The sequence below is a fragment of the Lynx canadensis genome, chromosome E1, assembly GCF_007474595.2.
Source record: "Lynx canadensis isolate LIC74 chromosome E1, mLynCan4.pri.v2, whole genome shotgun sequence".
In the NCBI taxonomy this organism is placed as follows: Eukaryota; Metazoa; Chordata; class Mammalia; order Carnivora; family Felidae; genus Lynx; species Lynx canadensis.
The window spans coordinates 269673-402248 of NC_044316.2; the positions used below are offsets into that span (position 1 = coordinate 269673).

Genomic DNA, 132576 nt, shown 5'->3' on the forward strand with positions numbered 1-132576 from the left:
TGGAGTCCACACCGTCCCAGGGTTCGGGTTCTGAGGAAGGGGGAGGAGTTCTGGCTGAGGTCCCCAGGGGATGGAAGGGGAGAGGGCGAATGTGTCAGGGCAGTGGTATGCTCAGGGACATGATGTCCAGCTGGGGTGGGCACGTGGGCAGGGGAGAATTTGCCAGGCTACTGAGCTGCCATGGCTCAGAGCCTCCTAGTCTGTCAACAGTGGTTTAGAGGTGCCGCACGGCGGGCCACTGGGCTCATGAGTGTGGCCTGCCAAGCTCGTCTGCTTTGACGAGTGCCCTACCGATGACCTAAAAGTGCTTGGGGACTCTGCCACAGCCAGTGCCTGCTTTTGCATCAGACCACGTGTCTTTGTCCCACCAGCACCACCCTGGCATGTGACACGCAGCAGGTGCTCGGTATGTTTGAGGAGTCGTTCCCGCCACGAGCTACACCAGCAGTCAGGGGGACGGGGTTCACATCGGGCTCTGCAACTGACCTGCTGTGTTGATCAGGGCAGGACCCTGCAAGCTGCCCTCTCGGGTCCTACAGCAGTTTCTACAGGGGGACAGGACATCCGGAGGGTCACGAACCCCTGAGAACGTGATGGAAACCAGGGAGAGCAGCACACATGCAGGAAGAAACAAATCTGTGCCCTTCCTGTCTGCTTGGACTAGATGCCTGCAGCGAATGAAAGCTCCCCTAAGGGGCCTAGTCAACTCGAGGGCTTGTCTGCCTCCTTGTCATGACCATGACCTGCCCTCACCAAGCCTTCTCTCAGAGGTGAGAGCCCTCCTCCTAGAGATGCTGGTCCCAGGACTCCATCTCTGACCTGATCTGGGCCCTTGTCTTCCAAGGGGACTCCTACTGGCTGGAAACCCCTGAGCTACAGAGCCTGTGAAACAAAGCATCAGACAACTCCAGCAGCCAACAGGATTCCCGGCAGCTCGCAAGGTCAGGCAAGATGTCTGAGCGCCTGAACATGGTTCACTTTAGATGTGACTCGGGTTTTGCTCAGATAAGGAGGAACTCGGCTGTCCGGGACGGGGAACACGAGGTGCGTGAAGGGTCGCCACAGACCGCCTAGGGCACAAGGGCACAGGCTCTTCCCGGGGAGGAGGTGCCAGGTCCTGGTAGAGAGGGGAAGGGAGGGAACCACTGGACCCGTGGGCCAGCGAATTAGGTTCCACTACGGGCCTCAACACGTGCGCCCCCGGGTGACCTTGGGAAGGAAGAACCACCTGCTAGGGAGGGAGCAAGGCCCTGGAACCGAATCCTCGCCGGAAACGTACTCGCTCTGCAGTCTTGCCACGCTGATCCGAACCCGTTTTCCTCATGAGAAACTACTACTTTGGAGGACCCTTGTGAGAATGCGCCTTGCACCAGCCTGCCATAAAGTGCAAGCTCCATCAGTAGGAATACGGTTTCTGGCGCTCCTTGGGAACAAACGAGGTGTTGCTGGGCACACGGAGCGCTCTCATGCTTCCTCCTAATGGATGCTGCCGGCAAGGGGGAAATATCAAGGGTCTTGCCTAGGATTCTCTGAGCAGCTCCTAGGTCTAAGCTGTGTCTGCTGACTTTTGTGAAAGTTTCTTCCTTCTCCTGATTTAGTCCACCTGTGTGAACAGGAAGCGGAATTCTTTCATCATTTCACTATGGCTCAGTGAGGCATGCAGACTAAATGAGACCAAAAAAGAAAAAAGTTACCCCTACCCTGGCAGTCATGTTACACACATCTGAAACGGAGCAACCAAAAGTAGCTTATCCTGGAAATAATTTGCTCTGCAAACTGAACCCTGTTGGGGCTTCCAGTCCTCCAGAAAAATTTTTATTATCAGTAAAATTAAACTCTGAAAATGACCCCGAACCTTCCCCGGACTGCTTTCAAGGAGGATTTTCTTCTTGTTTCTAACTCAGCTCTCATTAAGAGATCTGGCTTCTTGTTCTTTTCTCAGGTCGCAAGGAGGAGGCCTTGGCGGCCACCGGCAGCATTTATCAACGCAAACACTACCTCACACCGTAAATCCACGTGAACTCCACCTGAGGGCACAGGGTAGAAAGGTAGACAGGGACACCCTTTTAAGGGCGGGGAAAAGTGCTCGGTCTTGCCCCTTTTACGCTAACTTGCTAAGTGAGCCTGGTGCTACTTGGGGCCACGTTCGCCCATCCGTGTGGAGGAGGGAAGGTGGTGGGCTTGAGGTGGTGCCCGTGGGCTCTTCTGGTCCACGCTCAGGTCTGGGTTCCCTGCCTTCTAGCTTATGTCTGTGGTAGAGCCGCTTCAGGCTAAAGACAAAGTCCCCGAAACACGCTAACACATGCTCATTTCATTCAAGGCCCTTCATCAGCAGGTACCTGACTGGTGAAGGATGCTGCTTGGCCCCGTACTGGAAATCTTAAGACCATTGTAGCAGGTCAGAAGTCAACTTCCCACCCTCTGGTTCCTTCTTTAAATGAAGTTTTAAAAGTCCTTTATCAAGATTCCCTTGTGGACCTTTTGGTATCATGTGCTGTTTTGAAAGAATCCCACAACTTGCTTTTGAGACCTGCATCCTAAAACCAAAATAGCTCGTGATACAGCCTCTAAGTGATCATTTATTGATTTACACAGCATCCACCACACGATGGAGGTGCTTTACAATACAGCAAACATCACAACAGAACTCACATAGTTAAATACAATCAACAAGTTACAGAACTAAAAAAAAAAAAAGAAAAACAAAAAAAACAACAAAAAACTGGAATGACGCAACATTATGTCAGATTTCAGAGATGCTGAGAAGTGGCAGTACAAAGAAGGCAATTCCACCAACTGGAGACCAGACGGGCAAAAATAGGTCCACAAGCACCACAACCCCAAGTGTGCAGATTCGTAGAGGGTGGTGAGCATATGAAATAAAATTTCACAACCAAGAATGAAGGCCATTAAGGGTACCAGGACACCCACGTGATCACAGAACGCGTGGAATACCCTCACAGAGAGAGTGCCTCGTAATGACAAGGGAACCAATCTCTCGTGGATTTTAAACTCACAGAAGGAGGCCAGAAAGCCACTGAGATCATACATCCCGTATGAGCACAGACTGAAATCTGGAAGCCTTTACCAGAACTTGGAATCAATTTAGGAAATAGCCAACAGTCCTAAAACCCATAAGACCGTGTAGATGTTGTTGACAGTTGGCACAGAGTTAGGGAGAAGAATCCTTTTCCTAGAACAGAGAGGACTCACCTCACACTAGTGATGAGGCAAAAGCCACCTGGATCAGTGTCACCTGAGAGTGGTTTAATATCAAATATGGAGGCGCTAAGTTCACACTGTCAGATGAACACAGGGAAAGGCACAGGTGATGCCCCTGGCAGCGAAGAAGTCCCACACAACCCCCCCCACCCCCAAGCCTGTGTGTCCACATGCAGCACGCCAGGGCGCCCGGTGGAAAAGAGCGGGAAGGGAGGGGCCCTCGTTCCTGGCTCCCCCTCTGACTCCCCAGGATCTAGCCCCAAGACACACATGGTTACTCCAAGGTACCTGCATTTAAGTGGCACTTAAAGTTCAGTAAGAGTTGTCCCTGAGTTACTAGGTCATTTGCCGCTCCCTGAAGAGTCAAGTCCCAGGTTTTAACTTGACAGATCACTAGCAGAATCACAGCAACGGGAGAGCAAAGTTCAGACTCCATTCTGCCACAAGCAGCCACCATGTGGACAGTTTCTGATGTAAGAGTAAGAGGGACTGCATTCAAATCCCAGGCGCGTGTGCACTACCAGCACTTTGGGGCAACAAGTTTTAGAATTTGGCGGGGGGGGGGGGGGGGGGGGGGAGTCCCAAATGAAGTTCTCGAAGAAAACTGGCTGCAGTAAATCAAATCAAACAATTTTCACACTCAGCAATTACACATGTATGGGATTTTATAATGCTTCAGAGTGGGGAACAGATAGGTGTTTAGAAAAATCACTCTCTACTGTGTCTACATCCTCAACCATTTTACTTCTGCTTCAAAAAGGACCTGCAGAGTCCACAGAGGATGGGGCTACTCATAGGGATCCCTTCACTCTCTGCCAAAGCGTCTCTCCAAGCCCCACAGAGCAGAGACGCACCAATTCTCACAGAATTGTGTCCCATCTGGTACCGTCTCGAGTTCTGTCTCTTACAGGCCAACTACTACTTCCCAATCCCAACCTCACACCCAACATAGAGGAACCTGGGCCTGCCGTTAACACTGCACACATTCACTTCATCATTTCCTGAAGCTGTTTTAGAAAACATGATATGAAATATGCTTATGCTCAAACATTAATAAAATCCAAGTGCACTATGTCAGTGACAGAATCTATATGTCAAACAGCAAAGCATTCACACCCCTGTAGTGCTTTGAGATCCACATAAGAACCTAGATAGAGCCCAATACATCCACTGCCACGGCCATGGGATTTTCAAGTATAAGTCTGTTTGCATAAGGAATCAACCTGAGATTTTTCTAAACTGCATTTCTCTGGCATTCAGTATTATAACCTTCATTCAATACAATAAAAGCCAACAACTTGACAATTATTGGAAAAAAATTGTATTTTGGAAGAACTCACTACATAAGGTGACAGAATTCCAAAATCAAATTACATGAAAATATACATCGCAATTTCTTTGTACAATAAGTGAGAAAAAACCTGCAGTATAGAAGAGTAGAGGCAAAGAAACACGAAGGGCTCAGGAGAAGGGGACACGGGGTCAACAGCGTCAGTCCTCGCGAACCCGCAAGTGACGCAGAAAGCCTGCGCAGTGCACACCGTAATCCACCCGACCTTAACGGCAGGGAACTGGGGGGCAAAAGCAAAACCAAACCAGACTTCTGCACCATGTGGGGCAAATTTCAGTTAAGTTGGATTCTGAACTGACTCTTTTTAGTTCCCAGGGATAATGACTGAGTTCAAGAGCTCTCAACAGCCAAAACATGTTATTGCTACAACCAACCCAAGAGACGGTACAACTAGGGTACAAAAGGACAAAGCACCTGGTGATGACCACTCCTCTGAAGTCATCATTAAAAATCAAGTAGTTGCTTATTAAGTATTTCAGTATTGGAACTAAATGATTTGAAAACTTTCTGGCAGATAGAAGAGATAAAAGCAAAGGGGAGTGTGTCAAAACAAAGAAGATACAAAAGTTTAGTAAGTGAAAAGAGTTTAATGAAGCCTCAATGGTTTAAAGGAAATTAAATGGAAACTTGTAATCCTAATTGTTTTTCATCTGACATGCTTTAAGGAGTCTTTTAAAACTGATAAGAAACAATGAATAGGGAAAGAAAACCTGCTAAAATCTTTTAGAATTTACACGATTCTTATTCTACTACAAGAAAGCATTATTTGGTACAAGGTGTATCTGTGGATGTACATGAATAGTATATATATTATCCGGATCATGTTGTGCTATGTACAGGTCTTTACAATTCTTCCTGAAGGTTAAAACAGTTCATTAGAATTCAAAATGCGTAATCATCTGTAAGTTGGCACTTGTTAGGCTCTTGTGTCAGCACTGATACTGGCATGTTCTATCGCAGCCCACTTCCAGCCAGTGTCTGCCAACTTGTTACGACAGAAGTCCAGCGATAGGTGGGTAGAGTGCAGGGAAACAGTGCCGTGTTTCTCAGTTGGAGACCCTACAACAAAGCAAAGAGCGTCACATGATGAATTTACAAATCACAAAAGAATTAACTGATCAGAAATTTTTATTTGTATTCTATTTCTTTGGAAACGAATTCTTCATTTCATTTTAAGCTCACTTTTGTGCTCCTCCAACATGGCAGCCGCATATGGCCGTTTTATTTCAAGTTTAAATGACAGTAAATAAAATTTTAAATTCAGTTCAAGTGCTCAATATGGCTAGTGACTGCCATACTGGATGACAGTACAGACACAGAAGATTTCTTTCCATCAGCGTAGAAAGTCGTAGTATACTTCCCTAATTTAGATTGTTTTCAATATCCCAAATGTCTTTCAACTTATATTAATTACATCTGAAGTCAAACACTGAAGAACCACTTTCAAGCCAATTGATTTGGAAATTTGTGAATATTTAAGAATATTCAGAGAAACCACTTAAGACCATCACCCTTTTCAACCTGTTGAATTTGATCCAACCCTGCAGGTTCCATCCAAACCCATTTTGTCTGTGAAGCTGCCCCCAACGGCACATTCCTGTTACTTTGTCTCTGCCGGGCCCATGCCCTCCGTGAGCCTAGAAGAACCACATCCAAATGAAAACAACCATCTCACCCAGCACTTACGTGCCAAGCAAGTTTACAAACCTATCTCGTGCAATGTTCGTAATCACCAGATGAAGGAGTTTCCCCTATTTTATAGAGAAAAGTGAGACAAGGTCACACAGTTAATAAGGGGCAGGGCTTCCTGCTCATAAAGTTAGAAAAACAGCAGATTCAAGTTTTAAAAAAACAAGTCTAACGACTGGACTTTCCTTCAGTCGCCGTGTGCTCTGAGTACACAGGGAAGCAAGGGGAGGGAGCAGGGAGAATACCTATTCTTACTGGACCGGGTCAGCTGCTCCAGAAACCCGTGGACCTGTGCTGTCTGGCAAGCACAGTGCTGGGCACGAAGAGCCTGAATGGAAGATGACTGGAAATTCGAGGGTGTCATTTTAAACCCCTAACAAAGAAGCCAAGTGTATCGAAGTCACACCAGACATGTGTCTTCTCAAGCCCCAAGTGAATTGATCGACCTCACAATCACCCATGTTCCACGGTACCCAAGCTCTGCTGTGGGCCCACCCGCGGCCCCGCCTGTGCTCATTGCCTTAACCAAGACCACCTCCCGCAGGCCACTCCCAAAACGGGTAGATCACCCTCCCCAGCACACAGACACACAAACGGACACACGTGTTGTACTGGAAAATCTAAAGACGTCACTGAAACCAAGACTTGTGGTTACAGAACAGGTATTATAATTTTTTGGTGATGTTATCGGAATGTTTTTCCGAAGGCCAGACCACGCCCAACTTAGTCCCAGGCCAATTAATCCCTCAGAACTGGCAGAGACCTGGGTGCAGAAATTCAGTAATTGTTCCCCTAGGACGTGACCAAGAAATTTCAAGACCATGAAAGAATCCTTTAAAAATGGTTTCTGTGCAAGGTTTTAAAAAGAAAAAGGCTCCACGGGGGACCGACTGCTCTGAGTCAGTAAACACCTGAAATCAGGCAATCGGGTCATTCCCGAGAGCCCAGTTTTAACAGCACAGATTTCTTCAGCGGAAACAGAAGAATGTATTCCCCGCCCCCCTGAATAAAATGTATCCTAAAGAGACAAAAAGCCTCAGCACAGAAAAGCAAGTCTGCTGATGGCATTCCAAACAGATGGGGCCAATTCCATAAGCAAATTTCACTTCCAACTGAAACTGTATCTGCTTGTTAAAATCACACACGTTTTACATTAACTGAAATTATATCAACTGTATGTCTCTATGAAATCACTTAAGTATCTGTTTTTTACCTCAAAACTTAGTATTACTCCCGATTTTTAACCTACAAATCTGGAGACGGTTCACCTCCAAAGGACATAACTGTCTCATTCTATTTATTTCTGAAATGAGAATCAAATCAGGGCACCTGGGTGGCTCAGTTGGTTGAGCATCTGACTCTTTGTTTCAGCTCAGGTCAAGATCTCATGGTTCGTGGGTTCAAGCCCCAAGCTGGACTCTGTGCTGATGGTGCGGAGCCTGTTTGGGATTCTCTCTCTCTTCCTCTTTCTCTTCCTCTTCCTCTCTCTCTCTCTCTCTCTCTGCCCTTCCCTGCTGTAAGCACGCATGCACTCTCATTCTCTCTCCCTCTCTCAAAATAAATAAAACATTAAAAATCATTTTTTAAAAAGTCTAAGAAGTACGAATCAGACAGGCGTGCTTCCAAATAACAAACACTTCTGATGTTGAGGAAGGTAATAAAAATAATTCCTCGCTCAGGAATAAACGTTCCAATAATCTCAGCCACTCTTCACTGAAAGCAGACCATGAGGGAAATGGCCTGTGTCGGGAAGTTTCCCACTACCGTTCACACAGATGCCCCGACGTCCCCCCAGCCCCACTCTTCCTCCGGCAGCCACCCGGTGTCCTGCTAGACAGCAGCACCCCTCACAGGGCCACTTTCTTCTCGTGCTGTGGCACTGCTGACCGTCCACTTCCTTTCTGAGGATGCAGCACCTCCCACCGCCTGGCTCTCCTCCTGGGACCAACCAGCCCTCAGGCTTCTGTTTCTTCCTTCTGCCTCCCCCCCCACCCCCACCTCGTCTCTACCCTGGAGACCGCCGATCTCAGCAGGAGCCCTATGCCGACCTCTGTCCTCCACAATCAACATGAGTCATGTGTCTGACTGGCCAGATGAACAGGATAATTCACCGATGGTGCTCTACATTTATCCCAACACCTCCCAAGAGAACACCACCTTGGTAAATGGCAGGAAACTAACAAGTATTCATTAACAAGAACTGAAATGAGCTCAGGGTCACCTGTTCTTGGTGTTACCTCTCATTTCAAGATACAAATCTTAATCCTTAACAATAAGCAACTGTTAAAAAGAAAGCTGAGGGGCGCCTGGGTGGCGCAGTCGGTTAAGCGTCCGACTTCAGCCAGGTCACGATCTCGCGGTCCGGGAGTTCGAGCCCCGCGTCGGGCTCTGGGCTGATGGCTCAGAGCCTGGAGCCTGCTTCCGATTCTGTGTCTCCCTCTCTCTCTGCCCCTCCCCCGTTCATGCTCTGTCTCTCTCTGTCCCAAAAAAATAAATAAACGTTGAAAAAAAATAAATAAATAAATAAAAATAAAAATAAAAAGAAAGCTGATCTATATGATCATGTTGATAGATATAAATCACACTGAACTAACAAAATATCAAAAGGCCATGTGATTTTTAAAAAGTGCAGAACATACACCATGTGTATGCTTGTGTTATATGAGCAGACACACATCACCGTGTGCACATGGTGTGTCGGGGGCAGTCGGATTTCTGAAGATTAAGCTACTGTCAGTGGTCACCTCTGGGAACAGAACTGGGGGCCACCACCGGAAAGGGAGACAGGCTTCTGTGTTGCAGACTCTGTCCCTGACGTTTGGGGACAGGAGTGAGGAGGGAGGAGGACAGCGATAAAGAGGCAGGCAGGCAGGCAGCAGCAGGCTGAGGAGGGACGGCGACAGAGCCGTGGCACGCACGGGCGGGGAAGAAGACCCTACCAGAGGTATGACCAACGGTGTCCAACGACACAGAGATCAAGACGCAAAACTACACTAAGCCTGTGGACGTGGCTGTGTCATCGGTTTAGTTTACTGTGGGGAGGACAGAAGATGAGCCAAACGTGCCTGGAAACAGACGGTTAGGGGGAAAGGCAAGGGCTTCTGCTTCCCAGCCCCCCTTCCTTCCCAAAGTGAAGTACCACTGAGAATGTTACGACTTTTAACGTATTTCTCCAAGTCTCTGCTTTAAAAAAGCTCTCCCTCTGCCGCACAGCTGTGAACGGACAGTGTCTGTGCTAACTCCCGGGAGCAGCGCCACACGCGATGTTTCTGCAAATTGCTTTTCCTACTCAAGACCATCTCTGAGATTTCACCATGTGTCTATAGTGCAGTTAGTTGCTGGATAACGTTCCAGTGTATCAACCCTAACTGATCAATCCTTGCTGATGGGCCTTTTAAAAATCACCCACAGCGCTGTGCCTTACCTTCAGGTCTCCTTGTACACACGTCCCAGACTTTCTCCAACCCGACTAGATACTACCAACTTGTTCCCCAGTGCTGACACAACTTCACTCGTGCCGGCATTCAAGTACACCGTGTCCCCAAACCCTTACCAACACTTGCGTCTCTCGGACAGTTTGATTTTTGACAACCTGATTGATGAAACGTCATCTCCCTGTAGCTCTGTATTTCTGATTACAAATTCAGGTATGTTTCACATGCATGACAACTAGCTTGCTTCCCGCTCGTGTTTATTATTTATGCAAATCCTTTTCCTTGGTGCTGTTTTTCTTGCGGATTGCACAAGCTGGCGTAGGTGCTAGATCAAATCCTGAAGATCAGAATACAGAGCGATCTCTTTCCAGCCCACAGTTTTGTCTCACCATAATATTTAAGTTTTCAGTTTTGACATAGTCAGATTTACTGATTTTTCCTTCTCCAGGTGTGTTTTCTGTGCCTAATAAACACTTCTCTACCTTGTTCTTCTCCTTTATCTTGCTCTGTAATGGTTTTGCTTCTCATACTTCTATCTTCTGTTTTCGGACTTACTGGAGATGGCCTGGTCTCCCCCCACCGCAGTTAACAAAGGTCGCCGCAGACCGCCTGCAACAACGAGACTGCCCTGGAGCAGTGTGCCACAGCGCAACAGGGTACAGGAGCCCCCGTAGTGGATCGGGCCGCCTTACCGCACCCCAAGAGATCAGAACGGCTCACCATGGCAGAAGCCTTCATTTTCAGAAGCCCTGGGTGAGATGTGGGGGCTGGTCCTTCAATGACCTGAATGTGGTCCGCTTGGGGTGATCACTTACTCCAGATGCGGTCTCAGTAAGCAGTGGGGAGACAGAATGCATCATTCACAGAGCCGCACAGACGCCTATCGGTGAGAAAGGACTCTGGACCCGCCCGCACACGCACGCCTGCGGCCACGCAAAGGCAGCAGGGCTCCTGCATCGTGCTGGGTTGTTCAACGCCCAGAGTCGTGCGTCAGGACCCCTAGGAGATGGGTTCGGAGGCAGGGATTTATTTGTACGAGGTTTACTGAGAAGTGCTTCCAAACACAAGAGTGAAAGAAACGGGATTAAGCAGAAGGAGAAATGAACTAACAGGGCAGCACGCAGGTGGAACGAAGGCCTTAGTCAATCCCGCACCGGAACAGCCTCTTGGAGAATTCCCAAACCGGGAGAAGAGAGCCAGTGTTCCGAGCCCTCACCCCAACCTGTCACTGGACGCGGGTAACCCCAGGAAAGGGACTAACTAACTTGAGCAATTCACCTCTTTTGGTGGAGGGCAACCACCCACGTTCTACACCCAGCGCACCTGCCCCTACCCTCACCCGTTCCCTCCCACGAAGCCACCACCACAGCGCGAGCAGACCCACGGAGAGGCCCCCGTGGCAGAGAACCTGAGGGAGGGCTCCATCCGACGGCCAGTGAGGAACACAACCCTGCAGCAACCACCTGAGTGAACCCGGAGGCAGGTCCACCCGCCACAGGTGAGGTTCCGGGCGAGCGCGGTGCCACACCAGCACCTTGCCTGCAGTACCGTGAGGGACCTGGGGCCAGAAGGCCCAGCTAAGTCACACTCAGATCCCCGCGCTCTAGAAGCTAGGAGATGGCGAATGTTGTTTGAAGCCACAAAATTTGAGACGATTTGTAACAGCACCAGAGAACTACAACAATCCCACCAGCCCTAGCACGGAACACAAGGACTGGCTCTTCCTGTCTGGTGGCGCAGAACGCGGCCACGCTGCTCCTCGGGCTGGAGGACTCGCTTCTGCCCGCTGCCTCTCTCCCTCCCGTCACGCACCTGAACCGGCAGACAGGGAAGGCCACTGAGGTCTTCACAGAGGACAAGGCATAACCACCAAGGAGAAGCGACATAAAGAGACAAGTACTGGGGCGCCTGGGTGGCTCAGTCGGTGAAGCGTCCGACTTCGGCCCAGGTCACGATCTCACGGTCCGTGAGTTCGAGCCCCGCGTTGGGCTCTGGGCTGATGGCTCAGAGCCTGGAGCCTGCTTCCGATTCTGTGCCTCCCTCTCTCTCTGCCCCTCCCCCGTTCGTGCTCTGTCTCTCTCTGTCTCAAAAACAAATAAAACCTTAAAAAAAAAAAAAAAAAAAAGAGACAAGTACTCCATGGTTCCAGTAACAAGAGGGCATCACGGCAGTCAAACTCCTAGACACACACAGCAGAACAGTGGCCACCAGGGCCAGGGCCTGGGGGACCAGAGAGTTGTCCTCCAGGGAGCGCGGACCTCCAGTGACTTCCAGTGACGCAGGATGAAGAAGCCCTAGAGGGCCCGCCGTACAACGGTGCGCATACAAGGAACACTGAAACGTATGTAAAAACTGCTAACAGGGCAAACTTACATGGGTTTCACCATCATTTTTTAAAAAGTGAAATAAAGTCTGGGTCAAGTTCTTGGACAGTAATATTTCCGTTTTTAGAAAATACAAGTCATGGATTTGGATGTGACTTTTAAAAATCCAATTTTCTTTTTTTTTTTTTTTAATTTTTTTTTTCAACGTTTATTTATTTTTGGGACAGAGAGAGACAGAGCATGAACGGGGGAGGGGCAGAGAGAGAGGGAGACACAGAATCGGAAACAGGCTCCAGGCTCTGAGCCATCAGCCCAGAGCCCGACGCGGGGCTCGAACTCACGAACCGCGAGATCGTGACCTGGCTGAAGTCGGACGCTTAACCGACTGCGCCACCCAGGCGCCCCTAAAAATCCAATTTTCAAATGATGTCACTATCAGCGTAATCCAGGTGGAGGACTGGGTTCCGGTCCCGACCACCACGTACGGTAGGCGACAAGAGGAGCCAGAGAACACTCATCGGTGACGCGCTGCCAGGCTTCGGGGGGGTGGGGGTGGGCGTGGGGATGGGCCTTGTCACCAGAAGCAGCAAAGTGAACAGGAGACACGTTCCAGACCCCGGACGTGGAGACCGGCTCACTCCCGGCTGGCCCTCAGGCACCTGCTGCGTGACCGGGAAGAAGGCCTCAGAGAGCGGACACCCAGGGACAAAGAGGGAGACGGCACGACTGGGAACCCCAAACTGAGCACCTGGGACCAGGCACTTGAGTGCTGGGTTGGCAGGTCTGCCTGAAGGACACGTGCATCGGTGTCTCCCAAACAGCGTCTCTGCCCACAGCCAGCCCACGGGTCCTTCTGACGAGCTCCAAAGTGACAACAAAACACAAATCCCTTTACTCCGTTCTTATCAACGAAAGACACACACCTCAAGGGTTACAACTTTTTTACACAAAAGCCTGAGCTTAAACGGTAAGGTAAGAAGTTAGGGATCGTAACTACAATTCCTCATTCATAAAAGCAGTGTAGTAATTTTATTAAAATTCTGCTCTATCGGGGCACCTGAGAGGCTCAGACGGTTCAGAGTCTGACTCTTGACTTCAGCTCAGGATGTTATCTCCCAGGTTGTGGGATCGAGCCCCTTGTCGGGCTCCCCCCTGACAGCATAGAGCCTGCTTATTCTCTCTCTCTCCCTCTCGCTACCCCCTCCCCACTCACGTGCTCGCCCTACCAAGGGCTGCAGCTGCCCTGGCCTCTGCAACAGTGCAAAGCCATTACCACCTGCGTGGAATGCACCTGGAGGACCCGCGACATTTAACAAGGGTGTTTTGTCACCGACGTGTGAACAGTGCTGACCTGTGTTGGTCAAGATTTCCAATCATTGCTTCCTTCCTCTTTAACTCTAAACTCTCAGTTTAGTGTCATCATTCACAGGAGTTCACACTGTTTTTCAACTAACCTATTCTTTACAATGAGGCATTTTGATTCAACGTATTTTCTGCCTCCATGTTCTTGATAAATGAACTTTAGTCTTGGTACGTATACTTTAAACACATGTGTACGTTACAATCCACTATAAATTAACTCTAATCCCACCAGCGAAGAATAAGTAATCCCGTTAGAAAATTTGTGACACATCATTACTATTTACTTAACTAATTGGCAATATCCTACCAAGGTAAATATAATAAAACTCTCGGTCATTTCTTGCATTTACGGAGAACTGTTTACGAGACGAAATCATGTGTGTGCTTGGGCTTCAGTGCCTGCAATTTTTTGTCGTTGTCCAACTCTTCTGTGCCTGAGAAACAGTGCGGGTAAGCGACCCCTAAAGACACGATCACACCCACGGAAGCACCAGTCAATGAGCAGAGCCGAAGACAGACACGGTGGGGACACAAGCACACGCATGAAGTGCAAGCAGGAGAGATGCCCGATCCCGGGAGACTGAGACAGCAGGCCCTGAGCAAGAACTTGATTTAAGGCGGTGGAAATCAAAGGCCAAACAGGAGAAAAGCAGGACCCCTGAGTAGACAGGAGAGAAGGTCAGGTATAATGGTAACGAAATTAGGACAGGGTTATTAACAAAACATAAGCAACACAGAACGAGCAAACTGGAGGAAAACAGGAATAACTAACTTGAAGACTGCAAGTTCACTGCTGTTCCTGGTGGTAACGGAAAGAAGTAAGGCTGACTGTCAGCATTTCAGGTTATTACAAGGAGACCCGAAAGACAGAGGAGTCTTTTCAAAAGCTAGGGATTATCAAACATGGAACCAGAACAAGTGGTGGGTCCAGTCCGCTTCACTTCTGATTTGTACCTTTGCGTTTGATGCGTTTCATTGTGAAAATAATAAATAGAAATTAAGACAATGTGATGCTCGTTCAGGGATAAGGCAAGCCAGCCAATAAAACACAAAAAGGTCGGACACATAGCAACACATACCTGGAAGTGTCACCTCCTAGCACGACTGCCCCAGAGCGTCAGTGGTGAGAGGGCTGGCCAACAATGGATGCAGCCAGTTGGTGGGGGCGGGGGTGGGGGGCGAGCAGAGCTGAACTCCAGCCTCCCACCACACACCAATCACTTTCAGGGGATTGAACACGCGTGTCCAAGGCAAAACTATGAAAGCTTTTACAGGACAAGATACAATGGGAGCTGTCTGACTGATGGCAGAGGAGAAGCTAGACCCCAAAAAGGAAAATCCGTACAGGAATACAGGAGAGGTCGAATCCAACTGCATTAAGAGCGTCTGCTCATCCACAGACACCACGAACACAGTGCACTTTGTACGAATTGAGAACCTAACGGAACGACAGCCCAGAGACAGGAGTTTCCTCTGTGGCACCGGCCACGCGTACCAGAGCAAGGGCTCGTGCCGCACCCTTCCAGACGGAACACGTCGCAGAGGTCCGGGAAGATCAAACGTTGGGGGGGGGGATACGGAGTGAATGGAACCCTTGGTATGAACAGGTGCAGCATTTGGGGACAATCTGGCATTCTCTAGTCCAATGATGGGCACACACCGGCCAGTCAGCAAGCGCACTCCCACGCACCCGCCCCAGAGAGGCTCTCAGCAGGGACGTGCGCCGCGCTCCCTGTGACGGCCAACACAAAGTGAAACCAACAAACCAGAACCCTCTCCCCAAAGGACGACACAACTGCAAGGAGCACACAGAGCAGACAGGTCCGTTACCGAGCGAGCCCCACACAACAGACGAAAACCAGACGAGTCTAACTACACCCGACACAGACAAATTTCAAGAATATAATGCGGAGCAAGAAAAGTCACAAAAGAACGTGCATGTTGTAATCCCACGTACACAGAGCAACGTCATACAGTGCGTTGCCCAGGGTAACACAAACGTGACGAAATTACAAAGAAAAGCAACGGTACATGTGAACTGGAGGACAGGAGAGAAGGCTGGGGCAGAAGAGGGGTACGGGGAGCGTAAGAGGTTCTGACACAATCCTCGTTCGTCAAGTAGGTGGAGCGTTCCAGGTCATTCTTCACACGCCACATTTCATAAGCAACTTTACCACCCCAACATTTAATTAAAAAATAAACCGCTTAACGGGAATGTCACGCATCTGGTCAACTGTCTACATGTGGCCTCTTCTATCGTGGACCCTTACTGGATGTAAGGTAAGCCTGTGGACAGACAGCACACAATAAAAGGAAATTTTTCTGACTGGCCCTAGCAGTAACGAACAGGGAGATTCAGACTGATTAAGACAAAGAAGGTAGATGTTTAATGGTCTTGGCAGTTTCTTACAAAATACGCTCTCTCTGTAAAAAAAAAAAAAAAAATTAAGACATGAACACTTCAGTCATCCTTTAAGATACACAAACCTCAGGGCCCAGCAGTGGTCAGGATGGAAGAAAGGACCCGCAGCACATACGCACCACCAGTGGAAAGAAAGAAAGAGCTAACACAGAGCATCTAGAAAACAGCGGGGCCTGCTGAAGCAAAGCCCAAGCGGGCTACACGGTCTCTGACCACAGGGCTCCCCACTGAACACGAAGCCAATGACAACGGGCGGCTCAAATTCCCAAACCACACAATTTCCAACAGCGTATGTGCCATGTGTAACAAAGCAACAGGGGAGTAGGATTTTACGATGAACTTACCCTGAAGTAAGTGAAGTCACAGCTGTTGAATAAATGTCACTCAAAAGCAGTCTCTTGGCTTTTTCTCACACAGCGGGCAACTTTCCTTTTGAATTCTCCATTTCTGTCTTCCCTCCATTCTTTCTATAGACACAAAGTAGCATTTAGTGACTTAACGCCAGCAAGTTCTTCTTATCTCAAATGCGAGTTTTCATCTTGAATGCAACACTTTGGCAACGTGTATGCCTTTAAGATGTTAAAAAGCTGATAAGGCAGAAGAATCATCAGAAACCACTCGCGCCAGGCACTCCCTCCGTCGGAACCGCCAGTCACCTCACAGGCAGGTCTCCTGGAGGAAGGAGACATCCGGGGAGGACGGGACCGGTTTGTCCACTGGGACAGGCAGCTGCGACCTACAGGCAAGCTACTCGGGCGAGGGAAGCACTGGGAAGGCTGCCTGCCACCCCCGGAAGGTTCCGCCCCAGGTAGAGGAGCAGGGCGCTGCACGCTGGGGGGGGGAGGGAGGGCGGGGGAGGGGGGGGTGACAATGAGACACAAGTGGCACCAGCAGGGTCTCACGTGAAAATTGAGCTGCTTTTATCTAGCATGTAAATAGCAGAAAATTCTCACCAAAATGCCCAGCCTTTAGTCACGGCAAAGACGAGAAATCTTCAACCACTGCCCTCCTCACAGAGGAGAGTTGAAATTTCTGCCCTCCTCAGGAAGCCAGTTATTAGAATAACTTAGGTGACAAACCACACACAGACGTGTAGAGACCTGGATGTGTCTGAAGTACTTGTGGATAAAATGTCACAAAACCTGTCAACGCTTCGGCATCAAGTTTTAAGTAAAAGATAGAAAAGAGCAATTCCAGGCAAGAGGAAGTTCAGGCTCAAGGAACAAGAATCTCCTCCAAAGAGCAGGGAGCTGAGAGAACGGAGGCTGGGGGTAGGGGGCCTGGGTGAGGAGGTCCCAGGTGGAAAGGCCCGGAGACACTACGGTGACACACAACTGCATGAGGGTGGCTTCCCGCCAGAGGACGGGCTGGTGCGTGACGGGCCCCAAGCCACTGCGGAAGCTACGCCAGCCACGCTGAGGACGAGCACACAGGTCACCTGTGTCCTCTCTGCATTCTACTCACGGAGAGCCTGTGCATCGACCAGAGCAGGGCGCACAGCGCGCATGTCTTTCCTCTCCTGACAGCCTCCTGAAACGATCAGACTGGAATCTGTGTGAGGCACAGACTCTCCACGTCAAAGAAATGGCAAGAGAGTCATCCACGTGGGTGGGAACTTTTTCTGGAAGACCAGAAGTACACGGCAGAGTAAGAAATGTGCCGCAGAGAGAAAGCACAGCCCCGAGAAGTCTCCCTGCAACCAGAGCAGAGGAGGGGAAGGGCCGACTGAACAGAGGGCACAGGTTAGACACGTCCGGCCCGAGAAGAGTCGGTAGGACGCGGGATGAAAACAGAGATGTGGCATCTTCCTCCCACTATGCCCAAAATGCTAATACTCTCCTGAAATACGGCCAACTGCGATACCTACACTTTACGTGCTAGCATCAGGGCCCCTCACATGGGTACCAGGACTGAAAGTAACGGCCTCTTCACATTCGAGGTCGGGGTCAGGACGGTGCCCGCAGACCCGCACGCTGCCGCTCCCACCAGAGCCCGGGCTCCCAGATGCAGGAGAAACACAAGAGAAAACATGGGCCTCCAAGAAAGAGACTTCAGAATTTAACTTCACAAACACTTCTAATTAGAACTCGCACAAGACCGGACAACTATTAGTTCGTTAAACAGCGACACCGCCACAGTGAGGAAGGAGGTGGCAGAAGTCGCCATCCACAGGCACCCGGACGAAACAAGGACCGACGTAGGCGGCAGCCGCAAGCCCAAACAGGGAAGGAGTGTACTTTGTGGCTCGGCTGCACTCAAACGAAGAATTAATTAAAAAACGGAAGGAGTGCGATACGCAGGGAAGTTCTCAACGTGGTGAAAATGGGAAACTTCCCAGAACTGACATCCTACAAGCGCAAATCGACCACGGGAGCCCCTCCGCCACAGGCGACCGCGTCCGTCGCGGCGCAGATGGCCCCCCTTCTGTCGTGACATCACAGGGTCAAGAGGAGAAGCCTCTGACCGCGTCACACCCCTCCCATCCTCACGAGAAGGGCAGGTACAGGCCACTGAGACACGGGAGAGCCCACAGTCACATGACTTTTATAACTGCCCTACTTTATCATCAGCAACCACTGTAGGTCTCTCACTGAGCCTAATTCATAAATCAAACTTTATCGTGTGTGTATGTATATAGGACAAAAAAATAGTGTATATAAGGGTTCAGTACTTATCCCTGGTTTCAGGCATCCGCCGGGGGTCTTGGAACGTACCTCTCACCGACAAGGGGGACAACTGTACAGAAACAGAAAATCTTACACCTTACACAACAACGTGATATCTTAAACACCAAGAATCAGAAAAAAACCTAAAGAAACAGGGAGAAAAAGAAAGGAAAGGTCACCCGCAAGTGGTGAAGAGTCAGCCTCGCATCAACTCCCTCGTCAGCAACAATAAATGATAAAAGACAAATCCTGTAGAAGTCTGAACTTGTCCCCCAGAACTCCACAAACTGTCACTTACGAATAAGGCCCAGACGAAAACACTCGCAGGCAGGTAAGGACCAGATGTGAATTCTCACAAAGCCTTTCTGAAACACGAGTCTCAGATGAAGCACCACGGGAAGGAGTCAAGCAAGAAAAGAGGATGTCAAGCAAGAAAACAGGATGCAGAAACCGATGATCCTGCCCAGAAGAGCAGGCAGGCTGCGTGCAGCGGTCTGAGCCCACCCCTAACCCGGGAGCAAAGGTGGAGGGTCCAGGAGAGGGGTCTCCAAGAAAAGTGTGGTTTTCCTGGAACAGGTACCGTCGAGTGAGAGGTCGGAGAAGCAAACTAACGAAAAACATGAAAATGGCAAAGCAAATACGAAAGTTTGCCTGAACACGTGGACGAGAAAGTTCTGGTTGAGATACAAGACGACCAACTGCTTAAACCATAAAAAGAGGCCGTGGGTTTCAAGACGTTAACGGGACAGATGGCACACGACCTGTGGGGCTCAGATCAGAGGTCACACTGGCGTATGGAGCCCTGGGGGGAAGGCCTGCTTCCACCCTGACAGTCACACTGGCTTCGAGGCGATGACTCTCCTTCCTCAGCAGGTCCCCCAGTTTCAGGACGCAGCTGCTTTGAAGGGTTACTAATGTTTGCATATTCGTACTTTCAGGCATTTGCTCTTAATTATCAATTTTATCTTTACGAAGATTAAAATAAAATTTGTCAGTTCTCGTTTTATTCAAAAGAGTTACAGCTGAGCATGAATCAAACAATTCCCTCTCAAAATGATTCCACGGGATTTTTTAAAAACACAGCTCTCCCTTCTCCCTCACCATCTCCTGCACCGCTCAGACTGAAACTTGGCTACAGAAAAGGCTGAGACGGGGGTACACGAGTGGCTCAGTCAGTTAGCATCAGACTCTTGATTTTGGCTCAGGTCATGATCTCACGGTTTGTGAGTTTGAGCCCCACGTCGCACTCTGCACTGAATGTGGAACCTGCTTGGGATTCTCTCTGCCCCTCCCCTGCTCACACTCTCTCTTCAAATGTAAACTTAAAAAAAAAAAAAAAAAAAAAAAAAGGCCAGGACAGTTTTCTGCCAGTTTTTACTTCAATTTGTTACTAAATTCAAAAAGTCAAAGCCATACATTTGAAAGGGCTTATGGGGGCGCCTGGGTGGCGCAGTCGGTTAAGCGTCCGACTTCAGCCAGGTCACGATCTCGCGGTCGGTGAGTTCGAGCCCCGCGTCGGGCTCTGGGCTGATGGCTCGGAGCCTGGAGGCTGTTTCCGATTCTGTGTCTCCCTCTCTCTCTGCCCCTCCCCCGTTCATGCTCTGTCTCTCTCTGTCCCAAAAATAAATAAACATTGAAAAAAAAAAAAAAAGAAAGAAAGAAAGGGCTTATGGACGTGGTGTCTCCCTGCATATGCTACTACCTTGCCCAAGTTTTTCTATAGGTTTGAAGTAACCCAAGAAAAAAGGTGAATTCAATCTCCTGGCTTCAATACATACTAACAACAGTTCCAAGAACAAAAATTAGAACCAAAGGCTTTCCCAAGGACAGCAGAAGGCTGAGGAACTAGACTATTCTAGGAGACTAATAGAAACGTGAACACAAAATAAAATGTGGTCTCCCAGATTTAAAAAAAAAAAAAAGAAAAAAGAGCAGGTATAAAGAACCATGTTAGGAACCGTGCGTATGAGCTGCGTACGCATCCAACAGTCCTTATCGATGAAGACACCTGTGCTGTGCTTGCGAGAAAGCACCCTGAATTCTCAGGGGACGCCACTGAAGGGCCTACGCGTGGAGAGTTAGGGCATCTGCAAAGTGTCCCAAACAGTTCAGGAAAAAAAATGCTGTAAAATCTCCACAACTGGTGAATCCAGGCGAAGAGTGTTTACTTAACTAAGGCAACTTTTGTAGATCTGAAAAATTTAAAAATAAAAGCCCAGGAATAATAACATAGACTTTAGTAGGGACTTGATATTAAATTTTCTTAAGTATGACAGTAATATTATAGCCAAGTAAGACAGTATCCTTATTCTTAAGAGATGCAGGTTCAAGTACGTAAGAGGTAAAACTTAGCTATATCTGTAACTTAGTTTTGTACAGATTCAGAAGAAAAATAAATGTACGTGAACAGAGTGTAGAGACACACACACACACGCAGGCGGCGGTTGTGATCGAGTTTAATGAACAGGGAGGGAGGCGTGTGCGTGACCACCTTACCGCAGCATCCACGTTAGCAGGGGAGTCTCCGTTCGGGTCTGCCAGCATGGAAATGACACTAATCATGATGGTTTCCACAGTGTGAATAGGGAGCCAGCGTTCCTCTGGCTTTTCGTACCCGTATTTGTCCTCGCCGGGCTCATGAAGAATGGAGATGCATACATCACCATTTTTATCAACTGCAAAATTAGACAGTAAGAATCCTGTTTAAGGTATTTAAAACAACGTGGTTACACATAAAGTACCGATTATAGGAGTGACCCGGACCCCCACAGTCCGCTATAAACGCTGAACACATACAGACGATTTCCAAAATGGAACCCGCTAACTTGTTAGGAAGACCACAGATTTTTACCAAATAGGATCCATTTGACAAAACAACAGAAACAGAAGCAAAACGTCAAGATACCTGGCACATAGGTGGTGTCCAGCATTTATATGCAGTACATACCATCAACCTGTTCTTTTTTTGTACAAAGTATACGATTGAAATACCAGAACCGAGTCTGTATAATTTCCTAGATTCCCCACTAACTTCCTGATTGAAATCGGTGACAGTCAAACATCCAGAGACATTCCTACGAACCTCATAGTATACTTTTTAAATCACATAAAGGCAAAATCCCATCTTCAAGGAAAGGAGTGAACTCGGATTCGCAAGAGAACATGTCCTGTCACCAGTGAAAATCCATCGATACAAAATGACAGTCATGACGCCATCTCTTCTATGAAGCTGAGATTTAAAATGCAAGTCACAGAGTGATTCCCGACCAACACAAAGGTGAAGTTCTAACCCACCAGCTCACTCAGATCACACAAACACTCATTAGTAAACCTACCAAAATCATCACTCATGTTTTACAGAGTAATTTTCTCCACTGCAAAATAATAAGATAAGATAAGATAAGATAAGATAAGATAAGGTAAGGTAAGGTAAGGTAAGGTAAGGTAAGGTAAGGTAAGGTAAGGTAAGGTAAGGTAAGGTAAGGTAAAATAAATAAAATAAAATAAAATAAAATAAAATAAAATAAAATAAAATAAAATAAAAGTATACTTACTGGGAAAATGCTGGAAATCACAGAAAAATATAAGAATTCTTGGCATAACAAGTTTTTCAACCAAATTTCCAAATCCCGTAAGTAACCAATGGCAACATGTAGATCTCTTTCATTCCTAACTTCCTGCCTAAAGTCTAAGAAACGTGTGATGGGTATGATTTTAAAGCTTACTTTCCACCTCCTACCTTGGGAAGCACTTCCCATGTTGTTACAAACTCAGGGCCCTCACACTGCCACACTCGGACAAACGTGTCTGGAATGCGGCCGTGACCATGGGTACGTGCCAGGCCAGGCCGGGGCTTTCACACCTTGTCTGGGGGCTTTTCTACAGTCAGGGCTCCCCAAATAAGAATTTTTTTCCAAGTCACTGTCTTCGAACACAGAGTATTAAATGCCTCTACAAAACTCTATCAGTGACAATCAATTTAATCATTTTCCTTCTTTTGAAGATTACTGTTACGATCTAGCACCTTTACATTTTTAAACTTGGGTCACTTCATTTTAACAATAGTTTAATTTTTTTTTCTCAATGAAAAGATTTTAGGCTTCATACCTATTACCAAATTACATTTTAAAACGTGAAATACAGGTGAAATATAGCTCGGTTTTTCTAGATGATTCTGGGGGTGAAGTTTTTCCACGTGCAGAAAATACACGTCTCCTCCAGTGCAATGACCCCTCTGACCCTTTCCCCACCTAGCTTCTTCGGCCAAACTGCTTCATTCTCCCCACGCCAAGCTGTGCCGCTACTTTGCCCTCTTCCTTCAAGACCCGATGCCGACCTCGTCGCTCTCACTGGCACAGGCTTCATTTACAAGCCCCAGCCACTCGAAACTTTTTGTCCATTTGGAGTTTTGGTCCGCCTTTTTCTAAATCAACTCTCCACACAAAGCCACTACTTGAGCCCCAGCCACGTGCACCCTCCCAGCCACCCCGTCCCTTAAAGCCGTGCGTCTGGAATGAGCAAACCCTCTTGACCCTAGCCCTCCCCACCTCTCTCCCCCTCCCTCCCTCCCCCTCCCTCCTTTCCTCCCTCTCCCTCCCTGCCTCCCTTTCTCTCCCTCTCCCTCTCTCTCTCTGTCTCATCCCCTCACTGGAGAGGCAGGCTTCTGCCCCTTATCAGGATGCCATGACTGCTCACCAGGTGACCAGAACGACATTCTCCTGGATGCTTTCAAAGTCACCCATGCTGGGCCACGACTACGGACACGTTCTCCCCGCTTCGGCCTCCATGACACACTTTTTGCCACAGGCTCGTGAACTGTTCTCTCCCCCTCCAGCCTCCCTTAGCCTGACTTCTGATGCCATCCCAGTCTCCAGCACGTGCCACCTTTTTCCATGGGGACATTAACCCATTCTTTACACCACAGTGTTACCCCTCACCTTTGTCCCCACGCTTTACTGATTTGTAACTGATGGATAACTCCATGCAAGACAAGGTAACGTCACGGCGTTACTATCATCTCAATGCCGATAACTTCCAAGGCCCTACACTCACTGCTGAGCTTTGGATGGGCCGCTTTCACCCGACCCTCTAGGTGGATACGGCAAGTAGATCTCAAGAAAAACCAACCCAAATGGAATGCATCTAAGCCACACGAAGCTAATTTTTACCTCAGAATAATGCTCAGAACAGCGTTATGGAGCTAGAATTCACACAGCTGAGGTGCACAACCTAGCAGCCTCCAGCATGTTTGCAAAGTTGTACGACCATCACCCCAGAAAGAAACCGCACGCTCACCAGCAATCGCTCCCCATTTCCTCCCATCCTTCCCCCGAGCCCGCTGCAACCCCTACCCCAGCCGTCTCTCTCTCTCTGGATGTGCCGAGTCTGGACAGTCCGGCGTAAATGGAATCAAACACTCCGTGGCCTTCTGTGACGGGCTTCGTTCGCTCAGTGTTTCTAAGGCTCCTCCGTGTTGCAGCACGAGCCGGTGCGTCATCCCACAACGTGGACATGTTACATACTGCTTTTGTCCTCGTCGACCGATGGACATTGGGCTGCTTCCACCTTCTGCCCTTAATGAACAATGCGGCCATGAACACTCAAGCCTCAGTGTCTTGTGGACATACTCCCACCGTTCTTGGTTCTATATCCAGGAAGGAATCCCACGGCCACAAACGAGGTGACCACGTTGAACCTTCTGGGGAACACCAGACTAGTCTGTTTTCCAAAGCGGCTGCCCTTCGCGTTCTCGCCAGGAGTACACGAGGCTTGAAATTCTCGCTGTCCTCACTGACACTGGTTTCTCTTCTGCCTTTCTGATTCCAGCCATCCCAGCAGCTGTAAAGTACCTCTGTGTGGTTTTGATCCTGTGGTTATTCTGTATGTGGCCCATCGATTCCGAACCCTGACCTCACAATCACCACCCACCCACAACTCCATTTTCCCTCCTTGAACCACTGTCACTTCAAGCTTTCACGGTCTCTCGCGGGAAGCACTGATAAAATCATCTGCACGTCTCCCGAAGATCAGTCTGGCTCCCCTCCCAACCCTTCCTCCACAGATGCTATCCTTCCCTCTGGATCACGCAGTCACGATGAACCTACCGAACAGCTTTAAGGCACCATAATTTAAGGAGAACCCAAAGTCTAAAGAAAAAAGGTTAAGCCAGGCATGCACACACTCAAAATCCTGTTAAGAATCACATTCTCTAGGGGCGCCTGGGTGGCTCAGTCGGTTAAGCGTCCGACTTCGGCTCAGGTCATGATCTCTCGGTCCGTGAGTTCGAACCCCGCGGAGGGCTCTGGGCTGACAGCTCAGAGCCTGGGGCCTGCTTCAGATTCTGTGTCTCCCTCTCTCTCTGACCCTCCCCCGTTCGCACTCTGTCTCTGTCTCTTGAAAATAAATAAAGGTTAAAAAAAAAATTTTTTTTTTTTAAATCACATTCTCTAGTGCAGGCTTCTGGGGGGGGGCTCAGCTGCTTAAGTGTCCGATTCTTGGTTTTGGCTCAGGTCATGTTCTCGTGGTTCACGAGTTGAAGCCCCGTATCAGGCTCTGCGCTGAAAGCAGATTCTCAATCTCTCTCTCTCTCTCTCTCTGCCCCTACCCACCTTGTGCTCGCTCGTGCTCTCTCTCAAAAAAATAAATAAATAAATAAACATTAAAAAAAACAAAAAATAAAAAAAAAAAGAAGAAGAAGAAAAAAAAAGCACCACATCTCTAGGAAGCACCCCCTGACCCCTCTACCTGCAACAACACGGTCCTCTCCGTGTCTCCCTTCCCGCAGGAGGGCCCGCGGCTCACTCACCACCTCCAGCTCCGGTGCCAGCCTGGCCCCACCTGGTTCCACAGGGCTCCTCGCACCTCCCCAGCCGCTCTCTGGCACCTTCCTGGCACCTTCTGTCCCCACACCTGCCATCCCCGCCCACATCCTCAGGTGCCCTCCTTCACAAAGTCCCTCCTCTCTCCAGTCATGTTTCAATCGTCTCGCTAACTCCTCCCCCTTGTGGCCCCAAAATGAAGTCTCTTCCATCTGAAACACGCGCGTCAACGGCTGCCCTCTTAGACCACTGGGCCGTGGCTCTCCTCCGGCTCACAAGTCCCGCGTGTTGCCTGTGTGTGCTCTCACGGGGAAACCGAGGCTCAGAGAGGTTTCACCTGCGACCACACAGCTAATCCGTGGTGGAGCCGACACTCGGAGCTTGGCTACGTCTTCTCTGGAAACAGGTGCAAGGAGACTGCCCGTTACACCAAATAATCCAAGTGAAGGAAAGAGACACTGGCAGACCCAGACGCCAGGAAGGAAGCAGCGAGGCATCAACACAACAGGGGGCGGACGCTGTCGCTTCGCGCATCCACACACCAGGCGGGGCCCCCTCTGGCACATTCCACCACCGACGTGGTGACGCGTCCCCGTGCTCACCGCCTCCTCAGACGTGATGAAATACAGCGGCCCCCTCGGTTCCTGCAAGTTTTCCGTCGGCCACCCCGAGTCTCTCCCAAGAGAGACTCCCGCCCGTTTCTCAAGCCACTGGGTGTGAGTCCACACTCCAGACCCCTGGAGTAACGCCTTCGTTTATTCATTCATTTCTGCTCACGGACTTTTGCTTAGACTGACCTAGGAGTTTCTCTTCCTGGTGACGCAAAGTCCCAGGAGAAGCAGATGGGCACAGTCGTCAGAAATGAAAACCCGACAACTTAGCGAAGACACACCCGCCAGCTCCGTCACCAAAACGAGGCCAAGTTCAGGGGAGGCGGTGTACAAACATACTTTACCCAGCCCAACCTCTGGCTTGCAAAGTGGATTTTAAATGGTGACACATCTTTGGGTAAAAAAGCCAATGTCACCACATTTCAGGCACTGCAGGACTGGATGTTTTCCGAAGGTGAAAACACAGGGCACCACATCTCCTCTGACCCCACCAGTCACCTTACGAGGCAGGTAGGACACTCCCTTTTCAACAGCTAAAGAATAAAGGTAAAAGTTAAGAGCTGCCCACGGTCTAAGAGTGAAGAAGAGAAATAGAAATTTAAAATCCAGGTTTAATTACCCCTCTCTGGAACAGACAATGAGTCACCCGATACCATGGAAGTGATCTGCTCAACTGTGAGGGCTCTACTCATGCTGAATATCACCCAGTAACCGTGCCTCTGGTTCGGAACATCGGGAGTCTCGAAAAGAGCTGAAAACTAAGCAAATAAATAGATGTCCATCCCCCCTGCTGTCCTAAAGGAACTAATACAAGGCCATGTGCATAGTAAACACAGTGAGCTTAGTACAAAAATCCCAAAGTGATTTCCTTGAGAACTGTCACTCTCTTATTGACCTTGAAAACCTCAGAGGCAGGCCGTCATATTTGCAAATGTAAAAGTAAAGCTAAATGAACTTACCATTTGGGTGCCAGATTTCTGTAATGAATTTCATTTTAGGAGGCCGGAGGGGGTAATCTTTTGGGAAAGTGAGATGAGCCTTAAAAACACCACCTTCACTGGAAGAAAAACAAAAACAAGTTCTTGCCTATAAGTTCCCGCTTATCGGTAGACAATTATTACAACAAACATAAAACAAGGGTGCCAGTGCTAACACTGTAAATGAAGTGAGTTCGTAACCTGGGTCTCAAGCAGATAATTTACCTACTCCAATACTCAGTTCAATAGACCATCACGCCCACCCTCCTACTGAACTCTCAGAAGGCGAGGAAAATGAAAGAAACAGTTGGTGCACAGCAGGCATCCCGATCAGGTCCCGTTATTGCGGTGCTAACAACCCTACCACCACCACCCGCTGTACGTAAGTCCACGTCCAGAAGGGTTTGCTCTGCCTGGGGGGTCTCCAACGATCACTCTCGTCCGTGGCAGCCAGCCCTCCCGCCGTTCTTCAAGCCCCACCAGCCCCCTCCCCTCTCAGAGCTCACACACATTAACTGGGTTGTTCCCTGTGTGGAAAGACGCGCGGACCTTCCACTCATTTATTCCTCTTGTCGTTTCACGAGTATTTCTTCGCCCTTCACACATCAGACACGAACAGCTGGAACAGGGTATAAAGTCTCCCAAGGAGTCTGTATTCTGTGGCTTTTCCAAAACAGCGCTGCGCAGGACAGCTTTCTGCACACTGGCTTGGTCCACGGTCACACTGTCCACAACACCTGACATACGGCCAGTTCAACTGAGGAACTGAATTTTTAATTTTATTCAATTTTATTCAATTTGAGTAGCACACGTGGCCAGTGACTGCGGTATTAGTACGGTCCTAGGTCAACGCCATTTACTTAAAAACTGTTTCTGAAGAACCATCAAAACAGGACAACGAGCCGTATGTTCACAACAAAAACCAATGAGATCAAGTCAGCCTGATGGGGCACGTGACTAAGTTCCTCCCCGTGTCATCGGTAGCGGCCATTCCCTCTGTTTGAAACACCCTTCTCCCCTTGTCATCACTTAGAGCTCGGCTTCAACGTTCCCTCCTGACAAAGGCCTTACTTTGACTATCAGACCTCAACCACCCGTGTCCCTCTGGCACACTGGCCTCTTTGCACTTATTCCAACGGCTACTGGCACATCTGACTCTTTTACTGCTCAGTGCACACTCCAGCAGAGCAGGGTCACGTGACTATGCTTGTTTGAGATCAGTGAGAAATGGAATTGTCAGCTCCGTACACGGGACTGAACAAATACACACTGATCACCTATTTGTGTGAGGCACTGTTCTACATAAAAAACAGGGAGGAAAACGTTAGAGATCATTGTTTTCTTCCCAGCACTTACCATTTGGTGGCAGAAAAAATATCAAGCAAAATATCTGTCCTAACTACTGGAATATGAGCAATCGAAAACTAAATTTTTAAAAAAACCAAGTATCTACTATAAGCCCATTTGTCTTAAGAAGAAAAACATGGGGACATGTTTATATACAAATAGAAAACTGTATGAGAACACGACACCAATACATAGCAGTGGTCAACTCTGGAACACAGGATCACAGGATCTTTTACTCACTGCTTTGTACACGTCAATACAGACTATTTTTAACCGCAAGCAAGTATTAATCTGTATTGCCTTTTCTGATCATAAAAGATTTGGGGAAGGGCTTAACAACAGAGAGGCAGATCATTAACACCAAATACTAAAGACCCAGGGAAGGCCAATGGGCTCCCAGCAGAGAGAGCAACCGTGGTAACACAACTGTAGTAAAAGCCAACAGGAGGGGCGCCTGGGTGGCGCAGTCGGTTAAGCGTCCGACTTCAGCCAGGTCACGATCTCGCGGGCCGTGAGTTCGAGCCCCGCGTCGGGCTCTGGGCTGACGGCTCAGAGCCTGGAGCCTGCTTCCGATTCTGTGTCTCCCTCTCTCTCTGCCCCTCCCCCGTTCATGCTCTGTCTCTGTCTGTCTCAAAAATAAATAAAAACGTTGAAAAAAAAAATTTAAGAAAAAAAAAAGCCAACAGGAGGCCGCGAAGGGTGAACGAGAGAGGGGTGGTGAGGTACAAGCGTGACGAGCAGGAAGACTTGAAAAGCCCAACAGTTAAAGAACGGGGTAACTAGATGGGGAAAGAGCACAAATGAAAGGCTTTAAAAAGGAGGGAACGAAACTAATTTGTCTGCAAGGAGACGGGAAGGTGCTGGCAGAAAGACCAGGGACACTAGAGAAACAGTAACTGAGTGACCGGAAGAAAGAAGAAAATAAGGGAAAGGGGGCTTGATCAAGGAAAAAGAACATCGCTTCCCTGGCACTGGAAGAAAACCGGACTGAACGTAGTACAGACATCCAGGGTACGAAGGAAGAAAAAGGACAACTTTTATGTCTGCTGCATGACCTCCATCTGCGAAACTCCCAGAAGGACTCCTCGAAGGGGGAAAACTGCAGACCTGGGCAAACAGCAGGCTGGGACGGCTGCTGGGATGGACCCACCACCCTGACGGGCGCGGCAGCCACCTCCTCGCCCGTGCTACCCCACCTGCCAGCGCCAGCACCGGCCGTGGCACCTGGCAGCTGGATGCACTCCTTTTCAAACTGGGGCTGCAAAATCAACCGAGTGAGTTGCTAACCGGTTCTCTTCTATGACAAATCAAAATCGAACAGAAAACACAGGCGCTTATCACAAACAGTCTGTTTCACTTAAGCCATCTACATGCACGTTGCTACTCACTAAAACGGATGCACAGGAGTACACATCAGGTCACGATGTAAAATATTTCCGGTTATGGGTTGTGGCGGGGGAGGGGGGGCAGTTTGAAAGCTGCCAACACAGAAAACAGCCAGGAATCTGTGTAAAAGGGCATCAGAAGAGCTGCCCCAAAGCCCTGCACTTTGTTCCACCGACAAGGCTGCTCCTCAGAGTTAAGGCAGCTTCCCTGTGTCCCTCAAGTCTGATCGACTGGATCCACTTTATGTCAGCTCACTGGAATCCCGATCATGAAAAACTGTCTTAAGTTATTTTCATCCTTAAAGTGTCAGGTTTTATTGACAGAATTATCCCCAAAGGTTCAAAGCACACAATTTTCACTGTCTACAGATCACTCCCCATTCTGAACCAATAACCCCATGTTACGCCTTACAGGTTTCCTCCTAGAGCTGGACTCCTTAACATCTTTCACCTATAGAATCCTACCTGTTTTTTTAAAACCCGAGTTGTGTGGCCCCAGCTTGTGGGTGCAAACCTCCCATTTGAAAAGGCTGAGAACCTTTTCTCAGCCTAGATGAAGTGTCTTCCATTAGCCCCACTTACTGTTTTGTACTACGTTATAAAAATCTTACCAGGACCGGATCCCATCATTCTATTTTGTCAGATCCTTTCATTCTGCCATATTGACTTTATATAAATGATACACTTATGCTGTTGTCTTAAATTTTGCTCAACACTGTTCTTATAAAAACACTCCTGGGGAAAAGAGGTTAGAGTGGGAGAGAGCCAAAGCATAGGAGACTGTTAAAAACTGAGAACAAACTGAGGGTTGATGGGGGGTGGGAGGGAGGGGAGGGTGGGGAGGAGGCCACCTGTTGGGATGAGCACTGGGTGTTGTATGGAAACCAATTTGACAATAAATTTCATATATTGAATTAGATAGATAGATAGATAGATAGATAGATAGATAGATAGATAGATAGATAGATAAAAACACTCCTGGGGCGTCTGGGTGGCTCAGTCGGTTAGGAGTCTGACTTCGGCTCAGGTCACGATCCCACGGTTCGCAGGTTCGAGCCCTGCGTCAGGCTCTGGGCTGACAGCTCAGAGCCTGGAGCCTGCTTCGGATTCTTTGTCTCCCTCTCTCTCTGTTCCTCCCCTGCTCACTTGCTCACTTTCTCTCTCTCTCAAAAATCAATAAAGATTAAAAAAAACAACACTCCTGTTGTTACTGGTTTCTTGTTCATTTTATCTGCCACATTCAACAATTTATCACACTCATAAGGTATTTGACTGCTTCCAATTGTTTTGCTATTACAAGCAATAGAACACTGAACGTTCCAAACACTTCCTGGGCATCGGGTTTTTACCCTAAAAATGAAACTGCTAAGACAAAGTCTGCATCATTGTTCAAAGTTGCATGGCCCGAGCCCCTGTTCTTGAGCACTGAACAGTCAGTGATGTGGCCTTGCACTGATCACGCAGCACAAGGTTCCCTCATCACAGGACACACGGCTCATGCTTCACTGTAAAATGGTACTAACCAGAGTCCGTCGGGTCCTACATCCACGATGACAAAACATACATGATCTTAATAGCCTACAAAGTTTCCACCCCATTGCCAGTGGGGGGGAATAAAATAAAGCATGCTCTTTGAACAGACTAGCCGTGGCTGATGAAAGACAGAGTAAGAGGTCAAAGGTTACACTCGCCACTCACTAACACCAACGTATACAATTTAAAGTTATGTGGTGATACCCGAGTCTCCCAACGTCCTTCACAAATCTGCCACCACCTTTCCCTGAAATCTCTCATTCCGTGGAAATGGCTGGCCGTCCACACGCCTGATAACCGGCAGGCTGAAAAGAGCAGGTACAGCACGCCAGCTCGGTGTCCTTCACAGAAAGACACCGAGACAATCTGTCCTTAACTCCACTGGGAAGACTCATTAACGGACAGAGCAGTAACAGAGCGATAAATATAGCGGCTAAATTAATCCTCGTGGCAACTCTCAGTCTTACAGAATCTTGAGTGCCCTCGTTACTCTGAAGGGTGCAGCGCCCTCTAGTGACTAAGGGAAGGCTAATGATGCCGCACAAAATAACACGAGAGCGTCTAAAAAAATGTCAGACGTCGTTAATTCTTCCCATCGTTACATAAATGACGTATCCAGTGATGAATTCATCAGGCAGGTTTAGGCACCATCTAAGCCCACATTAACTTACTTCCAGCCCTACAGCCCCACTGTCAGCCTCAGTCCCTCCCCATGGGCAGTGATGTACACTGGAGGTCTGGCACCCACACACGAGAGATGCCCACTCCGGCAACCCCGAGATGGCGTCTACCCTCTTCAGCTGCTGGACACCTCTAAGTTCCTTCCTGCTAAGCCAGCGCACAACATGAAATACTCGATTCTTGGTACCTGGTACCATTTTAGGATGCTGACTTCTGAACACACTTTCCTCTCCTTACCCCTTCCTGGCTAATTGCTCAGCCCTCCTCACTCTACCGCCTGGGCAAAGGCCGTGCGTCTCCCTACTGCCACCCGGCTCAACCCCAACTCCCAGCCCAGCTCTTCCACCTACAAAGAAGCTTTTAGAGTAACACTGTGAAAAACAAATTCCTGCTGCACAAATAAAACACAAGTAAAGTGAAGGAAAATAAAATCTGCAATCCCAAAGTCATGATACTCAGAGCTTATACTTTAGGATGTGCATCAAATTCCTGACTGGTAACTCCTGGCATAAAATCCCTCAATGGTTAGGCTTTGTCGTCAGGACAGAAGACAAATCCAAACTCTTTAGCAGGGTTTATAAACTTCACCTAGCACTCAACCCCGTCTATCCACCCTCTTCTTGAGGTCCCACACGCTCAGTTTGACTACTGTTGCCACACTCCAGGTCCCACCCCTTGTTTTCTAGGCCCAATTACATTCTGTTCCTCCTACGAAATTATTCATCTGTGGCTCCCCCCTTCCATTTACCCCACCTCTCACTGCCTTTGCCAGAATATCCTCCCAGTTAATTCTTAATTTTTTTAAATGTTTATTTATGTTTGAGAGAGAGACAGAGTGTGAGCAGGGGAGGGGCAGACAGAGAGGGAGACACAGAGTCCGAAGCAGGCTCCAGGCTCCGAGCTGTCGGCACAGAGCCCGACACGGGGCTCGAACCCACGAACTGAGCCAAAGTCTGATGCTCAATCGACTGAGCCACCCAGGAGCCTCTCCATCCAGTTAATTCTTACCCTATCTGCTAACACTTCGAAATCCCTTCCAGCCCAGAGTAACTCCTCTAAACCCACTGCGGCAAAATCTCCCCCATCTTACCAGCTCCTGGGAAGAAATGAGCAAGTGGCTTAATTCTGACCGATGAGACAAGAGCCAGTCTGCAAGAGAGCTTCCAGGGAAAAAAGGTGTCTACACTGCAATAAAATACCTGAAACTAAGAAGAAACTACCCTCAGGGGCGCCTGGAGGGCTCAGTCGGTTGAGCTGAGGTCATGATCTCATGATTCGTGAGTTCAGTTCGTGCCCGCGTCTGGCTCCGTGCTGACAGCTCAGAGCCTGGAGCTGCTTCGGATTCTGTGCCTCCCTCTGTCTCTCTCTGCCCCTCCCCTGCTCGTGCTCTGTCTCTCTCAAAAATAAACATTAAAAAAAAATCTTTTTTAAGAAAGAAAGAGAGAGAGAGAGAGGGAGAGAGAGAGAGAGAGAGAGAGAAGAAGAAGAAAGAAAGAAAGAAAGAAAAAAGAAAGAAAGAAAGAAAGAAAGAAAAGAGAAAGAAAGAGAAAGAAAAAAAAAAGAGAGAGAAAGAAAGAAAAGAAAGAAAGAAAGAAAGGAAGAAACAAACAAACAAACAAACTACCCCCTCTTTGTCCTTTGGGTAATATTCTGGGGGCCCCTGGTGGTTCAGTTGGTTGAGTGCCTGACTCCTGAGTTCAGCTCAGGTCATGATCTCATGGTTCATGAGACTGAGCCCTCTGTCAGGCTCCACACTGACAACGCACAGCCTCGTTGGGATTCTCTGTCTCTCTCAAAATAAATAAATAAACTTAAAACAAACAAACAAAAAAAGGTGCACGTGGCACTGAAGTTAGACTACAGCCCAACTGTCTCATCTAGAAGCCCACACTCCAGAGGAGCGGCCACCGCTGTTTAAATGTGTACTGAAGGCCAGGAACGAGTTTTTAATTGATGGAAAAAAAGGGACTATTAATTAGTGCGGGGACTATTAACAAATGGCTCCCCTTAGCAAAGCTGAAGGCATACAATGTATATATGGACCCGCCAAGAGCCTTTAGAGAAAAGGCCAGAGCTCTGTGGGGTCCTCAGAGATGAAGCTGGGGCCTGGGTGCTAATTACTCCTGTACACAGACAGCAATTTGGAAGAAATACTCTATCGCCAGAGTACAAGATTCTGTCATTGGAATGTCACTGTGTCTCCCCAGTAAACCTACATGTAACGTATTTAGTTTGAAAATCTGCACTTCATCGGGCTTGTATGTATGGTTTTATTTGCTTGCAAATAATATTAAGGATGTAATGGGGGACACCTCAAAGATGTTTTTCAAGGGTTACTATTACCAACCCGAACTTTCCCTGACCAAACTGAGTTCCTACGGTGTGCAGTGATCACCAATACCAACATGGCCCTGACAAATACATCAGTAAAATGTCTGACTGGAAACAATCGTGACAAAACAATCACTTTTCCAGACAACAGAAAGCCCCAAGTCCACACTACAGCCTACAGCTTACCCTGTATGTACTGTACCAGCTCTGGTAACAATTAGCCCTAATTTTCTTCTCCACCAGGTGTTTTAGGGGGCGGAGGAGTCCCCATCTTTGAACACCTAAAATGAAATCCCTGCCTGCTTAGCGCCATGGAGGACCACAGCTGAATAAGGAAGCACAGTCCCCAAGAAACTCGGACACGGACCCATGGCTCTGTTCCTCAGGTGTATGGCTCTGAGATACAAAAGGTCACAGTATTTTGTCCCAATACCCCCACTTCTAAAAACAGTACGGAACCTGTACTAGCCACTGACATCAGATAGTCACAGATATCTTATAAAGCATTAAATACTCACTTTCGAATGTCTCCTCTCTGTCAAGAGAGCTTTCCCACTATTCTCCCTTTCTGATCCTACACCCGCATGAACTTTTGCCCACCCCTCATTCTGTGTCCACCCCTTCATTCTTTGCAGCAAGACAACGAACCCCGGGTACTCTGATAAGAAATCCTGCAACATTTCTTTGGGGGCTCGTCCGGGGTATCGACGTATTCTAACTGTAAGTAAAGGGCGGTTGGCTCCCCCTTTCTTTCCAACCTAAATAAAGTTCTCGAACCAAACAACAGGCACCCGTCCGCCAGTTGAGGGCGAATAGAGTGACTGCCATTCTCAAGTCTCAGTTGACAAGCTCCTTGGGTCTCCCCCCCCCAGCTGATCCCCCAATGCAGTCGGGAACACTGGTGTGGTGGAGCCCCAGTTTCCTTTTGAGAAAACCCTCTGGATGCATGGGACTCAAGGGAGACCAAACAGCAAGCGATGGGTCCTGACCCAGGCTATTGTCTGGTGGATGCCTGAAGGCCATCGGCAAAACCGGATTCCCTCACCGCCCCGCTTGGGTAGCTGGTAGAATTCTCTACGGCCAGCCTCTTCCTTTGGGAAATGAGTGGAAAAGCCCAGGACTGATCCCTCGCATATCCTCCTAGGAGTGATCCGGGAGACTTGCAAAGGGTCCTCCCTCACAGGTTTCCCAACTGCAGTGGACGGTGGCCCTCTACTTGCTTCCACTTCCGACACTCTGGCCATGGCTCACTGCCCAGGTCTCATTTTTTACCTTTCATTTTCAAACATCTCTTGTGGAGCGGAGAGCAGGACTTGCTTCAACGCCTTCTGGGCTCACCACCCTCCTCCTGCCCGATGCCCACGGTGGTGATGGGACAGAAGACGTTTGGCAGGCTCCCACAAGATGCGGATGCGAATAAGAACCAACTGGCTCTGCTTAGTCTACTCAGGACAGGGACTTGAAGGAATATTCCCTAGCAGCTGCCCAAACTCCTCTTGTTTCAGGGAACGTCCCTGTCCTCTCCAGACCGACATGGACTCCCCATTCCCACAGTGGTGGAAAAAAAATGTGCATCTGCTCATCTGTCCAAGCTGACAGGCTTTCGGACGAGGTGTCCTCTCGTTGTCTGTCCTCTGGGCTTTTATCTGCCTCCAGGCTTCCCGGCCGAATCTCACCTCTTCAGCCCTCCCCGTTTCTGCACCTCCTTGGGTGCAGCCTACCAACTGTCTCCTATACCATCCTCGGTGTCCCAGGCGCCACCAGCTCCTCCTCTCACCCTCCTGTCAAGGAGCAAAGAGCACCCACTTGGACTGCCCACTTCAGATCTCCCCACTGGTGCCCCAGATAAAAACTGACAACGGAGAACAAATTGATTGACTTTTAGATGAATGCAGGTGAAACTCATTCGAGTTTCAATGTTTAGGCTATTTTAAGTTTGTTGGTTTGAGACAGACCTGTTTATCAGTATTAAATATAAAACTTTTTATTCTATCTAGGTTTCCTGGAGGTCAAATAGGTTCATATTATCTCCATTCCACTTTGTTAGCAAAAAGATGACTAAAATGATGGTAAATTCTGCCTCAAAGTTTTCATGGGTAATTGTTAAGATGCCTTCCAGTCTTTGGTACCCTGAAACTGTATAAAGTTTTGCTTGCGTGATAAATGGGATTCAATTCGTTGGACGTCCAGGTCTTTTCCAAACAGACTGGAGTGCTAAAGCATTGATTACTTAACATAGGTTTAAGCTTCTGACTTCTCATCGCAGAAAAACTAAGGCTATTTGGGTCTGTTGGTAGACATGCTTTGTGCTTAAGTGGCTCACGAATTTGCCATCCAAAGAATTCTGGTAGGACAGTTCACAACTGGTTACCAAGTTTTCACTGGAGACTATGGTTTCTAAGAGTTAAAATTCTGCTAAATGTAGTTAAGGCTGATGGGAATAAGGAAAGCAACTCAGTACGTAGAAAAGTAGGAGAAGTGTAAGAAAGATAAGGAAAGGAAATACATTTTTCTTGGAAGGCAAAATAAAGTAATTTTGTCTGGTTATTTGGAGAGAAATGGCTTGGGACAAAATGTGAGTGGAAAGGAAAGTTGTAGAAGGTTTGTGAAGGGAAATCTCTGGAAAGGAATTTTATGTGTGGTCAAGAAGGACTAAGGTTAAAATGAACAGATTTTAAAAGTACACGGGGTTAAGATTAAAACTGACCCTCCCTTGATCCAAAGACTGGAAAACAACGGCGATACCCTCGATACCCTTGGTGCCAGCCTCCAAATGCTCCATGTTTGTTGTGCCCATTTAGCACAGGAATGGACGCCTGTGCCATACGAGGGATGACCATGATATACAAAGGGCTTTTACTGGGATACATGGGCCATTTTCCTAAACTTAGCCCAGTGTATGCCCAAAATGGATACCCACATGGCTGGAACATATTTATTTGCGCACTGCTGAAAAAGGCAGGGGAACAGACCACATCTTTAGCCCTTTTAGCCCCCCACAATGGCCGATGATCAATATGTAAATTACTGTTGGGTCAAAATAAAATTAGTGCATGTTTCCAAAACCAGGAGAGTCTTGCGTGGTCACAGTCCGTACTCCCAAGGTCCCGCGGGCAGGAAACAGGGGTAGGAGAAATCAGGGAAGACCAGGTCAGCTCTCGGAAGTAGGGTCAAGCCTGGGTAAGAGCAACTACTCCCAGCAGCTCGAGAGACTGACTGGGCTTCTGGCTGCCGGTCCCGTAGCCAGCCAAAATGCGGGGTTAGAAGGTGAGGCTTCTCCTGGCCAGCTCTAAGGGATGCCTTTTTCTCTTTTTCCTATAGATGGGCAATTCCCTAACCAAGGCCAATACCCCTTTGGGACGCGTTCTGAAAAACTGGGATGACTTTGATCCACAAACCCTGAAGGAGCAGCAACTCATTTTCTTTTTGCCCCGAGGCTTGGCCCCAAGGCAAATTGGAGGAGGAAACCTGGCCGCCAGAGGGAAATACCGATTATAATGCCATCCTACGACTGGACTTGATCTGCAAATGTGAGGGGAAGTGGGGAGAAGTCCCTATGTTCAGTGTTTTGGGGGCCTTAAGAGACAATCGAGTAGGTGTCAGGCCAACCCTTTCTGAAGTCCAGTCATCGGGAGGGTAAACAGCTAAGGGCCCTTTGCCTGTACCCAAAGCAGACCTAGAGAGGGAGGGAGCGATGGCTTTCACCTCAGCCTCCGCCTCGGGTCCTCCATCCATATACCCAGACCTCAAACGTGCACTTCTGCTCCCTGCTGCCCACCTTACCCAGGCCCTCCCCGTAGCGTGGCAGGCGTGTTTCCCCTACAAGAAGCTGGAGCGCCGGAAGGAGAAACCCAGGGAGGCACCACCACGACAAGATTACGAGTACCTTTTTCGCTCTAAGATTTAAGACGGACGAAAGGATATCTAGGTACATTTTCTGATGATCTGGATAAGTATATAAAGGCTTTCCAGAATATTAGGTGGGTTTTTTAATTGACCTGGAAAGATATAACGCTTTTGTTGAATCAGACTCTTAATGAGACAGAGAAATGTGGGGTTCTGGCAGCAGCTGAGAGATGTGGGGATGAGGAACTCCTTAACTAATTACCATGGGACTGGAGGTCCTTCAGGGAACTCCCAGTTCCCTACTGGATTTCAGGCAGTTCCACCCCAAGATCCAAACTGAGACTATGTTAATCCCACTGGGGGATTGGTATCGCTGCCACTTCCAAGCTTGTGCTTTGGAGAAATTAAGGTCTGAGGTTAAACCCTTAAATTATGCTAAATTAGCCACTATTTTACAGACATAGGACAAGGGCCTGGTGGCCTTCCTGGAAAGGCCTCCCCGCTCTGAAGCTGAGAAGATTCTAAAGGACAAATCTGTCCAAAAGACAAAATTGGCCCCTGATATTCAAAGGAAGCTGCAAAAATTGGCTATTGGTCCGGAAGGGACCCTAGAGGAGCTTTTACAAGCTGCCAATTGGATATATGACTATCGAGATCAAAAGGAGAATCAGGAACAGGAAAGAAGGCTTAAAAAAAAATCTGGGGCACCTGGGTGGCTCAGTTGGTTGAGTGTCCGACTTCAGCTCAGGTCATGATCTCGCGGTTCGTGGGTTCGGGCCCTGTGTTGGGCTTTGTGCTGACAGCTCAGAGCCTGGAGCCTGCTTCAGATTCTGTCCCCCTTTCCCTCTCCCCTACTCTCTCTCTCTCTCTCTCAAATAAATAAATAAATAATAAAAATAGTTTTAAAAAAATGTAAGGCCTTAGTCTCGGCCTTACATACTATGTCGAACCAGACTTCCCAAGGTCCTGGCACCAAGTGCCATATCTGAGGCCATTCAGGGCACTGGAAACACAAGTGTTCTCAGAGGGGACAACCGAAGTCGAAACCCCATGAGCCAGGCCCCTTGTGTGGAGACGGTCACTGGAGATCCGGATGCCCTCGGGGACCTCAGTCTGCAAGGGCTCAGATACCCAGTGTCCCTGAAGGGAGCGGATCGGTCCTGGGGCTCATCACAGTGGCCCCCCTGAACCAACTGTCCACTGAAACCCAGAGCCTCGGGTAACTCTGGAAAACGGAAGGAAGACCGCTTGAGTTCCTTCTTGACACTCAACTGCCTTTTCCGTCCTCTCCCCGGCCAACCATCCAAATGCCGCGTAACTCTTAGAGGCGTCTCCAGAAAACTTATGACTAAATTTTTCTCTCAGCCCCTGGGGTGCACATGGGGAGACTTTTTTTTTCCGCCCTCTTTTTTGATAAAGTCAGAGAGCCCCGCTCCCTTGCTAGAAAGGGACATTATGACTGAATTAGGGACGACGGCGCTACTAGCTCCAGGACGGATAAATAATTGTCTGAACTTAGAGTAACCTGGATATTGGAGAGGTAAAGTTAAATACTCCTCGTGGAGTTTGTTCCTGTGGAAACTGGATGGCCAAAGGAAGATTCGAGGATCGAGAACCAAAAACTAGTTAACTTGCTTAATTATTCTAACCAACAATATCACAAGATCCAAATAAATATGGGAGAGAGGAAAACTTGTGGTTACATTTTTAAAAAAATGACCAGACATGTCAGGGACTTTTGGGATGGCTACAATGCATCTTTCCTTCCCGTGGTGTGGTCTCCTCCCTAGGAGGCATTGCGTTCGGAATATTAATGTTTGTTAGTCTAATAGTCTATGCATGTCATTTGTAGAAGCCGATGATCTGCCAGAAAAAAAAGACCTCCAAGAAAATTCTGGTAGCCCAGATGTTCCAAACACCCTCCCGTTATCTCGAACCTCTGGATCGACCTCGGAACCTGCCCTGACTGCCATACCCCAGTCATTGCCCCCTTTCAGCAGGAGGGAGTTAAGATCGGTCGTTGCCCTGATTCCTAATGCAGTTAGAAGTCATGCGTTCAGGGGCACCTGGGTGGCTCAGTCGGTTGGGCAGCCGACTTCGGCTCAGGTCATGATCTCACGGTCCGTGAGTTCGAGCCCCGCGTCGGGCTCTGTGCTGACAGCTCGGAGCCTGGAGCCTGTTTCGGATTCTGTGTCTCCCTCTCTCTGACCCTCCCCCGTTCATGCTCTGTCTCTCTCTGTCTCAAAAGTAAATAAACGTTAAAAAAATTAAAAAAAAAAAAAAAAAAAAAAGAAGTCATGCGTTCAGTGGGAAGACTATGGTAGAAAAAGATATGATAAGAGAGGCAGAGAGGGAAAAGGTAGGACCAGAGGGAAAGGGTGGGGAAAGACAGATTTTGGAATAACGCTGGGAGTGCGCTGGGAGTGCGTGACAACAGCAAACCCTCCCCACCCCCGGGGTAAGGTTCCTAAGAATGTAACAGACCCCGCCTACTCCCCCTCAGGTTGGACTCAGGAATTTCACAAAAGACCTAAGTGTGAACACAGACCACACCTCACATGATGGAAATGACCCAGCACCTAGTGCTATTAAGCCAAGGAGGAGCGGGGCGTCTGGGTGGCGCAGTCGGTTAAGCGTCCGACTTCAGCCAGGTCATGATCTCGCGGTCCGTGAGTTCGAGCCCCGCGTCAGGCTCTGGGCTGATGGCTCGGAGCCTGGAGCCTGTTTCCGATTCTGTGTCTCCCTCTCTCTGCCCCTCCCCCGTTCATGCTCTGTCTCTCTCTCTGTCCCAAAAATAAATAAATGTTGAAAAAAAAAATTTAAAAAAAAAAAAAAAAAAGCCAAGGAGGAGCCAGGGGAAAGGGGCGGGACAACCAGAACCTTACAAAACAAGGACCCTTGTCATGGGCATTCACTTTCAAATGTCCCCTGTCTGTAAAGAGAGCTTTCGTACTATTCTTCCTTTCTGATCTTATACTCTAATAAACTTTTACCTGCTGTTAAAAAAAAAAAAAAAAAAAAAACAGTAAATATTAGTAGCTTTAAGTTAGTGTGCAAACATTCAGAGCAGAAAGTAAGACTGTGGTCTTTGAATCTAAAATGTAGGACAGAAGGGGCGTCTGGGCGGCTCAGTCAGTCAAGCATCTGACTTCACCTCAGGTCATGATCTCACGGTTCGAGGGTTCGAGCCCTGCATCGGGCTCTGTGCTGACAGTTAGGGGCCTGGAGCCTCTTTGGATTCTGTGTCTCCCTGTCTCTCTGCCCCTCCCCCACTCACACTCTGTCTCTCTCTCAAAAATAAACATTAAGAAAACATCTTAAAATAAAATGTAGGACATAAAATATTTAAGAAATCTCATCTCCTTTTCCGTTATTTTTTTCATACCACTACATTCTGTTTTCTAACTGACATTTGTTAATTAGGAGTAACTAAAAGTGGTTAGCTGTAACAATCGCTTTTATAAAGTGGGAAAAGGTAAACACTGGTTCATTTGAGGGTCAACACATCTTGGCTCTGGTCAGTTTTCTGGGGGGACCCAACTGAAGAGTCACTAAACCGATGACTTTGAAAGTTCTCTCCCACGTGAAGATGCTGATGTGTGACCTGTGTCCTGAAAGGAAATCTCCCAGGTTAACACGACACTGGAATCAAATGGACAAAGTGCTGATGGTGGGAAAGCCTGATCTCTGAAATTACGGGGTTCCCTTTGGGGGTGAGGCACAGTAGGAAGAGGCAGAAACATTTCAGTCAAGAATTCTCTTCTTTCTCCTATCCTGCCAATATTAACCCAATGTATCTGAGAAACAAGTAAAAAATACATGATCTAAAAGAGGCTTTACCTTAAAAATAGCTTTTCTGTAATAAATTTATTCCAGGTATTAAAAACATCTACATTTCAGAAACTATTATCTATTTAAGAAAGCAGCAGGCTTTAGACACTAGAGTTTCAGGCAGAACACGTAAGTCCTATACATGCTCACTTGATACAAACAAGTTCACCTAACCACAGCCACTCCATCTGATCTAAACAATTTCACTTCAGTTTGCCAAAACAGTTTATACTTCAATTAAGAGAGCTATTTTAGTGTCAGTTACATGGTACTTACTAAAGTGTGTCAGGGGGACCAATGATAAGGACTTCCCATCGGTAAAGGTCATTGTCATCTATTAAACCTGCTGAAAAGCCTTCCACTGGATTTTTGTTGAGTTCTGTGGGGGAAGAAAAAAAAACGGATCAAAACTTTTAAGCACATAATTTTCACCCAACAGATAAATTACAGAACGTTAATACCATGTTATAAATTCTACGCTATTCGACGGATATACGTGGATCCATCAGCAAAATGCTACCTGACGGCCAAAACGTTTCCATTTCTGTAGCACAAGGAGGCCCACAGGGAAGCAAACATGACCCCCCTTCCAAACCTCTTATTCCCGCCCTGGACTCCAGCTAGATTCTCACCCTCTAGGTAACCCTACAGTGGTAGACAGAACTTGTAAAGACACAGGCATCCAGGCCCACCCTCCCAGATCCCGGCTCAGAGGGAAGTCGAATCAGGCTTCCACTGTGGTCTTTAGGGTGCCCTATTAGAAGCACCAACAGAGGACCTCATCTGGTTCACTGGAATCCCTGAGCTTAGCCAACCCTCATGTACACCATTCTCTGCGTGTCTACTTGACAAGCCCTCTGTAACCCTGGGGATGCACATCTACAGATGGGGTTCCTGTGGCCCAGCAGACTCAGCATGTGGAGAGCAAAGACCCCACGTGTCTGGTTTGTGTCACCCCTTTGGCCAGCCAGAACTTCTGGCACACAGGAGTGGTCTCACAACAAGAGCTGGGGCCCTACAGAAATGGCAGTGGCATCGTGAGATTCTTCTCTTCCAGAAAGAGTGCTCTGGCCTGGAGAGAGGATGACGGAAGCGAAGGACTAGGGAGGCCAGAGGACGCAGGCCAAGAAGGGAGCTCAGTGGGCCAAGTGAGGAGGAATCCACAGTCTGATGGTTCCTGGAGACACCGGGCTTCATAATGACCTACTGATGGTATATATTATGTACGAATTTTCAACAGCTTTAACGAGGTATAACTGACATTCGGTAGGAATGCACATTCATAAATTGTAAAATTTGACACACACTGATACACCTACATGCCTATGAAGCAGTCAACACAATCCTGGCAGTAAATATCCACATGCACTGTATATAGAAATCACCAACGGAGAGCTCAGACGGGGAGCACGGACTGGCTCTGAGAAGTGGCAGCCAAGCCCTCATGAGAGAACAGGTGGGAAGGGATGTGCTGGGGGCCTGAACAGGTGTTCTGCCATCAGACTCAAGAGTTCGGCCTGATGGTAAAAGAAAGCGTAATACAACCAGAATGCTATACACGAGACTGAACAGTGTGTCAGTAACCAAGACCTCAAATTGTGAAGGAATTAAGGAGGTGGTGTTATTTCAACAGCTAGGATCTAACACCCCAACGCACCAGTGAAACACAGAGCCAAAAGTCACATTTTATTTATATTTAAATATGAATGGAGGCACCTGGGTAGCCCAATAGATTCAGTGCCCAACTCTTGATCTCAGGGTCATGAGTTCAAGCCCTGCACGGGGCTCCATTCTGGGCATGAAGCCTACTTTAAAAGGGGGGGAAGGGAAGGGTAGCGTGCCTGGGTGGCTCAGTCAGTTGGGCGTCTGACTCCTGATTTCGGCTTAGGTCATGATCCCAGGGTCGTAGGACTAAGTTTTGTGCTGAACTCTACGCTGAGCACGGGGCCTCCTTAAGATTCTCGCTCCCTCTGCACCTTCCCCGCACACACGAGCTCAGTCACTCTCGCCCTCTCTAAAAACAATTATTTACTCAAAATTTGAAAGATTTTTTCATAAGCCTAAATTTTTGCCTAAAAGGCCAAGTAGACTTTATCTAAAGTTTTAAATCGTACTATATCTCAAACCAAAGAAATGTATGCTTACTTTAAAAAAAAATTTTTTTTTAACGTTTATTTATTTTTGAGAGAGACAAGAGAGGCAGAGTGCGAGCAGGGGAGGGGCAGAGAGAGAGGGAGACACAGAGTCCGAAGCCGGCTCCAGGCTCCGAGCTGTCAGCACAGAGCCCGACGTGGGGCTCAAACCCACAAGCTGTGAGATCATGCCCTGAGCCAAGTTGGACGCTCAACAGACTGAGCCACCAGGAGCCCCTGTACATTTACTTTTAAACAGCTATTTTAAGGCTTTTTTTAAAATTTTTTTTTAATGTTTATTTATTTTTGAGACAGAGAGAGACAGAGCATGAATGGGGGAGGGGCAGAGAGAGAGGGAGACACAGAATCGGAAGCAGGCTCCAGGCTCTGAGCCATCAACCCAGAGCCTGACGCGGGGCTCGAACTCACGAACCGTGAGATCGTGACCTGAGCTGAAGTCGGACGCTCAACTGACTGAGCCACCCAGGCGCCCCTAAGGCTTTTTTTTTTTTAAGAAAGATACTGAAAATGGAGAGGCCTGAGACAGGAACTGCATTTTGTTTGTGTGTGTGAGCAGTCACTGAGCGTCCACACTGCTGCAGACATGCTGGGGCAGTGACCGCCGGGGGGGGGGACACAGTCTGAGCTAAGGGCAGTCACGGTCTTTTCCTGGACAAACGCTGTATTTCTCAGACCATTTTCTTCAACACTGTTTTCAAGTCTTGTGGAAGATTCTACAGTTTATCCAGAAACCATACTCTTGCTGCATTTTCCATGTTTTATTAATGGAGGTGGGTAAGCTCTGAAGTCAGCATATGTGGTCAAAATTACCCTTGAGACTTTGCTTTCGGGTCCCATGGAGTACATCACTGCTTCTCACTCCGGTCAATGCATCACAATTTCTAAAACTCTTCTGCACACTCTCTCCGTGCTTTTCTTCTACAGGAGCGGTTATGTCCACTGTCTGTCTCAGGTAAGTAAGGCTGAAGCAACGGCGAAGAGGCCCGCTGTCTCACTTCTGGCCTGGCTTCTGACCCTAGTGTGGGCCTCCAGGACCCAGACCCATGGGTATTTGACAGGCTCTGTCACACACCTTTACGAATGCTGCCTTCTTCCACCAGGCCTTCCCTAAATAATTTAGCAAATAATCTTCTTCCGGCTTCTGCTAAGTTCCCAGTAATGCTACTTTTAGTCGGCACTACGTTGCCTGTCGCTCGACCGCCGCCCCTGCTTCCCACGGAGGTAAGCGGGCACAGCAGACCACAGCAGGTGTGCCTGAGTGGCACAGTCACTAGGCGGGGCAGGGAGGACGCGTGGTCATCGTGAAGATACAGAAAAGGCTTCAAAAAGGAGAGGAGACATCTCGAATGGGACACAGGCTGCAGGCTGAGACGGGGGGCCCGTACACACCCAGAGGTGGGTAGACGGCTACAGCAAAGGGGGCCAGACGGGGAGCAGAAGAAGGTCGGAGGCTCGGCAGCGAAGGGTCTCGTGGGCCCTGGAGCCAGAGGGCAAAGACAGGTATTAGAAGGTGTGTGTTTTGTTTTTAAAACAACGAAGTGACCATAAGATTCACATTTTCAATTTTTTTTTCAACGTTTATTTATTTTTGAGACAGAGAGAGACAGAGCATGAACGGGGGAGGGGCAGAGAGAGAGGGAGACACAGAATCGGAAGCAGGCTCCAGGCTCTGAGCCATCAGCCCAGAGCCCGACGCGGGGCTCGAACTCACGGACCGCGAGATCGTGACCTGGCTGAAGTCGGACGCTTAACCGACTGCGCCACCCAGGTGCCCCAGATTCACATTTTCAGAAACGAATGGTGCCAAGTGTGAAAGATGACCCAGAATAAGGCTGTAGTGGTGACAAAGAAACCAAACAAAAAGCAAATCACGAAAGTAACCCTGGAAAGTGCGCCGGGAGATGCCGGCGGGAATAACGACGGGAAACAGGGCTTTTAGCAGAAAGAATCAATCAACCCAACTTGGTGACGTGGGGATTGAAATAACATGTCAAAAACGACACGGAACCCCTCAGAAAGTTCAACGCAGAGTCGTCGTATACCCCAAGACACCCAGGGTCACGTACCGGACGCGGCTCCGAGGGCAGAGACGGCAGGTCCACAGAGACAACAGAATGGGGGCGGGGGGGGGGGGCAGGGGGTGTGCATGAGGGGCGTTCGCGGGGCACAAGCACCGTTCTGAGCTAGAGAGACGCGGCCTGCGCCAGCACTGCGAGCACGCCGAGGACACTGAACCTCACAACAGCTAACTGCGCGTTACCCGACGTCCCGTCACTTTTTAAAAGCAACAAACGGGCTTCTCTGCAGAGCAAGTGGGTCTAGAAGTCTGTTCATTCTCAGAAATGGGACGTCGAGGAACGAGACAGAGACGCTGAAGACCCGTGAAACCCCGCTTTCTGTTCCTCTTCCCGCTCCTGTTCCCGCTAGGACCTGCACCCCCTCTCTCCACAAGCCTCAGCATGCAGTGTACGTCCTCCTCGTAGGGGACAAGGAGTCAGGGACTTCTCAGAACAGGTCACACGGAAGGAAGGACCGGGGGAGAACGACCAGAGGAAGCCATCTACGCGTACCCCAGACCACAGCCGCTGCTCTGGGGAGTAACACCCGGGCCCGGTCTTTGCTCCAACCTGCTCCCGGATGCCTGACAGGGCACGTGCACCGGACCACAATCCTCAGTAACAACCCCTAGGCCCCGAACAAAGACGGGATGCCCTCTCCTTTCCTTTCTGAGTCTCCCAGACACTGTGCCTGCACCTGCCTACTGTCTGTAGCTTCAAAACTCTGCCGTCCCTCCTGCCGGCTCACGTTTGACTTTGATGCCGGGCAGCCAGGGACCCTCTGGGCCCCCAGACTCGGCCTGCCAGCATCAGGAAGTTGTGTTAATTTGAGGGGCGAGGGAGAGAAATGATGATAGGATTCATTTGAAAAACACACGGCCACAGTATGTTTTGTTTTGTTTTAATTCTTAGCTAAAGAGAGAGACTTGGGGGTTATCAGAATATTATTGATAACTTAAGTCATAAGACTGATGGTATCACCCATGGGTGAGCCTAAGTGTGAACCCTATGTAGAAGACCCAACTGAATACCACTATTGTGAGGATTAAAAAAAAAAAAAAGAGGCCACAAAAGTGACTAAGAAGGGGAAGACAGAGAAGCAGGAAGAAACCCAAGAAAAAGCTTTATCAAAGAAGCCAAAGGAGAAAGTTGCCCATAATAAATACACACTACACAGGAAATAGGAGGTCTAAACCAGGGGTGCCTCAGTGGCTCAGTCCGTTAAGCATCCGACTTTGGCTCAGGTCATGTTCTCAGGTTCACGGGTTCATGGATTCATGGGTTCCAGCCCCGCATCAGGCTCTGTGCTGACAGCTCGGAGCCTGGAGCCTGCTTCAGATTCCGTGTCTCCCTCTCTCTCTCTGCCCCTCCCACACTCGCACGGTCTCTCTCTGTCTCTCTCTCTCTCTCTCTCTCTCAAATAAATATTTTTTTAATTAAAATTAATAAAATAAAATAAATCCGCTGGGTTCAGTAAAAAGAAGGTCAAGGGTGCCTCAGGCGTAAATGGTTTCAGTATAACGGTAGCATGTGGGCCAGGCAAACAACACCGAGTTGACAAAAAGAAGGTGAAGGAGAAAAATACAAGTGGAAACTTTCTCTAGAAGTCCAAAAGTCTGTGGATGGAAAAGTGTAGTAGCCATGCAGAGATAAAAGCCCAGCAAGCTTTTTAATGGGAAAGGCCAAAGAAAGAGGTTTCAACACCCTATCTGTGTGGACAGGGATATGTCTTCACACTACATTCAAATCCAGATGGACTACAAGATATAAATAACCAACAAAACTTAAAGAAAATAAAGAATTTTGTTACATAATCTTGGGTTGGAGGTGGCTCAGGAAGGCCAAAAAACTCAACAGTCAAATTATACTACGCAAAGTATTTTAAATCCAGCACAATAAAGCCTCAATACACAGGCCAGAACAGAGAGACTATTTGCAACATTACAGGTAAAAGGCTAATGTTCCGAATACAAACGAAAGGGGAACACACAAAGGGTACCAGTACATGGCGGGAAGGACACAGCTAAGAACACAAAACTCTGGCTGGCGGAAGACACACACTTCGCAGAAGTGCCCGTGGTTGGGTTTCTGCCTGAATCAGAGAAGTTTTCGATGGGGCAAACATGGAAAGTTATCCTTCTGAACACTACCTGGACACAATGAGTTGGAAAGAGCTCTCTTTCCCACAAATCATGAATATGAAAGCAAAATTTTAAAGTTCTAATAAAACAGGCAAAACTAATGATTAGTATCTGAAATCAGGACACTAGTTGTCTTTTTTCTCTCTCTCTCTCTCTTTCTTTTGCAAGGGGAGTGAGGGTAGCAGTCGGGGAGAGTTTCAGGGGTCCTGGTAATGGCACGCCGCACAAAATACGTATGTACTTTCCTATGCTTCACCTTTTAAAACTCAGTAAATCCCGGAGTGTCCCATCGCTGTTAAATGAGAGCTATGTACACCTGTGGTGAGTCTGGGACTCACTGGGGGCCAGAGCGGTCTACAAAAAATGAACAGAAAGCAAACCAAGGCTTTGGGAAAAAGGATTTGCGTAGGCAGAAGTCTGGGAACTGACGCGCGAGCAGCAGACTTTTACGACACAGTCATCATTCAAGGATAAAACTAAAGGAGAATGGGGAGAGCACACGAAGACTAAAAACCTCTAGGAGCACCTGGCTGCTCGGTCAGTTGTGCTTCTGACTCTTGATCTCGACTCGGGTCAGGATCTCACGGTTCGTGAGTTCGAGCCCCATGTCAGGCTCCGTGCTGACAGCGTGGGGCCTGCTTGGGATTCTCTCTCTGCCTCTCTCTCAAAGTAAAATAAATATTAAAATAAAAACACAAATGCAAACTCTACAGTACTGAATTCAAATTGCAAGTTTCAGTACTTTAAAAAAATTCTGAGTTCTGTCCACTGAAAAGGTCTAGGAAAGACGACCAACCCGGTACAAACGTGCATCCCTACTGCCCAGGATATGGCTCCAAACAGGATGCACCACCCACAGGGAGCGGGAATCTCCAGAGAAACGGCTGAGTTCAGGTCTGGGGCGGGACATGTTCTAGGTTCATCTCATACTTACTAAATAAAAAGGAAGCTGTCAAGGGGCGCCTGGGTGGCTCAGGCGGTTAAGCGTCCGACTTCGGACCAGGTCATGATCTCACAGTTCATGGGTTCAAGCCCTGCGTCAACCTCTATGCTGACAGCCCACAGCCTGGAGCCTGCTTCAGATTCTATGTTTTCCTCTCTCTCTCTCTGCCCCTCACCTGGCTCGTGCTCGGTCTCTCTCTGTCTCTCAAAAATAAACATTAAAAAAAAATGTAAAAAGTAAAAAAAGGGGCACCTGGGCGGCTCAGCGGGTTAAGCGTCCGACTCCGGCTCAGGTCATGATCTCATGGTTCGTGAGTTCGAGCCCCATGCCAGGCTCTGTGCTGACAGCTCAGAACCTGGAGCCTGCTTCAGATTCTGTGTCTCCCTCTCTCTCTCTGCCCCTCACCTGCTCGTGCTCGGTCTCTCTCTGTCTCTCAAAAATAAACATTTAAAAAAAAATTAAAAAGAAAAAAGAAAGACAACCAGATATTATGTGTCCCCTGATAAACAAACCATTCAGGAATGTTCACCTCACTTACCAACCTGAGCTCGTCCACACCCCCAGACACAATCACCAATTTACAGAACACACAGAGAAATATGGTTACGGACACCCAAGGACACACATGACCAGCAGAGACCACACTGCAGGGCCTGGAAACTCAATAAACACACCATGAGGGAAACAAAAGAAAGAACTGAACTCAAACTTAAAAAAATTTGCAAATTTACTTAAAACAAGTAAAAATTTGAAGACTAACTGGCCATTAGACAATAGTAAGACGTTACTATCACATTAATAATATTAATTATTGATCTTTTAAAGTGGTAATGGTAATCTGCTAGCCCTTTAAACCCCATTTTTAGAGATATATTATGGAATATTTACAGACAAATGATGAATGATGTACGATGTTTATGAAGTGCTTCAAAATCACGGGGGATGGATAAAACGTGACTTCTCACAACCTTGTAACTGTTGAGGCTATGTGAGTCCATGGAGATTCACTGTACCCATCAGTTTACTTTAGCATTAATATATGTTTACAATTTCTCTTAGTAAGCTAAAAAAAAAAAATGCTAAAAAGGCAGTTATTGTACTCTAAAATAATGTTTTATCATTTCTTTTATCAATCACATGAAAATACACCTTCACTGAGCCTCTGCAAAAATACGAGGTCAACATTCAAAGACCCAACTATACATTTTATACTTGACTCTCAGGGCAATGTGCTGCTTTCACTGTAATCCACTTTGCCAAGCCCAACGGTTGACTAACCCTACGGCTGACAAAGCCAAACACAAACTGGTACTCAGAGCCCGGCACGGATTCTCCTTGGAGTCGGGGTGGCTGTGGCATCCTGCTCCAGGGAATGTGTGCTCCCGTCACACCTCAGATAGCTGTGAGGCGCGTTTCTCTGAAGTGACGATTTCTACACTGGCTTCATTTTGAACCTTGGAAATCACCAACAGAACCTTTATCCAGATACTAAGTGTCAACATGGTTTGTTTAAATCGTTTTGACCTTATTATAAGAATAAACGGCCATATTAATTTTAAAAATTTAGATCAGTACAAACCAAGTCACTTAAAATTAACAGAGAAAACATTCATTTCCCCCAAGTTTCCATTAGTTAATCAATATTGACAAGGGTAATGTATTAGCAAAAAACTGCAACAGTTTCTTTATGTTTTGTCTAGATTTTAAGAGGCATCAAGTTAATCATCTTTACAGTTTTGGGCAAACTAAGTTTGCTTATTAAAATGAGATTTTTTTTTCTTTTTTTTTAAATTTTTTTTTTCAACGTTTATTTATTTTTGGGAGAGAGACAGAGCATGAACGGGGGAGGGGCAGAGAGAGAGGGAGACACAGAATCGGAAACAGGCTCCAGGCTCCGAGCCATCAGCCCAGAGCCCGACGCGGGGCTCGAACTCCTGGACCGCGAGATCGTGACCTGGCTGAAGTCGGACGCTTAACCGACTGCGCCACCCAGGCGCCCCATTTTTTTTTTTAATTTTTTTTAACGTTTTATTTATTTTTGAGACAGAGAGAGACAGAGCATGAACGGGGGAGGGGCAGAGAGAGAGGGAGACACAGAATCGGAAACAGGCTCCAGGCTCTGAGCCATCAGCCCAGAGCCCGACGCGGGGCTCGAACTCCCGGACCGCGAGATCGTGGAGACCTGGCTGAAGTCGGACGCTTAACCGACTGCGCCACCCAGGTGCCCCAAGAGATTTTTTTTTTCTTTACACCCTGCCATGGGCTACAGAGCTAGGTGATTTCCTAACCTGAAACATTTCCAACCACTTTCTTTTGCCACGTTTCAAAAACAAGGAATAGGGAGCAGAGAAGCAAAACAAGCCTGAGATCACATCTCTCGCAAAGATGTTGCCCATGTGTTTCCGAAAAGATGCGCGTGGAGAATTCTGGACCACATTGCTGGAACAACACTCGAGGAAGCTCGGCTACCTGCAGTACCGCCCCTCGACATCTTCCTCACACACTCAGCTGAGCTTTCTTGAACACGGGGTCCTAAGCAGATCGCTGCTTGTGCTTAGACCAAGAACCGCAGCCCTCACACATCTCTGACGGGATCTGCGACCCTCACGGGACACGGAGTCAGGCCTTGAGTCCGCCCTCTGCGGTTTCACATAAACCTCCACCTACTTTGTTATGTTTGGGGACAAAAAATTATACATACAGACAAGATTTGGGAGGGCTTTTGAATTTCATTTCACAACAGAAAATCTGCACCCCAGTTTTGGGGGCACGAGTGTGGCAGGACGCCCGGCAGACCGAGGCTGGATGTCAACTCTCCCTCCCGGTTTGTCGCCCTCCTTCTTTCCGTCTTTCTTCCCTCCTTCATTCCTCTTCCTCTCCTTTCCCTTCGTCTCTCCCTCCCTTCTTTCCTTCCCTTGTCTCATTTTCCTCATCTTTAAGCCTGGTCAAATCCATGACAGTGTTGCAAGTCAAACAACATACTCTGCAAACCTGCTCTCTTCCTTTAAAACTGCTCACTGGGCCACAGACGATAAAAAGAAGAGTCAACGTTCTTCAGAATTTTGCGGTTCGGAGAAATACTACCCACCCCCCCCATCCAACACTTCACAGCCACCTATTTATTTCTAGTAGGAACCGTCAAGCAAGGCCCCGATACGCGGGCCCAGAAGAATGAGTGAATGAACACGATTCAAGCCAGGGGAATGGGATCTTCCAGAGGGTTTTTCAAACTGGAATTAAAGAAAAGGAGTCCCAACCCAAGGGGAAGCTGTGCCATAAAAGCCTAAGAGCTGCCGACAGCCACAGCTCCAATCTCCAGGAGCAAAGAGAGGCGGCATGAGAAAACGCAGCCAACATGGAGGTGGACGAACAGGGCTAAGCCACAGGAAGAGAGTTCTAGCTCCCGACCCCCGGCACCACTCCTGCCCTTCATAGCTTTGGGGAAGTCAAATTTCCTTGCTCACCTACACTCATTCTAGCTCAATTCCTAGCCCTTCCAACGGAGGGTGCTTGTTTCTCCTTTCAAAAAGTTGTATCTCCGAGCTGGCATCCGGTGGACGGTGTCAGCCTCCGCCCCTCGCCCTGAAGGTGGCACCGCAGGGCCGGCCCTCCCCTTCCCTTTCACACTGAACCACATCACTTGGGGGACACGGATGGTTCTCGTCAGGGACAGCAACACATGATCACCACCCCTGCCCCCAACCCGCCAGGGCAGGTGGACGAGGAGGAAGGCGGTCCCTCCCACCACCAACGCAGGGTGAGAATCATTAACCCTTCACTGCATCCTGATTTTCTTAAGTGTTGCTCCAGGCTTCTGGGTATAAAATTTTCAAGCACAAGTTTTCCTTTACTTAATATATAACAGGTCTCGCCTCCTTATCTCCTTACTTTTGCACAATAAAACTAGGTAAGCTACTCTACTTCATGTATCAGTACAGGAATTTGCTTTCTTTTGTCTTCACCTACCCCTCTGTGGCCTCAGCAACCTCAAAGGGAGGGTTCCCTCTCCTTACCATCTCTCCTTGTCATCAACTGCGTATAAAGAAATTCACAGTGAGGCGCCTGGGTGGCTCGGTCAGTTAAGCGCCTGACTTCGGCTCAGGTCATGATCTCACAGTTCGTGAGTTCGAGCCCCGCGTCGGGCTCTGTGCTGACAGCTCAGAGCCTGGAGCCTGCTTCAGATTCTCTGTCTCCCCCTCTCTCTGCCTCTCCCCTGCTCACTCTCTGTCTCTCTCTCCTTCAGAAATAAACATGATAGAAAGAGAGAGAGAGAGAAAGAAAGAGAGGGAGGGAGGGAGGAAAAGGGAAACAAAAAAAAAACTTTTTTTAAATCTCTTAGCATAGGGATGCCTGGGTGGCTCAGTCAGTTAAGCAGCCAACTCTGGATTTCGGCTCAGGTCATGATCTAACAGTTTGTGAGTTCGAGCTCCGCGTAGGGCTCTGTGCGGACAGTGTGGAGTCTGCCTGGGATTCTCTCTCTCTCCGTCTTGCTCGCTCTCAAAATAAGCTTTAAAAAGAAAAAAATCTCTTCGTATAATAATGAGGTTTTTGGAGTTCCATTCCAAGTCACTTCAAGTTTCCTTCAACCACCTAATAAAATCCAGAAAGACTTCAGAAAGAGTCTCAAAGAAGTTACTGCAATATGATATCTTCTTTTTTAATGTTGAGAAACACAGCACACACAAGTGGGGTACAGGGCAGAGAGAGAGAGAGAGAGAGAGAGGGATAGGGAGAGGGAGAATCTAGAGCAGGCTCCACACTGTCAGCATGAAGCCCAACATGGGGCTCCAACCCACGAACCCCATGACCGTGACCTGAGCCAAAATCAAGAGTTGGTTATTTAAGGGTCTGAGCCAGCCAGATTGCCCCGTTTGATCTCTTTTTTAAACAAGATCTAAAACGAGGCCCCTGGGTGGCTCAGTTAGTTAGCATCTAACTCTTGGTTTCAGCTCAAGTCATGATCTCACAGTTCATGAGTTCGAGCCCCACGTTGGGCTCAGCACTGATGGCACAGAGCCTGCTTGGGACTCTGCCTCTACCTCTCCTCCGCTTGTGCTCTATCTCAAAATAAATAAACTTAAAAAAAAAAAAAAAAACCACCTTAAATTGACTCTATTCTTTTTTAAAAATTTTTATGTTTATTTTTGAAAGAAAGAGCGTTAGTGAGGGAGGGGTAGAGAGAGATGGAGACACAGAATCTGAAGCAGGCTCCAGGCTCTGAGCTGTTAGCACAGGGCCCGACACGGGGCTGGAACTCACGAACCGTGAGATTATGACCTTAGCCGAAGTCAGACGCTCAACCGACGGAGCCACCCAGGTGCCTTCTTTTTTCAAAAATTAAAAAAAAAAAAAAAAATTTAATAGGACAGTCAGACATGTAAACTATTTCCAATTGGGGGGAACAAACAGATTTCATAAAGAAAAAGACGGAAATAAAGAAACTAAAGTATACAAAAATAAAATAGAAATAAAAATAAATTAAAAGAAAGAAAACAGGAAGAGGTACTGAGGACTGAGGCAGATGGCCGCTGACCATCTAGACAGAAAGCAGGTAGTTCTTAGGCATTTAGGGAGGTGCTGCATCCAAAGTGAACTCTCTCCTCTGCTAACCAGTGGTTTCCCTTAACTACATCCCACTGGCTTCAAATGGGTGAGAGGAGACAATTTCACAAAGATGGTTCGGAGAACACACCAACTGAGCCATGTATTGTCCCCTTCCAAATGGGATCTCCCCTACCCCACCCCCAATCACCTTGATAAACTCCACCCTCAATGTTACAGAAGGGTGTGGGACTTGGGACCAAAGGCACCTGACATTTACAGCACCCAAACTCTCACTGTTTACTAAAGCTGGCAGCCAACTTTTACAAATCTGAGACACCAGCATGTAAGAACCGTCAAACTGAACTGCTGTGTCCTTAACTCTTTCTTGTTTAGAAAGAAAGAGAGAGAGAAAGAAAGAAAGAAAGAGAGAGAGAGAGAAAGAAAGAGAAAAAAAGAAAGAAAGAAAGAAAGAAAGAAAGAAAGAAAGAAAAAAAAAAAGAAAGAAAGAAAAGAAAGAAAGAAAGAAAGAAAAGAAAGAAAGAAAAGGAAAAGAAAAAGGAAACAAAGTAAGCCACTTCTTAGGACATTAGCAATCTGAATAAGCAGCTTGGCTAAGTTCCGCTCCCAATCATCAGGGAGAACTCTGCACAGCACCCACCCACCCAGCGCTCAGGTGCGGCAGCAGCACGAAGTCCTTTCGTGGCCTTCCACAGCCTTCCTCAAGGTGAGAACGCGTAGGCAGGCATTTCATCCCCAAGTGTTTATATCAGTGTAGAATACACCCCGGAGTTTAAAATAAGTTATTGTGGATATGAGCTAAATTTTATTTAGTGAAGTCCCTATTTACACAGTTTTAAACTGACTACAGCTGCAAACATTTTGTATTCTGCTAATCTGGTAGGCAAAAATGTAACTGTTAAATGATTAGTGAGGTGAGCTTTATTTTATGAGCTAATTACAATTAAATAACATGCGGTGCTTGTAATTTACCTTTTTTTAAGATTTTCGTTTTTCTTAATTAACTTATTAAACAAAATTATCGGGGCAGGTGGATGGCTCAGTCAGTTAAACGTCCCCGAGTCTTGACTTCTGCTCGGTTCATGACCCTAGGGTTGTGACTCTGAGCCCCACGAACTTGGGATTCCTTCTCTCCTCCTCTCTCTCAAAATGAATACAGTCAAAATAAATAAACAAAATAAGTAAGTCTTAAATATTATATTCAGATATACATCTTAGCCCTCATTTCTCACTTGAAGTTGATTTTCCTGGATTTTTCATATAGATCTTCCTTGATAACACATTTGGTTTCCTTGTTTCCATTATTTGTGTCTTACTTTTTGTCTTTTTTTCCCCGTATTGGCCAAAACTTACTTTAAAAATGTGATTAACAGGGGTGCCTGGGTGGCCCAGTCAGTTGAGCGTCTGAGTTCAGCTCAGGTCATGATCTCACTGCTCGTGGGTTCGAGCCCTACATCGAGCTCTGCGCTGACAGCTCAGAGCCTGGCGGTGCTTCGGATTCTGTGTCTCCCCCTCTCTCTGCCCCTCCCCACTCATGCACTCTCTCTCCCGCTCTCAAAAATAAATGAACATTAAAAAAATTTTTTAATAAAAAATAAAATCTTTAAAAAATGTATGACATACTTCTTTTTGTTATTCCTGACTTTTAAATATTCATATAATTAGTACTGATTTTCAACAACTATTAAAGATTAAAGCATTTTTATTCTTTTCCTACAGTTCTAAATTGTTTTTTTTGTTGTTGTTGCTGTTCGGTTTGTCTTTAAAACGTGAAGAGTAAGGGACGCCTGGACGGCGCAGTTGGTTAAGTGTTTGACTCTTGATTTCGGCTCAGATCTTTGTCTCATGGTTCATGAGATCGAGCCCTGCATCGGGCTCCATGCTGACAGCTGGAGACGGCTCAAATTCTCTATCTCCCGGTATCTGTCCCTCCCTACGTGCCTACATGCAGGCTCTCAAAATAAACCCTAAAAAAAATTTAAGATAAAGAATGAAAGCGGGTTTTTTTTCAAATGCCTTTTGACATCCATGTGTATTACTGCGGATCCACAATCACATGGGTGTATTTGTTGTTTAGGGGTTTCATGCACAGCCCTAGCAGTAACAGGAATGCATCACGGGCGCATCCCTGACAAGAGTCCCCTTGGTCACTCACTGTTCTGCAGGGTTCAGCTCGTTAAGATTTTGCTGAGGATGCTGGCATCCGTTCTGGGGTTGGTCCAGAGTGCTTTTTCTTTTTCAACAAATGTTTTCATTTGAGTATAGCGGACACACAATGGTACATTCGTTCCGGGTGCACAACACGTGACTCACCTCTCTGAGGTGATGCTGTGTTCACCAGTGTAGCTCCGACCTGTCACCATCCAAGGCTATGACAGTATCATGGACTATATTCTCTATGCTGTGCCTTTTATTTCCGCGGCTTGTTCATTCCCTGACTGGAAGCCCGTGTCTCCCACGCCTCCTCACCCTCTGCCCATCCCCTCCACCCCCCAGGGCCAGAGTATTTCTGTGCAGTTAGACTTAGCTATCAGGGTTATTAATAGGCTCAAAATGAAACAGAAAGCTTTACAATTTGTATGATGGAGTAATTGAAACAAAGTGAGAGGAGTATCAGAATAAACCGGTCAATACAACATGCTAGACAAAAACAGGCTCTTTGGGAATTTATAGAACCGTCCACTGGGGGGAGAGGGGAGTAAGTTCAAAACTTTTCTCACATTATACGTTTATACATTACATAAGCTTTACTAAATAATTTATCTTTTATCTTTTGTTGTTATTGCTGTTCTCTAGCTGGACTAAGCAAGACCTGAAATGCAAAACTCGTGCAACTAAGTCAGAATGACAGCTTTGTGTACGTAGAAACGAAACAATAGAAAAAAACGACTGGGGCGCGCTCAGTCAGTTAAGCATCCGACTGCTGATTTCTGCTCAGGTCATGATCTCTCGGCTGGTGAGTTCGAGCCCCGCATAGGACTCTCTGCACTGACAGAGTGGAGCCTGTTTGGGATTCTCTCTCTCCTCACTCTCCCTCAAAATAAACAAACTTTTAAAAGAAAAAGAAAAAATTACTAGGGGTGCCTGGCTGGCTCAGTTGGTAGAGCATAAGACTCTCGATCTCAGGGTCGTGAGTCAAGCCCCACACTGGGCATAGAGCTTACTCAAAAAAAAAACAAAAAAAAATGACTAACATATGACCAGATTTTAATGTACTTTTGGTGCATGTAACAAGTACCAAAAGAAAAGGCAACGCACAAAGTAAAAACTAGGACAGGACGCTACATCGAGCGCACCCTACACAATGTTGATTCTTGCACCTACCACCATTTCCCCAAGTAGGCCCGGTCCCCACCTGCCACAGGGAGAAACACACGCATCAGGCCAGGCCGAGATTTCTTCCCAAGAGGAAGAGGACATGTGTGACCAGGTGGAAACAGCAGTGATAGATTGCTATTAGTCCACTCTCTGGTGCATCTCCCCATACCTTAAACTCCTCTTCAAACCTTTCCCTAGGGTGGTACTAACATGATGCGTTTTGAATTCTAACTACTCTTTACTTTATTTGTATGTGCTTTTTGTGTTCATTATAATCATATTAGCAAGACGAGAGAACGCTGCTGCATCATTAGAAGTGGAGTGAGTGGAATGAGTGCAACATGAACTTCACTGGAAGGCCTATCACACGTTCCAGTGACGTCCACACTGAGCAGAGTGGCTTCTAAGAAAACAGGATGTCTTGTGTAAATACAGGTGAGCGTGAGCAAAGGCCCAGAGGAGCACAGACCTTCAAACAAAACCCCCGGACGCGATAAGGTGCGTTAAGAGAACCAAGACAGGAGCGTGACCGTGACCACAACCTCCCTCTACCACGCGGAGACTGTTTCCACGCCAGACAAGGCAGATGGGCAGGCGTGGCCACTGCTCTTCTGAAAAGTAAAGGAAGACTCCGGACAACAGATGTATAACCAGAGTCAGCAGGGACGCCACCGAGCACCGTGTGGACACCACGACAGGCATTTGGTATCTTCGAAGGGGTGAGGGCAAGAACAGAGAAGAGCAGGGTTCCACAGAAAAGTCAGTTGCAAAGCAAGCTCCGGGTGGTCATTTATGAACAGTGCAAGAATACGCAAGTTAAGCATCATTGAAAAGCTTCTGCGGACAGTGAGGTTACCACAAATTTTCCCAGTGAATTGTAGAAAGCTACTAATAAATATGGTAAGAGTTGGAAGCAAATTTGTAATCCCGAAAATAGGCTTTTTGGAAATCAAAGCCATCTTATACTTTCATTTCATAAGAAAAAATGTCAGGCTAACAGCGCTTAAACACAGAAAAGTTACAAGAGAGGCTACCCTAAAGCCTGTGGGTATGCTCTAAAAATACAACACTTAAGACAATGTTTCAAAATATTTTTTTCTATACATACTTTTTTAGTATTTTGGGGGGGAAATGGGGGGGCCGGCACTCTTAAAAAGCATGTTCTTGGGGCGCCTGGGTGGCGCAGTCGGTTAAGCGTCCAACTTCAGCCAGGTCACCATCTCGCGGTCCGTGAGTTCGAGCCCCGCGTCAGGCTCTGGGCTGATGGCTCGGAGCCTGGAGTCTGTTTCCGATTCTGTGTCTCCCTCTCTCTCTGCCCCTCCCCTGTTCATGCTCTGTCTCTCTCTGTCCCAAAAATAAATAAACGTTGAAAAAATAAATAAATAAAAATAAAAAAATAAATAAAAAGCATGTTCTTATTTTTATAACCAGAAAATGAAGCGATTTCCATGGCAGGAGAGGTACTGGGTCTAGTCTCAGCCTACACGCTCTCCCTTCTCAACCTCCCCATTTCCTAAAACAACCACACAGGCTCAAGAGTTCCTCTTTGACCATCCTTTCCATTTAGGACCAGTGGCTCCACGTAAATAAAGACCATCTAGTCCCTGTGCCTGACTCTCCCTCCCTCCTTCCCAACTGTCCCCAGCATCTCTCTACCTCAGCATTACTACCATTTAACACCATTAGCGTAGGTCTAACCCGAAAATACAATAAAACCATCCCAACTGTTTCCCACCCATACAGAAAGCTGTCCTCTGTATTTACCAGAAGGATGTGTTTTGAGGATGGTATTTATTATATTCAAATAGTACCTTCCTTATGAGGGAAGGCATTCAATGGCAGGGGCGGGGCGTGCCTGGGTGGCTCAATCCGTTAAGCATCCAACATCGGCTCAGGTCATGATCCCATTGTTGAGGAGTTCAGGCCCCACATCAGGCTCTGTGCTGTCAGCCTGCTTCGGATCCTCTGTCCTCCTCTCTGCCCCTACCCTGCTCTCTCTCAAAAATAAACATTAAAAAAATTTTTTTCATGAAGGAAGGCATTCAAGAGAAGTAATTTTCTGACCTCAGTAATGCGTAGACTCTTCAGAGCATATGGCTTATCTTAGCATCTCTATTCCATAAACTGTGTAACTGATCAAATCTGCCTCTAAATTTTGGCTGTGAGAATATTTAAGAACAAAGAATTGTTTGGTATGTATTTTTATCATAAGCTAACTCTAATGAATACTTGATGCCTGTTTCCATTTTTTTCCCTTTTGTTCCCCCCCCCTTTTTTCAATGTTTATTTATTTATTTATTTTGAGAGAGAGAGTGAGCAGGGGAGGGGCAGAGAGAGAGGGCAAGAGAGAATCCCAAGCAGGCTCCGTGTTAGCGCAGAGCCCGACACAGGGCTTGAACTCACGAACCACAGCTCTCCCTTCTAATAATCGATGTCAACTTTCCTAAACTTGTTCATTTACTCAAAAATTAATGTGAGTGTGTGCTAGATACCGGAGACACCCCAAAGAGCAAAAGAGCCGCTGCTCCCTGTGGTCGGGAGAGAACAGTCTTACGGGTCCTTCTTTTTGGCGGGGAAAGACGGCCAACGAATCTAAAGTACGCTGCTAAGTGGCGATGCCTTCTGGAAGAAAAGCACCTCGGTGTACGCGAGGAGAGCAGGACGGGGCTGCGCAGCCTGGAGCGCACGCACACGCTGAGGGATTCCAAGCATCCCCATAAGCCATCACAAGCCACTTTTTGAGTAAGAGAGAAAAAACGAGCAGTCCAATCAAATCCTCCAACTACAAACTATGTAAGCAGCCCTTTACTTCATACTTTCCCTACTCAAATACCTTTGTGGATGCACAACGATGTGAATGACGCAACGCGACTACATCCACTAAACAGAGCCCTTCGAAAGGGCGAAACCCCCTCCCCTCATGATGGATCACCAAGTTCCTCAGACGAAGGAAGTTCCATCCTGCTGCTGTCAACGGCAGGCTTCAGGAACTACACTCCCCCCCTTTCCCGCTTCCCTCCCTCAGGTTTGGGAGCCCCTTCCCCTGCTTTCGGGTGCCCCCCCCCCCCCAGTGCCAGCCCAGCCCAGAACATCCCACCATCTGCCCTTTTCTGTCTGCTCACCTGCCCTCGCCCCGGGCACCCACACACACTGAAGCCTTCCAGTTCTAAGGGTGCCTTTTCCCGAACTTCTGAGGGTTTCAGCAAGGCTCAACCTGGTCCCTCCCAAACCGTTCTTCCATCTGACTTCCCATCACTCCCTCCCCTGCCCTCACCCAGCCTTGCAGCTATAACCTCCCTCCAACCTGCCTCCCACAGACGTCCCCCAGGGTCTGTTTCCCAGCGACCCAACCCGCAAACCACCACCAGATTATTCTTGCTCACACAGAATTCTGGTCCTCTATGACCGACTTCAAAACAAATCTTTCCATCTTTATCTCTTACCCTATCCCCTGCCCTGCACCCCTGAACACACCCCCAGGGGCGCTCATGATTCCACACCACTGAACTCCTCTTAAACCAGATCTGACCTCCCTCCTCAGGCCAACCCCCCATCCTTAAACACAAATTCATACTTCAACGGCCCCTTACCTCTGCTTTTGAAAGCATACCAAATCTTTTCTTTTTTTTTTTAATGTTTATTTTTGAAAGAGACAGAGCGCAAGTGGGGAGGGGCAGAGAGAGAGGGAGACGCAGAATCCGAAGCAGGCTCCAGGTCTGAGGGGTCAGCACAGAGCCCCATGTGGGGCTCAAACTCAGGAACCGCGCAACTGTGAGATCATGACCTGAGCCGAAGTCCACGCTTAACTGACTGAGCCACCCAGGCGCCCCAAGAACCCCTTGCTTCCTAGTAGGTGGACTCACAGCCCCTACACCTATTACCTGCTGTTCAGTCCATCCTAACCATTCAGTGCCAAGTGCCCCTGGGAGCGGGCATCCTGGGGGCACAGCTCTCAGGTAGGGACGGAGTTTGGGGGACCTAACGCAGACAGGAACGATGGATGAGTCTGAAACCCCCCATACTGTCCAGTCCAAGGAGAGGGGGGAGGGTGGCTGTGGCCAGGATGCCCCACGTCTCCCCGGTCCTGATTGTGCATTCCCCCTAATTCCTTCACTTCGCAGCCAGAAAGTACCCGGGACCAGAGACAATTGCTAGGGATCCTTTTTTTTTTCTTTTAAGCGTATTCACTTATTTTTAATGTTTGTTTATTTTTGAGAGAGAGAGAGACAGAGCATGAGTGGGGGAGGAGCAGAGAGAGGGGGAGACACACAGAATCCAAAGCAGGCTCCAGGCTCTGAGCTGTCAGCACAGAGCCCGACACGGGGCTCGAACCCACAAACCGTGAGATCGTGACCCGAGCCGAAGTCGGACGCTCAACTGACTGAGCCACCCAGGCGCCCCATGAAAACTTATCAGACCTTAAAGAGCTGCCTCAAGTGTCAGAGCTTCCTAAAATCTTCCCAAACCCAGAATATAAGTTAAGTTGTTGGCTGTGATCCCTGGCACCGTGTATTACCAAGTTTGCCATATTCTGGCTACATAAATTACTTTAGGTTTGTTTTTGTAACTCAATTATATTGTAAAATGCTCAAGGAGAGCCATTAATTTGGGGTAGTGGAAATGTAAGAAGTCACCTGACTGCTCTAACATCTGAACCCTCAAGCATAAACCTCACACTTTAAACAACCAAGCTATGTACATGATTTCATACAGCACTTGCTGATTCACAGAAAGTCTGTATTAGGTACATCACTGTTCGCCAAAGCCACATTTAAACCTAGGCAGTTCCGGGGCGCCTGGGTGGCTCAGTTGGTTGAGCATCTGACTTCAGCTCAGGTCATGATCTCGCAGTTTGCGAGTTCGAGTCCCGCGTCAGGCTCTGTGCTGACAATTCAGAGCCTGGAGCCTGCTTCCGAGTCTGTGTCTCCATCGCTCTCTGCCTCTCCCCTGCTCATTCTCTGCCTCTCTCTCTGTCAAAAATAAATAAACTTTAATAAATAAATAAATAAACGTAGGCAGTTCCAGTGGGTGCACAATCACACTGGACTGTAATTACTCAGAGCGTGGGGTCTGAGAGCGGCAATTAGGAACAAAATAGTTCTAATTCTTGTCCCAATACGACTCGGCTTCAACAGGCACTGCTTTCTAGCTACTTCTCTTAACCCCCTTCCTTCATAATCCTGCACAGAACAGACAAGTTGAGACCCTTGCCTGGTGTCCAGAGTGGTGCTTTCAGACTTCGGCACTCAGGGCTCCCTACTCTAGACGCGCCACCAGGCTCTCCAGGAAACGTCGTCCCGCGCACCAGGGCTCCGATCAGGCCTAGCTAATGACATACACCTATTGCCGTATTCTTCGCAGCGCACCTCAGTAACACGGTCCTGTTTTATGACTTCAGCTGAAGTAGTAACCATTTGCTTATCCATGCTCTAGTTTGGTGGTTTTAAAACTTCACACAACTATTTCTTCACCTGAGTTGCAGTCACAACCTGCGTCATATGTACCTCTTAAAACCACGTGTCACACACACACACTATATACACAGACATACAGCATAAAAGTAAAAAGGACAAATACTTGAAATAACCGAAAAAAAAATTTTTTTAAAAGAGGCCTTGAAACAACTGAATTTTTTGTTCAAATTATATAAAATCCACCCAAAGAGATCTACAGATTGAATAAAATCCTTATCAAAATTTTGAAAACCCTTTTTACAAAAGAAGATAGACCCTTCCTAACATTCGTAAGGAGTCTCAAGGGACTCCAAAGTAGCCAAAACAACCCAGAAAAAGGACAAAGGTGAAAACCTCAAGACTCGTATTTTCTAAGTTCAGAACTTCCTACAGAGCTGTGATACTCCAACCAGTGTAGTGGTGGCACAGAAAGACACACAGGCCAAAGGATTGGAATAAAAGCCCAGAAACAAACCCTCGCACAAATGGCCACAGGATTTTCGCCAAGGGGACCAAGACTGCTCGCTGGGGACAGGACAGAGTCTTCCACTGACAGCGCTCTACAGAAGTGCCAGAGAAGGGGAAAAGATCGATCGGACCTCATCAGAACGAAAGCCTATGCGTCAAAGGGCACTCGCAGAGCGGGGGACACCTGCAGATCACCTGCCTGACCCGGGACTGGCATCCAGGACGTGCAAAGTTTATACACGTTCACACACACACATCAAAGCTCAAAAACGGGCAAAGGACTTGAACAGACACATCTCTGAAGAACACACACTGAGGGAAGCACGGAAAAGACGCTCAACATCACTCACCACTAGGGAAAAGCAAACCAAAGTCACAAGACGACAGCATTTCACACGGATTAGGTTGGCTATCATTTTAAAAAAATAATAACAACAAAGTAACAATTACTAACAAAGATGTAGAGAAATTGGGAGCCCTTGTGCATTGCTAGTGGGAGTGTTAGACGAAATTGCAGATTGTGTACAGGAGTGCCCCCCAAAATTTAAAAGGCAATTATTGTATGACCCAGCAACGACACTTTTGGGTACCTACCCCAAAGATTAAAGGCAGAGACTCAGAGGTACCTGGGTGGCTCCGTCGCTTAAGTGTCCGACTCTTGGTTTCGGCTCCTGACCTCACGGGTCACACGCTGACGGGGCAGAGCCTGCTTGGGATTCCCTCTCTCTGCCGCCACCCCGGCTCGCTCCTGCTGTCTCACTCTCATGATAAATAAATACGCTTTAAAAGCAGAGACTCAAACAGATAATCGGCACACCCACGTCCACGGCAGCATCATTCGCCGCCGGCGAACAACAGGAAACACCCGGCGTCCACTGGCAGAGGAGGGGCCACGCGACACACAGAAACAGCCGGTGGGATAGCACGCTGCCGTTAAAAAGAAGTTCTGACACATGCTGCAACACGCACAAGCCTTGGAAGCACGGCATCACAGCAAGCGAAATGCGTCAGACGCAAAAGAACAGGTTCTGTGCGCCTCTCGCACCGGGCACCCCGACTAGTCAAATCCACAGAGACGGGGGAGGAGCGAATGGGGCACATTGTTTAATGGGTACAGAGGATGAAAAAGTTCTGGATACAGACAGCGGTGATGGTTCCAGAACAATGTGAATGTGCTTAACGTCAATGAACTCCACACCTGTGGTTAACAAATTGTTACATGTAGATCATCACAACACAAAAGCCCAATAAACAAATCAGGTAAATGTGGACCCTGTCAAAGGGAAGCCAAGAGCAGACTGCAGGTACCACTGTGCCCACTCACGTCAAGCCCGTGGCGGGTGCCGCACGAGGGAGGCCCCGTCGATCACCGATCGTGGAACTCACGTTTCTCACCAGGTGCTCAGCAGCCACTCCAGCCAAACAAACACGTCATGAGACGTTCGCCACCCTTGCCTCGATAGCATGACCTTTGAAACACACGTGCCCTCTCTTCCCACGTGGGACTGTGTTCTCCTTTACTTTCCAGAGATAAAAGGTCCACGGGAGGGAGTCCCTGCCACGCACAAGGAAGCCAGCGTCCTCACTGTCACTGTTAAAGACACGAGGGCAGAAACAACCCCAGATGGGTCCCCAGACCGCCTAGGTTTAGAAGAGATACCAAATCCCACCATGGGGAGGGCCTTTAGTTGTACAGAGTAGGAAGTCACAGCCTGGACTAGAAAATTAACCGCCAGTCTGGTTCCTCCAGCTGAGAACCAAAACGTGAAGAGCCAGTGTTGGCTTAAAAAAAACCTAGATACGCTTTTCACAAACTAACTTTTTAAATAAATGTACAAGCTGCAATTATTCTACACTCTTCAGAATACTGACATACTGAGTGTTTTTTGCAAAAGCAGTCTAGAACCTCACGCATACCAAAAGCTCTTGCGTTTACTGCGGGGGGGGGGGGGGGGGGGAGAAGGGACGCAATAAATGTCAAAGGAAGTAGCAAATATTTCAGTGAAGCCTAAGATTTTGGTCAGAATTCCCGGCCCTGTGCCCTGACTACCAGAGAGAGGGACAGTGGTGGGGGCCCAGCCCGGCCCGAGTGCCTGCTTCTCGGCCCCCAGCGTCACTGCTGGGCACACCAAGAACCCGTGAGACTCTGACACTTTCTGCGTAGTTACTGAAATGTACACAGGAAACCTGAGCACCTACGTGAAAAACTGGAATTCAATGAAAACTTTTACAAAAAAGTGTAAGTGAGAAATGATGTGGCTGCATCGGCGGGACAAGACAACAGCACAGCCTAACAGAGCGTGTTTCCTGAGGAGGGTGACACACACGTGATGCCAAGATATGGAAACAAATGTGTATTAAAGCGGTTGGGGGGGCAGCTGGGGAGCTCAATCAGTTGAGCATCCATCCGACTCCTGGTTTCAGCTCAGGTGATGATCTCGCGGTTCATGAGTCGGGAGCCCTGAGTCGGGCTCTGTAATGACAGCATGGAGCCTGCTCGGGATTCCCTCTCCTACTCTTTCCGCCCCTCTTACTGCTCATGCTCTCTGTGTCTCTCTCACAATAAATAAATAAAAACGGGGCCCCTGGGTGGCTCAGTTGGTTGGGCATCCGACTTCGGCTCAGGTCATGATCTCACAGCTTGTGAGTTCGAGCCCCACATCAGGCTCTGTGCTGACAGCTCAGAGCCTGGAGCCTGCTTCGGATTCTGTGTCTCCATCTCTCTGTGCCCCTTCCCTGCGTCCTCTCTCTCTCTGTCTCTGTCTCTCTCTCTCTGCCTCTCAAAAATAAAGATTAAAAAAAAATTTTTTAATAGAAATAAACTTTTAAAAAAAGTGTGTAACTTAAAAAAAAAAAAGTTGGAGAAAAAAATACACCAAAACCATAAGTATCGTGTTGAAGTGAAATCTCGCTCTACAACTGATAATCAACATCTCAGAAATAGGAATTTACTTGTGTAGGTTAAAGATTTTAATGCATTGAAAATCCAAGACATTTTTACAGTGGTTAAGGATTTCAACCACAGAAAACAAGGATCCCTTCAAAGTAATACTGAAAGGTCCATGGGACCCATATACCCCGTAGTCAATTCATAAACCAATTTCTCTCTTCTCAGTATGACCTTGTTTACTATGCCGCCTGGCCCACTGCCCATGGAGGCTTGTTAAAACTTATTTTTAAAACATTTTTATACCATGTTGCTACTTACAAAGAGCTTAAAATGTCAGTAAAAGTGCTCTCGGTCTAAAATTAAATGAGTTAATTTTTCCCCCAGAAGGACTAACCTGTCACCAGAAGTTCCTAATGGAATTACGCCACAGAGTGACAGACTCCCTGGTGACACCCCATGACTCAGTAGAGAAAGCTGACGTTATCAGCCCAGACTGCCCAGGGCTGCCTGCCACCAGGCCTGGTAACTCCTCATAGGTCCAAAAAGCTTTACACGTTATAAAGTACTTCGATGCAGCCCAGGTGTCCATCGACGGATGAATGGATACGGAAGATGTGGTATCTACACACAATGGAGTACTTACTCCGCGATCAAAAAGAATGAAACCCTGCCACTGCAACTATAGGGACGGAACTGGAGGGTACTGTGCTAAGTGAAATTAGAGAAAGACAAAAATCATACGACTTCAATCACAGGAGGACTTTAAAAGACAAAACGGATGAACATGAGGGAAGGGAAACAAAAATAATCTAAAAACAGGGAGGGGGACAAAACAGAAGAGACTCTTAAATACGGAGAACAAACTGGAGGGGTTGTGGGAGGGGCGATGGGCTAAGTGGGGGAGGGGCATTAGGGAGGACACGGGGGAGGAGCATTGGGTGTTATCTGTAGGGGAGGAATCGCTGGTTTCTGCTCCTGAAAACATTACTGCACTACACGCTAACTTGGAAGGTAATTTAAAAACATAAAAAATAAAAAAATAAAGTAATAAGTTAACACCTCCACAGTACAAGGCAAAGTAGCAACACACTAAAATTAAATAAGTATGATGGATATCTCTCAGCACAGACCAAAGGCCAGCCGTGTTTAAAAACACTGCTGTCGGGGCGCCTGGGTGGCGCAGTCGGTTAAGCGTCCGACTTCAGCCAGGTCACGATCTCGCGGTCCGGGAGTTCGAGCCCCGCGTCGGGCTCTGGGCTGACGGCTCAGAGCCTGGAGCCTGTCTCCGATTCTGTGTCTCCCTCTCTCTTTGCCCCTCCGCCGTTCATGCTCTGTCTCTCGCTGTCCCAAAAATAAATAAACGTTGAAAAAAAAAATTTAATAAAAACACTGCTGTCAAGTTCCCCCCCCATTTCTTTTTTTTTTTTTTTTAATTTTTTTTTTCAACGTTTATTTATTTTTGGGACAGAGAGAGACAGAGCATGAACGGGGGAGGGGCAGAGAGAGAGGGAGACACAGAATCGGAGACAGGCTCCAGGCTCTGAGCCGTCAGCCCAGAGCCCGACGCGGGGCTCGAACTCACGGACCGCGAGATCGTGACCTGGCTGAAGTCGGACGCCCAACCGACTGCGCCACCCAGGCGCCCCTACCCCCCCCCCATTTCAAATCCACCTTCAAATTTTCCATAGTCTTATCTGATCTTACAAAGAGGAAACATTCTAAGTGTCACAGAAAAGGGAGAAAAGACAGGAAGGACTAATTAATTGGACAACTAAAACAATTTCCATACCAAAATAGCCCAAAAAAGTTAAAAGGCAAGTTACTGCTGTCACGAACCTCTAAAACAACCAACGAACTTCCAAACTGTCAGGAAGTGTTCCAACTTTCTCGGGAATTTTTAAGTTTGGGGGTTTTTTTAACGTTTACTTATTTTTCAGAGAGAGAGACAGAGCATGAGCAGGGAAGGGGCAGAGAGAGAGAGGGAGACACAGGATCCGAAGCAGGCTCCAGGCTCTGAGCTGTCAGCACAGAGCCCGACGCGGGGCTCAAACTCAGGAACGGCAAGATCATGACCTGAGCTGAAGTCCGAAGCTTAACTGACTGAGCCACCCAGGCGCCCTGGGAATTTTTAAAATAAAATTTCTTCTTACCTGTCAAAATCAGACATTTTCAGAAGTCCCTGATAAGCAGTAAGAATGAGAACACAGTAAAAGGTGGCATTTTAATTCAGTGAGAGTGGGAATATAAAAGAACACAGCCTTCCCAGAAGGGAACTGGAGACAGAACGTCAAAAAGGACAAGCCTCCAGCTATAAAGTGAGTCAGGTACAACATCATGGCCGTGGCTAACTCAGCCATGCAGCATACCTGACACTTACAAGGACAGCACAGCCTGGAAGTTCTCATCAAAAGGAAACAACAGAACCAAGCACAAACACAGTTTTTTTTCTTTTTTCTTGGAGCTCTGTCCAGTGATGGAGGTTCACAATATGTCTGAGTCAGGACGCTGCACACCTTAAACGTGTACCATGTGAGCTGCGTCTCAGTAAAACGGAAAGAAAACATGAACCTCAAAAAACGTATATCTTCTCTGATGCAGCAAGGAGTACCCCTAGATATTTACCCTAAGCGAAGCAATCCAACCTAACATGTAAATATTGTTCATGAGGAAGACCCATGGAAGCATTAGCTGTAACTTAAATAGTTTATAATTATTTACAATTTAAAAACCACCTAAAAGTCAAATTTGGGGGACTATTATAGTGCCAGGATATGGAAAATTGCTATGCAACTATTCAAAGTACTTTATTTTTTTATATATATATATATATATGAAATTTATTGACAAATTGGTTTCCATACAACACCCAGCGCTCATCCCAAAAGGTGCCCTCCTCAATACCCATCACCCACCCTCCCCTCCCTCCCACCCCCCATCAACCCTCAGTTTGTTCTCAGTTTTTAACAGTCTCTTATGCTTTGGCTCTCTCCCACTCTAACCTCTTTTTTTTTTTTTTTTCCTTCCCCTCCCCCATGGGTTCCTGTTGAGTTTCTCAGGATCCACATAAGAGTGAAACCATATGGTATCTGTCTTTCTCTGTATGGCTTATTTCACTTAGCATTACACTCTCCAGTTCCATCCACGTTGCTACAAAAGGCCATATTTCATTTTTTCTCATTGCCACGTAGTATTCCATTGTGTATATAAACCACAATTTCTTTATCCATTCATCAGTTGATGGACATTTAGGCTCTTTCCATAATTTGGCTATTGTTGAGAGTGCTGCTATGAACATTGGGGTACAAGTGCCCCTATGCATCAGTTCTCCTGTATCCCTTGGATAAATTCCTAGCAGTGCTATTGCTGGGTCATAGGGTAGGTCTATTTTTAATTTTCTGAGGAACCTCCACACTGTTTTCCAGAGTGGCTGCACCAATTTGCATTCCCACCAACAGTGCAAGAGGGTTCCCGTTTCTCCACATCCTCGCCAGCATCTATAGTCTCCTGATTTGTTCATTTTGGCCACTCTGACTGGCGTGAGGTGATACCTGAGTGTGGTTTTGATTTGTATTTCCCTGATAAGGAGCGACGCTGAACATCTTTTCATGTGCCTGTTGGCCATCTGGATGTCTTCTTTAGAGAAGTGTCTATTCATGTTTTCTGCCCATTTCTTCACTGGGTTATTTGTTTTTCGGGTGTGGAGTTTGGTGAGCTCTTTATAGATTTTAGATACTAGCCCTTTGTCCGATATGTCATTTGCAAATATCTTTTCCCATTCCGTTGGTTGCCTTTTAGTTTTGTTGGTTGTTTCCTTTTCTGTGCAGAAGCTTTTTATCTTCATAAGGTCCCAGTAATTCACTTTTGCTTTTAATTCCCTTGCCTTTGGGGATGTGTCAAGTAAGAGATTGCTACGACTGAGGTCAGAGAGGTCTTTTCCTGCTTTCTCCTCTAGGGTTTTGATGGTTTCCTGTCTCACATTTAGGTCCTTTATCCATTTTGAGTTTATTTTTGTAAATGGTGTGAGAAAGTGGTCTAGTTTCAACCTTCTGCATGCTGCTGTCCAGTTCTCCCAGCACCATTTGTTAAAGAGGCTGTCTTTTTTCCATTGGATGTTCTTTCCTGCTTTGTCAAAGATGAGTTGGCCATACGTTTGTGGGTCTAGTTCTGGGGTTTCTATTCTATTCCATTGGTCTGTGTGTCTGTTTTTGTGCCAATACCATGCTGTCTTGATGATTACAGCTATTCAAAGTACTTTAATGACATGGGGAAATGTTTAGAATTTGTTTTAAAAAGATAAAGTATTGTAAATATATCTCTAACTCTTAAAAAAGCATACACTGCACATATTTTAAAACAAAACAAGGGGCGCCTCGGTGGCTCAGTTGGTTGGGCGTCCGACTTCAGCTCGGGTCATGATCTCACGGTCCGTGAGTTCGAGCCCCGCGTCGGGCTTTGTGCCGACAGCTCAGAGCCTGGAGCCAGCTTCAGATTCTGTGTCTCCCCCTTTCTCTGCCCCTCCCCTGCTCATGTTCTGTCTCTCTCTGTCTCAAAAATAAATAAAAACATTTTGGGAAAAAAAAAAAGAAAGAAAGAAAAAAAGAAACAAAACAAAACAAAACAAAACAAAAAGCTGTGGCCAACCTCCAATCTATCTTCCAGTTCACGGCACCAGTGTGATCCCGCATGTTCATTTCCTTTCCTTCCTAATAATTAAATTTATCGAACCAAATTTTAAAATAACCATTTAAGTGAAAATATTTTGTTTACAGACAAGGTAGGGGCGCCTGGGTGGTTCAGCCGGTTGAGCGTCCGACTCTTGATGTCAGCTCAGGTCATGATCTCATGGTTCGTGGGATCAAGACCCACATCAGGCTCTGTGCGGACAGCACGGGGGCCTGCTTGGGTTTCTCTCCCCACTCTCCCCACCCCCGTTTGGGCGTGCGTGCTCTCTCTCTCTCAAAATAAACAAACATTAAAAAAAAAAAAAAAGACAAGGTAGATTGCCCGTGGTTCTGAAAGATGGAAAATGGGCGGCAGAGGGCAAACTGATCAGTCAGAGTGCAGGGATCACAGAGGAGCTGCAGGGAGGAACAGAGTGGGGAGGGGGAGGGGAAGGGGGAAGGTGGCAGCGAATGTTCTGGGCAGAACCCCAGAGCCTGTCAGCAGTAGGAAGTGAGACTGAGAACATCCGTCACAGCAATAAGTCAACAGAGGATGCCTGAAGTTGGTAAACAAAAAATACACACTATAAGCGTATTATTTAGAAACATGGGGCCCCAAGAAATTTGCAGCAAAAAGATATTTTTAAGGTAGCTGTTTCTGAGGAGCCTCGGGGGCTCAGTTGGTTAAGCATCTGGCTTCAGCTCAGGTCACGAGCTCACGGTTCAGTTCATGAGTTCGGGCCCCACATCAGGCTCTCTGCTGTCAGCACAGAGCTGGCACTGGATCTTCTGTCCTCCTCTCTCTCTCTGCCCTCCTCCGCTAGTTCTCGCTCTCCCCAAATAAGTGAACATTAAAAAACATTTGGGGGGTGGTGCCTGGGTGGCTCAGTCAGTTAAGCATCATGGTTTCGGATCAGGTAATGATCTCATGGTTTGTGGGTTCGAGCCTCCCATCAGGCTCTGCACTGACAACACGGGGCCTGCTTGCAATTCTCTCTACCCTCCTCTGCTCTCTCACTCTCTCTCTCAAATAAGAAAAGTTTTAAAAAAAAATTAAAAAAAAATTTTTAATGTTTATTTACTTTTGAGTAAATAAATTTAAAGAAATATTTTTTTAAAAAATTGTAATGTTTATATACTTTTGACAGAGAGAGAGAGACAGAGACAGAGAGTGTGAGTGAGAGAGGGGTGGGAGGGGGGAGGGGGAGAGAGGGAGAGAGACATAGGCAGACAGAAAGAATCCAAAGAAGGCTCCAGGCTCTGAGCTGTCAGCACAGAGCCTGACACGGGGCTCAAACTCACCGACCGTGAGATCATGACCTGAACAGAAGTCAGGCGCTTAACCAACTGAGCCACCCAGGCACCCCCAAAAAATATTTTTTAAATAGTCGCCTCTGGTGGGTGAGGCTCTTCACTATTAGGCCTTTGTAGACCTCGTATTTAATTATTTTTTTAAGCTAAGGGTGCATTTGATATTGGTTTCTATTCTTTTATATTTTCGCGCTTTATTCATTTTCCTTTAACACACAACGCCCTACGCTCTCTTTTCTTCCTTCCCACCATGGCAGAGGCCGTATCTCGTTTAGCAGTGTTTCTCAATCACAAGAAATGTGGTCGTGACATACATGCGCAGGGAGGGACACCAGCAGCATCTGTTTTCCCAATAAAAAGAAAACATACAACAGGGACAGCGCTGGTGAAGCTTTGCTTTCAGTTACGAATGTTTACTTACACACGTGGGACGCCACGTACAACCCCTCTGTCAGGGTGTCTGTTCTCACACGTCAGTCTGGACCGCGTCACCACTCTGAGCCTGTGCCTTGTCTCCCTCTCAGTGAGGGTCTCCCGGGCTTCAGCTCACGATCTCCAGAACTTGCCCCCCCCCCTGCTGCCTCCTTCGCTGGCCTTCGCCCACTGCTCTCCTGCCTCTCCCTCCCTGCTTGCTGCATCGTCCCACGGTTCACTTCCTCACCTAACTCGATTCGTTGCCGTCACCCTATTTTAAATTACACCCCCCCGCCCCGTGCTTACACACTCCCTGTTTTATGCCCTCTCCCTGTTTTACGACCCCCATAGCCCTCCACACCTTCCTCTTAACTTTGTAGATCTCCACCCCACCCCCCCACCACCAGAACAAGGCTCTGAATCAGCGGTGCGGATGTTTGTTTACTGGTGTAGCCCCAGGGACCCCATCCGTTCCGTGATACAGCCTTCAGAAACTATCTGCTGAATTCACGGATTAGTAAAAATACATGTATCTTAGGAAGATGCCACATTACGGGCAATCGAGCACAGCTTAAGTGTGTGTTTAAGTTTTAAGTCTGAAACCCTTAGGAAGCTGATCATTTTAATTACAGAGATAAGCCGCGGTTTAGACTCTCAAGCAGTAAATTCAGGCTTTTCACAATACCGAGTATGTAACCAGCATACTTGCGTGCCACTCTGAATGTGCAAGCCCACGAAAACAGTTAAGACAACCTTTGTTAGCATCCACAGTAACAAAAAGGAAGCTGTGTGTCCACCACCGTTGAAAACAAACAGAACCAAGGGAGAACCTATTCCCTAAGCAGCTGACAAGCTTCAAAGTGCAGAAGCCACAAAGTCTCACTCCCAGTAACCACAATTTGCGCACATTCAGTTTCACTACGTCCTTCAACCTGAACGAAGGTCAAGGGGCACAGTGTTGGTCACCTTCATTTCTTCAGAATAAAACTAGAACAAGTCGGCAGGAAGGAGAAACTCACACACCGAGTCTGTTCCGGCGCCCCCGTCAGTCACGATTTCAGTGAACTTTTTTGTAGTCTACATTACAACTCACTGGACGACGAAAAAGTCTTCAACAGATTTTCAATAATTAATAGGGAAAAGGCCTTTGAATACTTCTCCCCATACACAAAAGCACACCTGGCAAAAACGGATTTCTACCGTGCACAAAAGGAGTTTATCCAACTGCAAAAACAAACATCTTTAAGCTTGCAAACGAGCGTAACAACGTATCTTGGTAGAACCACCTCCGAGTCGCTTAGTTGTGTTCTTGGAGAATGTATTTTGCTATTAGCTGCTTTGCAATTGGTTTTCCCCATCTTCGCAAAAACAATGTGGTTTTACCTGTTTTTACCACAAGAAGCAAAGGCTTTTTTAAAAAGAGGGAAATAAATGAGACAAATTGAAAGGGCTGCTCACAGACATAAATAGGTAAGACTGAGTGATGTACTGCAGCCACTGGCCAGGTGAAAACCACATCATATAAAGGAAGAGGCAGACCTGATGTGACAAAGACAACGTTCTGAAAGCATCTCAAGAAATCACACAGAACACGGAGGAAAAGCACAAAGGAAGCACCTGGAAAAATAATAAACGAATGACTGGAAACGAAGAGCCACAATCACCAAGCTCATCCTCCCTGAGGCAAGAACAAGAACGGAAGAAAAAGGGGTGTCAGAAATACCCCCGAATCACACACTGAAATGGCTCACCGTGTGGCAGGACCATGTCACAGGGAGGCACACCCAGACCGAGGCTCATCCCGACGACGTCACTGAACTTCCAGGCTGAACAAAGAATTCTACCAACACCCAAGGCAAAAGCAGGTCACCTACAAAGGGGGAAAAAGTCAGGCTGGCCCCAGATTTCTCTAGAGTAACCCTCGATGCCAGGAGATAACGGAGTTAAGTAATGTTTACTGGGTATTAAGGGGAAGGTAACGTAGCTCAAAAACTCTTAATAAATATCGTTTCACTTGTGAAAGCCACTGACAGACATGTTTAAACAGACAAGAACTCTGAGAATACAACAAAGCACTCCTCAAACAAAATCTATTTAATGAACATAATAGATTTAAGTATATGAAAGCTACAACTTTTTAATAGTAACCACAGAACTATAAACAAACCACCTTATTTCATCTAAGATGCACCGGTTTTCACCTTTTTAAAAAATCTTTTATTGATCATTCTATCATTTTTTAATGTTTTTTATTTTTGAGAGAGAGAGAGACAGACAGAGACATAGCGCAAGCCAGGGAGGGGCAGAGACAGAGGGAGACACAGAACCTGAAGCAGGCTCCAGGCTCCGAGCTGTCAGCGCAGAGCCTGATGCAGGGCTCGAACTCACGAGATCATGACCTGAGCCAAAGTCAGACACTCAACCGACTGAGCCACCCAGGCGCCCCTGCACCGTTTTTCACTTTTTAGTGTACCTGAAATCACAATCGATGGCATGCGCGTTTCTTCAGCAGCACTTGACCACAGTGGTGGTTATCAGGATAGCGAGCCATCTTACCACCAATGGTACCATACACGTAATGAAACAGGATACATGACTTACCAAATGAGGTAAGGGACACAAATCAAGAAAATAATGTTAAGAGGAAAAAGAAATAAGCAAAACGACAGGCAATGAAAAAACAGTATTACAGACGCAAAACCAAACATTCAACATTAACGAAAACGAATGCAAAGCAACCCACACTGGGTCCATAAAGACTAACCTTCATCCAACGACACAGGGTCTCCATGAGACAACCAAAAACAAAACATACTCAGAAACATTAAAAGTGAAGGGGAGGCAAAAGTACACCAGGCAAGTATCAACACGCTCCCAAAACCAGTGCAATTCAAAGGGCCACCTTCCATAACGATGAAGATCACGGTAGAAGGAAGACATGCTCATAAAACTATGTACACTATAAAACTTCAAGACATATACTCACAGCCAAAACTTTAAATACAAGACAACTGGGCAAAGTAAACATAGGAGGCCATCACCGTTTCAGTCCTGAAAGATCCAAAGACAAAAATAAGGGGCGCCTGGGTGGCGCAGTCGGTTAAGCGTCCGACTTCAGCCAGGTCACGATCTCGCGGTCCGTGAGTTCGAGCCCCGCGTCGGGCTCTGGGCTGATGGCTCGGAGCCTGGAGCCTGCTTCCGATTCTGTGTCTCCCTCTCTCTCTGCCCCTCCCCCGTTCATGCTCTGTCTCTCTCTGTCCCAAAAATAAATAAACGTTGAAAAAAAAAATTTTTTAAAAAACAAAGACAAAAATAATAAAATGGCTGAACACATGACAGAATGAGAGCAGATCGTCTATTCAGGCCACAACAGCTCAAAATTCAGCAAACTACTCCACTTCGGGGAGGGGACTTGCCCATCTATGTGCTACCTCTCGCTGAATTATTCCATGCAAAGATGGAATCCAGGGGCACCTGCCTGGCCAGCTCAGTCGGGAGAGCATGCGACTCTTGATGTCGGTGTCCTGAGTTTGAGCCCCATGCTGGGCATAGAGCTTACTTAAAAAAAAAAAAAAAAAAGGAAATAAAAATTAGTACAAATTACCTAGTAAATAGCAATTATAAGAAACTAACTATATAAAAGTCTTCGGTACACAAATAAAGTTATTCCCAAAGATCCAAATCTAACTACTGTCAACTCATCAAGAATTAAAATTAAATGTATTAAGCATTCAACTCAAGTTAGAAAATAAACAGAACTAAAAAAATATCAATAGGGGTGCCTGGGTGGCTCAGTCGGTTGAGCGTCCGACTTGGGCTCAGGTCATGATCTCGCGGTTTGTGAGTTCAAGCCCCGCGTTGTGCTCTGTGCTGACAGCTCGGAGCCTGGAGCCTGCTTTGGATTCTGTGTCTCGCTCTCTCTCTGCCCCTCCCCTGCTCACGCTCTATCTCTGTCTCAAAAATAAATAAAACATTAAAAAAAATTAAAATATATATATATATAAATAAATAAAGAAATTAAAGAAATGGATAAATTACTCAATTAGGAAAGCAGAAGATAGCAGGTTTAATTCTAAACCAAGAAGCTGAATTTTGAAGAAAAACAGATACACCGTATTACCTGGATTAAAAAAATAATTATGTAAAAATCAGGGCTGAAAAGGAATAAGATGGTAACAGAGGAAACCAAACTAAGTATGAAGTAAGCTTCCTGTAAATTTTAAGCTACTAAACAATGTAATGTAGGTGAAATAGAGGAAAATACAGAGTGCTCTCAGTTCCACATGGTTTCACTTGAAGAACACGATATTGTCAGAACCTAGCTCCCCAACCAGTCCAGACACGAGTCCCAGACATTTTCAGAGTAAATCCAAAAGGTAATTCCTTTATTAAGCCATATCCAGAAAACAAAATTTCCTAATTCATTTCATGAAGCTTGAAATGCACAAACAGCACAGAGAATACTCTTGACAAAAATTCATACTAATAACAGCAAACACTATCATATGGTATTTACTAGATTGTAGGCATCAATCTAGATAAGCAATGCATGTAACATCACAGCATTTTGTCTCCAAACAATCTGACACGCTGGAGGGCCAACGTGTCTAATGCAGGCACAGAAGAGTCACAACCCATCCGTCAAAAGGGTGCCAGAGCCTTCATCAGCTGGAAGCACAGTCCTCCAGGCCCTCTTTTGTGCCATGCGTGACCCCTTCACTGGTTGAGATCACAAGGAAAAACATAAGACCCAAGACGGGGCAAGTATTCCAACAACCTGCACATCACAACATTAGTGACAGTTCCCACGGACTGATTACCACTCTCCTGCCTAGGAGTTGAACACTGTTTCTTCTCCTCTCACGGGTGTGGAAGCTGACCCAGAGAGGTTCTGTAACAGAGAGGCTGGGGTTTGAATCCACACAATGAGGCCTCAGAGATTAGGCAATTCACCTCTTTCTAAAACGAAGTATTAGTAAATATTACCAACAATAAATTTTAGAAGTGTGAATCTTCCACAAATTCAAGAGGCTCAATTCTTTGAACAGACATCCAATGAAAGTTCAAGGAGAAAAAGCATTCACGATTTTCACTGCTGCTGAAAATTTTTCATACAGTGTAATATACACGATCTACTTTATGATATTAATTGGAAAGAGAAACCCAATAAAACAGAGATAGATAGAGTACCAGTATTTCTAAGAAAGACTTACCACATAATATACACTATGCCATAGGGGCGTCTGGGTGGCTCAGTCGGTTAAGCATCCAACTTTGGCTCAGGTCATGATCTCACAGATCACGGGTTTGAGCCCCGTCAGGCTCTGCACTGACAGTGTGGAGCCTGCTTGGGATTCTCTCTCTGCCCCTCCCCCCCCACACACACATACTCTCTCAAAAATAATAAACTTAAAAAAAACTTTAGAAAAAAATTTTTAAATATATACCAAGCTGTAAATATGTGTACATTTATTAAAGATTTAGTATACACACGACACATTATGCCACTAAGGTAAAAACTACAAGCATTCCATTGAAGTCAGGTAACAAGACAAAACCAGGGCGCCTGCCGTGACAACTGTTAACGGAAGACAAGCCAGGAAGATGAATAATAAAACTAGGGTTCCTTTAGGAAAGAAAAATAAAAATTAAACTATATAACACAGTTAATAGTTAAACTATTACTACAAAAAAACACAAATATTTAACACTGTTTTAGAACAACTGGGCAATGTACATAGGCTTAAAAACAAATGATTAAAGAGATCGGAATATGATAACTACAGTTAGGAAAGCTAACCAAACCAAAAAAAAAAAAAAAAAAGTACAACAAACTGGTCACTTACAAAATTAAACAAATTAACATGTTTCTTAAACATAAATACTCATGGGGTGCCTGGGTGCCTCAGTCGGTTAAGCGTCCGACTTCGGCTCAGATCATGATCTCGCGGTTTGTGGGCTTGAGCCCCGCATCGGGCTCTGTGCTGACAGCTCGGAGCCTGGAGCCTGCTTCGGATTCTGTGTGTGTCTCTCTCTCTGCCCCTTCCCAGCTCATGCTCTGTCTCAAAAATAAATAAAACATTAAAAAAAAAAAAAAAAAAAAAAACACCTATGAGGTAAGTTCCAAGATTCTCCACACTCTACACAGACCCGCCCTCTTCCCTAAACTTCAACCCATATCACCCTACCTTCTCCGTGTCCTAACGCACCCCTCTCTACTGAATTCAATCCCATCAATAAACATGCGATCACTTCTCCAATCTGTACAAGAAACAGGAGGCCAAGTTCATTCCAGCTACTGCCCCATCTCTGTTCCCGTTTTACAGCCCAGCTTTTCAGAGGGCTGCTCTGTGTGTCTGCCTCCACTTCCCCCATCCAGCTCTCTCAGGCTCCCACTGATCTGGCGTCTGCCCCCATCACACCCCAGGAACCGTCCTCCAAGTCACCCATCACCTCTAATGACCTTTATCAGTCCTTATCTTACCTGACCTCTCATTTAACACAGGTGCCCCCAGCCCTCCTTGGAACTTTCTTTGGCCGCTGACAGCTGCCATGTTCTGATTGCCCGTTTATCTCCCAGACCACTCCTCCTCACAACCCCTCACAACCCCTCACAGCCCCTCACAGCCCCATCACTAGCTTCTGCGAATTTCTCTGCTTAGGCCGGCGGGCCAAACCTTCCTCCTTGATCCCCTGCTTACTGATCTCGGCCAGCCTCATGGTTTCTATACAATCTACACACAGCTGCCCGGTGAGGTCTCCGAGCCAAAGCTCTTCACGGAATTCCTGATCATATGTGATAAGCTGCCTACATGACTCCCCCACATCGATGTCTAACGAGCATCCCAACCCTGTGTGTTCAAAACGAGCCCCTGGTAATGTCCTGGTCCCGCGGTCCTTCCACCCCGGTCAGTGCCAAGTCCGCCCTTCCAGCTGCTCAGGCCAAAAACCCTGAAGGCGCCCTGAAAACTCTCTCTCTCACACACACACACGCACCACTCCAAAAAAGTCTGATTCACCAGTAAATCCCGACAGCTCCATTTAGAAAATGTAACCAAGAGTTCAACCGTTTATCATCTCCACGGCCAGCATCCTGGTCCGAGCCACCAGGCATCGCGCCCGCCTTCCCACTCAAGCCTCATAACCACCAACCAGTTTGTTTCCGCTCATCTCCCTGCAGGCCACATGCTCGCACCGCAAGCCAAGTGATCCTGTTCAAACGTAAGCTGGATCATGTCACTCTTCTGCCGAAGAACTTCTACAGGCTGGTCTCACCTCAGAGTCAGAACCAAAGTCTCACTGCTGTAAAGGCCGGGCCACCACCCACGGCGAGCTGCCCCTCTGCCAGCCTCTCCCCCCACCTGGGAGCCGCAAGGTCGCTCCCTCAGCCTGGAGACACCACCTCCGACGTGCCATTCTCTCGGCCTTATTTTCTCTCCCGGGCACTTATCACGACCTAACACACCACATTTTTAACTTAATTATCTAGTTTATTACCTATCTGCCCACACGGAATGTAAACTCTGTGCAAGATTTTCACATTCTGTTAAGTGTTACTCTTAGAGACGTGGGCGCTCAAATATTTGTTAAATGACTGCAGAATTAAATTTGAAGATTAAATCTGATATGTCAGCACTTTAAGTGTTATCTAAGGTAATTCTCATGATCCTATGGCTGAAAAGCTATAAAACTTTCAAACAAGGTCAAGCCCTCTTTCCCTATGTAAGAGGGTAAGAGATTTTACTATACTCTTCTTCAAAGCTCTTTTCCGGAAAGGAAAAAAATATATATTACTGGTAAATTTCTCTTCAGTTGCAACAGATGTAAAGTCTGGGGACTAAAGCTCCGAGGGCTCCTCTGGAAAAACGCAGCAAAGACTTTTAGCCCAAGAAAAATACTAACGCAAACAAATTCATTGGTCCCCAGCAGGTTTCTAAACCAGCACGGAGTCCCCCATTTACTGAAGGCAGAGCCAAGGTTATCCTCAACAGTAAAGCAAGTCAGCGTGAGGAATAAATAGTATAACAGGAAAGCAAGCAATAAAGAGTAGCTAGTTATGCTATTAACACTAGGCACACAACATAACCGTCTGTACCTCAAAGAATTTACAACCAAGAAGCCCAATCAAAATTATGAAAGAAAGGGGTGCCTGGGGGGCTCAGTCAATTAAGCATCTGACTCTTGATTTTGGCTCAGGTCATGACCCTACAGTTCATGAGATTGAGCTCCACACGGAGCTCAGTGCTGACAGCTCAGAGCCTGCTTGTGATTCCCTCTCTCCCTCTGTCTCTGACCCTCCCCTATGCATACGCATGTGCACTCTCTCTCAAATAAGTAAACAAACCTTAAAAAAATATATATGAACAAAGGTTCTCAATACAGCTTGCCTAGTACTCAAGCAAATATCTAATTAAAAGAAATGGGTCTCGGGTCACCTGGGTGGCTCAGTTGGTTAAGCATTTGGCTTCAGCTTAGGTCATGATCACATGGTTTGTGAGTTCGAGCCCTATACTGGGTGAGCCCTGCTTCTCTCTCTCTCTCTCTCTCTCTCTCTCTCTCTCTCTCTGCCTTTCTTTGCTCACTTGTGCCCTTCCTCTCTCAAAAGAACAAAAAAACTTAATAAACATTAAAAAAAATGGGTCTCAAAAGTTATTTTAATCCTAATAGTACTACAACAACAACAACAACAACAACAACAAAACACGGGCGCCTGGGTGGCCCAGTCATTAAGCATCTGACTTTAGCTCAGGTCATGATCTCACCGTTGGTGAGTTCAAGTCCCACATCAGGTAAGCTTGAGCTTGCTTCGGGTGAGCCCCACTCCTCTCTCTCTCTGCCCCTCCTGGGATTCTCTCTCTCATTCTTTCTCAAAAAAAAAAAAAAAAAAAAAAAAAAAAAATCCTTAGCCCAACCAGGAGACACATAAATAAACTAAGGAGGTGACAAAATAAAACTCTACAGAGAATCATGAAGATCCTCACACATAAATTTCTTTCAAATATCATTTTCTTATTTTAAATTTTTTTATATTTATTAATTTTTAAGACAGAGAGAAACAGAGCATCAGTGGGGGAGGGGCAGAGAGCAAGGGAGACAGAATCCGAAGCAGGCTCCAGGCTGTCAGCACAGAGCCCAACGCAGGGCTGGAACCCACAAACCGTGAGATCATGACCTGAGCCGAAGTCGGATGCTTAACCAACTGAGCCACCCAGGCGCCCCTCCAATCTTTTTTATCTTAAAGATTAAGGCACATTTTTCACTTTAACCCTGTAATATATCCTTGTTTAATTCAATATTCATGGTTTTTCTTAAATCTTTCGGTAAATCTGTAGTTCAGGGGGTACCATGTTTTTTCCTGTAGTTTTGGGTACACCCTAGTAAAATGCACACCATTAGACAATCATGAATTGATGATAAGTTAGAGTTAATATTACGTTTGAAAAAATTAGGCATGAATTCAAGTTTCACAGATAATTCAAATTATAAACCATAAATACCATCACCAAAAGTTCTACAGGTCTTAGTCTGAGTAAGCAACTCAAAATAAAAAACTTAACAATTGAGAAAACACATTTCCCCACACAAAGCTGAATTTTATTCAATTCAGTTAGGATCAAAGCATCAACATATATGACTTTTGAAATTTAGCAAATTTTCAGGGTGCCTGGGTGACTCAGTTGGTTAAGCATCTGACTTCAGCTCAGGTCATGATCTCATGGTTTGTGGGTTCGAGCCCCGCATCAGGCTCTGTGCTGACAGCTCGGAGCCTGGAGCCTGCTTCGGATTCTGTGTGTGTCTCTCTCTCTGCTTCCCCCACTCGTGCTCCAGCACGCTCTCTCAAAAATAAATAAAAACTTTAAAAATTTTTTAAAAAATTAGTGAATTTTCAGCAGAAAAGTGGGACAGTAAAATTACGTGCCACCGTGCAGGTCCAGGTCACCTTCTTGGGCACTCGAGCACATGCCCAAGCTGGTTTTCCGGCACTGAGCCGGGAGCGGACAGTCCACCTCTGATCCCATTCCAAATCTACTGGAAGGAGCAGGCACTGGCAATTTCACTGGTCTCCCGGGGTCCAACCAGACTTCTTTGCCACACCACAAGACACCGGAGGCAAAGCCTCTCCTGAAGCCTGAGCGCACTCTCGGCTGTGGCCGCGGCGCACAAGGAACACCAGCTGTCGTACTTCCATCTGTCAAAACTTTAATATACGCTCTTGGGGCGCCTGGGTGGCGCAGTCGGTTAAGCGTCCGACTTCAGCCAGGTCACGATCTCGCGGTCCGGGAGTTCGAGCCCCGCGTCGGGCTCTGGGCTGATGGCTCACAGCCTGGAGCCTGTTTCCGATTCTGTGTCTCCCTCTCTCTCTGCCCCTCCCCCGTTCATGCTCTGTCTCTCTCTGTCCCAAAAATAAACAAACGTTGGAAAAAAAAAAAACAAACTTTAATATACGCTCTAAAACATGACCACAATATTACACCCTAAGAAATATTTATGTTTTGCTAGTATCACCTATACGGCACTCACATTCTCCCTTTTGCTCCACGAGACTCACAATTAGCTGGTTACAATCAAGATCCACCCAAATAAGATCCCCACATTTCATTTGGCTAGTAAGTCTCTTTACAGGTTCCCTAAGCCTTTTTCTTTGGTCACTCATGTGTGGAAGAAACCAAGACACCCGTCCTACAGAATTCACGTCTAGATTTTACAGAGTGTGTCCTCTCACCGGGTCTCTGAACACGTTCTGCTATACCTTGTGTTTCCTGTAGACTGGCAGATCAAGAGGCACGGGGGGCCACTGCCTCTCCCGAGGAGGCACCTGTCTGGCTGGCCCCTCTTTTTATGAGGTGTGGGTTCAGGAGCTGCCACCGTGTCACGTTGTGGCTTCAGTAGCGGTTACTCATCATTGCCTACATCTATTTCATTACAGGCTGCAAAATGACGACATTCTAACTCTTTCACTGATTAGCTGCAATGTATAAAGAGAAACTTCTCTTTACCAACTCTTCAGTTACCTAGGAAAGTCTGGAAAGACAAATACTTGATTCTTTACTCTTACCTTCAGAATAAGTTGGTGGCACAGCATCTTCCAAAGGTGACCATTAGGTGTTTTGTTATTACTGCTGTTGCTGTTGTTTGTTATTGGCTTTAGTATTATGAAGTCGTGGATTTTAACACAGTTCTGTGTTTTAATCTGTGATTTCTACTCATTTGATCCACCCAACATGTCCCACCGAGCAATCTATGCAATGGGAACCTTGCCCAGCGATAGAGCTGCCTGCCCATTGATCTTTGATTGCTTTCTTGCTTTCTGTTACCTAAACAGGATGTTCTGAACATTTCCAACCCCAGGCAAATCAGCCATTTCTCCATGGAGCCCTGGTTCCATTTAGTGAGAAACAGTAATAAATATGTTACCACACCCTGTGGCCCCTCTTCCTATCAACACCCTGGTGCTCCAACGTCAACATAAATACACAACTGTCTCTCCAACAAACACAGTTCCATGCGGCTCTCCACCACGTCGGGTACGTCTAATTCAGCACAGATTAAGGAAAAAAGGAGCAGTGGCGAGCAGGGAAAACTCAAGGAAAAGAAAATCATACCTTAAAAAAAAAAAAAAAAAAGGACTGGGCATACCAACGTCAGAGAATACACTGTGAATATACAGACCAACCAAGAGTTTAGAGTTTGTAAAAGCGGGAAGAGTTAGAGTGTGGGAAAACGGTGGGGAAGTATCCCAGCTGCCTTTAGAAATGTCCTGCGATTCAAACAAGCTCTGCTCTACCGCATTCATTCACCTGCCCAAGAAATAAAAGATCACACTTCAACTTTAAAACAAAACTATCTGAAAACTTGACTCAGTTTTGCAAAGTAAACGGACTCATAAACTGAAATCGGACACCCCGTCAGGTCACCCAGAGACCCGGAAGGAGCAAGCAGATGCCAGCAGCAGAGAGCCAGAAATGCAAGACAGGCCCAGTCTCATAACAAGCAGCTTAAATGGCCATCACTGGGACGGGGGAAGTGTCATTAGGCCTTGTCTGCAATGTTTACCAAAGGTAATCTAACAATAATCAAATAATCTTTCCAACCCCAGCCCCAAGCAGATTCTGATGCGCTGGAAGGAATAAATGTTGCTGGATTTGAACTTTAAACGGTACTGTTTTACTTTCATTTTATAATGAAATGATTTTGCAAGACTTTCTTGTAAACTTTTTTTTAATTCAACAGTCCTGGCTTATTCCCAAGAATGTGTAAATATTCCATATAAATTACTTTCAGTGATCCCTTAAAGACAGTTCAAAAATAAAACATATAGGAGATAAAGCTTCAACAATACTTCAAAAAATTACTTCTAACAATTCCTTACAGCAAAAAGCCAACTACTGAATTTATTCTTGACTATCTTTAGTCACAGCACCAAAGACATTGCTAAAAATTGCTGTTACTGAAAACATATCTCAGTAAGTGTTTACCAACTACTAAGGGCTGTTTACTCTCCAAATAGTCACCCACTACACAATTCTCATCTTACAAGAGATCTCCTGTTGATCTGCAGAGCATGAAATCAGAGACCGCCTCAGCCTGCCGGATCCACAAGTAAAAATAGAACAGGCTCCAGAGACTCAAATTGAGCAGGGGGAGGAAAAACACAGTCAACCTTATTTAAGAAAACAACCTACGGTACTATTCAAAAACAACAAAAGCAAAAAAAAGATGGTTTCTGCTAATTTGAATACACGGTACTGAAAAATTCAGGACTGCACTCTTCAAACTAGTTTCACATTAGGACGGCCAACAGGAGAGTCCACGTCTGCTCTTCACAAATTTAGCACAGTATTCAAAATTGCCACGTAACGTACAACTCTGATCCTCATAAAAACGAGCATACCTCCTTTAAAATACAAATAGCATCTACTGCCACCAATCTGTGAAGACCAGTATTAGTTCTCGTCTTAGAAGAAGGCTTTACATGCAGATCACTCTTTATACTAACCCAATGAACATCAAATATTAACGCTAGTCAACAAGTATAAACGTTGTATCCAGACCTAAACTAAAACAACCCTAAATATATGGATTAGAGAGTCGATTTCATGGTCCCTCAAAGCAGGTAAGACAGTGCAGCCTCATTTATACAACCTGTACTCTCAAAAGGAGTCAAGAAAGGAGAAACGGAGAAAAATAATAAAGATGCTTCAGAAAAAAAGGTATCAATGAGGAAGCAAACACAACTGTAGAAATTCAAAACAAAAGACCGTCGAGTCGTAACACCATCTGTAAGGAACTCCTTCTCTAGATGCAAAGTTAGCAGGGGCCCATCCACTGAACAGAATGGTACCGAGCGTTCAGTACAGCTCAACCAGCCAGTCACGTGCTAGAACAGGATGGAGCAGTCGTCAGTGTGGCTGGCAGGCACAGTTAAGGGTACATTTCCGAGCCCCCTTGTGATTGGGGAGGCACCACGTGACTACATTTGGCCAATGACTTGTAAGTGGGAGTGCATCCATTCACTTCTGGCCAGAGCTTTTACTCCTCCTGGGTGGAACAGAGCCTCCAGAAAAACAGGGCCTTCCTCTGGCAATGTGCGAGCGGCACTCTCACGGAGCACCCTCGTGAGCAGAGACCTCTGCCAACCTGAGCCAATGACAAATAAAATACCGAAAATACCTTTGTATTTTAAGCCACTGGGACTTTAGGCGTGTGTACGTGTGCCCATATGTGAGTTTAACCACTACACAACCTAGCCCATTCTAATGTAAAAAGTGATCAATAGAGGTCTTTTTCTCACAAGCTGCCGACTGCTAACCTGGGTCTCCCTGACCTCATGCTGGCAATTTTTTAAAGACAAATAACTACTATTGCTGTTTTAGCAAATTTTCTGCCCAACTACAGAAAACTCTAAATTCTGATTTTATCAACCAACCTAATGGTTATTCAATTTCTGTGATTCCTACAAACTTAGTATATACAGCAATGGCTTCAACCAAGTGACTATTTTTGGGACTCTGATCAAGTTCAGGAACCCTGATGCAAACCAGTAAATATCCACCATGACTAATATGAACCAACCAAATCACCACTACGATTACAACTGTTCACCTGCGTGTGCATCCAGGCCTCCACGGCTCCCAGGAGCCATCCTGTCAAGTGTCTTAAGAGAATGACCACAAAGATTACACACAACTGAGGAAGGAGGAGGGGATGGGAATTACAAAATAGGATACTAATACTGGACTGACCAGTTAAGATCACACGAAGGGGTGAGGGCAAACACGTATATAAAGATCATAGCCAAGCACAAAATGATAAATGCCTTAAGGATAAAAAAAAAAAAAAACACTACATCACAGGGCGCCTGGGTGGCTCAGTGGGTTGAGCGTCCGACTTCGGCTCAGGTCATGACCTCACAGTTCATGAGTTTGAACCCCGCGTGGGACTCTGCTGACAGCTCAGAACCTGGAACCTACTTGGTTCGGATTCTCTCTCTGCCCCTCCCCTGCTTGCATTATCTCTCTCTCTCTCTCTCTCTCAAAAATAAATAAACATTAAAAAAAAAATACTGCATAGAGAGGGAAGAAGTTCACTAAAAATGTCAGGCCCTAATCTAGACATATTCTCAATGCCAACAGACTTGAAAACTACTTTGCAAGGGTCAGGGTATTGGATAAGACATCTAAGCAGCAAAAGCATTTAAACTAGTCCTTTACCATAAAGGGTGAGTGTATTTTTCTAAGCAGAGATAGGAAAAAGAAAAGTCCCAAGTAAAAAGTATGTGTTACATAGGAAAAGGAATACATAACAAAAGAGAAAAACATTTTTCCAAAGGGGAAATCTCTAAACACAGATGGCTTAAGGTTTATTTTTAAATATCCTACCTTGCCCCCAAGTATAGTATGCATTACAGAGATACATAAAATACAAAATAAATTACATGAGAAAAAGAGAGACAATGAGGGACATTTAATGGAATCAAAAATATGAACATTATAAAAATGCATCAAAAATGCCTATGAATCGTCTACATTCACAGAGTTAACAGCCTACAATTTCAGCTCTAAGCTACTGGGTGCTTACTTTTGATGAATGACTAGTTCATCGTACTCAAGATTTCTAACAGCTTATATGAAAAAGGAAGTATAATCAGATAGGCAAACTGAATGCCACTTAAGGTTTAAAAAAAATTTTTCTGACAGATTAAAGGGATTTATTTGCATTGCTAACAAAAAGAATGAATTTAATCCTGAAGGTACCCCCCCTTTTTCTTCATGTTTACTTATTTTTGAGAGGGGGGGCAGGCAGAGAGAGAGGGAGACCCAGAATCTGAAGGAGGGTCCAGGCTCCAAGCTGTCAGCACACCTCCATAGGTGGAGACAGCAGTGACGGCATCCAAAGTACAATTCAGTAAAGACCCCTCCACATAGGGGAGGTGTGCAGCTCTCTCTGGGGGCAGGGGGAGTTAAGGGAGTTCAGCAGGTAGGTGGTTTCAAACCCCTATGAAAATCTAAATCAAGAGACAGAGCCTCCCCTCCCTTCACCAAACGCACAATTTTGAATACAATTTCAAGGGATTCCAGACTACAATGTCCATCCAAGGCCTCTAGAAGGGTGGACGGCAGAGCCCTTAGTCAGTTGTCAAAAAGAGAGTTTAATCCAAGTAGAATTAATTGAGTGTGGTAGCAACTGATCTCTGACTGCACTTGCTGGCCAGATACCCAGAGTGCAGTTTCGCACCCTCTGTGTGGACAATAGAGGGAAACCCCAGCACAGACTGTCCCAGCGATCACCTACAATGGTTTAACACTCTTGCCGGACATCCACCATCGCCCCCAACCACTCTGGACTCTCAGATGCCTCCAAAGTCCTGGCATCTTCGAACATCTGGCCGGTTCCTACCGATTACTCTTAGACTCAGCCATCGCCTCCACAGTGATGCTTCCCCACGTCCTCCTGCTGTACGACCCTCACATTTTATGGCCATTACACGTGTCTGTCTTTCTGCCCAGCAGACACACTTCCTACAAGAAGCAGCTTCTCGGGGAACCAGGTGGGGTGGGGCGGGGAGTGGGGCAAAAAAAGGCAGTTTTCTCCGAGGTCTTCCACACCCAACAGCACAGCTGACCCTTGAACAGCAGGGGTTTGAGCTGTGCAGGTCCACACAGACATGGATTTTTCTTCAATAAATATACCTGGAAATTTTTTTGGAGACTTGGTAAACTCCAGTTCTGTAAGTGTATTTTCTCTTATAATTTTTTAAAATATTTTATTTTTAAGTAATCTCTTTACCCACCATGGGGCTTAAACTCACAACTCCAGGGGCGCCTGGGTGGCTCAGTCGGTTAAGCGTCCGACTTCGGCTCAGGTCATGATCTCGCGGTCCGTGTGGTCCGTGAGTTCGAGCCCCGTGTCGGGCTCTGGGCTGACGGCTCAGAGCCTGGAGCCTGTTTCGGGTTCTGTGTCTCCCTCTCTCTCTGACCCTCCCCCATTCATGCTCTGTCTCTCTCTGTCTCAAAAATAAACGTTAAGAAAAAAAAATTAAAAAAAAAAACTCACAACTGCAAGATCAAGAGTCACATGGTACCCCTCTTACGATTTTCTTAGTGACATTTTCTTTTCTCTAGCCTACTCTGTTGTCAGAATACAATATATAATACATACAACATACAAAATATGTGCTAACTGACTGTTTATGTTGTCAGTAAGGCTTCCAGTAAACAACAGGCTGTTACTAGTTAAGTTTTGGGGGAGTCAAAAGTCACACGAAGATTTTCAACTGTGCAGGGGGTGGGCCCCCCTAACCCCTGAACTGTTCAAGGGTCAACTGCACTTCAGGTCAGCACCCAAATACGTACCTGAAGAACGAGGTTACCTCTGATGAAGCGAATCAGCCTCGGCAATTTTACCATCTCCTGATACACAAATGAGCAAACTTCTACCCCATACAGTGTGGCTCAGGTACCAGCTGAGAACACTGTCAAGGCAGTTAAATCCAAATGCCACTTTTAACATTTCCAAATACATAATAAAGCATTCACACAACGTCTGACTTTGAGCAGTGTTACTTTCTGCTGTACTCTCCAAACTAAACTATTTGTAAAAAGAGCACCAAGGGGCTGAAAGAAGCCGCTTAATTAAATGGCAGGGCCGCTGTAATTTATTTAAACCACTCTGAGATAATATAGCCACATCATCTTCATCATAAGGCCGTCTTCCCATTCTGGAGAGAGAAAATGCTTCTATGTAGTCCACTCAAAAGTGGTATCATCAGATCACGAGGGAACCATTAAAAAGGACACTGGCCAGAACACATTTTTGTTACCCTAATGTTAATTATTACTCTACCCATAAAGAAATAGTCTCCCAAGAGCCCTAAGAATGATCCATATGGTAAATTAAAGTGTATCAGTCAAAGTTCAGAGCAGAAACAGATTAGGTGTTTTAAGGAGAAGGAATTTAATGAGGAACTGGATGCTTACAAAGTTACTAGAAGGGCTAAAGGAATAAGTTAGAGAAAGAACCTCCAGGAAGACAACCAGAGAAACACAGAACTGACCCACCAACAGCCCCTGGAGCTAAGAGATCAAGAACAGAGTACAGCAACCGCTATCCGGATTCAGAAAGGTGAAACCAAGAAGAAATCACTACACCACTTGTATGCAACACTGTACTGCAGATCACAGCCAATGTAACAAGAAAAATAAAATAAAGGTACACAAATCAAAAATTGTGTTTATTTGCAGACCGCTGTGTATGCAGAAAATACTACAGAAAATGTACAAAAAGTTAACTCGGGGGCACCTGGGTGGCTCAGTCGGTTAGGCGGCCGACTTCGGCTCAGGTCATGATCTTGCGGTCCGTGAGTTCTAGCCCCGCGTCAGGCTCTGTGCTGACAGCTCAGAGCCTGGAGCCTGCTTCATGTTCTGTGTCTCCCTCTCTCTGACCCTCCCCTGTTCATGCTCTGCCTCTCCCTGTCTCGAAAATAAATGTTAAAAAAAATTAAAAAAAAAAAAAAAAGTTAACTCAGTTTAGCCAGACTGCACAATACAAGGTCAAAATACAAAAAAAATTTTATTTCTATACATATACATAAGCAAGAATTGGAAAATAAAATTTTTATGATTTAAATTATGACAACATTTTCAAAAATGATCTCTTTGACCCATGCCACAGCAGCTTCTTACTAAACATGTCTCCAGAGGCAAGGGATACAAAAGCAAAAATCAACTACTAGGACTTCATCAAGATAAAAAGCTTCTGCACAGTGAAGGAAACAATCAGCAAAACTAAAAGGTAACCAACAGAATGCGAGAAGATATTTATAAATGACATGTAGGTTAAAGAGTTAGTATCCAAAATCCATAAAGAACTTATCAAACTCAACACCCCAAAAACATACTTCTTCAGGTGAAGAAATGGGCAAGAGACATGAACAGACACTTCTCAAAAGACAACACCAAGATGGCTAACAGACACATGAAAAGATGCCCAATATCACTCATCATCAGGGAAATACAAATGAAAACCACAATGAGACACCACCTTACACCTGTGAGAATGACTAACATTAACAACTCAGGCAACAACAGATGTGGGCAAGGATAAGTAGAAAGGGGAACACTTTTGCACTGCTGGTGAGAATGGAAACTGGTGTAGCCACTCTGGAAACAGTATGGAGGTTCCTCAAAAAATTAAAAATAAAGCTACCCTATGACTCAGCAATTGCACTACTAGGTATTTATCCCAAGGATACAAAAGTACTGATTGAAAAGGGCACATGCACCCCAATCTTATAGCAGCACTATCAAGAATAGCCAAACTATGGAAAGAGCCCAAATATCCATTGACTGATAAATGGATAAGGAAGATGTGGTGTGTATATATATAGTATATATATGTGTGTGTATGTATAAGGTGTGCGTGTATACACGTATGTGTATATATATATACATATGTATGTATATGTGTATATATACATACACACAGTGGAATATTACTCAGTGATCAAAAAGAATGAAATCTTGGGGCACCTGGGTGGCTCAGTGGATTAAATTTCCGACTTTAGCTCAGGTCATGATCTCACAGTTCATGGGTTCGAGCCCCGTGTTGAGCTCCGTGCTGACAGCTCAGAGCCTGGAGCCTGTTTCGGATTCTGTGTCTCCTTCTCTCTCTACCCCTCCCCCACTCATGCTGTCTCTCAAAAATAAACATTTAAAAAAAATTTTTTTTTTAAATAATGAAATCTTTCCATTTGCAACAATGTGGATGGAACTAGAGTGTATTACGCTAAGCAAAATAAGTCAGAGAAAGATAAATACCTAATTTCACTCGTGTGGAATTTAAGAAACCAAACAAATGAACACAGGGGAAGGGAAGGGAAAATAAGATAAAAACAGAGAGGGAGGCAAACCATAAAAGACTCTTAAATGCAGAGAAGAAACTGAGAGTTGCTGGTGGGGTGTTGGGTGGAAAGATGGGCTAAAATCGGTTATGGGAACTGAGGAGAGCACTAGTTGGGATGAGCACCGGGAAGTACCTGTAAGTGATGAATCACTAAATTCTACTCTTGAAACCATTGTTATACATTATATGTTAACAAATGTGGATTTAAATAAAATGTGTTTAAAAAACATGAAACACTGATGGACACATTCAATAAAACAGGTGTAAGACCTACACAAAGGAAGCAACAAACTTTGCTAAAATGTAAAAAGACATAAAAAAAATGGAGAGGTATGCCATGTTCACAGAACAGAAGACTCAATACCATTAAGAATGTTCATTCTCCTCAAATCAGTCTACACATTCACTGTAACTCCACTCAAAATCATAGCAGGCTTTTTTTGGAAATCCTCAAACAGACCTGAAAAGACCTCAAAAAGCAAAAACAATCTTTAAAAGGGAAAACAAAGTTGAAGGACTTATACTATGTAATTTCGAGACTTACTACATAACAGCAGTCCAGAGACTCTGACACAGGCTGGAGGACAGACACACAGACCAGTGTAACAGAATGCAGCGCCCTACAGAGACCTGCACGACAGGTTGCTCAACAGATTTCCAACAAAATTCTACAATAATTCAGAGCAAAATTACAGTGTTTTCCACAAATGCTAGAACAGATGTAATGTACTACAGCATAGATCAACCTAAAAAATAATATGCCAAGTGAAAGAAGCCAGACACATTTCTAGGAGATGTCCAGAAAAGGCAAGTTCACGGGGACAAAGAGTAAACCAGTGGCTGACTGAGGCTGGCAAAGTGACTGCTCACAGGTACAAGGGTTCTTTCTGAGGTGATGGAAATGTTCTAAAATGACACTGTGACGACAGATGCAACTCTAAATGTACAAAAAGCACACAATTATACACCTAAACCAAGGAGATTTTTATGGTAGGCAAATTAAACCTCAAGAAATCTGTTTTAAAAAATAAACGTCTGGGGCGCCTGGGTGGCTCAGTCAGTTAAGCGTCCGAGTCTTGATTTTGGCTCAGGTCATGATCTCAGTGTCATGAGATCAAGCCCACCATCCAGGCTCAGCACTGGGCGTGGAGCCTTCTTAATACGTTCTCTCTCTCCCTCTGCCCCTCCCCCACTCTTAAAAATAAAGAAGTAAATAAGGTTCTAGGGGAAAAAGGGAGAGAGTAAGTTCTTGGAAATTAGAAATATAATTGCCAAATAAAACACTAAGTGACCAAACCAAATTGTAAAACCAAGTTACTAATATGGCAAAAAAGGAGAGAAAATCTCCAAAATATATTAACAAGAGATAGAAAATAGCCAATATGAGAATAAAGGGGCAAAGAAAAGAGATCAGGGAGTTCAAACACCTGAGTAGTAGGGGGCGCCTGGGTGGCGCAGTCGGTTAAGCGTCCGACTTCAGCCAGGTCACCATCTCGCGGTCCGTGAGTTCGAGCCCCGCGTCGGGCTCTGGGCTGATGGCTCGGAGCCTGGAGCCTGTTTCCGATTCTGTGTCTCCCTCTCTCTCTGCCCCTCCCCCGTTCATGCTCTGTCTCTCTCTGTCCCAAAAATAAATAAACGTTGGAAAAAAAAAAAAATTTAAACAAACACCTGAGTAGTAGAAGCTCCAAAGACAGTGCTGGAGAACCCAGACGACAAAAAAGTGACAGAAGGAAATTTCTGAGCTAAAGACAGACCTAAGCCTGTAACCAAAAAGAGCCCATGTAGAGACTCAAACCATGAATGAAAAAATGTTGTACTGAAGAGACACACATGGAAAGTAAAACTTTCTAACTCCCAAGTATAAAGAAAACTCTCTGAACTTCAAAACAGTGTCTACACAGGAACAAAAATTAGACTGACATGAGTCACTCTTCTCTTACTATCTGCTCCTGAGGCATTCTGGGCGCCACAGCCGATGGGACAATGACATCCAAGTTCTGTGAGGAAAAGATGTTGAAGCCAGAATTCAAGTCCCAAAAAAACTAACAATCAAATGTTAGGACAAAATAAAGGCATTCTTCAATATGCAAGGACTCACAACTGCCACCCACTCTTCATAAAATTAAGAAATACTATAACAAGGACAGCATGAGCTGGGAGAGAAATGGGGGGTGGGTGAGGGCAGAAGGAAGAAAGATTCGGGGGCTTAGAGATTCTCCGCCAACAAAGTTTCAGTGATGAGAATTATACTTCCTCTTTAGGTCCAAAATCATTATGTGGTATTACAGTAACAACCATATAAATGCTGTTTTCTGGTTTTCCTTTTTTGAGACTAGACAAGCCCTGAAGACCACTTCAGTTATAAAGAGAATATAAATATTATAAACCTTGACAATATAAAAAATAATATAATTAGCAAAATCTGTAGGAGGGGGAGAAATTACTGAAGGGGAAATGAGCTAATTTACCTTTTATATAGCAGGGACTCCTATGTAAGGTTGATAAATCACTTCATTAACAAAAATAAAGACAATCAGAAAAGCTACAAATATGTGGTAAGAATTAGGAAAGGAGTGTTATTACACTAAAATCTTTATCTTTCACAATAAGAAGTTAAATAAACTCACGAATTAAAAGGTAGCATGTAAATTATAGTGGTAACCATGCACATGAACTCTTTGATTCCCTCTGGAGAGTGGGAAAAGGAGGGTGTGGGTAAGACACTTAACTTTTCATTCTATTCTCTTCAGTAGAACTTACATTTTTTGCCATGAATATGCACCACTTTCATAATTTAAAGAATTGTTTTAATAAAAAGAATTATGTGGGAATGCAAGCTGGTGCAGCCACTCCGGAAAACAGTATGGTTCCTCAAAAAACTAAAAACAGAACTACCCTATGACCCAGCAATGGCACTACTAGGTGTTTATCCACGGGATACAGGTGTGCTGTTTCGAAGGGACACATGCGCCCCCATGTTTACAGCAGCACTACCGACAATAGCCAAAGTATGGAAAGAGCCCAAATGTCCATCGATGGATGAATGGATAAAGAAGATGTGGTATAGGGGCGCCTGGGTGGCGCAGTCGGTTAAGCGTCCGACTTCAGCCAGGTCACGATCTCGCGGTCCGTGAGTTCGAGCCCCGCGTCGGGCTCTGGGCTGACTGCTCAGAGCCTGGAGCCTGTTTCCGATTCTGTGTCTCCCTCTCTCTCTGTCCCTCCCCCGTTCATGCTCTGTCTCTCTCTGTCCCAAAAATAAATAAAAGTTAAAAAAAAAAAAAAAAAAAAAAGATGTGATATATATATATATATATACACACACACACACAATGAGGTATTACTCGGCAATCAAAAAAGAATGAAATCTTGCCATTTGCAACTATGTGGATGGAACTGGAAGTTATTATGCTACGTGAAATCAGTCAGAGAAAGACAAATATCATATGATTTCACTCATATGAGGACTGTAAGAGACAAAACAGATGAACAGAAGGGAAGGGAAACAAAAACAATATAAAAACAGGGAGAGGGACAAAACGTAAGAGACTCATAAATACGGACAACAAACAGAGGGTTACTGGAGGGGTTGTGGGAGGGGGGATGGGCTAGGTGGGGGAGGGGCATTAAGGAATCTACTCCTGAAATCATTGTTGCACTGTACGCTAATCTGGATGTAAATTTAAAAAATTAAATAGAAATAAAAATAAAAATAGGGGCGCTTGGGTGGCTCAGCTCAGGTCATGATCTCACAACTCGTGAGTTCGATCCCTGCATCGGGCTCTGTGCTGACAGCTCAGAGCCTGGAGCCTGCTTCAGATCTGTGTCTCCCTCTCTCTCTGCCCCTAACCCACTCACATTCTGTCTCTGTCTCTCTCAAAAGTAAATGAAGATTAAATAAATAAATAAATAAATAAATAAATAAATAAATAAATTTCAAAGAAAAAATAAATAGTGTAGGACATGTAATGTTAAAATAATATGTTGAATAAATGAATAAATCTTTGGAAAAAAAAGAGAATTATGTTTTAGCCATACAGTAGAATACTGTGTAGGTTTCAAAGAACAATGTTAAGTCTGTGTGTGCAAATACATAAAGATGGCTACACTGTTTTAAGTGAAAAATCAAGATTAAGAATAATGCACTGAGATGGTAATGTGTTTAAAATAAAATGTGCAGTACAGCCCCCTGAGAAGACAACGTGGAGGGCGCCTGGGTGGCTCAGTCAGCTGAGCGTCAGACTTCGGCTCGTCATTTCACGGTCCGCAGTTCAAGGGTTCGAGTCCCGCGTCGGGCTCTGTGCTGACGGCTCAGAGCCTGGAGCCTGCTTCAGATTCTCTGTCTCCCTCTCTCTCTGCCCCTCAACTCTTGAGCTGTCTCTCTCTCAAAAATAATAAACATTGGGGCGCCTGGGTGGCGCAGTCGGTTAAGCGTCCGACTTCAGCCAGGTCACGATCTCGCGGTCCGTGAGTTCGAGCCCCGCGTCGGGCTCTGGGCTGACGGCTCAGAGCCTGGAGCCTGCTTCCGATTCTGTGTCTCCCTCTCTCTCTGCCCCTTCCCCGTTCATGCTCTGTCTCTCTCTGTCCCAAAAATAAATAAACGTTAAAAAAAAAAAAAAAAATTTTAAAAAAAATAATAAACATTAAAAAAAAATTTAAAAAAGGTAATTTGGCAGTTTCTTATCAAGTTAAACACAGTCTTACCATGCAATCCACATTCACACGCCTAGGTATTTATCCAAGTGAACTGAAAACACGTTCACACAAAAACCTGTCCACGAATGTTTTCAACAGCTTTATTCATAATCATTAAAAACTGGAAACACCAAGATCCCAAGATATCCTTCAACTGGGAAAAGATACCCTAACTGTGGTACGATGGAATGCATACGGCAGAAGGTATACAAGGGAACACTACTTAGTGATAAAAAGGAACGGACTACTGATCCGTGCAGCAACGTGGATAGATTTTAAATGCATATTGCTCAGTGAAAGGAGCCAGAACCTAAAAGCTATGTGTTATTCTGGAAAAGGCAAAACTATAGACGCAGAAATCAGATAGGTGGCTGCCAGGGCTGGTGGGGCAGGGAGGGACTGGCTGCAACGGGGGACACGCAGGGGAACTGTAGGCGATGCAAGTATTCTATAGGGTCCGGCAGTGGTGGACACACAACCTTACACACTTGCCAAAGCCCACAGAATGAACTGCAATATATGCAAATAAATTTCAAAAAAATCAACGAGGCTGGAATGAAGACTATGACAAACGACTGACTGTATCACAAATGTATGACAAGGGGCGCCTGGGTGGCTCAGTCGGTTAAGCGTCCGACTTCGGCTCAGGTCACGATCTCGCGGTCCGTGAGTTCGAGCCCCGCGTCGGGCTCTGTGCTGACAGCTCGGAGCCCGGAGCCTGCTCCGGATTCTGTGTCTCCCTCTCTGTCTGTGCTCCTCCCCAGCTTGCACTCTGTCTCTCTCTCAAAAATAAACATTAAAAAATCAATTAAAAAGGCTTATTTATTAAAAAAAAAAAAAAAAAGAAAAGAAAAAAACAAATGTATGACAAAACCTTACTGATGGGTTTCAGGGAAAAGGAGCTGCCGAAGTTAACGCTGGAAATCCCACGTTCTGCCTAGAACCGAGAAGGCAGGCACAGAAGGAACTCTCCTAACTGCTGTACTCTGGCTGTAAATCTGTTTCCAACAAGGGTCTGGCTCAGCAATTCTGAAACCACTTTTAAACACCCGGTGGGAGCCGTTTCTCACTGTCAGAGAGGTAAGTTACAGAAAAACAAGAAGGGAAGGCGAGAATCAACACCAGTACCTTCATCAGAGTCCGAAACCCCGGGAGGAACCTAGGTGTCGCTTACTGTACAGACAGGTGGATTACACAACGTTACGGACACATGCAGGCCTGGGAGAGTGTAAGCATCCCACAAAGTAATGACATTCCAGTGGCACAAGCACTTCCAATGCCCAGATCTTGGTTTCTAGATACCACATTTCAAGTTCTTGGAAAACAGCCGATCGTAGGGCCAGAACAGAGAAAATACAAGACAGGTCTGGTATTCTCTAGTCATCAGAAAATAAGGGAGAGCTCAAAACTTGAAAGGATGAGCGCCTGTCAAAGGAACACTGGGGCCACGCTCAAAGAACTCTCAACGACCAAAGCTGGAGAAGCTGAGGAACAAAATGCACGATGGAAGAAAGGAACAAAGCATGCGACGGTTAACTGCAGGTGTCCACCTGAACAGGCCACAGAACCCAGGCACCTGGTCAAGCGGCACTCCAGATGTTTCTGTGGAGGTATTTTTCAGACAAGATCATAATTTAAATCGGCAAATTTCGAGTAAAGCTGATTACCCTCCATAAGGTGAGTGGGCCTCTTCCAATCAGTTGAAGGCCTTAATTTTTCAAAGACCCACCTCCCCCAAAAGGAAATTCTGCCGACACACTGCCTTCAGAGTTGGACTGCAACATGAAGCCTTCCCTAGAGCTGCAGCCTGCCAGCTCCCCTACCGATTCTGGGCTTGTCAGCGTCTACAATCACACACCATGATTCATAAGTACGACATACACGTACATATATACCACATATGTGTATCTCCATCCTTCCGGGTTCTCTTTCTCTGGAGAACCCTACTAATACAAATTTTAACCCAAAGTAAAAAATACAGCACACAAGCCTGTGGAGCTCCTGGCCGGCTCAGTCACTAGAGCACGTAACTCTTGATCTCAGGGTATTCAGTTCAAGCCCCATGTTGGGCACGGAGCCTACTTAAAATTTTTTAAAAAGTCTATGCACGATAAATCACTGAATAAACAAATAAATAGGGGAGAAGTGACAAGCCTTCCTTACAGAGGAATCCCAAATAATGTTAAGTAAAGACTCTCCCCTCGGGGAGGTGGGGCCTAGTCCCTCCTTCCCACATGAGTGGGGGCTGGACCTAGCTTACAAAGAAAAGGACAGAAAAGGGGGAAAACTCACTTTACAGTGGAGAAACCTGGCCAACACTGCCTCAACCATGTGGCCAAAGTTCACACGACCAATGCCGTCGTGTGGTAATTAAGGGCCACTGGTCAACGTGATGCGGAGGGAACTTCACCTCTGCAGTACTCTTTCTGAAAACCCATACCCCCAGTCTAATCCTGAGAAAAACATTAGACAAACCCAATCTGAGAGACAGTCCACAGTTTACCTAATCAGTATTCCTGAAAACTAGAAAAGCCATGAAAAACCATAAAACTCTGCCAACAGAAAACTCACCCAACAAAGCAGACTAGGAAGACAGGACAATAGACACAATGTGGTGTCCCAGATGGGCTCCTGGGACACAGAAGTGGAAGGCAGGTAAAAACTACGAAAACCTCAAGTATGAACTTTAGTTAACACGCATGTAAAAATGGGGCGCCTGGTGGCTCAGTCGGTTGAGCATCCGACTTCCGCTCAGGTCACCATCTCACGGTTCATGGGTTCCAGCCCCGCGTCGGGCTCTGTGCTCACAGCTGGGAGCCTGGAGCCCGCTTCGGATTCTGTGTCTCCCTCTCTCTGCCCCTCCCCTGGTCACGCGCTCTCTCTCAAAAATAAATAAACCTTAAAAAAAATTTTTTTTAAGTAACAGTAATACTGTAAAAGTACTGGCTCATTAATTGTAACACATGTGCCATACTGACGTGAGATGTTAGCAAACAGAGGAAACTGGGTACAGAATATATAGGAACTCTCTATGCTATCTTTGCGCTTTTTCTAATAAATCTACAACTGTTCTAAAATTAAAAGTTAAAAAAAAAAAAGCTTATCACAATGGTATTGCTTCCCCAACAGCCACACACCATATGCCTTGCACCTCAAAGAGAGCAGCAGGAAGTACAGAGCTCTCACCCAGGCCACCAGTGCACCTGCAAGAGTTAAATATAAACCAACGGGATGACAGTTTGGTTCTGTTCCACCCAGCAAATGCTAAGGGTACACGCAGCAGCAAGGGTATAGTCCTAAGGGAGAGACAGAAACAACCAGGGAGGACACTGAAAAATACAAGATTTCTCAGGGGAACGACCACACCATAAATGTTCACAGCAGTTTGTAAAAAGATGTTATGAAGTCCCAGACTTCTAATGATGACAATATAAACTGTCCTATGCACTGTTAAATAAAAATACACATATCATCCTCTACTTACCTCGGGCAAAAGAGTATTAAGGAAGGTCTCAGAATAACATCCCTCTCTACATAAGCCCTCAAATAGATACTTTAGTTTCAGAATGCTCCAGCACAGATGAGAAATAGACAACCCCAAAACATCAGGTGAGGCCATGAGCAACAGTAGCTCCCCTTCCAGAAGTCGCCAAGTTCCCACAGTCTAACAAGCAGCAAGCCATTCTATAACTAGCACAGTCTTAGGAGTAAGGTGACCTGGGTGGAAACCTATTTCTGCCATTTACTTGCTAAACGGATCTGGAAAAACAGCTTCTGGATCCTGGGCTACGTTCCCGAAGGAGAAGGAGTATATAACCGGAAGCTTAATGAACTCAACTCCAAAGACTAAGATTTTCACTGAATCTCTTAACACTAAAGGACCTTCCTTCCAGAATTTCAGTTTCCTAAAAAAAGCAAAATACAACAAAAAGAAAAAGAATCAAATGTTAACAGAGGCTTCAAAGGGATGGCTGATATTTACATTACATATGCTTTATCTTTTTCAAACCCACAATAATCATGTTCATCTGTAATTAGTAAAATTATTTTAAACCATACATACGCCATTTTCCTCTAGAATGTCTTGACTTGGGTCACCAAAGATTTATTCTAAATACATTTGACTCACCCTCAGAAAGGAAAATCAAAGGAACATATGACCCCAAAGACACCTTAGGACTTAAGTAGGAAAGGACTAACGAGATCAACCCATTGGTATATTCTCTACGTCGATCTAATTTAAATACTATTAAAGACAGCCTCAGAGATTAAAGAAATCTAATTGTCTCGGTTTTGCTATTGCGAATAAGCCAAACTTAAGTTTCCTCTTCTGGAAAATGTGGTCAGCCACCTGGGTAGGGAGCCTAAGGTGGCTAAGGTAAAGGACCAGAGAGAAACTTTAAAGACTTAAAAAAAAAAAAAAAGGAAAGAGAAAAGCCAAAAGCCAGGGGTGGTGGTGGAAAGGACACCTTCATTTTTGTGGCAATTTATAGAGTTGGGAAAACCACAGCCACAGTAGGTAGAACTGTCCATTAAAGAAACTGCTTTGAGAGAAAAAATTAGGACCTTGCTGAGACCTGGAAGGCATTCCAACAAAAGTCATTTGGTCAAAGCTATACCTGTAAAAAGGGCAACAATGTCTATTAACCAATATTTGTCTATAAATCTCTGCCTTCCCCGCTAGATAGGGAAGCCAGGGATTGTATCATGTAACCCCAGGGCCAGGCATACAGAAAGAATTGTTTACTAAATGGAAGTATTCCAACTGTTTTGCTTCCTATCTTAAAAGATTTAGTTCACATGTCCTGAAGTCCTGGGGCGGGGAGGCGGGGCAGGGACCCAGTAAGGTAGTTCTAATCCATTCAATAATTTATTGGTTGCCTGCTATGCTATGTTTCAATCACCTTTCTAAGGCATCTGTGATGTCAACAGTCAAAAACAAAACCCTCTGTCCTCGGTGGTGGGATGGGGAAACAGGTGAAGGGGACTGAGGGCACGCTTGTCATGATGAGCACAACGGGCAACTGAGAAACGCATAGAATTGCTGAATCACAGTATCCTACGACCGAAGTGTAACACTGCATGTGAATTATACTTGAATAATCTCTGTCCTCATGGAGAGAACATCATCTAAATGTCATTCTCCACCCTGTCCAGAGCAGTGAGACTCAAAATATGCTCCATTAACTGGCGCTGATCCAGAAAACCGTTACTGGTCCGTGACACGTGATGCCAAGCAAGCATTTAGAAACTCATGCAGTCACTGCATATGAACCTAGTATTATAAAGTAGGCTCAAATTTACGTCTCTTTAATTTCTCTCTAATTCATTTTTTATTGTTTTTCTAAGTATCGTTACATAATTAACTAGAACTTTTTCAAGTGGGTCTTTCAGGGCGTCTGGCTGGCTCAGTTGGTGGAACATGGGACTCTCAGTTTCGGGGTTCTAAGTTTGAGGCTCACGCTGGGTGTACAGGTTACTTAAAAATACAATCTTAAGGGGCGCCTGGGTGGCTCAGTCGGTTAAGCGTCCGACTTCGGCTCAGGTCACGATCTCACGGTCCGTGAGTTCGAGCCCCGCGTCGGGCTCTGTGCTGACCGCTCAGAGCCTGGAGCCCGTTTCAGATTCTGTGTCTCCCTCTCTCTCTGCCCCTCCCCTGTTCATGCTCTCTCTCTGTCTCAAAAATAAACGTTAAAAAATATATATATTAAAAAAATACAATCTTAAAAAAAAAAAGCTGCTCTTTCATCACAGATAACTTAAGAAGCACAGGTCCAACACACTTTGATCATACCACTTCCCCCCTCCTCAAATAGAATTTTACACTTGCAACACTTTCAAGATTTTCCACAAATACCCACCATTCCAAATATTGTTTTCCCACTAGTTCAGTTTATCACATACTCCAACCACATTGAATTGTTTTCAGTACAAACCTTCTGTCTTGCTTGTTCTTTTCCCTCAGTGTTAAATATGTTCCTAGATATGTGATCAAAGTTTACATATGCTCTTAAAGTCAAGCACAAATGCCACCAACTCCTCAAAACCGCCCATGAACCAGACAGGTAAGAAGTAACCATTCCTAGACTTTCTCTGATACTTTAAAGCATGCGTCTTAGGGGATTTCTACAGAATACAAGTGACTGGAAACAAAAGAACAATACCGTATTCACTTGGCATCCCTAGAGCACACGAAAACAAAACCAGTATCAAATTTGTTGAATGAAGGATGTAAGAGACAGCATTACATATACACAAATGAGCTTCACTCAAGAGATCAGAAAACTCTCTGAAATTATACCCAAACTTGTGTATGTACAATTTTCTCAGGAAAAGGTCTTTAACTCTTACTAAATTGTCCAAAGTCCTAAGAAACCGCTGATCGGTAAAGGGCTCAGGTTTCATCAGCAGACAGCCCTATGTCTGCCACCCAGTTCCATCAGGGTTAGCCTGGGGGAAATTACCAGATCGAATGTAAACCTCAATTTCCTTATCTCAAAAAGGTGGTAACATCTACTTCAAAGATTTGCTGTGAGAACTGAGTGTGACCACACATGGAAAGTCCTAGGATCAGGAAGCACTCACTGATTTTTTTCCTTCCTGCCCTCCTCGTTCTTTTGAATCAGTTTATATATCTTACATACATACATTTTAGGTCCTTCTTAAATTACAAATTGCCGCCATCCCTTAAAAGTTGTGTTCAGACTATCTGCTTGGAAATCTTCAACAGGGTTAGCTGTCTCAGAAACATCTATTTGTTTTACATTTCTGCCCATCGTATCAACTAATTCTAATTACTATTGTCTTTACATGACAAACGCAAAGATTTTCTTCAAGTTTATTTTGAGAGAGTGCGCACATGCGCAAATGGGGTACAGGCAGAGAGAGGGAGGAGAGAATCTCAAGCAGGCTCCACAGGGTCAGCGCACAGAGCCCAACACAGGGCTCAAACTCACCAACCATGAGATCATGACCTGAGCCGAGGTCAGACTCTTCACTGACTGAGCCACCCAGGTGCCCCAAATGCAAAGATCTCTTAAAAGTATATAACCTCATGCTCTTAAGAGATTCTGATGTCCTCAAATATAGTCCTTTTCCTAGGAAGCCTTCCCTGACCTCACGTGCTCCCCTCCCCCATAATTACTCCCTCCTTTCTCAGGGCTACCTTCCATTCCTTCCACACATCTATGTGCACTCATCATATGCACTGAACTTTTGTTTACATGCCCATCAACCTCTACTAAACACAGCACCTCAAGGTAGGAGTACTAGAATGTCTCTGCGTTTCTCATGCAGCGGCACACAAGAGCTCCATAAATCAACTTTTATGCTGATCCTTTCATTCACTTTCCAAATGGCAGCACAAGTCTACAAAAGGATTATTCAAAAGTAAGATGGAATTTCTATCTCAAACTACACCAGTCTCTTTCAATTTCCTGTTCCTTGGAAGTGTTAATGTGACAATTATGTTGTTGTCTGTAATGACGAAGTAAGTTTAAAACGGGTGTTCTCTACATGAAAAAAGATTGGTAAAAATGCTTTGGCTACAGGTGACATTCTAAAAACTATCTATTTTGAAACACAGATCTATACTTTCAACGGAAAAAATAGCACAGAAAGGCCTTGGATACGCTTTGCCCAGGATGTCAGTAGCCTCATCACTACGGGACATCGAAGCGAAGCAATAGACACCAACACAGTCCACACGCTTTATTTAGATTTATTTCATCACTCGCTGTGCAAACAGCTCTGTGCAATGTTATCACATCTGCAGGTTTGTGTAACCACCACGAGACACAAAACTGTGCCACAGCCACCGAGACCCTCGTGCCACACACCACGGTGGCCGCTAACCCTTGACAACCACAAGTCTGTTTTCCATCTCCAGAAGTGTGTCATTTCAAGAATCCTACGCAGGTAGCAAGACCATTCACGTGGGAACAGGCAGCCTCTCTGACAAATGGTGACGGGAAAGCCGGACGTCCGTGTGCATGGGATTGGAGTTGAACCCTTCCGTTGCACCGTGCACCAAAAGTTAACTCAAGATGGCTAACAGATCTAAACCTAAGACCTAAACTATAAAACTACTAGGAGAGCACACAGGAGGCTGATGACACCACACGAAAGCAGAGGAAACAAAAGCAAACGCAGACACACAGAGCATCAAACTCAAAAAACCCACTGTGCGTCAGAGCACACAGCAGAGAGAGAAGGCAGCCTGTGGAAGGGAGAGAATGCTCCCAAATCGTGTTTGTCACCTGATAAAGGGCTAATATCCACAGTACACAAAGAACTCAGACAGGGGCACCTGGCTAGCTCAGTCGGTGGTGCGTGCGACTCTTGATCTTGGGGTGAGTTTGAGCCTCAAGTTGGGCATGGAGCCCACTTAAAAAACACACACACATTCAAAAGAACCCTTAGGGCGCCTGGGTGGCTCACCTGGTTGAGCACCCAACTCCTGATTTCCTCTCAGGTCTTGATCTCACAGTTCCTGAGATCGAGCCCCCTACCCCTCCTGGGTCAGGCTCTGCACTGACAGCGTGCAGCCTGCTTGAGATTCTCTGTCTCCCTCCCTACCCGCCCCCTCCCAAAAGTAAACATTAAAAAAACTTTCAATGAAAGAACTCCTATAATTTAACAACAAAAAAATCAAATAATCTGATTCAAAAATGGGTAAAGGACTTGAACAGACATTTCTCCAAAGACAACTAACTGTTCAAAGGGACGGTGAGCACATGAAAAGTTGCCCAACATCACAAATCATCAGACAAATGCATATGAAAACCATGAGCTGTCACCTAACACCCATCGGGACGTCTACAGTCAAACAACAACAACAACAACAACAACGGGTCATCACAAGTGCTGGCGAGGATGTGGGAAGAATTCGCAAGGCTTCTGCACTCCTGGCAGGAGGGCGAACTAGTGCCACCACTGTGCAAAATATGAAGTTCCTCAAAACAAGACACAACTGCTCAGGGTGGGCTCACCAACTGCAACACAGTCACCACTCACGGGGTGTTGATGATGGGGGAAACCATGTGGCGGGAGTGCTGGGGGCGTATGAGAAATCTCTGTACTGTTTGCTCAATTTTGCTGTGAACCTAAAGCGGCTCTAAAAATACTCTACTTAAAAAAAAAAAAAAAAAAAAAACAGAACTACCATACGATCCAGCAATCCCACCTCTGAATTTACAGCAAGAAACACTGAAAGCAGGATTCCGAGGAGACACAGGCACACCCGTGTTCACGGCAGCAGTAATCGCAAGAGCCCAGAGGAGCAGGTGCCCCAGATGCGCATCTTGGATGAAGGGATAAACAAAACGTGGCAGACACAAACAAGGGAACATCATCTAGCTTTAAAAAGGAAGGAACCCTGTCACATGCTCCAATGTGGGTGAACGTCAGGGCGTTACACTGAGTGAATAAGCCAGTCAGAAAAAGACAAATACTGTAGGACTCCATCTGCAGGAGGCAAAGTTATCAAACTCATACAAACGGAAAGCAAAATGATGGTTTTGAGGGGGGAGGGGAGAGGGGAGAGGGACAGTTGTTTGATGGGTAAACAGCTTCAGTTTTTCAAGTTCTGGAGATGTTCCACAACAATGTGAATGCACTTAACATTACTGAATTGTACACTTAAAAATAGTTAAGATGGTCCTCTCTCTCTGCCCCTCCCCTTTTAAACATTAAAAAAAATTTTTTTAAGTGGGGGAGGCGCCCGGGTGGCTCAGTCGGTTAAGTGTCCGACTTTGGCTCAGGTCATGATCTCCCAGTTCACAAGTTCAAGCCCTTCGTGGGGCTCTGTGCTGACAGCTCAGAACTTGGAGCCTGCTTCCAATTCTGTGTGTCCCTATCTCTCCCCTCTTTGTGCTCTGTCTCCCTCTCAAAGATAAATAATCATTAAAAAATTTTCTTAAATAGCTAAGATGGTCAAATTTATGTTTTTTATCACGATAAAAAGAATTTCACATAAATGGAATCGTACAGTATGTAACCCTTTGAGATTAGCTTTTTCTTCCCCCTCATTCAGCATAACTCCCTTGAGATCATCCAAGTTGTTCTGTGTATCAACAGTGTGTTTATTTGTATCGCTGATAAGTCTACTCCACGGTACCGATGTACCAGTTTATTCACCCACAGAAGGATACCTGGGTTGTCTTCCAGTTTTCAGCTACTACTAATAAAGCTACCCTGACCGTTCACATGTAGACTTTTACAAAGACATAAGATTCATTTCTCTAAAATAAATGCCCAAATGTGCACTTGATGGGTTGTGAGGTAAGTGCCTATTCAGTTTTGTAAGAAATTACAAACTGTTTTCTATATTGGCTGTACCATTTCACCTTTCCACCAACATCACATGAGAGAGAACGTTCCCCCACATCCCTGGACAGCATTTGGTTATTTATTTATTTATTTATTTATTTATTTATAGCTACTCTAGTAGATATGTAGTGATCATTTAGTGTGGTCTAAATTTGCATTTGCCTCACGGTCAATAACACTGGATATTTTTTCATTTGTTTATATGCCATCTGAAATGTCTGTTCATATCTTTTGCTCGTTTTCTAAATGGACCGTTTTCTCGTACTATTGAACTCTGAGAGTTCTTCATTTATTCTACATCAATCCTTCAGCAGATATTTAGGTTGCAAATATTCTTATTCTTCCAGTTTGTAGCTTGCCTTTTCAGTTGTCTCTCGCAAACATAACTTTTCAATGCTGATGACACCCAGTTTACCAATAGATCCTTCCATGCATCATGCTTTCCATAAAACTTCACTTAGCACCACACGGTCTTGAACTAGAAACTCTAATGTGCGCACCACACATAAGAATAAGAGAATGATGAAGCACAAAGAGTGTAAGCACTTTCAAAATCAAATCAAAACAGTGTCTCCTATCATAAAGAACATTTAGGAAAAAATCCTAAATGTGCTAAGTTGTTCTTTAAAAGCAATGCTTACTTCACAAGATTAAAGCAAAAACAGCTGCCAGGTAAAAATTTAAATGGCTCCTCTGTTGTTTACACTTTTAACAGACCCCTAACCAATGGAGAAGTAGACAAAAAGTAAAGAAGGAACAGTAGCTGTTTTTCTAAGTTATTAGACACTGATGGAATAAAAAAGGTGAAACTTTTCTCTTACATAAACTAACTTTTCACTTATTTTCTAGACCCTCACATCATAAAGAGAGGTATACACCTCTACAGTAACAACAATTACGGTAATTTCCCCAGCAGTTTGAGTGCCAGAATCTGACAGTGGAACAGCACTGATAAAAATTTCTAATTTGCTTGAGTAAGGCTAATACTATCTTGCACTAGGGGGAAAGTTTATAATGCTGTATTTTAACATGCATGCATCTTATTTTCTAAAAATGCATTTTATCATTCTCATCTGTTCATTACCACCATTTGCAAAAGATTTGCTTTTTCTTTTTTTTTATAAATTTTTTTTTTCAACGTTTATTTATTTTTGGGACAGAGAGAGACAGAGCATGAACGGGGGAGGAGCAGAGAGAGAGGGAGACACAGAATCGGAAACAGGCTCCAGGCTCCGAGCCATCAGCCCAGAGCCTGACGCGGGGCTCGAACTCACGGACCGCGAGATCGTGACCTGGCTGAAGTCGGACGCTTAACCGACTGCGCCACCCAGGCGCCCCAAGACTTGCTTTTTCTTATTTGTACGTCTCTGTACCTGAAATGCCATCAACCAGATGTAGCTACGCTAAGTTTACCTTGCCAGACCATTTCCATACGCATATTCTCTGCTTTTCTCTCTGAGAAGTCACTTCCCATAAACCAAAGATGGCATTAAATAGAACGTTGGAGGTCATTTCATGTTTCAAATTCTAACAAAAATATTTCTCAGTAATTAAGAAAGACAAAATTTTTCATCCTAAATGGAACAGAGTCCATTAAAACAAAGGAACGCTTAGTATTTACTTGCTTGAAGCAAGAACACATCCGCACTACAGTTAACCATAAAATTAGTATATTCCCCCCAAAAAAACCTTGCACTGAGGAACCCAAAACCAAATAATCTAAAGATTGAAACTCATCTTGATAACGTAAACAAACACTCCACCCAAGAAAAGGAAATCAAAAAGCAACAACAGGCGCACCTGGGTGGCTCAGTGGGTTAAGCATCCGGCTTCAGTTCAGGTCATGATCTCGTGGTTCATGAGTTCAAGCCCCGCGTCCGGCTTTGTGCTGACAGCTTGGAGCCTGGAGCCTGCTTCAGATTCTGTGTCTCCCTCTCTCTCTCTGCCCCGGCCCTGCTCATATTCTCTCTTTCTCTCAAAATTAAATAAACATTAAAAAAAATTTTAATAAAAAAAGCAACAATATAGTGGGAGTCAATGAATTTCCAGGTTTCCAACACTATGCCACTCTATTAATCATCAAGACGTCTTAATTTCATGACTACACACAGACGTATCACCAAATAGAATGTGTATTAACACAGAAACTACATAATAAAACTATATACTTTGGGACTACATCATGGCAAATACAGACTACACTAAACGCTAATATCTACAATTGTAGAATTTACTTTAATATTTTAATATAGTCAGCAGTATTTTAGAAAGTGAGGTCAACCATTACAAGAGACTACTGTAAGGGCGCGTGGGTGGCTCAGTCCGCTAAGCGGCGTAAGCGACCTAAGCAACCAACTCTTGATCTTGGCTCAGGTCATGATCACACGGTGTAGGCTCTGTGCTGATGGCACGAAGGCTGTTTGGGATTCTCTCTCTCCCTCTGCCCCTCCCCCACTCACACCACATGCAAGCACAGTCTCTCAAAATAAACTTTAAAATAAAAAATAAATTGAAAATCTTAAAAACCAAAAGACTAATGTAGAAAGTATGTTTCATTCTGAAGTAGCTTATAGCAAATTGAACTACCATTATTTATAAAAAACTAAATTTCACTGCATTATCAAAAAGATTCACTGAATGATAGAAATTACTAGTTAAAAATCATGTATGCCCTAATGTTAAGAAAATTCACTTATTCACTAATTAGTTTCCCCCCAGTTTCATTGAGATACCACTGCCATATGACATTGTGTACTTTTAAGGTGCACAACAGAATGATCTGACACACATATACACAGCAAAAGGAGGTTGCTTCAGATTCTGTAATACAACACATCAGACACAGGATTCCTCCACCACAGGGAATGCAACCTACCCGACGCTGCATCCTCAACCTCGGTACATATTGTATTTGCTTCACGTACACTCTTTTTTCTGACAACACAGTAAAATATGCAAAATTTGCATTATTGCTATAATAGAGGAATTATTTCTGGATATAAAAATTCCCAAAGTGTTAAACAATTAGTAGTATGATGCACTATACATTTACTGCTAGACTTTCCTTCCATTTCCATATTTTTAAACATTTTCTTCCACATCAGTTAACAACTATTAAGAATATTAACGGTTAAGGGAAGCCTGGCTGGCTGGGTCGGTGGAGCATGCAACTCTTAATCTCAGGGTTGTCAGTTTGAGCCCCACGCTGGGAGTAGAGATTACTTAAAAACAACTTTTTAATGTTTAAAAAAAGATTAATACTTAATATTAAAAATATATATTATGTTCATCACCCAGAATACTAGAGTATTCCTGTCAATAACCAACTGTTCTGTATCTGCTTGTTTAAAATTGTCAATGGAATTTGTATGTCAGTGTGCCAATATATTCTAGAAAGGCCAAAAAATATTAAATCTTTCTTATTCCTCCTTTTAAGTGTACTCCTTGAATATCTTACAAACACCAGGGCTGCCAATAGCACAGCACAGCACAAAACCAGGAAGTGCGGGCAGCTGGCTCGGGGAAACAGCTCAGAGCACCCACTGCAGTATGTATGGCTCCAAATCCCTGGCCTCACAGCCACCCACAGTACTCCTCTAAAAATGAGATTTTCTTGGGGCACCTGGCTGGCTCCGCAAGGCAAGCTCACAACTCTTGATCTCAGAGCTGTGAATCAGAGCTCCATGTTGTGTGCAGAGATTACTTAAAAATAAAATCTTAAAAAAAAATTTTTAATAAAAAAACTAAAATAAAATTTAAAAGTGGATTTTCTTGAGCATCAAGATGTATAGAATCTTTGGGCACGAGACCAGGAATCTGTATTTCCCAAATGATTCCCTTGCACATTTGAGTCTGAGAAACACACATAACTAACTCATCAAAACAACCTACTTACATGGGTAGCCAAGGAGAAGATGATTTGGGAATTTTCCAGATTACTTTAAAATTAACAATCAAAATTTCGACAGTAAGAGAAGCTCAATTAGTTTATTGTTAAAGTATAACAGGATTCTTCTTCCTAGTTCTGGAATGACAGGTGTCTATAAAGCCCTAACTACTGAAAACTATGTTCTCAAAGTTAAAAAAACAAATAAACTCCAGTGATCTTAAAAACAAAATCATGTTCTTATTCCTTATGTTTGTCATACCATAAAATTTAGTATGATTGAAGAGAGAAAGTGCAAATAGCCCAAAATTTTTCTCATAGTTAACCACCAACACCAAACGCTTAGCACTTCCTTCAGCCTATGACGATGGCCTGAAGCTGACAATGGCTAAAATATCTTTTTATGATTACCTTAAGAATATCACTTGGATCGGGGCACCTGGATGGTTCAAGCCATGAAGTGTCCGACTTTGGCTCAGGTGGTCATCTCACAGTTCGTGAGTTTGAGCCCCACATAGGGCTCTCTGCTGTCAGTGCTGAGCCCACTCCGGATCCTCTGCTCCCCCCCCCCCCCCCCCCGCATATGTGCGCATGCTCGCGCTCGCTCTCTCTCTCTAAAATAAACATTAAAGAAAAAAACAATGTCACTTAGATCTTAATGTGTATGTAGTATTTTATACGATAAATTTAAGTAAGATGGTAACACTTCCATAATCATTTTGGTAGTTACTGGATAAATTAACTCTTAATACTTAAATTTATAAAACGCTATTTCACTTTTGTGTTAATTACTGCTTCCTGGGACGCAATATAGGCAATTAAAACAATAAAGTCTAATTAATTAATAAAATTAAATAAATAAAAACAATGTCTCCAAAATAAAAAGGCCCTCAACCTGAATGTAGCAGTTACCACTCAACTTACTACCACTTGACTTTCGGCAAGTAACTCAACCGAAGTCACTATTTCCTTATTGGAGGATTTAAATGAGATAATATATGTAAAGCAGCACAGTGACCAGTTACATGTTAGTCCTCAATAAAAATATATACACATTAAATGTATATACAATAACCTGAATCTCTGAAAAGGCACACAGGAAATCATCAATGATAGCCAGGCTATTTCCAAGAAAAGGACACGGGGTTCTCTGGGGGGAGTGGAAAGACTATACCATTTTATGCTCTGTATTTTTAACCAGGACTTATAATACCTTCCCCAAAATTGAAATAATTGTGAAGTATCTCTGGTGTATCAGATTTCTTAGGGTGTAGCATTATGCGCTGCTGCTGAATCCAAAGGAGTAAGTCAGAGTCTAATAATATCCAGGAAGAAACACACAACCTATCTGATTTCATCAGTCAGGTGTTCTTACTTGCTTTACAATAGTATAATGGTCTTAACTAAAACACCTTTAAACCAGTAATCTTTCAACCTAGGTTGATTTTAAGCCCTCAGGGGACACTGGCAATGGAGACATTTTTGGTTGTCACCACGGAGGGGGTGTACTACTACCGGCATCTGGTGGGTAGAGGCCAAGAATGCTGCTAAGCATTCTCTAATACCCAGTACAGGCCCCCACAATATCCATCCAACATGTCAGTAGTCCCAAGTCTGAGAAACTCTTCAACCAAAGGAACCAGGTTCTTCGTTACAATTACCAACAAAACAAATCACGCTCACACACACACACCGCCCCCCACACACAATTCTCCCCTCAAGTAATGAAGTAAAACCCTTTAAGGGCTGACCTCAATATGCGTAACCATTGTTGACTACTGTTATTAAGTGTCTGAAACTCTAGCAGCCGGAATGGCTTACAGGTTGCGTCCACTCGATTCAATACAATTCAAAAAATTTTAATTTTTTTCAATGTTTATTTATTTTTGAGACAGACAGACAGAATGTGAGTGGGGGCAGAGAGAGAGGCAGACACAAAATCCGAAGCAGGCTCCAGGCTCCGAGCTGTCAGCACAGAGCCTGACACAGGGCTCGAACCCACCAGCTGTGAGATCATGATCTGAGCTGAAGTCGGACGCTCAACCAACTGAGCCACCAAGGCGCCCCCGTACATTTCAAAACTTTTAATCATTAAGCCTTTCAAAGCTCACTCTAATGATTTCGAGAGATTACAGTTTACCATTCTTTCCTGTTTTCAAACGATATCTGAAGAACCACAAACTCAAACAATGTACTACTACAACATACAAACAGGGCCTTTATTTTAGTGAGTAGTTATCAAGGCTTTCCAATGAATGGGATATTTAAACTCTCACTTAATACACTGCCTTGGCCTAATATTTTGCACTTGTTAATTAAAATCCTCCAATATTAAGAAATTAAGAACAGTCCATTATTTCTGATCAAGAAGGCAAGAAAAATTAATCAGCAGTTAAGTAACTTTATAATTGAGCTTGAAAAATTACCAACTAATACATACTCCAACCTTAAATCATGTTTTGATGTGCCTTATGGAAAGTCAACCCCTGGGGCACCTGGCTGGCTGGGTGGGTGCAGCTTGTGACTCTTGTTCTCAGGGTTGTGGGTTTGAGCCCCACCATGGGTGTAGAGATTACTTAAAAATAAAACCTTAAGGGACGCCTGGGTGGCTTAGTCGGTTAAGCAACTGACTCTTGGTTTCGGCTCAGGCCATATTCTCACGGTTTCCTGACTTCAGAGCCCCACATCAGGCTCTTCGCTGACTGTGTGGAGCCTGCTTGGGATTCTCTCCCTCTCTCTCTCTGTACCTCCCTCACTAGCACACGCGCTCTCTCTCCCAAGATAAACAAACTTTAAAAAAAATAAAATCTTTTAAAAAGTCAACCATTAATAAATAGCTTTGGAAAACAGTTTATCAACAAACTGGCCAAAAAGTGCAAAACTGAACTGAGAGGCCAGCAAAATCTAGAGCTGAGTAGGAAAATAGTTTTGAAACGCTGCTGTTATTAGTCATACTTCACTTTCTTAGTAACTGCGTTAACTTACACCTTCTAAAATCTCTATCTTTCCCATTATGTAAGAGTTGAGTACTGTTTTAATACTGACTTCGTATTCCAATACTGCTTAATAGCTCAGCACGTAAGAAACACACTGATCAGGGAATTCTTTGCGAGACCAAAAAAAAAAAAAAAAAAAAAATCTTAATTCCTTCTTCCAAATAAACAAAAACAATACACAAACACTAAGATGTGTTTGCAAATACAAGATGCAATACGGTTACTGTTTCATAGCTCTCCCGATACATTATTCCTGGCGAATCTTAAGTGTCGCTAGAACTTCTCCATTCACTTGACGCCACTCCTCCTGAGCTTTAATACTTGTCCAAACCTGCTTGCTCATGGTCTAATAATAAACCTAATTATACAATCTGTTACAGCCCCTGACAACCTTTTCCTTAAGAAGCCATAAAGGTGATCTAGCCAACACCTCACCCCCCCCAGGAAGCCCGTGTCAAGCCCCGAGTCGTGCACGCCCGCCTCTGGCTGGCGCACCGGGCCGGGCGCTGCGGGCCGCCTGGGGGGCGGAGAGGACCCGCCGGAGCAGACGGCACCGGGGACTCGCCGCCGGCCCATTTCTCTTTAAATCTGGCAGCACGTGGGGCGGCATTGTGAAGCCACCAGCCCGCCCCCCCGCGCCGCGCGCACTCCGCGCACGTCCGCCTCCAGTGCGCATGCCCGCTCGCCCAGTCCTAGCGGAGTCGGAGCCAACCCCCTAAAAAGTCAACTGGAAGCCGCAAACGGCCGGAGGCCGGGACAATGGGGGAGGGGGGACGCAGGCACCTCCGGAGAGGCCGCCCGGCCGCCGCCCCAGGCCAGGCTCGCGGGCCGCAGCCGGGGCTCCGCAGGCCGGCCGGGGCCGCGGCGCTCGGAGCACAAAGCCCGGGGCCGGCCGCGAGCGGCTCCCCAGCCCGCTCCCACCCTCCGCGGGCGGGCGGCGGGGCCCGTGCCAGGCGCAGACAACGGGCGGCGTCCCGCACCCGCCGGCCTCTCCGGCACCCGCGCGGCGCGACAGCCAGGCCGGCGCTTTTGTTGTCCGCCCAACTCCGCGGCGCCGCACGGCGGCCAGAAGTTTTGCGCGCCTCCCCTCCGCGGCCGGGGGGCCGAAGACTAGCAGACAGGCCCCGCCGACCAGCAGCGCGGACCCCGCGAGCCCGAACGAAAAGCAAGGAACCGGGGTCCGAGGCCCCCGCCGCACTGAGCCCGGGCCAGACCCTCGGAGACCAGCAGCTCCCCCGCAACGTCCCACCGGGCGGTGGGGGAGGGGGCGGGCGCCGAGCCCGGTCCTGGGCCCCGCGCGGGGCGCGTCCCCGCCCCCGGCACCCCGACGCCGGCCAAGTGCCGGGCCGGCGGACAGGCGCCCCGGGCTCGCCAGCGGCCGCCGCCCGGGAGGAGGGAGGACTTGGCGGCGGCGGCTCCCCGCGGCCCGGGCCCGGCCCGGCGCACGGCCGCCAGCCCGCTCTCACCTGCAGCTGTCTTCGCAGTAGCAGCGCCGACTGCAGCTCCGTCATCCTCCCGCCGAGGGCCCGGGCCGGCGCCGGGGCTTTCGGAGGGCCGGGGGCAGGCTCTTGGGGGCGCCTGGAGCCGGGTGTGCTGAGGAACGCGGGCCCCCGCGACGGGAGCGCTGGAGCCGGGACAGGGCCGGGCTGGGGCGGCGGGTCCGCTCGGCTCCACACAGCGCCTCACGCCCGGAAGGGGAGGGCGCCCGGGCGGCCGCGGCGCGCGCTGGGACTCCGCTCGCCCGCTTCCCTCCTTCAAGCCTCCTGTCGGCCCCGCCGGTGCCTTCCCCCGCCACTGCCTCACTGCGCGCAGGGCCGCTCCGCGCAGGCGCGCTGGGGCTGCCCACCTCGGTGGGGCCCGCCCGCAAGCCCGACCCCTTGGCTGGCCTGCCCCGCCCCCGGCGGCGGAACCCCGCCCCCTGCGCGCCGCCGCCGCCGCCGCCATCTTGGGGAGGTCTGGCGCGTCTGGCTCCTGGGCCGCCGCCTGCAGACGCCCCGCGGGCGCCATGTCGGAGAGGTCGCGGCGTGTCCGGGCTGCGCCTCGAGGTTGCAGCAGGTGGTCGGGGAGTGCAGGGGTCGCATGGAACGGTGGACGGCCGGTTGTTGGCGAGCACCCAGCAGTGGTCTAACAGTCCGCACGTGGTGTGTGAATTAGTCATTGTCAAAGCCGGACTTATCGGTGTGCCCCATGTTAAGTAAACCCCCCAAACAGACTGAATGTTAAGTCCCCCCACAGCAAGCATGCACAGAAAGATTCTTGAAACAAAATGTTGCACATCTCCTACTACGAACCGACTAAGTGTAGATAGTAGGAATCTATGAGTAAGGACAGCTGAGATTAGCAGACCCTGACATACTCAAACTGCGGTGCAGAAAGGCGTCTCCTGAGCAAAAGTGAAGGGTGCCCTAGGGTTTCGGGAAAGCAGCTGTGCTCAGCCCGCTTCGCCTGCCTCTTCGCCGCAACCTTCTTCCGCGCATAAATTCGCCAAACTCTCCGAATGGCGCTTGAGTCCATCTGTGTTTTGAACAGGTAAGTACTGAACCTGTACTAACTTTGTACCTGGACTGCGGAAGGCACGCAAAAGTCCAGCTCTCTTCCTGCCCCCCAAAGGCTTACAGTCTGAGTTCCGGTAATAGCCAGAGGGGGAGCAGGTTCCAATACCGTTTTCCGGATTGTAAAAAAACTACTGAAAAAAAACTGTCTTCAGCCTCCCCCTGGAAAAAGAATTCAAAGGACCAAATAAACATTAAGAGTGAATCCTAACTCCTTCAGGACAACAAACCCAAGCGTCTAACCCAGGTTTTGTGAGGCCTGAAGTTTACTCAATTTGAAGGACTCCCTCCAAGGAAAAGAATGAAAAGGAAGGCTTGAAGATGATTTACTATTTAGAATGAGAAAATAAACCGTAAAGAGCTGTAGGATGGGAGAATCAGTCCTTCTCTACAGGATCAGAAATGCTACCGAGTTACAGCATGGCTCCCCCTCTGAGCCGGAACTAATCCCAGTCCTCAGAGGGGCTCAAAAAAAAAAAAAAAAAAAATCAGTTTCTGAAAACACTCCTCCTTTCTGGACTAAACATCTTTCTTTTTAAATTTCTGTTTATTTAATTTTGAGAGACAGAGACAGAGAGAGAGTGTGAGCAGGGAAGATACAGAGAGACACAATCTAAAGCAGGCTCCAGGCTCTGAGCTGTCAGCATAGAGCCCCATGCGCCGAGAAACCAAGTCAGATGCTTCACCCACTGAGCCACCCAGGCACCCCTAAAAATCTTTCTTTTTAAATAAATGTTTTTTTTTTTAATTTTTTTTAACGTTTATTTATTTTTGAGACAGAGAGACAGAGCATGAACGGGGGGAGGGGCAGAGAGAGAGGGAGACACAGAATCAGAAACAGGCTCCAGGCTCTGAGCCATCAGCCCAGAGCCTGACGCGGGGCTCGAACTCACGGACCGCGAGATCGTGACCTGGCTGAAGTCGGACGCTTAACCGACTGCGCCACCCAGGCGCCCCTTAAATAAATGTTTAATATTATCAAAGTAATAAATGCACACAGTTCATGTCAAACAGTGTATTAAGGCTTATATTGAAAAACATTCTTTGTCTACCCCTTACCCACTCCTAAATCCTGCTTGCCACATGCAATGCCTTTTAACACTCAGCAGTTTCTTCTGGTAGTTACCTCCATTTATTCTAAACAATATACTTTAGGGGTGCCTGGGTGGCTCGGTCGGTTCAGTGGCCAGCTCTTGATTTCAGCTCAGGTCATGATCCCAGGGTTGAGGGAATGATCCCCAATTCGGACTCCATGCCGAGCATGGACCCTCCCTAAGACCCTCTCTGTTTCCCTCTTTCCCACTCTCTCTCTTTCTCTAATGATAATCATAATAATATGCTTTAGTGCTTTCTCTGGACTTACCCAGTCTAGACCTCATATATTTATTCTTGCTGTAACTGAGGAGGATTTCATTATCTTATGCTATCTTCCATTCCTTTATTCTCCTAATATCATTAAATCATCAAATTTATATCAATGGGCAGTTTTTATATCAATGATTGTTATATCAATCAATAGTTTTTACACTGTTGTGAGTTTATGAATATTGACTATAATGGATTATAATTACATTTATTCCTTACATGGACTTTTTGTGGCCTAGGGTTTCTAATTATGCTTATTTTTCTTGTGCTATCTTAATTATAATCAATATCCTTCCCTTCCCTACCCCACCCCTTGTTACTTTATTCTATCAAGCCCTTTTTCTTAGAAATCTCCCTTCTGGAAGACTGTATTACCCCCCTCATCTGGGCTTGTTGCATTGAGCGATGCCTGCCATATAGAAGTCTTCTAGGATTCTCCTTGACCACTCTTCTGGGCTCAATCTACTTCATCCTGGATCTCAAGTGTAATTCTTTTTTGTTTACTCCTTTCTTTTGCTGGAGCATATTCTCAGATAATTCTGAGGAATATATATAGGGCAAAATTTCCAAGTCCTTATTATGTCCAAAAATGCCAAAGTTTTAAACATCTATAATTTAATGCCAGCTTAGCTGGGTATAGAATTTTATGTTTAAAATCATTATTTGTCTTCAGAAATACAAAAGTATTGATTCATTGTCTTCTAGCATTCAGTGATGCTGTTGATTCTTGTTCCATTTTAGGTGACCTATTTTTTTTTTCTTCTTGTATATTTGTAGGACTTTGTTGTTACATCTGGTATTTTAAGGTATTATAACAGGCCTTGCTATGTCTATTGTGTATTCTCTTTTTTAACTCAGTACTCACAGTCTCACAGTGAGTTTTGTGATGAGACGTTTTCATTTATATATAGAGGTAAACATAGGATAATGACATAGTCTGCATTTTCCTCATATATAAAAAATTATTTTATTTCTTTCTTTTTTTTGTTTTAATATTTATTTACTGAGAGAGAGAGAGCAGAGGAGGGGCAGAAAGAGAGGAGAGAGAGAATCCCAAGCAGGCTCCACACTGTCAGCACAGAGACCAACACGGGGCTCAAACTCATGAGATCATGACCCGAACCAAAATCAAGAATCAGACACTTGGGGCGCCTGGGTGGCGCAGTCGGTTAAGCATCCGACTTCAGCCAGGTCACGATCTCGCGGTCCGTGAGTTCGAGCCCCGCGTCGGGCTCTGTGCTGACTGCTCAGAGCCTGGAGCCTGTTTCCGATTCTGTGTCTCCCTCTCTCTCTGCCCCTCCCCCGTTCATGCTCTGTCTCTCTCTGTCCCAAAAATAAATAAACGTTGAAAAAAAAAATTAAAAAAAAAAAAAAAAAGAATCAGACACTTAACTGACTGAGCTACCCAGGTACCCCTATAAAAATTATTTTAAAAAGCCACTGACATTTGTATGTTAATCTAGAAACCTCACTAAACTCTAAATTAATCACTTATCTATAGATTATTTTGATTTTCTACAAAAAGAATGTGTCCAAATAATGTCATTTCTATTTCTTTTGAAACACTGTTTCTCTTTGTTGCCTAACCATGCTGCCTAGGGTCTCCAGCAGAGTTGTCTAGAAGATGTGGTGGTGGGGACCCTTGTCTTTATTCATTCTTAAAGGGACTGTTTCAGTGTTTCACTCTTAAGCCTTATGCTGCATTTTTTTTTTTTTTGTAGATCTTTTTTTTAACAGATTAAGGAAGTTCTCTCCTATACCTTGCTTATTAAGATTTATTTTTTATAATAATTCCCTAATCTTTATCTCCAGCACAGATCTTTCCACCAGAGGCTTATATTGGCAATTTCACCTGTCTAACTCTGTATTCATTTATTTAACAAGTGTTTGTTGAACACCTACTATGAGCTAAAGTTAGTTTTTAAGACGAGGGGTCCAGGAGTAGTCTAGGCAAATCAAGCCCCTACTCTCATAGCACTGATATCCAGTGAGAGAGGACAGTCAGTAACAAAGTAAACAAATATTAAACAATCCAGCATCAGATTATAATAAGTGTTGTGATGGAAATAAATAGGGTGAGCGAATAACTCAAGAAAAAGGGTCTATACTAGATAAGGTAGTCAGGGAAGTCCTCTCTCAACAGAAGATATTTGGACTGAGATCTGCATTGCAAACAGGAGATGCCATTTGAGGATCCTGGGGAGGAGCATTCCAGGCCGAGGAAGCCACTACTGCTAAGGCCCCGAGGTAGGTGAGAGCTCACAGCTTGTCCAAGACTAGACAGGTCCTCATGGGTGGGTGAAGAGGGGACAAAATGGAGGCAGGCAGGTGCCATCTTGCAAAGGGCCTTGTCGACCACAGCAGAGAGTTTGGGTTTTAGCCTTGCTGCGGTGGAAGCCTTAGGAGGGGTGCAATCTAGTCCACGTGGTCTGAAGTTCCCTGTGGTGCCTATGGGAAAGAGAAGTGTTTTCTGGAAGACCAATCAGAAGTCTAAGACCAATCAGAAGGCAAGAGATGCTGGTGGCTTGAACCAGGGTGGGTGCAGGGATGCCGAAGCAGGTGTGGGAAGGGGGACGGAATGGATCTGAGATACGTCTCGAAAGTAAGAGAGCAAGGGCTTGCTGACAGACTGACTGTGGGTTCATGGGAAACATGGCTCTTGGTTTATGACCCTGGAATGACTGGCTTGATTTGGAAAAGGGGGGCAGGAAGACAGGCTTTGGTATGGGGAATATCTACTTGGATCAGAAATGTCTCAGCTGTTTATTAGACCTCCCAGCAAATTAATTAATGCCAAATTAATGCCAAATTAATACCTAAGACTGGGGTTCAGACAAGAGGACAAAGCTACAGATACAGATTTGGAGACAGCAGCATTAGGCTTCCTAGAGAGGGAGTGTGATACATTTTTTCTTTGTTTTTTCATTTTATTTATTTGAGAGACACACAGAGAGAGAGAGAGAGAGAGAACAGGGGAGGGGGCGAGGGAGAGAGAGAGAGAGAGAGAATCTCAACCAGGATCCTTGCTCAGCACAGAGCCTGACTCAGGGCTCAATCCCACGACCCTGGGATCATGACCTGAGCCAAAATCAAGAATCAGACGTTCAACCAACTGAGCCACCCAGGCGCCCCAAGATTTTTTTCCTTAAGCCTAAAAATGAGCCCAGAAGCACCCAGACATCTGAGGCCAGGTAGAGGGGGAGAAGCAAGCAGTGAAGGCTGACAGGTGGACAGAAAGGAGAAAGCCGGAGATAGGAGGACGTGTTCCGGGAGGAAGGAACGGTCCACGGCCACATGCTGCTGAGAAGAAGAGAGAGGTGAGGGCTGAAACTTGAAGCTGGGCACCCACTGCTCACCTTGGTGGAGCACGGCAGGCTAAAGGCTGGCGTGGGACTCGGCACCCAGGGCCCACACGCGTTTTGTGGGCATGACCTGGAAGCGGACCCGCGAGGTCCGGCTCAGTAACTGTGTTTCTGGTAACGCCCCGCTGCTCAGGTGCCCACATGGGGAAGGCTGGCAGCTGGGCGCATCCTGTGAGTTGGCGCAGAGGGGGATGGAAATGGGCAAGTTTGTCGAGGGTGTGCGAAGACAGCGACCACAGCGGTGGCCTCTTGTCCGAGCAGAGAAGGAAGTGAAAATTGGAAGGGGCTGACGGACAGTGGAAAAATGATACAAATAATGGGATCTTGATGAGGTTGAAGAATCGTGTGGTGCAGGCACTAAAACCAAGCAAGCTGGAAGGACAGGAAATGCTGGTCAGGGTGGGTGGCTTGGAATCCAGAATTCGACTGTGATATGTTTATGACGTGAATGTGGGAGAGGCTGGCTGCTGGGGAGGGGGGAGTCGGTCAAGGAGGTGAGGCAGGAGTACTGGAAGGTCATCCACATGGGCAACTAAGTCCCCAAGGACGAGGGCCAGAGTGGGATAGGAAGCCTGGGAAGCAGGAGACAAAGCCATTGGTGAATGGATCCATCGGCAGTAGGGATAAAGGGAGGACTCAGTGGTACAGCCAGATGGCATTAACCTCAAAAGAGCTAGGGTTAGGGAGAAAAAGAGAAAAGTCTGGAAAGCAGCAACGGAAATAGACGATGCTAAGCGTGCCAACACTGAGACCGGAAGAGGGTGAGTGAAGACAGCCTTCCCTTGAGGGGCCGAGGATGCCTGAGTCCTCAGATGAGGCCAGGAGGGGGAGGGGCGCCCACAAGCTCCTCCCACCACCCTGATCAGAGCTCAGTGTCTCCTGCCCAGACCTGCTCTGTCATGAGCCATGGTGCCCACTCACCCAGGTCAGAAACAGGAGGGTCAGCCTACGTCTGATTTGTCACCGAGGCCTAAATGTTTGCTCCTTTCCATTCCCATGGACACTCCCTGACCCAAGCCTGGGCAAATGCCAAAACCTCCATGAGGGTCTCACTGCCACTGGTCTTGACTCTCTCTCCCCTCGTCTATTCTCTGCAGCCACAGTGAAATATTCAAAAGGCGAACCTGCTATTGTCTCACTCCTACTTAAAACACACAGCGGCCCCCCACCTATTTGAGGACGAAATCTAAGCTCCCCGTTATGGTCTGCCTTTCACTGTGTAGTTTCAGGGACTCGCCCAGGCTCCAGCTTTATCCTGAATCTCTCACCCCAGGCCTCTTCCTAACACTCTCTGCTCCTGTCCACATGGAGAACTCCTACTCGTTCATCTTGCCGGTTCTTGGAGGAAGCAGTCTCCTCCAGAAAGCTTTTCTCAATCTCAAAACTAATCTTACTTCTGTTTCCCAGTTCCAGCCTGTATTACATCTCCTATCCCAGCATCCATCGTACAGTATTGCTTTTTTTTTCCTTCTCAGTTGTCTGTAAGATTTGGAATGGCAGGACTTTCCTCCTCTGTTCTCAGAACTTGATATACTGATGCTGCACAATAAACACTCAATACATATCTGTCAGGTGGATACGTCGACTCTGTTAAATCCATAGCTGGATGGTCTTTCAAGATTACTATAGGCCTATGCTTATTCAGTGTGGGTTTGTATACCTGGCAGAGGGTGGCACAGACAGGGGGGTGCCAATGTGTTCTTCAAACTACAGAATAAGCCTCTCCTGGATTCTTTTTTTTTTTTTTTAATTTTTTTTCAACGTTTTTATTTATTTTTGGGACAGAGAGAGACAGAGCATGAACAGGGGAGGGGCAGAGAGAGAGGGAGACACAGAATCGGAAACAGGCTCCAGGCTCCGAGCCATCAGCCCAGAGCCTGACGCGGGGCTCGAACTCACGGACTGCGAGATCGTGACCTGGCTGAAGTCGGACGCTTAACGGACTGCGCCACCCAGGCGCCCCTCTCCTGGATTCTTAATTTTGCTCATTTTTTTCTAGATTAAAAAGTAAAAAGTATTTAAAGGTAAATCTATAACTTTAAATGCTTATATTAGAAAAGAAGAAAGGGGGCGCTTGACTGGCTCGGTTCGTGGAGCACGGGACACTTGATCTCAGGGTTATGAGTTCGAGCCCCATGTTGGGTGTAGAAAAATAAAATATTAAAAAAGAAGAAGAAGAAGAAGAAGAAGAAGAAGAAGAAGAAGAAAAGAAGAAAGACTGAAAATTGAATGAGCTGAGCATTTATTGTAAAACGTTAGAAACAGACTAGCAAACTAAGCACAAAGAATGGGACGAGACAGCTGAATAGCCACATACCAAAAAAAAAAAAAAAAAGTCATAATAAATGAAGGTGGACCCCTACCTCACACCATAGATGAAAATTAACTGAAAATGGATCGGGTACCTAAAGATAAGGGCTGAAACTATAAAATGCTTAAAAGAAAACATGAAAGTAAATCTTTGTGATCTTTTTAGGCAGGCGGTTCCCTAGACAAGATACCACAAGCACAAGCAACCAAAGAAGTAGATAAATCAGACCTCATCCAAATTAAAAACTTTGTGCTTCTCAGGACACCAACAAGAAAGTAAGAAGAAAACTAAACACGGGAGAAAATTTTTACGTATCGTGTGTCTGATAAAGGACTCATATCTAGACTACGCAAAGAACCCCCACAAGTCAGTAAAAAGACAAATAACCCAATTTTAAAATGAGCAAAAGATCTTAATAGACATTTCACCAAAGGAGACATACAAATGGCCAGTGAGCCCATGAAAAGAGGCTCAACATCATTAACCTCAGGGAAATGCAAATCAAAACCACAATGAGATACCACCTCACGTCCACCAGGACGGAGAGAATAAAGAAGACAGATGCTAACAAGTGTCATAGACATGGGGGACTGGAACCCTCCCACGTGGTGGGCATTACGTGTGAAATAGTGCAGCCACTGTGGAAAACAGGCTGGCAGTTTCTCGGAAAGTTAAACATAGAATCTCCATATGACTCAGCAATTCCACTCCTAGGTATATGCCCAACAGAACTGAAAACACTTGTTCACACAAAAACACTCGCACAGGAATGTTCACAGCATCATTAGTCATAATAGTGAAAACGTGGAAAAAAGTCGGGGTGCCTGGGTGGCTCAGTCGGTTAACTGTCAGCTCCTGGTTTTGACTCAGGTCACGATCTCACCGGTTCATGAGATCAAGCCCCACATCAGACTCTGCACTGAGCACGGAGCCTGCTTGGGATTCTCTCTCCCCCTCTCTCTCTGCCCCTCCCCTACTCACATGAGCCCTCAAAAATAAATAAACATTAAAAAGTAAAAAAAAAAAAAAAAATTAACATTAAAAAATAAAAAAAAATCCCATTCCTATTTTAAACAAATGGAATTTGTAGTTGAATATCTTCTTACAAGAAAAACTATAGGCCCAGATGGTTTTATTGAGATGTTTTACCAAATTTCAAAGATCAACTGATACTAATCTCACAAACTAGAGTAGGGACAGAGGGCACATGTTATAAAACTAGTATAATCTTTTTTTTTTAATTTTTTTTTCAACATTTATTTATTTTTGAGACAGAGAGAGAGAGCATGAACAGGGGAGGGTCAGAGAAAGAGGGAGACAGAATCCGAAACAGGCTCCAGGCTCTGAGCTGTCAGCACAGAGCCCGACGCGGGGCTCGAACTCGTGGACTGCGAGATCATGACCTGAGCCGAAGTCGGCGCCGCTTAACCGACTGAGCCACCCAGGCGCCCCTAAAACTAGTATAATCTTAATATTGAGACCTGATAAGCTCAGTATGAAAAAGGATAATTGCAGATCAGTGTAAACCATGAACATGGATGCAAAACCTTAAAAAAGAAATTAGCAAATTGAATCCGGCGACCCGTAAAAACTAGTACATCACGTCTGAGATGGATATGTCCGGGGCGTATGGTTCGGTTTCCGTTAGGAAATCAGTATAATTTGCCACATTAACAGATTAAGGGCAGGGCGGGGAGAGGCGTCTCGGCACAGAACAAACACTGGATGGAATTCGACGTCCTTTTCTTATAAAAAGTCTGAATAAACGAGGAATAGGTAGGAACTTCCCTAACCTGTTAAATGGCCACTACGAAACACCCTCACATGAGAGCGGGAACGGGACGGCTGTGCCCACAGCCCTCAGCTGTACTGGAGATACTGGCCAGCTCAGGGAGGCCAGAAGAAAGCCCACGTTCCAGATGGAGGAAACTTGGGTGGCATTTAAACGGTTGGAGCAGAGGAGAAAGCCAGACTTCAGGGAGGGCACAGAGCCGCTCGGGAAGACTGACCTCGGGGAGGTGGACAGGAAGTGCGGGAAGCCCCGGGAGAAACTCAAGAGGATGAAAACCAGAACAGACAGCGGTGAGGGTTAAGGGCAGAGGTTAAAAAAATGGGTTGTCCCTTGGTGACAGAGCTTTCGGGGCCCCTGGTGAGAGCGGGGTCCGGGGACGGTGCGGGCCCAGGCGAGGGGTGCACAGGCCGAGGACAAATGGGCCACAGTGGTGGACGAACGGAGTCAGCACATATTTATGAAGCCCTACTGTGTGCCAGTACTGGTGCGGGCACTGCTGAGTCGGTGGTAAACAAGAAAAGGCAAGATAGAATCTGCAAGGAGTTCACGTTCTGGCGGGGACCGACAGTCAGTAGCTCAGTCAACAAAAAGGTAATCGCAGACACCGAGAAGTGCTGCGAGGAAAATAAGACGGGTGTCAGGAAAGGCTGACTGGAGAGATTACCCCAGCTAAGGCAATCCCGGAGGGCTTCTCTGAGGCGGTGACATTTGAGCTGAGACTGGAGAGCAGGCAGCCGCGAGAGGTTCCGAGGAGGCTGGCATAAGTTCACGCAGAAGGTTTGGGGCGGGGGCGCAGGCGGAGCGGGGGACAAGGTGAGCAGTGGGCTGTATTCTGTTTGCAGCAGGAAGGCGCTGGGGGGTTTAGAAGAGGCTCTCCTCTTTGACTACAACAGAGAAAAGAGGTAGGGCAGCAGCTCAGGGAGGGATACGTGTGCACTGCCCTGAAGATGGCAGGGACCTTGTCTTAAGTTATCTGTGTCCGTGCCGCCTTAGGCCCCACCCTCCCAGCTGCTCACACGTTTCTGTTTGTTTGTGGTCATGGTTAAGTAACAATGCAAACATCTGTACACTCCCAGTCCCCCGAAGTGCTAATTAACGTACGTATCCCTTGGTGCCTTCGTTCTCCCATCTGTAAAATGGGATGAACCCGTGTGCCTTCAGAAGGTGCTGAGTGTAGGGCCTTCGGGCCCCTCAAAGAAAACATTTGCTGGGACCCCAAGCTTTCTGCGGGCTGCAGAGCAACCCACCCACCCTCTGGGTTTGCTGGGATCCTCACCCTAACCTTGCCGGTCCCATCAGAGAGGGGAAGGGGCCTCTCGAGCCCCCAGGGGGGCAGAGAGAAGCCCAGACGAGGAACTCAGGCTCAGCTTAGGTTTGCTGCTGTCCTCGCAAAGCACACGGTGGCCGGAAACGTGAACCTGAGTCCCAGACCTGGCTTCCCGAAAGCCTGACCCTCCTCACCTGTCTCAGGTGTTCACCAGCCTTAGCGACAGGGAGGGTGTTGTTGTCCCAGGAGGCATGCCAACAGAGCTGCAGGGGGTGACTGACCACAGGTGACCTTCTTGAGAAATACGACCGACCGTCGAGGAGGTGAAAGATGGCTGGCGGTGACGAGAAGTCTGGGCCAAAGGAGAAGCTTTTGTCGTTGGGTTTGGCTGTGTTATCTTGCAGGATGAGGGAGTAGGGGATGAGCAGGGGTGGGTGAGGGAGAGGGCAGGAGGGTTGTGGGCTGAGCAGGCTGCCCGGGGACGGCAGGAGGCGTGGCCACAGCACAGACGGACAGGGAGGCGCTAAGCAGGGAGGAGAGGACTTCTTCCTTTGGGAGCAGGGGGCAGGAGGCGGGAGCACGAGGATGGGGTGTTGGTGGCATAAAACGCAGAACAGGGGGCACCGTTGGCCAGGGACGCAGGCAGGACGGCCCTCACCCGCCCACCTGGGAGATGTCCCTCGGCGGTGCCCCCTGCGCAGAGGTCGGCACGAGGATGCGGGGGGTGCGGGACCCGTGCCCGAGGGTGGGAGCGACTCCCCGGGAGCCAGTGCTACTGCAGACCCAAGCAGCCTCTTGCAGGTTGATGGAAAAGCTCAGACCGGGTTCTTTCAAGGACTGTCGTGCCCGTGAGCGGGGACTCCACGGCCGGCCGATCCGCGTGCCACACAGAACTGCTTCGGAACGGTTGTGGGCGCCTGTCACGGGATTGAGTTTCCGTGTAGCCACCCACCGCTCGAGAACCCAATTCTCTGTGGCTGACTTCTCGCCTCCCAAAGGGAGATGCCGGGACTCACCTGCCGGACCTCTTTTGCAGCAAGGACCCCCAAGTTTCAACCTGGCCACCCATCAGACACACACCCCAGGCCTGAATTCAGGGTACAGGGCCGTGAGGACAGCAGCACCGGCTGTCCCACAGAAGCCCAGTGAGCCCCAGAAGTAATTTTACATCGCCTAATAGCCACAGTTAAAAACGTTAAGGGGAGCCTGGCTGGCTCAGTCAGGGCAGCATGTGACTCTGCATCTTGAGGTTGTGAGTTCGAGCCCCCCGTTGGGTGTAGCACTTACTTAAAAAAAAAATATATATATATATTGGGGCGCCTGGGTGGCGCAGTCGGTTAGGCGTCCGACTTCAGCCAGGTCACGATCTCGCGGTCCGGAGTTCGAGCCCCGCGTCGGGCTCTGGGCTGAGGCTCAGAGCCTGGAGCCTGTTTCGATTCTGTGTCTCCCTCTCTCTCTGCCCCTCCCCCGTTCATGCTCTGTCTCTCTCTGTCTCAAAATAAACGTTAAAAAAATTTTTTTTAAATATATATATATTTTAAAAAAAGATGAGATCATTCAAATAGCATATTTGATTTAACCCAATATATCCTAAATGTTATTATTTCAACATGTTATTGATACCAAAAAAATCCGTGAGATAATTTATATTCTTTCCAATACTAAATCTTTGAAATTCAGTGTGTATTTTTTTTTAATTTTTTTTTTCAACGTTTATTTATTTTGGGGACAGAGAGAGACAGAGCATGAAGGGGGAGGGCAGAGAGAGAGGGAGACACAGAATCGGAAACAGGCTCCAGGCTCCGAGCCATCAGCCCAGAGCCCGACGCGGGGCTCGAACCCCCGGACCGTGAGATCGTGACCTGGCTGAAGTCGGACGCCCAACCGACTGCGCCACCCAGGCGCCCCTAAATTCAGCGTGTATTTAATACAGAAAGTACACCTCAGTTCAAACTGGCCACGGTTCGGGTGTTGGCATGGCCAGTGGCTGCTCTATGGGACAGTGGATCCAATGTGGATCCAGACCACGAGCCTCCCGGCGTGACCCTCCGGCCGTCCCAGAACCCAGCAGGCTACCAAATAACCTTCGGTGAAGTCCTCTCCTGTTTAAGTGCGTTACAGCACGTGCTGTGATTCATTCATTTTTTTTCAGTTGATGCATTCATTTGGAAAGAGAGAGAGCGCGCACGAACAAGGGAGGGGCAGAGAGAGAGAGTCCCACGCAGGCTCCCCACCAGCAGCACGGAGCCCCCTCGGGGCTCGAGCAGTCCAGATCACAACCTGAGCCCAAGTCAAGAGTCGGACGCTCAACCGACTGAGCCACGCGGGCACCCCAGAAGTGCTGTTGTTTGTCACTGACGATCACCTGCGGAATGTGAGCCTCGAGAAAGAGCGGACGTTCCGTGTGCACAGCATGTCCTCATGCCTGTTCACCACGGAGCCCAAGGCCCGGAACAAGGCCTGGTTCTTACTCCTTAAACATGAGTCGCATGAATGAATGAGGAAAACGTTCTGCCCTCGGTAAATCTCCCAACACGATTTTGGGGTTTTTTTAGTAATCTGTACATCCCACGTGGGGCTCGAACTCAAGACCCCGAGATCCAGAGTCACTCGCTCCACCGACTCTGCCAGCCCCCCCAGTACGAATTCTTGGCCAAAGCTTCCTTTGACAAATTGCCTGGTAGTTACTATATACCTTCATGGCTTTCTCATGTCCAGAACCAAGTCCAGGGGAGCACGTGTGGCTCTGAGGCCCTGCGCCGTGGGGGACGCGGCGGGAAAGCACCAGCCTCCATCAGAGACCAGCTCTGTGAGCAGGTGACGAAACCGATGGCTCACAGAGGCCCCGGCTTCTGACCCTGAAGCGGGGAGGAAGGGCTAAAGCCAGGGTCCGTGGCTTGGGGCACTGGCGATGACGTCTCAGGTCCACACACGTGCCATGGACTGCAGTGAGCAGAAACGTCCGTCCCACGTGAACTAAAAAATCATGCAAACTCCCGGAGTCTGCACAGACCGCAGGAGCCCGAGACGCAGTGACAACCACAGCCGCCATCCCCAAGGCAGAAGAGGCCCCGTCCGGGTTTGGCTTCCGGCTGTTCGGTGGTACCCAGCCCCGGCCCGGGCTGAGACCAGAGGCCGGCTCCCCAACGCCGACCCCCTCCTCCCTGGTGGCCAGCTGCCATCTAATTTTTCTCATCTAATAAAAGGGGCGCACGCTGGCGGGATTTCCGTGAAGGGAAAACGGGACAGCCCCGCACGGGCTGGGCACGGCACAGGTGCTCAGAGATTCCCTGCTCGCTCGGCCCCTGAGGGCCCAACACAAGTGTCCTCTCCTGCATCACAGCTGCAAACACACACGGATAAAGGAGACGCAGGAAGAGAAAGAGGCCGTGAGTTGGTTTCTTAAACGCTCAAACCCTGAGGGCTGTGCCGGCTGAACTTAGCGTTTCTAAACAACAGACCCCAGTTGTGAAAACGGGTTATGTTCAAGGGGACAGAGGAGGTTGATAGAAATGACCCTGTTATATTCCTGACGCAGTTAAACACTCACTTTCCCTCCCAGACCATCATCTGCCTATTCACTCCCTCCCGTTACGCATTCGTCCGGGGTCCGGGGCCAGCCGACAAGGGCAGGCTAGAGGTAAGGGGCAATCAGAACTGCGTACTCGCAGACCTAAGTCCTGCCTTGAGAGACCATCCTTCCCGGAGAAAACCAAGGCTGAGAGGGTCTGGCCCGTACACAGTCTGCTAGGTCCTTCAGCAGAACCCTCTTCAGCAGTGTGTCCCCCCCCCAACCCCCATGATGCCACTCCAGGGGCGCATGCTGCATCGTGTGGCAGCAAGCCCACGCCCGTTTCTCTCGCCAGAGTCCCACACGCCGTCCTCCAAAGAAAAGCATGATTGCATCTGGCTACCTTGTTTAGCTCTGTTTTGTACGTGCATGTAACTGTGTGATCAGAACACTAACGGTCCTTCTTCCAAAAGGAAGTGCAGCGGATTCTTCAGGGCCCGCGAGGCCCAAGGGACGAGGCACTGCAAGGCTGGGGTCGGCTTTGCCAGCAGGCAGGGCCCAACACGCCCCTCGGGCCCCCGAAGGAGCTGCTCTCTGCCCGCCCTCCTCAGCCCTCCCAGTCCTACGCTGGCCCCAGCGGCCAGAATCGGGCCCTGTTGCTCACGCCCTGCTTTCCGTCCCTCCCCCACTGCCCCCCATCCCTCAACAGGTATTCCTGGATCCTGCCAAATAAACCTCTTGCAAAGCTTCGTCTCGGGGTCTGCTTCTGAGAGGATCCAAACGAGCCGGAGCCGGGAGAGGGGGGGGCACACCGCCAAGTATGAACAAAGGCCCTTGAAATCCAACTGATGCTCAGTATCAGAAAGAGTCTCTCTCTACCCATAAAGTAATTTAGCCTGCAGCACACTCTGAAGCATCTCTTTTGCTGTCTTCACAAACCCCGTGGGAGGAACGGGGACCACAGGTTAAATTTGGTGCACACTTTATTACTTTTACTTAATCGGGACTCTTTTAGGCAGAGACAGGTTCTGCATCCAAAGTGGGGGTGAGGTTTGAGTGCAACCTGGTAGGGGTGCCATTGTCCAGACCATGAAGTTCGTTGTTGGTTTATAACTTCTTACGGTGGAAAATCCCAAACATACAAAAGTAGAGAGAATAGAATTGAAGCCCTGTGTACCCACTCCACCTCAAATTACCTTAAAGCAAAACCCAAATATATGATTTCATCTATAGTATTCAATATCTCTAAAATATAAGGACTTTTTCTTGTTTTTTTTAATTTTTTTTAACGTTTATTTATTTTGAGACAGGGAGAGACAGAGCATGAACGGGGGGAGTGGCAGAGAGAGAGGGAGACACAGAATCTAAAGCAGGCTCCAAGCTCTGAGCTGTCAGCACAGAGCCCGACGTGGGGCTCAAACTCACGGACCTCGAGATCATGACCTGAGCCGAAGTCGGCCGCTTAACCGACTGAGCCACCCAGGAGCCCCTAGTTATTATTATCATTACCATTATTTATACTTTTTCATTATTACTGCTTAAAACTGTAAACTATTAGTTTACAGTTTGCCAAATTATTGTCTACATAAGTCCACGTCCTTGGATTGGTTATGTGTCTCTCAAGCCTTTTTTTAATTGATAGGCTCCCTTCCGTCCCTTTTGTCTCTCCCTGCAGTTCTTTGTTGAAGAAATTTGGCCACCTGTTCCTCTATGGTTTCCTGAGATCTCGAGTTTACTGATGACGTCATCAGGGTATCATTTCACACGTCCTGTTCCCTCCGTGTTCTGGGAAGTGGTGGTCGGATCTAGAGATTTAACCGGAGTTGGGTTGGATTTTGTTCAGACCCCCCCCTTCAGTGGCACTGGGGACTTCCATCCAGAGGTACACCAGTCTGATTTTTCTTTATTTTC

General features: G+C 46.4%; 1 protein-coding gene across 1 annotated transcript; it reads right to left on the bottom strand.

Moving 5' to 3' along the window:
• Positions 1 to 2566: 2566 nt before the first annotated feature.
• On the bottom strand, positions 2567 to 75043 carry UBE2G1 (ubiquitin conjugating enzyme E2 G1). The gene is made up of 6 exons (XM_030296088.1): positions 74953 to 75043; positions 42107 to 42209; positions 26859 to 26956; positions 20967 to 21145; positions 16149 to 16271; positions 2567 to 5632 (listed from the first exon to the last, which is right to left on the bottom strand). Exons 1-5 carry the CDS (start codon positions 74999 to 75001, stop codon positions 16185 to 16187), a joined length of 516 nt encoding a protein of 171 aa, XP_030151948.1. The 5' UTR covers positions 75002 to 75043; the 3' UTR covers positions 2567 to 5632; positions 16149 to 16184.
• Between the last annotated feature and the right edge of the window lie 57533 nt (positions 75044 to 132576).

What these genes read in the sequence shown, in the direction of transcription:
- UBE2G1 (XM_030296088.1), bottom strand. Translation starts at nt 75,001, where the DNA reads ATGAGCCTCGGTCTGGGTGTGCCTCCCTGTGACATGGTCCTGCCACAC. An exon ending in TGACATGGTCCTGCCACACG is followed by an intron (nt 42,210 to 74,952) that starts GTGAGCCATTTC and finishes CTTCCCCCACAG; the next exon opens with AACTCAACAAAAATCCAGTG. An exon ending in GGTCCCCCTGACACACTTTA is followed by an intron (nt 26,957 to 42,106) that starts GTAAGTACCATG and finishes TTTTTCTTCCAG; the next exon opens with TGAAGGTGGTGTTTTTAAGG.